The following is a 121,896-nucleotide window of genomic DNA, read 5'->3' on the forward strand; positions in this document are numbered from 1 at the left end:
GCAAGCTATACAAACTAGTGGAGTACTTAACGAAGCATAATGCTGTATAGGAACACTACATGGCCAAAAGTATGTGGACACCTCTTCTAATTAATGGGTTAGGCTATTTCAGCCACACCCATTGCTAACAGTAGAATGGGTCGTACTGAAGAGCTCAGTGACTTCAAACGTGGCACTTTCATAGAATGCTACCCTTCCAACAGCTCAGTTCGTCAAATTTCTGCCCTGCTACAGCTGTCCCGTCAACTATAAGTGCTGTTATTGTAAAGCGGAAAAGTCTAGGAGCAACACCAGCTCAGCCACGAAGCGGTAGGCTACACAAACTCACAGAACAGGACCGCCGAGTGCTGAAACTCGTAACGCGTAATAATCGTTTGACAACAGTTGAAACACTCACTATCAAGTTCTAAGCTGCCTCTGGAAGCAATGTCAGCACAAGAACTGTTCGTCGGGAGCTTCATGAAATGGGTTTCCATGGGCAAGCAGCCACACATAAGCCTAAGATCACTATGAGTGGTGTAAAATACATCGTCATTAGACTCTGGAGCAGTGGAAACGTGTTCCCTGGAGTACTGAATCACGCTTCACTATCTGGCAGTCTGATGGGCGAATCTGGATTTGGCAGATGCCAGAAGAAAGCTCCTGCCTGAATGCATAGTGCCAACTGTAAAGTTTTGTGGAGGAGGAATACTGGTCTATGGCTGTTTTTTTATGGTTTGGGATAGATTCATTAGTTCCAGTGAAGAGAAATCTTAATGTTACAGCATACAATGACATTTTAGAGAATTGTGTGCTTCCAACTTTGTGGCAACAGTTTGGGAAAGTCCCTTTTTGTTTCAGCATGATAATGCCCCCGTGCACAAAGCCAGGTCCCTAAAGACATGGTTTACCGAGGTTAGTGTGGAAGAACTTGACTAGTCTACACAGAGCCCTGACCTCAACCCCAGCGAACATATTTGGGATGAATTGGAATTCAGATTCCGATCTAGGCTATCTCGCCCGACATCGGTACCCGACTTCACTAGTGCTCTTGTGGCTGAATAGGAGCAAATCCTCGCAGCCATGTTCCAAAATCTAGTGAACAGCCTTTCTAGCAGAGTGAAAAGGGGGTACCAACTCCATATTAATGCTCATAGGATTTTAGAATTAGATGTTCAACAATCACATATGGGTGTGATGACCGGATGTCCACATATCTTTGCCCATGTATCTTGTCAAATCAGTGATATAGTTAGCACTGATGTCTTCTAGGGTTGAGATACTTGTAATGAGTGTTTAAATTACACAATGGAGTATAGTAATAACCAAGAAGAAAATAGGAAGAAAACGTTATAGTGTAAAGACAAAGAATTAGATCTCAATATTGAGAATTGATGAATATATTAGATTAACTGTAATGAAAACCTGAAAAATGTTATTAAGACAATGTAGAATATTATTTTCTTTGATATTGATGAAGTGTTTGTATTTTGACATTGAAATGTTCTGCAGATGGTAACTTTTCATAAAAGAGATAACACTAAGAAAGAGACTAACACTATGGCAAGAAAGAGAAAACGTGGTTTTATGCGAGATAAAAAAACAACATAGATTTGCTTAGTGTTTGTCTAAGTCATAGTAAAAGAAATTATTAATTTGCTCAAGTGAAAATGTTAATATTTAAGTGAAATTGCCACAACTACATGAAATTCACAAATAACACTATGTAGCAAAATTTTTACTTTTTCTTGTTCCTGGGCAGAAAGTGTTATTTCCCAATTGCTTATGCCTAAAGTAAATGAAAAAGACCTATTTTTCTCTTCGAATTTTGCTTTTGTGACCTGGGTAATGAAATTTTCAAATTTACCCATTTTCCAGAATATTCCGAGCTGATAGAGAATTTTCTCGAACTTTCAAGAACTTTCGAGAATGTTGTAAAACTTACGAGAATTTTCAAGAACCTTTAAGGATTTCCTATAACATTTTATAGTAATATATATATATATATATATAAGGCCCCACCACTCACCACTTCAGTTTAGTTCTAGCTGCCTAACTGAACACATAGACCTAACCGATTTTATCAGAGATTGCATCAAGAAGCTGCAAGCATTCTCCAGATGCATTCTGCTATGTATGAGGCCAATTTATCAAGACAAGAGCGAAAAAGTACTCTGTGACAGCATCTGTTAAAATGTGTGAAGCGTACAAGACATATTTCGGCATGCCTGTCGGGAATCAAGACAAACCCTGGGTACCTCATTTTACCTGCGCTCACTGCAAGAAAACTCTAGAAGGTAAGACGGACAATTTTTGCTTTCTTAAATAGTAATATTTTATATTATACAAATGTTAGACCTTTTAAAATTTAAATATCTTTTAATTTATTTTTAATTTCCATTAGTACAGAAAAAGTATCACATACAGAATATTTGCATGAATCTCTTACACATTAGTTGTAGATGAGATAACTTTATTCTTCATAATAACAATTTTATTTTGCTCTTTTGCAGAATGGTACAGAGTGGAAAAGAGAGCTACAAAGTTCGCTATTTCAAAAATTTTGCGTAAACCAGTTGACCACTCAAGCAATTGCTACTTCTGCATGGTGGACCCTTCCAAACTCAGACTGGCAAGAATACATCTGCTATCATGTATGCAAACCTTCCATCATCCATCACCCCAGTGCCACACAGCCATCCTCAGAAGAGGGAAGCAATTCAGAAGAGGGGCTAGACGTTGACGATCCAGATTACAATTTCAGAAGTGCAGCTGGTGAGATAAATCCATACTACCCCAACCAAAAAGACTTCAATGGCTTGATCAGAGATCTTGGTACAACAAAGTTGAATGCCGAGCTTTTCACATCTAGGCTCAAGGAAAATGATTTGTTAGATGAAAGTGTGCAAGTCGCAAGTCAGAGGAAGTGTCACCGACATGTTTCAAACTTCTTCACTCGTCAAGATAAGCTCTGCTTTTCCCACAATGTATCTGGTCTGTGCAAGGCAATTCCAATTGCTCGAACGAATGGCGCCTCTTCATTGATAGCTCATCCAAAAGCCTCAAAGCCATGCTGCTCCATAACGGGAATAAGTATCCGTCTCTTCATCTGGCTCATTCGATGCACCCCAAAAGGAACTACAAGAGCGTCAAGACCTTGCTAGAAGCCTTAAAGTATGATGGGTATGACTGAAGGGTTATCGGAGACTTTAAAAATGGTGGCATTCCTGACGGGTCTCCAAGAAGGCTTTACTAAGTTTTCGTGTTATCTTTGCCTTTGGGACAGCAGGGACACCGCAATGCACTACAACAGGAACCACTGGCCACAACGGACCAAGTTCTCTGTGGGGAGGCACAATGTCAAGTGTGAGCAACTAGCGGACCTCCAGAAGGTATTTTTCCCTCCATTACATATAAAATTGGGTCTTATGAAACAATTTGTCACAGCTCTTGATTAGGAGTCTGCAGCCTTCGAGACTTCTTCCTTAAGCTGTCTGAGGCAAAGGTCATAGCTGGTGTCTTCGTTGGACCACGAATAAAGAAGATCATTGAGTGCACAGAATTTCTCGAGAAGCTCAATAGGAAGGAAAAAAGAAGCTTAGGGAAGTTTTATCGCAGTGGTTTGGGGCTTTTAAGGCAATCACATGGCTGAATATTATGTGGAACTGGTTGAGGTTCTGGTGAATAACTACGGCAAAATGAGCTGCAGGATGTCCCTCAAAGTCCATATCTTTGACACTCATCTTGATAAAATCAAGAAGAACATGGGAGCATACTCAGAGGAGCAAGGCTAGCTCTTCCACCGAAATATACTGGACTGTGAGCGATGCTACCAAGGAGCGTATAACGAAAACATGATGAGAGACTATATTTGGGGGTTGATAGGTGAAAGTGATTTACATTACAGTCGCAAATCTCGAAAAACTACTCACTTCTAAACATTTTTGTATAATTTTAGTATAAATTCATGTAAATCTTGATTCACATGTTGTTTTATTCAGACTTTATGTAAATGAAAATGTGTAAGTGTGTCCGTTTTTACATAGAAAATAGGTTAATTTCTAAATTTTATTATCCATGTCACAAATGCAAAGTTTGAAGGGAATAACATATTATCCAGGAACAAACTTTGTGTTACATAGTGTAATAGAGTGGATACCATAATAAATATAAGTACACATTGTGTATTTACAGTTTTATTTGGTTCTTCAAGCTGTAAGTGTAATAAGAGAAAGAAGGAGGAATGCATCATCCACATATTGAAACCTTGTAACTAAAAATTGTCCAAATATGAAGCATTATTTTTAATTATTTATTATAATTTTAGTACCCAATAATTGTTGTAACTAAGTAGTATGACCTACCTTAACCTGTGCATTGGCTGAGCTTTTGACCAACTAGAAATCAATCATTTGTATCTGGACTTTCAATATTGAAGATCAAGTTTTAGTCTCTCTTCTATCAAGTACCTGGTAGGATTCCTGTTCTGTTCCAGTGAATATTGTTCATGAAATCTTTCTTTTCTTTTTTGATGATGTGAAGATGAATTCTTCACTAACCTGTAAAACACCGCAGTTTTTCTAAGATGCCAGAGATATTCTCTACAGTGAGGTACGTGAAGTTGTCTCAGAGATAGAAAGTACCAGACTGATGGTTGTCATTAGTGAGCCGATTGACAAAGACGCATTACTTCCAACGCATCCAACTTGGGAGAGCTTGTCAAATCAGTGATATAGTTAGCACTGATATCTTCTAGGATTGAGATACCTGTGATGAGTGATGAAGGTCCTCATGTCACTTGAAAGTGTGATGAGGTTGACCTTTGAATAATAGATTCAACACCATTCCAGCTAAATAACCCTTGCTTTCCAGCATCCAAGCGACAAAAGTTGATACTGCTCAAAGAGGCGAAGACTGAAAAGCAAAGGGCCAAATAACTCTTATCATAGACTTTAGCGCAACCAGAATGAGATATTAAATATGTTTGCATCTGCAATTGGATTATTACGTACTGAAGATGAAAAAGAGGTTTCCAACCCTAGAGCATTCCATGGGTGTTAAAGTCAAGAGAAAACAGAAGCAGGGCACACTTCAAACAGATTTCGATGTTGGCAACAAAGACCAGAATGATGGCAATGCAGACAAGTCAAACAGTTCATCCAGTGAAAGATTATGTAGGAGATATACCACAGTATTATCCGAGACACTGTTAGAGAAGTAACTAGTGGAAAATATCACAGAAAAGATGATAAAAAGTAGCTCACGTTAAGTCAGATTTCATTCTCAATGCCGTCGTCAGGAGATGGCAGCTGAATAAGTAGAGAACTAGGTCTTCTAGATCTAGGGAAAATATTTGTTAAGCTGAGAGGCCATATTTCTGGTGAAATACCAGGAAGAAGAGCAGCATCTGTCAGAGAAATTAGATAAAGCAAAGCAGAAGTTAATGAAGATCTAAATAGACCTTTAAGTATCAAAAGACGACATCGATACTGGAATCTCTGTTGGGCTGGTTGAGATGAGACGAGTGAAGCCTCAACACTTACTGAGGTGAATGCTTATTTTGTACATATTTATTGTTTTTGCCACGAGTTTGGTTTGATTCATTTTTTTAATATTATGACATATTCTAACAGTTTTACGCCCGCTAGCACGTGTGAAAGACTACAGATTTAATAGGTTTTGTATATAATAATTATTTTGTGCATATTTTATTTCTTTAAATTCACGCATAATGTATATATTTTAAACATGTCTTGGCCCTCTTGAACATACGAGCGTTCGTGAGTAAACTGTGATGGGTTCGTTTCATTTGAGAGCTTTAATTCTATTGATTCAAGGTTATTTTATCATGTTTCGACATACATTATTGGTATAATTGATTTTACGTTGATGAGGATTTCATTTCCCATCCAATATACTCTGTAAATGTATTATTTTAAACTATTACTTCTCTAAAGCGGCAGCTATGCATTTTCGTTTGGTTTGGTTTGTTTTGAATTTTGCGCGAAGCTACACGAGGGCCATCTGCGCTATCCGTTCCTAATTTTGCAATGTAAGACTAGAGAGAAGGCAGCTAGTCATCATCACCCATCGCCAACTCTTGGGCTATTCTTTTACCAACGAATACTGTGATTGGCTGTCACATTATAACGCCCTCACAGCTGAAAAACGATAATGACGGGGATTCGAACCCAAGACCCTCAGATTACTAGTCGAGTGCCTTATCCGTCTGGCCAGAGAATTAGTGGGTGGTGAGGACAAGCTGCCATCCCTCTAGTTTTACACTGCTAAATTAGGAATGGCTGGCGGAGATGTTTTCGTGTAGTTTTGCGTGAAATTCAAAAACAAACACACATTTACTCTTGTTCTTGTTGTGGCGGGCATCTACTGCTCGCCTAGTACAGTGTTAGATGCAAATCTTTTGCATTCGCTGTATAATAACAATTCCAATCTAATCATTACAGGCGATCTAAATAATAAACATATAGCATTCAACTGTCGAAGTACAAACGTAAACGGCAATATACTTTATCAATTTCTGAATGAAACTAACTTGATTTTATTAAAGGATGCAATACCGACACATATCTCGTACGCACACGGCACCAGTGAAATACTGGACCTATGCCTGTGTTCGTCTAATATGAGTCGCAAATTTGTAAACTTTCATGTTGGTCACGATTTGGACAGTGACCACCTCCCAGTTTGGTGTATCTTCAATCTCACCCAAAAGCTAATTGGCCATTTTTTCAAACTATCTTAAATCAAACCTTACCTCTCGAAGTACTACATATTGCCGCGGACGCGTCAGATATAGATGCGTACTGTCTTATCATCTCCGAGTGTCTAAAACATGCAGCCGACAGCTCTATACCGAAACAAAAACACTTCACAACAACTCGCTCATGGCAACCACATAAAAATATAATACACTTAATAAAAGACAGACGTATACTCCGCAGACAGTACATACAAAATCACAACCCCACACTAAAAACACAGATCAAGATTATAAGAAATAAGATACGACATTTAATCCGACAACAAAAACAAGAAAATTGGGACACCTTCTGTTCCGAACTAAATCACAAAACTGATCCAAAACAATTCTAGACACACTTAAAAAGATTTACGAATACAGGAACAACAAACACAGTATATTCACCACTTGAACTGGATGGAGAAACAGCGTACACTAACATAGAAAAAGCTGAGATATTTAAAAAACACCTAGAAAACATGTTCAAAACACATCATGAACCACACATGAACAGATACTTCTATAATACAGTCAATAACTTTATTGATCACAACAAAAGCATTTACACACCTAAATTTCCAGTAAACACATTAATAAAACCAGCGAAAACAATAGATTGGAGCACTCATCAACTAATAAAAGATATAACAGTTATGGAAGTAGAAACAGCTATCAAAAACATGAAAAATAAAGCTCCTGGAGAAGATGGTATCCAAGCTATCCTCCTAAAACACGGCACTCAGAGATTATATGAACACCTAACAGCCTTATTTAATCTATCTTTATTAGCTGGATATATCCCAGTTTCTTGGAAGGAAGCAATAATATTAATGTTCCAGAAAGAAGGAAAGCCAGCGAATAAACCAAACAACTACCGCCCAATTAGCTTAACCAGTTGTATTGGCAAAATATTAGAGAGGATAATTAGTAATCGTCTCTCAGTATACTTAGAAGAAAATTCAAAATTATCTAAAATTCAAAACGGATTTCGAAAATACCGCCAAACTTCAGACCACCTGGTTCGACTTACAGAATCAATTTCTGACAGCTTTAATAAAAACGAATGCACTGTAGCTTGCTTTCTCGATATTGAGAAAGCTTTTGACACAGTGTGGCATAATGGTTTACGTCATATGTTACATGAAATGGCTTTACCCCAGGAAACTATTCGTTGGCTGTCCAACTTTCTGGAAAACCGAAAGTGCAAAGTAAATGTGAATGGGGCCCACTCAGGGTCCTTTTCACCCGAAGCAGGAGTCCCGCAGGGAGGGGTTGTTAGCCCTATACTATTTATCATGTATGTTAGTAATATGCCTCTGTCGGACCTAAATTTAGGCTTTGCATCACAATTTGCTGACGATGTAGCAGTCTGGAAAAGTGCCCCCACTCCTTCAACTGCAGCAACGAACCTACAACCAGTTCTAAATAACATTGAAGAATACTGCCAGAAATACAGAATTAAAATCAATATTCCGAAAACCCAAGTGATATTATTCAGCAGATTCAATAAACTGAAAAAAGATCCACCAAAGCTCTACATGAATGGATCACTTTTACTGACTGCTACTTCTGCTAAATTTCTAGGTCTAACTTACGATTCAAAATTAACGTGGTTACCGCATATTAAAATATACTGAAACAAATCTGGAAAAGAGCAAATTATGCACGAAGTCTTTCAGGTAAAAACCAAGAAACATCACAGGACAATATACTTAAAATCTACAAAACGTACATTAGACCCATAATAAAATATGCATCACCTGCCTGGATTAAAATAGCACCCACACATTTACAGAAACTTCAACAAATACAAAATTCAGTTCTAACTTCGGCATATAAAGTACCACGTAGCACTTCATCTACATTCATGCAAAAGTATGCAAACATAGACACAATATCTGAAAGACTCTTGCATAATTCTCTAAAATATTTCAATAAGAATTGGCATAACGAATAACTTAATGTGCGATCTCGATAGATACCACGTACATAATGTAAATAATCCTAACTACGTCTCCCCTTTTAACATGTATTTAAGGAATGTTGCACAAGCTGGCCACCTTGCACTAGACACTTAATCCTTGTTTTTCTTTTATTGATCCCAAATTTTTCACATAATTATTTTTTATTTTATTTATTTATTTATTTTTTACTTTTTAAAATTATTTTATTTTATTTTATTGTTACTACTAGTAGTAGTAGCATTTTCTCTATGGAGAAAAGCAACATAAGAAGGAAAAAGAGTAAAATACAAAAAAATATATATATATATATATGAAAAATACAAAAAATATATCAAAAGAAAAAAAAGGAAAATACAGAAAATATATTAGAATAAAAGAGAAATAAATTTAAAAAACAAAACAACCTTTTCTTATGCGTCCATGCATGAACTACGCCCTGAAACGGGCCTGAGTACGGTGTTATACTTATACTCTGGCCCAAAGCTATAATAAAACAAATTCCTGAACCACAGACGCTATCAACGTTCGGGAGGGAGGAAGAGGACTAATGTACCTGACCCTCATGGGTATTTAACATCAATGCCCAAATACCCACTCAGCGAGACTTGTTTTTGTTTTGCTTTCCTGAAACAGGCAGTTGCCGCCCAATCTTATGTACTCGTAATAACTCGTTATTGTTACGTAGTACTGAATTTGACATCATTAACACAAAAAACAAACAAACTTGCCCAACATATAATTCGACACAACAATATGAATACCGTTGGCCACTAGATTATATGAAGAAAATATAACAATCCATGAAATATTTAAAAAAGTAAACATGAAATAAAGAGCACTACTTCAAAATATATGGACATTGAAATATATGAACAAATATGTCGATGAAATGTAATTTAGGGTACTTAGAGAAATATCTAAACCTTTTAATTTTACTAAATAAAGTAATTTCATTTTATTTATCACATATATTCTAAAAATCATTTATTAATGCCTACAGTCAAATAGTTCAGGAGAGTTAGAAAAAATTACAAAAAATTTTGTCTTGTTTGTTTGTTTTGGAATTTCGTACAAAGCTACTCGAGGGCTATGTGTGCTAGCCGTCCCTAATTTAGCAGTGCAAGACTATAGGGAAGGCAGCTATTCATCACCATCCACCGCCAACTCTTGGACTATTCTTTTACCAACGAATTGTGGGATTGACCGTCACATTATAACGCCCCCACGGCTAAAAGGGCGAGCATGTTTGGCGCGATCGGGATGCGAACCCGCGACCCTCAGATTACAAATCGCACGCCTTAACACGCTTGGCCATGCCGGGCATATTTTGTCTTGTAAAAGGAAGTTTCTCGTCAAAATGTTTGCTAAATTTTGTGTCCATTACTTGCAAATTTTCTTCTTTTGTCCCCAAATGTGTTGATGTTCAACATAATTTTACAATATATTTTAGTTTTTCTTCTGTTTCAGTATTTATTTACGATGTTGGTTCTACTGATATCATAGTATAGTAGCAATAAATTCAACTTCTAAATTTTATGCGGTAAATATACATATAACATAGCGCCGCGTAGTGTTGTTTTCATTATACCTGGGCGGTAAACTGGGATGTGATAAGTAGTAAAGATTTGAGTGGTTTGTTGTAAGATTCGTTGGTTCTGAATAATGACATTGAAAGGAATTCCAAATATTTTGTCTCCTGATCTTCTACATGTATTATGTTCTATGGGTCATGGAGATGAGATTGGTAACTACTTTTCTGACGTATGCTTAGTTATATAGATAAATAATATGTATAAATCATAGATCTTAATTCTGGGTATATGACTGAATTTTTTCGTAGCATTAGCACTGCTAGTACTAGTCCACAGTGTTACTGTGTATAAGATATGTTCTTGAACTAAAAAGCACTCGGCGTATCGCTTGAAGGTGAAGTTAGATAGTGGTAAACGTCACTACTTGCAAGGTATTTTCGATCGACCGCCAAAAGTTTATTTAGCCAAGATAGTGTATACCGAAACTGAAATAGTTACCGTTGTTCGTGCTTGCATTGCTGTTCTTCTCTCATGACTGTTGTTCCCTATGATTTACATAGTTTAGGCAAGGATATTGCTGCTCGTGTTGCGTTGTGTATCAGTAATGTTGGTGAAACCCACAGAACCAAAATGGAGGATTATGTGGAGAAGACAGTGCCAAAGTATATGGATGATGCTTTCCTAAAATCAGTTTAGATTGAGGAAGTTTACAGTTAAGATAAGTAAACCCAAGTTTCTTTTACAGTAGCTTTGGAACTGCTGACATTTTTATTCCAGACAGAAAAATTGAAACATCTTTCTTTTCACATTAAGACAACCTTAGTATTAAACATTTACAGAATTCCCCAAGTGTAGATGGTTGTATTTTTACTATTACTAGTTTGAGGTTTATGTTGCTGTTTTTCAAACAAGTTTTGGTCAATCAGAATTTAGATCAGTTGACCAGTAATTTGGACAAAAATAGTATGAGAATAGTATTCCACTTGTGTTAAAAACTGATGCACTGTCTTTTATGGAATCTGTTTTCAATAGCATATTTAAATGCCTCATTAAAATAGCACAAGTTTTTTTTTAGTATGTTACATGTTCTATCATATGATTCATTTTGGTTGCATAATATTAGTATTCATTCATTGATTTCATGTAATAAAAATTGCAGGCACAATTCCTGTGCAATTGTCTTTTATGCATATATCGTAAGAAGAGTCCTTAACACATTTTTATTTTTTATTGCAGGAAGTTATTAAACTTGTGGCCCCAAGGAAGATTTTTATTACTGTATAGAGGTCTAAAATCACAAGAGCAAAAACTTTTAGCAGCTTTATGGACAGTTTCTAATCAAGAACCATACTGATGTGTTTCAGATCATTTTGGTGTGTCAAAAGGTCACTTGTTTGAAACAGTAGTTCAGTCTGCAATAATTTATATGACCTGATAAGTCAGTATATTAAGTGGCCATCTGGAAATGACACTGAAAATATAGTTGCAGATTTTAACATTTTGTATGGAAATAATCCATTGCTGGGAGTGTTTGGTTTTGTTGGTGGCTCACATATCTAAATCAGCAAAGTAGATAGAGAACCAGCAAATTATTATAAGAAGAAGGGTTTTTACTTTGAGATTTTACAATCAGTTTGTGATTCCAATCTTAAGTTTTTGGATGTGCTTGCAGACTAGCCATGTCGTCCAGTGAGGTATGGATGTGGAAAAACAGCCCAGAATTTTCACAACTTGGCTCATCATTAGCTATAAATGTTCATTTACTGGGAGACAGTGGCCACTAGTTGCATTCATTTTTAATGGTGCCATACAAAAATTATGGAGATATGACAATACAGTAAAAGTAATTTAATTTGTCACTCAGTTCTGCACAAGACGTGATTGAACAATCATTCGGCTTGTTAAAGAATGGATTTAGACAATTAAGGTACTCAAATATGAAAATGTTAGAACTGGTGCCTAAAGTTATAGTAGCTTGTTATATTGTGCAGTACATGCATAATTCAACAAGATAAGTAATGTGGATGATGACATTCAGCAATTACACATTGAAGATACAGGTACAGTTATTAACAAGGAAGCTATTGTGAAGATAGGTTTTCTGGCAATCACTTCTAATTGCCAAAAAAACAAAATTCAAATGTGGAATCTTACATAAACAACATTAATATATTTTTTAAGTATTGTTTTCATATGTATGCTTATATTGGGCCTTATTTATATTTTTTGTTGTATTGGTCTGTATGCATCCTGTAATAAAATTCAATTGTCAACACTACCTAGTGTGGAAAATGTCACAGTAATAATGATTGAGAACAGTGTATTTAACACGTTACCATAATAAATGCATATTATAGTATTAAAATATACTGTATAGTATCCAGTAAGACAAGTTTATTTCATTATAACATTTTTAATTTCCTGATTTCCACTTGAAGCATAAATTAATAAAGAAATAAAAATAATATCGGTTTGGACTTTTTTCTCAATAACTTGTAACATTGTAAGTCTGTTTACTGCCTGCAACTTTTCTTTTTTCCTTAAATATCTTTCCTGTTTCTCTTTTCTTTTCTTTATTATTGTCTTTTTTACTTCTTTTATAAAAATAATCAGTAAATAATTCTGGAGGCTGGGTGTTCTTTCTTTTCAATATGCTAAACTTACACCTCGTTGGAAAGGTAATTGAGATGTGTCTCACTGTTTGTCTTGTTTAATTGACGATTGTAAGTCTGCAAGTTTTTTGAATTTATTGGATGGGTTAAACATGGGGTTATAGAGGATGATGGGTATTTGGTAGGTAGACTTGAAGATACTTTAATGCCAAGAGTAGAAAGTGAAACAAATTTCTAGCCTGTCCTGTTTTATTGTTCATATGTGATTTTTCTGTATGTTTGAAAATTTATTCTTATTACCTCATCTCTGTTTTCAGGGAACCTTTTGTATTTCTTTTCTTTTTAACTTACTCCACAATTTTCATTTTGTTTCTGGTGAATTTCAAACAAGTCTGCCGTGTCAAACCATATGGCAGAAAGGTACTTAACAGCTGCAGTGGACTATTTACTTAAAAAAAAAAAAAAAAAAAGTATACAATTTTTCTGTGTTCAGTTGATATTCTATTTTTATAACAAAAAAATATTTTGTACTGATATACAAATGCATGCACGATTATGTTCTACAAATGTAAATGAAAATGGTGAGTGCATGGTCTTTATGTGAAATAGAGGTTTGAATTGAAAGTTTGCAATTTTTATATTTTGCATTTAAGTGAACAGTTTTAAGTTAAATAATTTAATGTAATTTATATTTCTTTTATAATAAAATGATTTAGTGTGTAAAATAACCCTGTGCAATTTGTACATATACTACCACTACCATGTGTATTTGTTGCTATTGCTTTATAATTAAAACAAACTGATAATATATAAAAAAGTTATTCTAATATTTTGTAAAGAGTTTAAAACTTAGAGTACAAATAACAATAAAACCCAAATGTTTGTTGTGAAATAGACTAAACACATTTGTCTGAATAATACAAGAGGAGCTGTGATACTCTCACAGTTGGTGTGTCAATACACTAAGGAGCTTAAGTGCTGTAAGGTAATTTTCTTTGTAATTTATGGTGCTTTATTCTTTTGTAGTATTTTGTAACTAGAGTTAGGTAGCTTTCTTCAAACTAACTGTAGTGTAACCTGTTGCATACATTTGCTAGTAATGGTCTGTTTAAGGAAATAACATACAAGGACGTGTTGAAATAAACTTTTTTGAAAGTTCAAAGACGTTAAAATACCAGAAAGTTTCCTTACTATCATATCTACAGTATTGTTCAAATGCATCTATGTTAGACTGAAAGAGAGCGACCACTAACAGCCTGATACTTTATGGCAAATAATACAAATTTCATGTTGTGACCCTCAGTTTTTTCGGCAGAATGAACAAAGATGTAACTATAATGATACAAACTTGGAATAAACACATTTATGAAACAAAATTAAAATGCTTATGAATATAAACATTTTACAATAAACAGGTCTTTTGAAATTTTAAATAGGGTTTCACTTGGAAATGTTATCAGTCTTGTTTATTACTTGAAGAGTATGTGATTATTAAAAAATTAAAAAACAATTTATTTTATAGGCAGTAGAAAGTTTTTAAGAGATTTTAAAATAATCTAATAAAACATAAAAGGTAAGAAATTCAAATGTGGAAAAATATAAATATTGCAATCGTATTTTATGAAAACCGTTTAATATTTTTTTTCAAGATATTAAAGATAATGCAAATAAAAACTAAATATATTAAAAGTAGCAAACATTGTTTCTTAAACTATATGCAATTGTAAAAGTTTTTGTGAAGTTTCAAACAATTTTGCCCACAAATTTAATTGGTTGAATAAGATATAGCAGACTTATATTGGTGATACCAGCTGATACTGATCATGTTAACAAAGTGATCTTAAGTTGCCAGGAATCTGATTTCATTCCAGTGAAGTTTGAAATTTTTTTCAAAATATTTTCAAAGTGTGTATCTTGAAGTGTTCCTTGAGTTCCTGTAAAGTATCCTTTGCTTTTTTTTACAATAGGCAGCATCTGATAGTATAAAATGTTTTATCTTTCAAACTGCATAGACAGAATAGAACATGTATCAATCCCATTTTTATATTAGCAACATTTTGACAGAAAAGTAATGTCTTAAATCATTTTTAAGAATCCACGAAATTTAGCTAATACTATTCTCTCCTTGCAACTGGCATGAGAATTCTCTATTGCTTGAGGAAGAACTATGCAGTTCCTCAGTATATGATTTACTGCATGTTTGTTTTGTATGTTCAGTTCATGTACAATGTATTTTGGGAAAATTAAATTGCTGCACAACAAATGCACTGGAAGTTATATCAGTATCCCTCTTCAACTTTCCAGATTATCTGAGAAAGTATTATATAATTGTCATAAAGTATTTTACATCAATGAATGAAATAGATACACCAAGTATTTTCAACCTTTGTTACTATGGGACCTTAAAAAATTTAATTGCAGTGGAACCTGACATGTACGTATATACAAGTGAAACACATTATTGTTGCAGGTGATATAAAAACATAATATCAAATTATATATTCAATTTTATTATATAAGTTTGAAGTTCTTGATTGTATGTAAAAATATTTAAAAACAATCTCACTTCCCTTCTAGTGTGAGAATTGACAGTTCGTTCTATAGTCGTTGCCTGTTCTTTAATTTACCTCCTTTCTGAGAACTAAAATATGACACGTAGTTTTTATAATATCATCTAGCTGATGTGATAGAAAATTTTTATATCCTTCAGTCTTATTTGTCTAAAGAGCAATCAATAAAAATTCAGATCCCTCCTGTAACACATGCCTGTTACATCCACTTTTACAATTTGCTAATAGGCTTTCTTGACCATTAGAAAGCCTAGATATTAAACAATCAGTTGCAATATTTCTTATTACTTAAAGACCCAGAAAAATTCTGAATATAGAATATTAATACAATTATATATATATATATTTTTATTCTGGAATCCTTGAAACCAGTCTGTAAGATTGTAGGTTTTCATTGAGACTACATTATTTTTAATGCCACTTTAATTCTATTAGAAACACTGAATGCTTAGAAGCTAAATATAAATGTCATTTTTCAGTTTTGTTAGCAATCCATTGTAAAGTAAATTTTGTTATTAACATAGGATCCATCTGCTTTAGATAACTTGCACTTGTATCACCAATGCTATATAAAACATGACTGTAAAACAACAAGCAATAAACTGGTATACCTTGTTCAGCTGCTCTAATAAAATTTGATTGTTTTTCAGAGCCAGTTCTTATTGCCCGACTATCATAATTAAACATTGAAAAAGTTGTTGCCGAATATAAAATTACTGCTACATTCTCAAGTTTTGACAGTTGTCCATATACAGAAAGATTTTTAAATCAGCTTATTTGCTTGCTGTCTACCTCCATAACTACATTTATCTAAGGTTGAAGAGGAATGCTGGAAGTAGAAGGACTATCATTAACAGCATCATTGTTGCCAAGAAGAGTGGTATTCAAGCAACTTTTTAAAGCCATAAAAGCACAAATGTATATATCTTGCATAACATAACTTGTGAAGTTAAAATACAAGCCAGTAAATGTTATTAGATGATATACTTCACATTATAAGTGGCCATTATTATGGTATTTGAATTTCTCAAGAATTGAAAGTTTATTATTTTGTTGGTGTTCAGAATTGAATATTTATGAATGTAGATCAAGATTCTCAATTTCTTCAGGTTGTAGGTTGCAATGAACATCTTTCTCTCTGAATTTTGGGAAGGCAATACACAAAATACCTAGACTACTGACTCTCGGTCATCTACATTACCATATGATATTAAAAAGAAACATTAAATGTCACTCTCTCCTAATTGCCACAATAGATTTATTGAGGTTTTTTGAAATCGCAGTTTAATGCAATCCAATTACAATCTTACTCAGTAAATGATTATAACTATTTATATGGATGCCTATTAAATTTTGATTTATTGTTTTTATCTTTTTTTTTCTTCAGGCATTTCAACTATTTTTTTCAGTAAAACTCATAAAGGTTTTAAGGATGAAAGGTTTTGTATTTAAATCATTATTTAACAAAGTATTTGAATATGCAAAAGATTAAGACAAGATTAGGAATGTTTGAGGAAATGTTGATAAAAAAACAATGTAACCAAGTATTTGTTGATTGTGGGAATGTTCGAATTTACCAGTTAAGCTTCACTGATTTACTTCTTTTAATGCCAGCTTCATGTTTTATTATGTCAACATTCTGTTCAGAAAAACGTTTTTGGCTGTCGTTTTTGCTAATGTTCATATACTTATGAACATGGGAAGGATGAAACTTTGTAGAATGGATGGCAACTGCCCGATGCTGTCCATTCTACAAAGTTTCATCATGAATACCCCGCCTAAACAATCTATCAAACAATGGGAAGGGTTGTTTTTTTTGGTATTCTTTCAATCTGATGTTCAAATTACATTCTGCATCTATGGAAGACTGGGCTATTGTTACATTTTATTTTGCAAATGTTTAAGAATAATTACATGACAAATACTAGTTCAGTGTACAAATATTTCACTTGAAATAATACAACTGTAGACAGTGCGAAGATCTTTCTCAAAATCATAATCTCAGCATTTATTGCACTGAACTTGGCAATTAAATAGTAAAGGTACACTCTGAAATTACTGTTTCTAAAAAGACAATTTAGTCTTCAAAGAAAAAATTTCATGGTTAGCAGTGGGTTTGTGAAGGGGTAGATAAGAGCCTGAAGTGCAGCATTTGCAAAGAGAGAAAAGTTAGAAGCATATGTACAAATGAGGTATCACTTGATATTCAGAAGAACAGTATTGAGAGACATGAGCTGTATCAGAACACTAGCAGGCTGTGAAAGGTTTACTGAAGGAATAGGGGTACAAGAGTAAAGCGTATGATAGTGACATTAACAAATAAGATAATTCAATCTCTGTATCAGATAAGAACAGTAATATTGTTTTATACAATCTTTTATGTATGAGAGGAGGAGTTGTCATCTAATAAAGTCAACAGTTTAATTGAGTTTACAGACTATATTAACAGATATCAAATATAATAATTTATATTAGATTTTAACAAGGCAGTCAAACTATACAGACCAGTTTTGTGATGTAGTACTTGTAGGGAAGTACTTTAAGAAAGAATGACTTTTTCTATCTTTAGACCATAACCAATGTAACAAAATCAATAATGATTTGTACATGTACCTTTTTTTTCCTTAAGGTACAAATAACCTTGTATGAAAATAATTTGTAGAGAAAAGTGATTGTTTTAAATTCAAGTTTCTCTGCAATTGTGGAGTAATAAAAAGACATCTTAGAAATAATAGAAGTGATTTTACGGAATGGCCGTGTCAATCACCTGGTATCAATCCCATTTAAGATGCATGGGCTGAGTTAAACTGATTAGTAAAAGATTGCAAGCCAAACAGAAGATTTTATTGGAGTACTCAAAGAAGGACAGTCAATCATTTGGGAATATATGCATAAACTCATTGAAAGCATGCCATAATGTGAAGCAGTATTCAAATCTAAGGGAATTTCTACTAAATATTAACTTCTGAAACTTGTGTTATTTGGAGTTTCATTTTTATATTTGATCAATGCAGAGAAACTTGTTTGGTTATTTTATAAGCTAATTGGAATAAAATGTAAAAAAAAACCTCCAACAGCTGTACAATACTTATGAGAAAATGTAACTAAAATCAAGAAAAGTTCAGGTATTTATGAAACCCAGTGTTGAAAATAAGATTTGAAATCATGTTTGAAGAGCTCATCAACTGCATTCCAAAAACATTTTTGTCATGTAATAAAAGATATAACAAATTAACATTTTCAAGAGGGGGGCCACTTTTTTGTCCATCCCTGTGAATGTGATATAAACATTATAAAAATTTTAGTTATTTTAATTTTCCACTGTAAATTTCTTGTGTGATTATGTTTGTGAGTTGAAGAAATTTGTTCATTTTGACAAGTGAAACTGCAAAAAAAAATGGCATTTACATTTCTAAATCAAAGTAAAGGGTTATATAAGGAAGTTACAAAAGCATATTATTCTATATGGCATAAGAAAAAGAGTTGTCAAAGTACCTTATAATAGATTTTCTATTGAAAGTCCATAGAAGTAAAAAAGTAGTTTAACATGGCTAGTTTTAAGAATTTGATTAAGTGTGTTTGCTTTATGTTGATTCTTCTTGTTAGATCTTATGAAATAATCTCTGTATTAAGTTGTATTGACTCTTAATGAGAGGTTTGAGGGAATATATTTACAATTGTTTGAACTATGCATGTGAAGAAAGTGTTGAGTGTTTTGTAACTGAAGTGTTTACAGAGGTTGCAGTGTAAAAAAAATGTAAGAAGACAATTAGGCATAAGGTTGTTCTCATTAATGCTAGTATTGTTTAAGAAATGTGCAACTTTTTGTGAACAAGGATTTGTTATGGAAATTATTTTTCATTGTTTATAAATTAGGATATTTGTGTGAAACATTTTTAATTGATATTCAAATGTAAAACTTTAAGTAGTATACCTATATGAAACCATGCATCTTGTCTACTACTGCATTAATATTGTTTAAACATGATTGAATGTGATAGTAATCATTTTCAGTTAAAAATTTTAAAATGCTTGTTTTTAAATGTTCTGATTTTTATATTCACAATATTTAAAAATAAGGGTAAAATAGTTGTAACAGATAATGGATGACTGAATAAATCTTTCATTGTTTCTAAATGTTAAACAGTACAGTTGCTTTGTGTTTATGATACATTTTCATGTGTAAAGTTAAGGAGTAAAGAATAACTTAATTCCAAATTATTGTGTGTAAAGTTAGAAGATAGGGTTTGCAATGATTGAAATATAACTCATAACTCCCTCTATGCTATTCTGCTTATTTATCACTTCTCATTTGGCATTGCTCATGTTTGGATGTTTACTTTGTGATCTCCAAGTTTGTTTTGTTGGTTGTTTTTTTAACTTATCAGTTTATTCTTATTGAGTTTACTATTTCATATCCAGTAGTACTAATTTGTAATTTATTCTGAAGTGGATTTATTTCTACTCAGTTATGGAACTTGGTCATTAATTACAAACTTGGCATGTTTCAGATCAGTTTGTTTTACCTTACCATCAGGTTGAATTTCCATTCCTTGATTTTCAGTACCTAGAATCAGTTTTACCCATTTATGGGGCAGACTGTTATTATCCTTTTCATTTATCTCATTGAGATCCTGGGGGGTTTTGGAGGGATATATTCACCCTAATTGCTTCCATCTTGGCAGGTTTGTTGACTTTGACTCCTGTTTTGTACACAACTTTGTAAGTCCTCTCCAGTTCCTCAATCCTGTGAACCTTCCTCTTTTTCTTTTTTTCCTGTTTCTTCTTACCATCAATTTCTTTCATTGGATTGGCTTTTGTAAATCCTGTTGGTGTTTTCCTCCATTTACACCCAATTGGCTAAAGTGCCATAGGTGCACATCTGTTTGTTTTCAACCCTTTGGACTCCTTTTGTAGGTAATTATCAGGTAATTTAGGTTTTCTCATGTCTTTTTATCTTCTATTCCTTCTCTGTTCCCCTCGGTGTGGATTCCTGTACGTGGTGAGGGGACCTCCCAGGGAAGGTTCTGTTCTATCTGGTTACCTTCTCTGGGATCTAAACATCCACCCACGTGTTTGCTGTGCGTGGCGATCCGTGAAGGGGAAGAGAGGATCCTGGTGGTTGAGGGGTCCAACCCTAACACACCACTTTGGCCTCGCATTCCTGTAGACGGGTGGCCTTTGGGTGACCCCCTTGGGTCAATCGGCTGGTCCACTTGGGCTAGAGTCAAGTACCAGTGTTGGAAGTTCTTAACGGGTGTTGTGGACATTGTGGCCGATGCTGGTGTTTGGGTATAGTGCTCACGAAACCCTGGCGTTGCTGCATTGTCCTTGCATGACTTTGTAGTGCGTCCCGTTGTAGGGCTCCATGGTGGGTGGGGTCAGTGGGTACTGAAATTTTTTCCTTTTCCTATGGATCATCCAAAAAATTTAAATAAAATTGTAAAAAAACAGTCAATGGGTAAGCAACCACGTCTTGAATACTCAGAACAGCAATCTTCAACATCAGTAACACACGTACCTCATTTTCTTATATTACATTCTCTTTCGAAAAAAACCTTTAGGGAAAATGTCCCCTTTTTTTATTCAAAAGGGACTAGAGGGACTTTCTGGCTCTCCAAAGTCAGTAAAGAAACTTCGATCTGGTGACATATTGGTTGAAACATCCACATCCCAACACAGTGAACTCCTCTTGAATTCAAAGGCATTTGGGGATATACCTATTGAGGTTACACCCCATGCTACCTTGAATTCTTCACAAGGAGTTACTGTTGAAAGGGATTTGAAGAACGTTCTCGAGTCAGAGATCCTCTCTGGTCTCTCCACTCAAGGAGTTTCTGCAGTGAGGCGCATCTCCACTCGCAAAGATGGAGTTACACTGCCAACAAATACCCTCATTTTAACATTTACTTTCACCACATTACACCTGCCACCATCAAGGCAGGTTATCTCATTGCAGGGTTCGCCATACATACCAAACCCTCTTGATGTTTCCAATGTCAGAAATTCGGCCACTCAAAGACATTTTGTCGTGGTTCCCTGACATGTGCTTGTTGTGGAGGCAAGGACCACGGTGCCTATGACTGTGACATGAACCCACATTGCGTAAACTGCAATGGTTCTCACCCCTCTTACTTTCATTCTTGCCCAAAATGGTTGGAGGAAAAAGAGGTGCAGCGTTTGAAAACGACACATAACATTAGTTATCCTGAGGCTCAGAAATTGCTGTCCACATCTCCATCTTGGACATATGCTGCTGCACTTCATTCCACAACTACAGTGGGAGTGCAGACAGATCTCTCTGTGCCTCCAAGAGAATCGTTTTCAAAACAAATGAAAAGCCTTTTGACCTCCGTGGTTAAAAAAGGTTGATGAATCGACTTCCACACCCATCTCTGTTCCTCCCATACCTTCCAACAAACCTCAAGGCATTTCTTCTGATACATCTTTTTCTCCCACCACAAGAGACAAAACAATTATTCGTTCGCGTCCTCAGTCACTGGATTCCCCTTCCAATAACAAAAACCTCCCCACCTGACCCAGAGCAGGATCCATGGAGGTTGATAGACCTCCTCTGACTAAAGACAGTAAAGAAAAAAGACGTGGTCGTAAACCGAAGGGTTCTCCAGCCACTTCACCTACCCGTTCTTAAAAATGGCCACCTTGATACAATGGAACTGTTGAGGTTTACGTTCTAATCTGGATGACATCAAAACGGTGATTGCTTCCTACCATCCTGTTTGTCTTTCTTTACAAGAAACATTTTTAAAACCTGCTGATACAGTCACCATTCAGCAGTTTTCTCTGTACAGAAATGACAGGCTGTGTCATGGATAAGTACATGGAGGGGTGGCATTACTGGTTGATCGGCATGTGCCCACCCTGTCTTTGTCACTCAACACACCCTTGGAGGCCATAGCCATCCGTGTTTCCTTGGGTCATACCATCACTGTTTGTTCTCTGTACCTGTCCCCTGGAGAGACATATGATCAATCAGATCTTGATGCTCTCGTTGAACAATTGCCATCTCCATTTCTAATCCTAGGAGATTTTAATGGACATCATCCCCTCTGGGGAAGTGCTATTATTGATGGGAGGGGCCGATCTGTAGAGCGGATGCTCTCTGATCACAATCTTTCTCTTTTCAATACTGGTTCTTCCACTTACTTTCATGCACCTAATCAGTCCTTTACCCGCTATTGATCTCTCAGTTTGCTCCCCTTCATTATTCTCCCATTTTTCATGGAGGGTTGACAGTAATCCACTAGGCAGTGATCATTTTCCTATCCTTTTGAGAGAGACTGGCCGTGGTCGATGCCACCCTACCCGCGTGCCCCAGTGGAAGCTGGATCAGGCAGACTGGTCCACTTTCACTGCTCTCGCAGAACTAGATCCTGCCATTCTAAATCAGCCATCAATAGACGACTGTGTAGCAGCGGTAACTGACTGTATTACACATGCAGCTGCTCAGTGTATTCCTAAAACCTCGACACGTTTTCCACGATATCCTCGTCCGTGGTGGAATCCTGCTTGCCACTTAGCACGGAAGGCTCAAAAAGCGGGCCTGGGATACTTTTCGTAGATATCCCACACTTTCAAACCGTGTTGCTTTTCAACGGGCCCTTGCACATGCTAGGTGGGTAAGACGTCAAAGCCAGAAGGAATCTTGGATTAAGTTCACAACCAGCATATTTTCTCCCACCAGTTCCAAGATCATATGGGACAGGATTTGAAAGGTTAATGGGCACTACAATTCTGTCCCCCTCTCGATCTTACTGTCTGAACATCGCTAACACTCTAGGTGAAAGCTTTTGCCGGGTATCTAGCACTTCTGCTTGTTCCTCCACCTTCCTGGCCATCAAGACTTGGGCAGGGCAATCACCTCTTTCCTTTCGAACTGACTGTTTCTTTGACTATAATTGTCCCTTTACCCTGGTGGAACTAAAAATGGCCCTTCATCGTTCTGCCAGTACGTCTGTTGGACCTGATGATATTCATTATGACATGCTGCACCATCTATCTCCTGATGTCCTTCTGATTGTTTTCAACTAGATCTGGCAGGAGAATGTTTTTTCCTGATGCCTGGTGCCAGGCTATTATTTTACCTTTCTCTAAGCCAGGGAAAGATCCCAAGATTCCTTCAAACTACCATCCAATTGCTTTAACGAGCTGTCTCTGTAAGACATTAGAAAGGATGGTTAATGCTCGTCTTGTTTGGTTCCTTGAATCAAACAACCTCCTCTCGCCCACCCAGTGTGGGTTCCGTCGACAGCACTCCACCACAGACCACCTAATTCGTCTTGAAACATCTATCAGAGAAGCCTTTCTCAACTGCCAACATCTTGTATCAATATTCTTTGACATAGAGAAGGCTTACGACACAACATGGAGGTATGGCGTTTTGCGAGACCTCCATCCATATGGGTTACATGGCCATCTACCCATGTTTATTAAAAAATTTTAATGGACAGGAGATTCCAAGTTCGTGTGGGTTCGACACCTTCCCGTTCTTTTGTACAGGAACTTGGAGTCCCTCAAGGCTGTGTATTGAGTGTTACACTCTTCAGTATACAGATAAATGCCATCACTGAACAACTCCCTCTCACTGTTGTGAATGGGCTGTATGTAGACGACTTTCACATCTCATGTCAGTCGTCAAACATGAGATATATTGAGCGGCAACTACAAACCGCTCTCAATTGTGTACGAAAGTGGACTCTGGCGAACGGCTTTAATTTCTCTCTCTCCAAAACTGTATGCATGCACTTTTGCCGTCGACGGGGTATCCACCCTGATCCTGAACTTCATATTGGTGAAGTTGTGCTGCCAGTGGTCCCAGAGACCAAGTTCTTGGAGCTTATCTTTGATTGTAAACTGACCTTTATACCACACTTAAAGCAGCTTCGGGTCAAATGCACAAGAGCACTGAACATCCTCCGTGTTCTCTCTTCTACCAGTTGGGGGGCAGATCGCTGTTCAATGTTAAAGGTATATTGTGCTCTTATTAGATCGAAACTCGATTATGGATCAATGGGCTATGGCTCTGCCAGACCCTCGGCCTTAAAGATGCTGGACCCTATTCATCACCAAGGACTTCGACTCTGCACTGGGGCTTTCCGTACCTCTCCAGTTCAAAGTATATACATTGAATCTCATGAACCTTCTCTACACCTTCACCGTTTGCAACTATCTTTACAATATACTTCAAAACTTCATTCCTTACCAAAGTATCCCACCTGGAAATGTGTTTTCGTTCCTCGGTGGGCAGTACTTTTTCAGAACAGACGATCTGTCATTGCTCCGTTTGGCCTTTGCATCTGGGCGCAATTGGATGAATTGGGTCTGTCCTTGGATAACATTGCAGATTCCACAGGTCGGCCCATCCCACCATGGCTTATTACAGCCCCCAAATGTGACCTTTCTTTCAGTCACCTAAAAAAGGCAGATACTCCAGATTGGAAGTACCATCTTTTATTCAATGAATAACTTTCAAACAATCATTCCATTCCAATTTATATGGATGCTTCCAAATCAGGTAATTCAGTGGGCTCTGCTATGGGTCAGTAGTTGCGCGGAGACTCCCTTCTACAGCTTCTGTGTTCACTGCTGAACTGTATGCCATATCTCTTGCCCTGGATCATATTGCAGCTGAGCAGTACTCCAACTGCTCTATTTATACTGATTCGCTTAGTTCTATACTTGCCTTGGAATCGCTACACGTTAGCTCACATCCTATTCTCGCTGATATTCAAAACCGACTGGCCCATTTCTCATTAGCAGCTACTTCAATCCAGTTTTTCCGGATACCAGGCCATGTTGGTATTCGCGGAAACGAGCTTGCAGACATGGCAGCTAAATATGTCTGCTTCAGCACCATCACTACTATGCCTATTCTGTACATGGACTATGGTGTTGTCTTCAAGGCTCGGCTCCGTGCCAGCTGGCAGTCCACTTGGAGTGAGCAACGCGACAACAAACTTTTTCAAATCAAACCCAAAATTGGACTTTGGCCTTCTAGCTTCCGTAAAGTTTGGAAGGAGGAAGTTGTTCTCACTAGGCTACGCATTGGTCACAGTTTTTTAACTCATCATTTTTTTTATCTGGAACTGATGCACCAATGTGTAGTTTGTGTATCACTCAAATCACTATCAGCCATGTTTTACTTTCTTGCCATCGTTACAATTCTCAACGACGGCAATATTTTAAACATATTTTTCCCAGGGTCAGTCTGTAACATTGGACAGTTATTGGTGATGGTGACTCTGTCCACCTTGATAATGTTTTTAATTTTTTAATGGCCATTAATCTTTTTAATCTCATTTAAGTGTTGCATATTTATTCATTACACCTTTTTAATTGTGGTTCCTTTTTTACAGTTTTAATCTCTCTCATTCAATTTGACATTGGACAATGGCCAGAAGATTAAGTAACTCGATACCAGGACTGGAAAGGCCAACTTCAGGTGACTAACGCTACTGTTTGAACTACTCGTTAGTCGTCCTGGCGAGTTGTTATTATACTTTTGCTGCATATCATTTCACATTTTTACTACTTTACTTTTTAGTACTGGCCATATTGACTCATAACCCGGAACCAGGACTGGAAAGACCAACTTCAGGTGACTGACGGTGGTTTTTATACTTACCTGTTAGTCTTCCTGGCGGGTTATGATCATTACCATTCTGCTACAGGTAGTCCTTTACAGCTTTGTTGACTGGATGTCAACATTGGTTTTTATGCCATTTTCTGTTTTAATTGCCGTTTTGCTTTTATCTTCAATTACTTTTACAAATTTTACTCCATTTACTTGACTTTTATCTTTTACTGGACATTTGGTTTAAAACTTTTATTCTTTTACATTTTGATTACTCATTATTACGGTGGTTTGAACTTACCTGTTAGTCTTCCTGGCGGGTTATGATCATTACCATTTTGCTAGAGTAAATATTTTACAACTTTGAAGACTGGTGCCGCTTTTATCTTCAATTACTTTTACAAATTTTACTCCATTTACTTGACTTTTATCTTTTACTGGACATTTTTAAAACTTTTATTCTTTTACATTTTGATAATAGCTGCTATGACACATAACCCAGAACCAGGACTGGAAAGGCCAACTTCAGGTGGTTGACGGTGGTTCATGAACTTACCTGTTAGTCTTCCTGGCGGGTTATGATCATTACCATTTTGCTAGAGTAAATATTTTACAACTTTGAAGACTGGATGTCACCATTGGTTTTTACACCATTTTCTGTTTTAATTGCTGTTTTGTTTTTACCTTCATTTACTTTTACAAATTTTACTCCATTTACTTGACTTTATCTTTTTACTGGACATTTGGCTACTCATTGTTACAATTTTGCTATGTATCTTTTAAAACTTCTATTCTTTTACATTTTGATACTGGTTGCTATGACACATAACCCGGAACCAGGACTGGAAAGACCAACTTCAGGTGACTGACGGTGGTTCTTGAACTTACCTGTTAGTCTTCCCATGGTTACGATCATTACCTTTTGCTAGAGTAAATACCTTACAACTTCTTATACTCTGCCTTCTATCTTAACATTGTAGACTAGGTGTCAACATTGGTTTTATACTTTTTTGTTTTACTTTCATTTCCATTTATGTTTATTACTAAATTTATTTATTTATTTTTTATTTTACATTTTTACCGAATGTCTGGTGCAGGTAGCCTCGCTGCTTTGTGCCATAAAACACTAAATCAATCAATCAATGAACCTTCTCTGTTCTCCTTTTTCCTTTTTAATCCTCAGTGTCTTCTGGATCTGAAGACCCCAGTATTGGGCTGTTTTGTTTCCAGTTGGGCATGCCAGTGATTGAAGCCTTTATCATTTTTCTTGACATGAGATTTCCCTCTTCTGATACCTAGTATCTTACCCAGTAGAACTTACTGTGGACTTTCAGTTTGGATGAGTCTCATCTCAGTATGTACTCTATCTTCTCCCAACTTCCTTGGAGTTGATTTGTGACACTATGTGCTGGATCCCGTTAGAAGCACTTATTTGGGTGGCTACATCCTTATTTCTTCAAACATTTATGTGTGTTAAAGCATGAAACCTTTTTACAGGTCTCTTTCCAGTCCAGTATAAACCATTCCTTTAAACTTAAGTTAAACTAAGACCAACCAAGAAAACTCAAACTTTAATTAAAAAACAAAAGAAGCTATGTTTGAGAACTCTTACATTCACTCTTACAAAATATAAATCTGAATGGAAATCTAAATAAAACTTAATAATAATACAAAAACAGTCAGATGGCTCATAACATATTCATCATGCATGTCACTTTTGTTCACTACTATTCAGTTCTGGTCAGAAGTGAAGTAAGAACCATTTTTCTTGTGAGAGAATGTGCATAAGGCAAGCCTCTACAAAACCTGGGCAACATGCTGCACCATGGTGATTAAAAATTTCATTGTGTTGGTTAGCATTTTTTCTCATTTTATTTGTGTTTATAGAAGATCTGAAAATATTTGTTGAGGCCTGGCCTGAGGGTCAATTATGTAACCTTAATGCCATGCACATAAGCATGAAAAAGATTAGTTGTTTACTGGAGAAATTCTCTGCAATCTCACTAAACTAAAAGAGAAACAAAAACCTAAATTTTGAAAACAATACAATTTAACTAAGGGGTAGCTAAAATGTGATCTGTCCTGTAACATAGTTTGTGTTAAATACAAAGGTACTTATTTTACCTTTGAGTTTGCAGCTTTTTTTTGCTTGCTTGAAAAAAGGCTTCAGTGCATTGTTCATATTGGTTTGTAGAATGTCAGTACACCTAATTTTTCATGACTTGTACATGACAGCTGTACTGGAATTATAAAATTCAATAAGTTTTAAGTATTCCAGTTACGTAATTGGTTCTTCTGACTAGATCATTCTGAATGGAAATGATTCAAGTTAAACTATTTACCCTTTCTGTCAGTATATATCTATTATTCACTGATTTGTGTATTTATTTTTAAATTTTGCTTAAAATATGCTCTTTAGGAAATGATCTAATATGAGGAAATTTTTATAGTGAGCACAAAAAGATGGGGAAAGAGGTTTGAACAAGAACTACAAAAAAGTGTTGTGAGTTGTAATGAGGACAAGTTGACAGTTAGATATTGTTACAAGCAATGTTTCTAATATTTTAAGTCACATGTTTGCTTGAGTGAGCTGCTGATTATGATGATGTAATAATTGATAAACTTTGTGAAATACTTTGAAACATGTGTATAACATAAATTGAAATAATCATTTCAATGATTTGGACTGAGTTTGGTTTGTGAAATATTAAGTGTCATGAAAGTTATTCAGTGTTATAGTAGTAATAGTAAAAGGTACTATATATACTAGTTACTTAATCTATTGGCCATGAAGTTGTGTAAATTAGTCAGAAATTTCTATTGAAACATTATTTCTTAATGTAGCTCTACAACCTGTGTCAATGTGAGCATAGTTTGTGGAAAAGTTATGCAAGAAATAACCCAATCCATTACCATTACATGAACTGGATTTCACATTATGTTTATCAAATAATTCAATAGAACCCACACAACAATAGAATACATAGTAACATTATTATATCATTGTTATAGTTTTACATTTTAATTCATTCTGGGTTTTTATGTTACAGTTTTGGCGGATACCCACTTTCCTACTTCTTCCATATGCCGTTTAGGTCCAAAAGAGATCAGAGCTGATGGTAAGTCTGTTTTAGTTCCTGTATTTATACATGTTATTCTGGAAGATGGAGATTTTAAGTGTGTGTAAGTGATGTTATTGTGACAAAATGTAAAACATACATCTTGAGTTTGCTGTAGAATTGAAAAATGAAGTGGTGTGATTGAATCTCGATATTCCTATGAGAATTGCAAATTAAAATCTTACATAAATTATGATTTAGCATCTTGAAGAAAATTCTAATATGCCAGCTGAGAATAAAGTGCATATATTTATATATCAGATCATTCCAATGATTCTTTGCTTCTTTTACCCCTTGGTGTGGATTCTTGTGCATGATGAGGGGACCTCCTAGGGAAGGTTCTATTGTTTCGGTTTACCTCCTCTGAGATCTAAACATCCACCCATGTTTTTGCTGTACGTGTTGACCCGTCAAAGGGAGGAGAGGATTCTGGTGGTTGAGGAGTCCAGCCCTAACACACCGCTTTGGCCTTGAATTCCTGTAAATGAGCAGCCCTTGGCTGGTCCACTTGGGCTGGGGTCAACAAAGTACCGGTGTTGGATGTTCTAAACAGGTGTTGTGGACATTGTATCTGATGCTGGTGTTTGGATATAGTGCTCACAAAACCCTGGCATTGCTGCAGTGTCCTTGTTTGGCATTGTAGTGTGTCCTCTCTCAGAGCTCCATGGTGGGTGGGGTCAGTAAGCACCAAACTATTCCTCTTTTTATTATGGATTTTCCAAATAAAAACTTAAAATAGTGAAAAAAAACAGTTCATAGGTAAACAACCATGTCTTGAAGATTCTGAGCAGCAATCTTCAACACTTGTAACACATGTTGTACTTCATTTTCTTATACTACATTCTCTTTCAGACAAATCTTTAGGACAGATGTCTCCCTTTTTCATTCAGAAGGGACTAGAAGGACTTGCTGGCTCTCCAAAGTCAGTAAAGAAGCTTCGATCTGGTAACATATTGGTGGAAACATCCACATCTCAACACAGTGAACTCCTCTTGCATTCAAAGGCGATTGGGGATATACCTATTGAGGTTACACTCTATGCTACTTTGAATTTGTCATGAGGAGTTATTGTTGAGAGGGATTTGAAGAACGTCCCTGAGTCAGAGATTTTTACTGGTTTCTCCACCGAAGGAGTTTTTGCAATGAGACGTATCTCCACTCACAAAGATGAAATTATGATGCCGACCAATGTCCTCATTCTGACATTCACATCACCACATCCACCTACCGTCATCAAGGCAGTTTATCTTAATCGTGGGGTATGGCCATACATTTCAAACCCTCTCAGATGTTTCTAATGTCAGCAGTTCGGTCACTTGAAGATGTTGTTTTCGTTGTGGTGGCAAGGACAATGATGCCTATGAGAGTGAAATGGACACCCATTGCATCAATTGCAATGGCTCTCACCCATCCTACTTTCATTCTTGCCCTAAGTGGTTGAAAGAAAAAGAGGTGTAGTGTTTGAAAATGATTCAAAACATTAAACATTAATTATCTTGAGGCTCAAAAGTTGCTGTTCACCACTTGATCTTGGATGTATGCTGCTGCATACTCTCTGTGCCTCTAAAACAATCTTTCTCAAACCAAATGAAGAGTCTTTTGACCTCCCTTTTTAAAAAGTTGATGAATCAACTTCAACACCAATCTCTGTCCCTAACATACATTACAGCAAATCCCGAGATCCACTTCCTTTGGTTTCGGGTACAGGCATTTCCCCGGGTACATCTCCCACCCCAAAATGCAAAATGATCAATTGTTCATGTCCTTATTTGCTGGAATCCTCTTCCAACAGCAAAGACCTGCCCAATTGACCTAGGGCTGGATCCATGGAGGTCCAGCCACCTCCCTCAAATAAATACAGTAAAGAAAAAAGATGTAATAAACAGAAGGGTTCTTCACCCAGTTTGCCTACACATAAATAAAAATGGCCACCTTGATACAATGGAACTGTCAAGGTTTACATTCTAATCTGGATGACATCAAAGCACTGATTGCTTCCTACCATCCTGTATGTCTTTCCTTACAGGAAACATTTCTGAAATTTGCTGATACAGAAACCTTTTGGCAATTTTCTTTATACAGAAATGACAGGCTGTGTGATGGATGAGTGCATGGAGGGGTGGCACTGTTTGTTGATTAGCATGTGCCCACCCTGTCTTTGCCACTTGACACACCCTTGGAGGCTGTAGTCATTCATGTTTCTCTGGGATGTACCACCACTGTTTATTCTCTCTATCTATTGCCTGGAGAGACCTATGATCAATCAGCCCTTGATGCTGTCATTGAACAGTTGCCTTTTCCCGTTTTAATCCTGGGGACTTCATTGATAGGAGGGGTCACTCCATAGAGAGTATACTCTCTGATCACAAAGATTTTGTTTTCAATATCAGTTCTTGTACTTATTTTCATACATCTAGTCAGTTCTTTACTGCTATTGATCTCTCAACTTGCTCCCCTTCACTATTCTACCATTTTTCATGGAGGCTTAACAATAATCCACAAGGCAGTGATCATTTTCATGTAATTTTGAGAGAGACCGGCCATGGTCGATGCCACCCAACCTGTGTGCCCCTGTGGAAGCTGGATCAAACAAACTGGCCCTCTTTCATTGCTCTCACAGAACTTCATCCTGCCATCAGTAGACGACTGTGTGGCAGCAGTAACTGACTGTGTCATACAAGCAGCTGCTCAATGTATTCCTAAAACCGCAACACGTTTTCCATGATATTCTTGTTGATGGTGAAATCCTGCCTGCCACATGGTATGGAAGGCTCAAAAACGGGCCTGGGATACTTTCCGTAGATATTATCCCACACTCTCGAACCACATTGCTTTCTAGCAGGCTTGTGCACATGCTCGGTGGGTAAGATGTCAAAGCTAGAAGGAATCTTGGATTAAATTCACAACCAGCATATCTTCTACCACCAGTTCAAAGGAGACAAGATTTGAAAGGTCATTGGGCAATATAATTTTGTCCTCTTCTCGATCTTGCTCTCTGATGGTCAGGAAGTAGCTGATACCTGGAGCATCGCCGATACTCAATGTGAAAGCTTTTGCCAGGTATCTAGCACTTATGATTCTTCCTCCACCTACTTAGCCATCAAGACTCAGGCAGAGCGATCACCTCTTTCCTTTTGAGCTGATTGTCTCTATGGTTATAATCGTCCCTTTACACTCGTGGATCTCACACTGGCAGTACATTGGTCGGATCTGATAATGTACATTATGAAATACTGCACCATCTATATCCTGCTTCTCTTGCTATTCTTTTGATTGTTTTTACCTAGATCTGGTAGGAGAATGCTTTTCCTGATGCCTGGTGCCAGGTTATTGTCCTATCTTTCTCTAAGCTTGGGAAGGATCCCAAGATTCCTTTAAACTACCATCCAATTGCTATGAAGAGCTGTCTCTGTAAGACGTTAGAGAGAATGGTTAATGCTTGTCTTGTTTGGTTCCTCAAATCAAACAACCTCCTCTCACCCATCTGGTGTGGGTTCCGACAACAGCACTCCACCATAGACCACCTGATTTGACTTGAAACTTCAATCAGAGAAGCCTTTCTCAAACAACAACATCTTATACCAATATTCTTTGACATTGATAAATCTTATGATACAACATGGGAGGTATGGCATTTTGTGAGACCTCCATACATATGGAGTCCCTCAGATCTGTGTTTTGAGTGTCACACTTTTCAGTATAAAGATTAATGCCATCACTCCCTCTTATTGTTGCAAACGGGCTCTATGTCAATGACTTTCACATCTCACATTAGTCATCGAACATGAGGTATACTGAGCAGCAGCTACAGATTGCCCTCATTCGTTTACTGAGGTGGACCACAGCAAACAGCTTTAACTTCTTTCTCTCTAAAACCATTTGCATGCACTTTTGCCACCAACAGGGTATTTACCCTGATCCTGAACTCTGTATCAGTGAAGTTGTGCTGTCTGTGGTTTCTGAGACAAAGTTTTTGGGACTTATCTTTGATCGTAAGCTGACCTTTATATCACACATCAAGCAGCTACAGGTCAAGTGTACAAGAGCACTGAACATCCTCCGTGTCCTCACTTCCATCACTTGGGGAGCAGTTCAATGTTCTATACTAAAGATATATTATGCTCTTATTAAGTCGAAATTTGACTGTAGATCACTGGTCTATGGTTCTGCCAGGACCTCAGCTTTAAAGATGCTGGACCCATTCATTATCAAGGACTTTGGCTCTACACTGGGGCATTCTGCACTTCCCAAGTTCAGAACTTATACACAGAGTCTCATGAACCTTCTTTGCACCTCTGCTGTTTGCAACTGTCTTTACTGTATGCTTCAAAACTTTGTTCCTTATCAAAGCATCCTACTTTTCTGTTTTCCTTCCTCAGTGGGCCATAACTTTTCAGAAAAGGCAATCTGCCATTGCTCCTTTTGGCCTTTGTATGCAGGTGCAGTTGGATGAATTGGGTCTGTCCTTGGATAACATTGCTGTATTCACTGGTCAGCCCATCCCACCATGACTTCTTATAGTCCCCAAATGTGACCTACCTTTAAGTCATCTGAGAAAAGCAGATGCTCCCGATTGGAAATATTGTCTGTTATTTGCTGAACATCTTTTGAACTATCCTTCTATTCCTATTTATACAGATGGTTCAAAATCAGATGACTCTGTGGGCTCTGCCATGGTTTGTTGTGGTTTAGTGGTTGCATGCAGAATCCCCTCTACAGCTTCTGTGTTCACTGCTGAACTGTACACCATTTCTCTTGTTCTTGGTCACATAGAAGCTAAGCAGTACTCAAATTGCACCATTTATATTGAGTTGCTTAGTTCTCTACTGGCCCTGAAATCCCTTCACATTGGTTCTCGCCGATATTCAAAACAGATTGGCCAATTTCTGTTTAACATCTACTTTTATCCAGTTTTTCTGGATGCCAGTCTATGTTGGTATTTGCAGGAATGAACTCGCTGACACTGCAGCTAAATCTATCTGCTCTGGCACTATCACTTGTGTGTCTGTTCCATACATGGACTATGGTCCTGTATTCAAGGCTCGGCTCTATGTCAGTTGGCAATTGACTTGGAGTGAGCAACGTGAAAACAAGCTTTTCTAAATAAAAACCCTCTTTTGGACTTTGACCATTTTGCTTCCACAAGGATCGGAAAGAGCAAGTTGTTCTAACTAGACTACACGTTGGTCACAGTTTTTTAACTCATTGTTTTCTTTCATCTGGGACTGATGCACCAATGTGTTGTCAGGTCACACTAAGCTACATTTTACTGTCTTGCTGTTGTTATGACTCTCAATGACAGCACCATTTTAAACATGTTCTGTGCCAAGGTTTATGTGTAATGTTAGACAGTGTTATTGGCAATGGTGACACTGTCCACTGTTGAAATGTTTTTAATTTTTATCTTTTTAATGCTATTTATGTTTTTTAATTTATACATTAGACCTTTTTTAATGTGATTCCATTTTAAGAATCAAACTACAGCTAGTTTGAATTGAAATTGGAAAATGGCCGTAATGTCAAATAACTCGAAACCAGAACTGGAAAGACCAACTTCAAGTTACAAATGGTGGTTTTTGAACTTACCTGTTAGTCTTCCTGGCAAGTTATGGTAATTACAATTATACCACAGAAAGTCCTTTACAGCTTGTATTAGTGTAGTTTTTCTCTTACTACTGTAGACTAGATGTAAGAATTGGATTTAATGTTGTATCTTTTTTTAATTCAAAAATTAAACTTTGTTTTATTTGACCTTTATTTCTTTTTATGAATTTTACTAATTTTACTTTAACTTTTTACCAGACGTTTAGTGCAGATAGCCTAGTTGCTTTGTGCCATAGAACACCAAACCAACCAACCGACGAATTGCTTCATTTACATTAACGCATTACTAACAGTTGAAACTTAACATACTGTATGTCTTGTGATGTTTCCTTATGGGAAGGAAAAATGAGAATTTGTGTAATCAGTATAAATTACATCCTATGTATATAGAATAGGTAAAAGCATGGACAGGACTCTTAAATGGCATTAAATTTCACATCATTTGTTATTTTCTCAACATCAGAGAAAATTATTGCTGAATCTATTACAGTTTCTCTGTAGTGTCAAAAAAAAACACACATCTGCACTAGCATATATATTTGCCCAAACAGGTTTCTTTTTAATTAATGCTGAATAACACCTTTTATATGCTATTCTTGTACTCCAGTTCTTACCTACACTTATCATAAAGAAATGATTATTTCTAAATCATCTATTAAAGGCTATGTGTAGTATTAAAAAAAAATCTGAATCAGCATATAGTTACCCATAAAAGGCACATTAATAAGACTACACGCCATATGTTGTATGTCACTTAATTGCCCTAATTCTCCCTTACAGCCATTAAAAAAATTAGTTCTAGTTCTGTCATAATTTCTCTAGTAACAAAAATCTCTACAGACCATTAACAGAGTTAAATGCCATATTCCATATACTTATTACCTCAACTTTCCTGTATTTTGCTGGTTTGTCAGTTCTTGTGAGTGATGATAAAGTTCTAAATGTACAGATTTGGTCATTCTGATTGATAAGTGCACATACCATGATGTTTTTCAGACTTGTATTCAAAATTTGAGTGAAGAACTTTACACACTGTTTATTAATAAATTTACCATCAAAATATACCTTATATTTCAATTTCAATATTATACAAGTTTTAATTTCTTTATTTCCAAAATAAATATTTAAATAAATGTTGTCTTTACTTCTCTGTGACACTTCTTTGTTATGAATTACCAAGCTGAGTGCACTGTTTAGTTTTCAACAAATATCATACTTATACTATAGATATCCCCAACTTAAAAGCTGAAGTTCTATCTTCTTGCTTTATAGAGATGTATGCAGTAAAGTGAAACCAATGTTTCACCCTTTCTAGTACGTTGTATATTTAAAAGAATACCTATAATTCACAATGACATCTGCTATGAAACAATTTCTAATGAATAGAAAGAAGATATGAATTTTCTAAAAGCAGCCAACTTCAGCTTTGCCATAATATATACATGTAACGTTTTAACAATTTACCAATGTTGGAGTTCTGTTTAATCAGTTAAAGGAATTACTGAAATCATTTCTAGTTCAATTAGGAAGCCAGCTAAATTATATTAGTTTTAGGACATTGTATTTGATATAGGTGGTAATGTTCCTTGTTTTAAATTGCATATTTGAATATTACAAAACAATTTGAGACCACACATTCTATTAAGAACTAGAGCTTATATTTTATGTGGGCTTCTATTGTACAAGTACATAGCTTGAAAAAGATAAGATATCAGACATAAGTACTAAATTTCTTATTTATGTACATTGATTATTTTTAAGCTAATACAACAATATTAATATCAGGTAAGCATTGTTTAAGTAAAATATCCTTTAACAATATGTCTAAGCTTTAAAAATGTTTCCATTAAAGTTACCTACAGTACAGGTGTAAGCTCCACATAACTTGTTCACAGGAGGAAATAAAGAAGGATTTGTTAATAGTTTGACATACCCACTAAATTAAATTATTGTGGGGATTTAAATGATGAAGTTGGAACAACTATCACCATGGGAGCTACACCTAGGAGCCCATGTAAACAGTAAAACAAAGTAGTACTAATGGAAGGTTCCTCTGTAACTATGCATGTGGCAAGGATGTTTCATTATCAATACATTTTTCCACCAATGGCAATCAAAAAGTTGCATCTTACAAGTGTAATGAGTTAAGAACAGCATCATAACTTGCTACATCTTGACTAGATTGACCATGAGAAAAATATTATTAGTACAGAAGTAGTTCCAAGCATAGACAATCAGTCATTGACCAGTAGTACTGGACATGAAGAAGGGTGAATGCAGAATAAGAAAGAGGTGCATTATCTGTAGAGATGTAAACATTAGGAAGCTTAATGAATGGAAGTAAATAATAGAATGAAACAAAAGTAGGTTGACTTAAACTACTAAAATTAGGACCTGTGGAGAGCAGAAAAAAGCAGTATTTGGAATTTTTCAGATTATTTAGAATTATAATACAGTGGTACCTTGGTTCTCAAACTTAATCCGTTCCACAAAGCTGTTTGAAAACCGAATCAATTTTTCCCATAAGAAATACTGTAAATTAAATTAATCCGTTACAGACCTCCAAAAATTGTGCATTATGAAGCATTTTAAGTAAAAATATTGCTTATTTATATCTGTATAATAATACTTACATGCATAAAGTCAACCACAAAAACTATAAGCACAATAAAAATACAATAAATGAAAATTTAACTGCATTTTACCTGTACTGAGGAGAGCTGATGGCATAAGTGAAAGGTGGTGAGGAACGAGGAGAGTAGGAGGGTTATTGTTTGGAAGGGGAGTCACCTTCCATAAAAACGTCAGGTACCTCTCCTTCTGGGGTTCTGTCTCTTTGCACTGCTACAACCTGCTTGAGACTCACTGGACCTATTTCTCACTAAAAACTTGTCTAATGAGGTTTGTTTCTGCCTGGCATCCTCTCCATGTCTCATCACACTGTGTATGCCACTTCTCTTCCTAAATTTTTCAAACCATCCCCTACTAGCCTTAAAGGCATTACTTGTATCAGCAGTCGTTCCAGGGGTGTTTTTCAGGAGGTCAGCATGCAACTGCTTTGCTTTCTCACAAATGATGGTCTCAGAAATGCTATCACCAGCTAACTGAATTTCGTTTACCCAAATCAACAACAGTTTTTCTACCTCTTCCATTGTTTGTGATCTTAGTTTCCTAAGCACTGTCACTCCTTTTCCAACATCAGCTCCTTTGATGACCTCTTTATTTTTCAGTATGGTGCAGACTGTAGACTTCACCATACCAAACTGTGTAGCAAGGTCAGACATGCGAACACCATTCTCATACTTCGCTATGAGATTTTTTTTCACCTCTATTGTGGCTCTAACAACTTTTCTTTTTGGTTTGCTGCTTTCATTATCTCTTTGATCCCATGGTGGCTTATTTAATCAGAATATTTAGAAAAGCAACAAAAAATACAAAACAAAAAAAGAAAAACGAGAGCGTTCACAGCAGATTTTAGCAGGGGTGTGGACTTAGCAACAGGTGCAGGTAAAATGTTTTGGGTAAGCTTGGTGTGGGCTGAAAATGGTCGAAGGGTCATTTGGGTCATCAGACAGGTTATTTTGGGAGTTCGGGCCATGACAGCTTGGTTTGGGAACCGAGTTGATGTTTGAAAACAGAGAAATCTTTTTCTCAAACAAAATGTTCGAAATCCGAATTGTTCAAGAAGGGAGTCGTTCAAGAACCGAGGTACCAGTGTACTATTTTTAGAATCATGATTATTGGAATTACTTAAAAATACAGTTTTCTTCTCAGTCAGCTATGGATAACTTTTTTTTTTAATTCATTTCTGCCCTTTCAGCCATGCGGGTATTATAATTTGACTGTCAATCTGACTCTTCTATTAGAGTATTCCAAGTGTTGACATTGCATGGTGTTGATTAATCTATCTTCCATGTAGTCTATCATGTCTTAATTAGGGAAGGGGTTAACATAAATTGTCCTCTAGTGGCTTTGTACAAGATTGAATAAATATCAATAAAAAAAAAATTATCTTTATCTTGTTTAATCTCACTTAATCCTTCCTTCTAATTTGTTGAATTTTTTACTTGATCTTTCAAGCTGCACAGCATGAATTAACATAATACAGTTATTTTTCATAATTACCATTATTTTTCTGCAGGCCATGGAATCCCTGACCTTCTTTATGCTATACTGAAATTAATGCCATTGGATACTTATGTGTATGCACCAGTAAGTTTCAAAAACATTCTATCTATAATAATTTTAAAGATCTTTATTATAAATCGCCATATTCCACAACTGTTAGCTATTTGTGTAGATATTAAATTATTGTAATACTGAATATATATGACCCATAGTATAAGTTATTGAGGTTAAAATTAGGACATTTGAGATTAAAAATATTTTGTTTTTGTGTAAATATATGATTGATTTTATTTTCCTTTTACATATTTACACACTCTTAAGTTAAAATGTTATAATTTCCCATTTGGAAACAGTATTTGATAATTGATTTGGATTCTACTATAAATATACATTAGGATTGCCCTTATTTTTGAAGGTTTGATTTGCAATTCTTACACATTCATTTTGTTCCAATTTATAAACAAGTAATTCACACCAATTTTACCCATATTGAATAACATTTAGGATGGCTCAAGGTAGGTAAATTACTACCTTAAAGTTTACATTATATCTGTATATTCTAGAATATTCCAGAATAGTTTAAATATTTCTGTAAAGTTCTAGATTATTAACACATTCTGAAAGATTCCAGAGTATTCCACATTATTCAAAATGTTCAAGAACATTTTGTATATGAATAATCCATGCTGCCACTTTTTACCTCTACAGTATTCAGTATCATATCTTGGAGCTTGTCCTGGCATGTTTTTAAAGACTGGATTTTTACTTTGGTCCAGATAGTACAATTTTCAACTGATTTCAGTAATCTTGGGAATACATTGACTAATTCAGTTATGAATTTCAGCTGATCATGATGAACTATCAGAAGCAATAGAGAAAGTTAAGGACAGAGTTATTATGTTTGCTATAAGACAACTTCAGATCAATCATCCTAGAAACAATTATCAAGTACTTCTTGAACTAACCATTATCTTTCTTGATGGCATCCACCTCATAGAGTGCAGTGTGTTATATGCATGATGGATAGCCAAAGCTTTATATGATCTCTTGACCTGGGTGTTTTAAATTGACAGGCCATGAGTAAAGAGCACATGACATCTGCATTTTTGTTGTTCAACTCTATCTTACAGCTTTGTTCACTGCTCTTGATGCCATTCCTTTTTCTCACAGTAATTTTAATTTCCTAATAAGATTCCTTTTAACTGTCCTTCAATTGCTTTAAGGTCTTAGAGAAGATTGTTAATGCTTGTCTTGTTTGGTTCCTCGAATCAAATAACCTCCTCGTGGGTTCCAATGACAGTGCTCTATCATGGAATACCTGAATCAATTTGAAACATCAGTCAGAGAAGTCTTTCTTGATGATTCCAAGCCCATATGGGTTTTTTGCTTACCCTTTCTTTTATACAGGAGTTTGCCAGGTATCACACTTTTCAGTGTCAAGATTAATGCTATTACTATACAACTTCCTCTTACTGTTGCAAATGGGCTCTATGTCAATAACTTCTCCATCTTGGGTCACTTGTAAAGCACAAGGTTTATTGAGCAGCAGCTTCAGACTGCCCTCAATCATTTATTGAAGTGGACCAAACAAACTGTTTTTACCATTTCTTTTCTAAAATTATTTGCATGCTGTTTTATTGCCATTTTGCTCTTAGGGTATTTTGTCTCAGTGATGTTGTTCTTCCTGTGGTCCCTGAGGCAAAGTTATTGGGGCTTATCTTTGTCTGTAAGCTGACCTTCATTCCACACAGCAAGCAGCTGTATATCAAGTGTACAAGGTCACTGAATATCCTCCATGTTCTTTCTTCCACATCTTTGGGAATGAATCTATGTTCATTCCATAGATTTATTATCTTTCCATAAAGATCTATTGTGCCCTCATTCAATCTAAACTAGGATGAGTCTTGTTTGTGGTTCTGCCAGCACCTCTGAGTCTTCTGTGGAAGGTGAATATTTCTGATAGCAAGTACTGTCTTCTGTTTGTTGAACATTTTTTGAACCATCCTTCCATTCCCATTTATGTGGGTGGTTCGAAATCAGGTGACTGGGCTCTGCCATGGTTTATTGTGGTTTGGTGGTTGCACACAGGATCTCCTCTACAGTTTGTGTTCACTACTAAGTTGTATGCCATATCTCTTACCCTGGATCATATAAAAGCTATGTAGTACACTAAATCTACTATTTATACCAACTCTTTTAGCTCTTTACTGGTCCTGGAATTGCTTCATGTTAGTTCTTACCCTGTTCTTCTTGGTACTCAAAACCAATTGGCCCATTTTTCTTTATCTTCTGTTACTATGAAGTTTTTCTGGATACCTCTATTTGTCAGTACTTGCAGGAACAAGCTTGCTAACACTGCAGCTAAGTCGATCTTCTCTGGTTCTATCACTGCCATGCCTGTCCCACATATGGACTATAGTCCTCTATTCAAGGCTCAGCTCTGTGCCAGTTGGCAATGAACTTGGAGTGAGCAATGTTATAACAAGTTTATCCAGATCAAATTTTCTATTGTTCTGTGGCTGTCTTATTTCCATAAGGACCAGAAGGAAGAGGTCCTGGCAAGGCTATGCATCAGTCACTTTTTTCACTCATAATTTTTTATCTGGGATTGATGCACTCAAGTCACAATAACCCACATTTTACTGTCATGCTATCATTACAACTCTGAATGATGGCACCATCTGAGATGATGTCATTGGCAATGGTGACATTGTCCACCTTAGTCGTGTTTTTAAACGTTTAAGGGGCATTAGCTTTTTTACTTCTATTTAAGTTTTATTGGTTTTTATCTTGATTAATTTTTACATTTTACTACAATTTTACTTTTATGTTGTTTTTTTTAATAGGTTGTTTGGTGCAGATTGCATAGTTGCTTTGCACAAGTAAACAGCAACCAACCACTACAATAAAATTAAATGAAACCAGTATTTTAGTGAAATGTAAAGGTCAAGAAGTGAAATCTATGAAACCATAGTTATAAGTAATATCAATTCTGTAGGTCAGCTAGATTGATTTAAGTAGGCTTGATACATTTAATGGTGTCAAGTGCTGTTAACATTGTTATACAATATATATGAAGAAAGTTGTATTTTCATTCCACAACAAATGGATATAACAAAGATAGACACTTAATATTTAGCCAAAAATTGGTTTCTGTTTTTAAAGGCTTTTATGCACACACACAGACATTGTGTATATTTTTTTCTCCAAGGTTGCACTGATGGAGGTAGTCCAAGCAGACAAGCTGAAGAACTTAAAGACCCCAATCTGGGATACTTATAAGCAGATAATACATGAAGTTGAAGGAAGAGAAGTATGTAGACAACACACAATTACAGTTTGTTCATAAAATCTTACATTCTCCTACATGATGCTTGTTTATGGTGTATTTTAATGTTTGGTTAACAAGTAAGTGAGTTATGACAGTACTTAGTAGCCAAAAACCACAATTCTATTGATTACACTTATAGTGTAACAGGACAATAATTATTGTTAGGTTTAAGATCCAGCAATTAAGTATAATTCTATTTCAAAATTATTTTTGTTATTGAATTGTATTAAATATCAATTTGCAAAATGCACTCTTTAGTTTTTTCAAAAGAAATATTCTCTTTTTTGCACTTTTAAGCATTTCTATGAATCATTATACCTTACTTGCTTCATTCTTCATACCCCACTGTATTACCCATAGCAGTTTTAATTTTGAGACTCTCCACCTTCATCATTGTGCCCTTTATTCTGGAGATTTTATACAGATTAAGAATAGAGGGAACAATAATGTTCTTTTGTTATTACTGGAAGCTTCTGTTCAGTATAATTGCTATATTGTTTTGAAGTTTACATCTGTTCTAGTAGGTCATGTCTTTTCATATGCGTAGTCTCACATGTAGTCTGATGTTTTTTTCTCAGACAGATATTCTGCCTCCTGCACACACTTTATTTTGTAACTAGTATACCAAGTTTGTAATGTTAAGTATTTCCCATATAGCTTATAAATCTTTTCCTTCTTTATTTGGGGAAAATCATTTGTTTGATTACCTGCTCCTTTCACTGTAGTCAAATATTGTTTTGTATACAGGGAGATTGGTTGACAATTTGAAAGGGTGCTGCCAAGCTTTGTCCTCCTGATTTATTGGATAAACATGCCTTAAAATTTGAACTTTCAAAGGTTAAATCCTCTTCTACTTATCTTGAGTTCTTGACAATATGTTCTGGTTTACCATAATAAAGCTCAATTTTCCAGAAATTGTGTTATTTATAACAGTTTTTATGCTTTTCATTATATTTGAAACTACTGTATGTGGCTTATCACAGATCTGTGCAATTTTTGAAGGATCATAGTCATTTATTTACTTTGATAAAGTTATTGGCTTCTGTTTTCTCCGTGGTATCTTTGTTGGGATCTTTTGGAGATAGATGCTTTGCTGGAGAACAGTTGCTTTCCTCCTTTGGCTTTTAAACATTTAGGGCAAGTTTTTCATTCTGTTTTTGCTTGTATTCCCAATTTCAGTCTTACATCTTGTTTCTCTTCACTTCAACTCTGTTGTCTGTGTTGGGGCAGAATCTGTTAATTCTGTCCCTTTCTCCCTAACCAAGTTTTTCCAGCCTTTGTCTTCCTCTATTGCCTCTACTACTGATATTGGCTACCATGCACCTTTTTTCTGTGGTGCTCCTGCTGTTTCAGGCCACAACACCACTCCCATGTTTGTGACTTTCTCCTTCCTTCTTCACCCTTGCAGTTTGGTTTTGATTTCTATTGGCCAGTTCTTCTCTATCTCCTTTTTCTGCATAATAAATTTCTGATGTCTTCACTTTGATTGGACACCTTTTACCTGTAGAAAGGACTATGCTTCATACATTTATTTCTAATTACCTGACTTTGTTTCTTGCTGGGCTATCATCTTTCACTTGTCACCATTCTTTACTCTTCAGTGAGATTATGATTAGGTAAGATACCTTTTTGTGTACAAATGTACCGTGTGTTTTTCAGGGAAAGCTTTTTTTTTCTTTATGTGACCTGTAAAATCTGGACTGTAAGGTTATGATGGCCACTAAATATACAATATTGAGATGGAATGTTCTACAAGATTGCTCCTAGATTTTTCTTGGAATATATTTGTTTCATTAATATGGCTGATCCTGACCATACTAACAGATGGACTTCATGGGTAAAGCAGAAGGGGATAACTACCCATCCCTGTCATTTCTTAGATCGAATAAATTGAAAATTGTTTTGCACTGTCTTTTTCTCCCTCATTTTTCTTCTGATAGAGTATATATGGGAGTTCTTACTAGGTTCCAATTCAAAGTTGCTGGGGTGGTTGACCAGGGGAGGCATTCTCCTGAATGTGATAATGATATACAATAGATATGATGATAAAGCCATTCAGTTGAAAGTAGGGAGATGTTCTGTTGGTGTAGATGATGATATATGCCCTCTTATCTGGTGTTTTGTCTCTGTATGGGTTTACCCAATGGATTTTATAACTTTGAGTGAACAGTCAAAATTGCAGTTTAGCTCTCAGTTTCTAGTGATTGGGTTTTGGTTTCAGAGCTGAACTAATCAACATAAGTCCTCAAACATGCATTATTAGATGTCTTTGTTTATATTCTTGTTCACGCCATTTGTGTTGTGAATCAAGGTGGTGAAACTTGCGGGTTAATACAGTTTTTCTTCTTATGCTATCTTTCAGTTTTCTTATTTTAAGGATCTTGTTGTACTGGGGGCAGTTCCTGTTGGATTGGTTTTGAATGTGATAGTTTACATTATAGAGATATCTTTACTATACTAATGGCCTGGATGTTAGGTTCCCTATCCAAGCAAACAATTTGCCACATTGCTGTCATTACATCATTGTTGGGTTCCAGCAGCTGGGTTTTGGTTGGAGTTGACTTGCTGTGTATCATGAAACATCCTAACCTCTCCACACTTGGAGGCAAATCCTTTTACTCATGCAGATGTTCACTGTGGGATTGAGATTCCAGTATCATGTGGCTTGAATCCCTATTAAACCACTGTTCTCTCCCTTTTAGATGTACTGCTCAGAATTTTTGCCCATTTCAGCAACACTTTTTTTCACATTGGTAAGTGATGCAGTCTCTATTGCAAGGATCTACCCTTCTATCAGGATGACCTTTGGATGCTTACATAGGATGCCTCTTCTTTTTTTTTTTTCCTTTGCACTGGTCCCTCCACCTATTCAGTGTGGGATTCTAGCTATTTATGAGAGTGAAAGTAATGTACCATATTGGAATTAATAATTTTCCTATACTGAAAATGTATTTCTGATAGGTTCCAACATCATCTCCACTAAAAGGCAGCGTTTCTGACAACGCTTGAAGTGATAGTTTAGTAGATTTGAATAAAGGAAACCACATGCATCAGGATAGTATGGTGCACTCTAATTCGTGGAGGATTATGGAATGATGATTTGCATTCAAGACACAGTTGATCTTAAGGTACATGTGGAAGATCTTAAGCTTTGTGGCATGTGAAACAAAATTTGCATATGGAGCTCAGCATTGAGCTTGAATAACTATTTGTGTGAAATGATGTAAATACCTATCAGAAGTGTATTTTCAGTACAGCCAAGTTATAACTTTTGATAATACATGCCTCCTTTCACATTATTCTGCTCTTCTGATATAGAGAGTATACTGACACAGGTGTATAGAATCACAAAGCTAAAATTGCTGTGAGTAATATAGTGTGGGTTATGAGGATTGGAAGAAGTGAAGTATAATTCATGGTAATGCTTATGTGGGGAGAGAAAAGAAACTTTCATCAGAATAAAGGTAAAGTGTGTGTGGAGGTAAATATCATTGAAATACAGTTTTGATATAAAAAAAATGTACACTTTAATTAACTAAATTTAATTGTTTGACAATATTTGCTACTTAATTTTAAAGTACATAATACATTACAAAATACAGAACCAATGTAGTTGTTTATGATACTTCAGGGAAAAAAATGTGAAACTTCTATTGAAAAGTTAATATTTTTCCTCTTTTTGGTATTCAGGTGCCTATTCAAGAAGTTGAGAGGTTTGATTTCTACGAGCAAGCAAAGGCTGCTTTTGCTATTGTTCATACAGGGTATAGCTGATATTTTATTAACTCATTAAAACTTATTTCAGTAATATAATGTTACAGATGTACATGTTGTGTTTAAAAACTTATCTATTTGTAGCTTTTGCATTCATACCTAAAACATTTTAAATTAAGTAAAAGAGGAGTTAACAACAAACACTGCAAAATTAACCTAGTTTAGGATTGTATTAATGTATTGGTTGCTTAATTCAAGATATTGTAATATTTCTTTGCAGGGAAACTGCACAGTATGGAAATATTATCCTCAAAAAGGGTGTGGTAAATACTTGAATGTTGAAATATATCTCACTTTGAATTTTATATGATAATGCATTATGATAGAAGTGTAAATCTACTAATCAAAGAACACTAACAGATATATGTGGATATATTGTAAATAAATAAAACAATTTGATTTATGATTTCCTTATAAAAATTGAGATTATGCATTGAAACATTACTAGTTCAGATTGACACATACAATACGTAACTATATGTTTAAATTGCCCTAAAAAGGATGATATCATGCAATAAACAAAATATTTATGCAACATTTTAAATCATCAATCAAACTTTTATTATGAAATAATTAAAACTTTCAATAGTTTGGGACAATATCTATACATGTTACTTAATTTTACACGAATTTTTAAAGGATTGACTTCTTCATATAAACAATGTCAAAATATTATTTACTGTAACATGCTTGAATGACATTGGAACTCACAGAGAAAATTATGTCTAGAATGAACAAATATATTTCGCAATACTTCGTAGTTAGTCAAAGGACCAAGTGATTAAAGTTTTGATAACAATTCAACGTTTATAAGAAAAAAAAATGTTACTTTAATAATTTTATAACAAACTAATACTTTCTACAAGTAATCAAGCTTTTATTATTTCAGAAATTACACAAAAGATTTGAAAAGTGAATCAGCTGTGCACTTTACTTATAGGTTAAAACTGACCTTCACTGTACAAATTCAAGACCTGTAAAGTGTCATACATACGCAACCCCCGGCTAGTACAGCAGGGAGTCTACGGATTTACAACACTGAAATCAGAGGTTCAGTTCCCCTCGGTGGGCTCAGCAGACAGCTCACTGTGGGTTTGCTATAAGAAAAATACACATACGCAGGTATTTAAGAATATTTAAATGTATACTCCTATGATAGTGTAAATAAATCAAATCCATTAATCATATATAGAGAGTGAGTGTGCCAAAAACAACAAATATTTCGATAGTTTATAGAAAATGGACAAATAACCTAGAAATTCTGTTTAAAGTTTCTTGTGATAAGAAATAACACACCTTTTTCTTTCACGTTTTATAAATCCAGTACGTTTACAATGCAAATAAGTTGTTACGCCTAGCATACTAAGTTTCAATCTAGAACTCGCGTATTTTTTGTTCAAATATAACATGCAAAGTTAGGTGTGCAGTCTTAACTTCGTGAAGGTGTAATCATTTAAGCATGTAAATAAATATAGGTATTGTTAGTCTTATAATTTTAACAATTTTTATCTGGCGTTGAAAGAATGGAATACACAACTTATTTCAGTGTTTCACAAACCGTACATGTTATTTGAATGGGATAGTTATAATCAGTATTTGTCTTATCATTAAATTTTATAAATGAGTGACTTACTGATTACTGTTACTTAAAATATCACAACTTTCAGACTGTTTAAACTTGAAACACTCATAGCAAATCAGATGCATACAATGTGGAAACAGAAGTTTAAGAATTATAAAAGTCAGACACAAACAGTGTGGATAATTTTGTCAACATAAGACTTTTCAGCGTCCATGTGGTCACACATACAAAGTTGGGCTGCAAGATATTTTAAGGACCTTTGCTCATTGGTCACATTGAAAAGAATATTTCATGTTATTTTCTATGTATTTCAAAACTAATAATTATGATGGTATATAACTTGCCCTTCCAAAGTGTGTTTCGTTATACGAGAGAAAAATAAAGTTGTGCAAAATAATTACTAATTTTGTTTTTCAATATCATTAATTTATTACAGAATAATGGAAGTCTTTTTTATATATATTAAAGTGAAATAATCAAAGAATTATAATACCAGTGATGTTATTTTGTGTATATAGAAAACTATTTTTAAATGTACATAGTTTCGATGTTCGACGGTAGCTTAATCAAAAACAAATACCCGTTGCACATGTCTCTTAAACTTTTTAAGTCTTCACTAGCCCGTTTCGTAATGCTCTGTGAGAATTTTAACACTTACAATGGACAGACTAATCTGTTATGTTTTTTAGCCCTGTCAGAGTTATCTAATATTTTATGAAAATACCACCAAGATGATTGAGAGGCTGTTCTTCTTTACCGTATGTAATTTGATTAATCTATAGCGAAACTTTTCACTTAATACAGGGTTGATCAGAACCAATTTATAATGATGGGATTGGCATTGACTGAGTGATAATAAAAAATACTAGAAATAGTTCTTTAACATAGTTAATACTACTTATATATCTAATGTAATTTGTATATCTGAGTATGTATACAATAATGTGTTAGGACGAGGGAATATTTTGTCATTCTTTCCATTTTATGCGATTGATTCTTCCATGTTATTACAGAATGTAAACTTCAACACTAAGGTAATGCTTCGTTGGTCCCTGTTGACACCTGAATGAGGCAGGGTGAAAATACTTAACATTCTTTAGAATTAACATATACTTGTACCAAGGGCGTGTCATTAAGGATTCTGCTTGAATAAACACACTGATGAAATTTAGGGTCTGAAATAATTTTCAAGTTATCCCATTCTTAACTATAGATAAAGAAGCTAGCAAAGAACTAGCATTCGGTACTGGTAATTGCTGGAAGAAATCAGTTTAATAGCACTCCTTAATAATAACAGTGTTTAACACTATATATTAAGTTTTGTTTTCATGTCACGGCCTAAAGAAAGTAGATAATAGCAGATAGAGCAGAAAGTTTACATAAAAGTTTTACATGATGCTGTTTGGACTCTCCGACAAATTACTACAGACTTGAAATATTTCTTAAACACTGTCAAGTACACCATAGATCGTGAGACCGAGTCAGGTAAATTTCAAAATAGGAAAATAAGAGGCAGGACACCTAAACTAATTGACACTGACGTTAAGTATCTTTGTTTATGTAGCCTTCGAGACAGAAAGAAGAATGTCACTGAGATAAACAATCATGTACCAAATGACAGAAAATTGTCCAGATCTCCAGTATCAAAAAAACTTGACGAGAATGGAATATTTGGTTATGCAGCAGTTACAAAACAGTTGATCTTCTGCTATGGCCAAGAGACTGAAATTTGCTTATTGTACAAAACTAGAGTGTTATGGGTTGATGAACCAAATTTTTAAATATTTGGTTCAAAGCGTAGGTTGTATATCTGGTGAAAGATGCCTCAATACATAGCACCTACAATGAAGCATAGTAGAAGCAGTGTGATGGTTTGAAGGTGTTTTTATTCTAAGGTGACAAAAGATATATCTGCAAAATAGATGGAATAATACACAAGCACAAGTACCATCAGATACTGATCTGTCATGTATTATCGATAACGGATTCTATTATAAAAATAATAAAAAACATTATCCAGTCTATGCAGAAATTACATAGCTGAAAAAGAAGCTGGAATCATTCAAATTATGCACTGGCCCTCACAGAGTCCCGATCTCAACCCATATGCACTGGCCCTCACAGAGTCCCGATCTCAACCCATATGCACTGGCCCTCACAGAGTCCCGATCTCAACCCATATGCACTGGCCCTCACAGAGTCCCGATCTCAACCCATGCATTGGCCCTCACAGAGTCCCGATCTCAACCCATATGCACTGGCCCTCACAGAGTCCCGATCTCAACCCATATGCACTGGCCCTCACAGAGTCCCGATCTCAACCCATATGCACTGGCCCTCACAGAGTCCCGATCTCAACCCATATGCACTGGCCCTCACAGGTCCCGATCTCAACCCATGCACTGGCCCTCACAGAGTCCCGATCTCAACCCATATGCATTGGCCCTGGCACTGGCCCTCACAGAGTCCCGATCTCAACCCATATGCACTGGCCCTCACAGAGTCCCGATCTCAACCCATATGCACTGGCCCTCACAGAGTCCCGATCTCAACCCAGTTGAGTAGATCGTGACAGATCAACTTTATGGGAATGTACTGGAGACATCTGATGTAAAATTCCAAAGAACACTTTGATTAAAGCAAAAGAGGGAAACAAAATATTAACTATTTGCTGAAATGAAGCACTTCTACCGAGTTTCTTTTGTGCTAAATATAAAGATCAATAAAATTTTGATGTTTCACTTATGATTTACCTTCAATTATTCTTTAAAAGTAGTCTGAAATCATTTTTTTATTTTGTTCTAACACTCTTACACAGTACTGTATGTCAAATACTTTGATATTTAGATATTGAAACATGTTTTTCTGTGTTACAAGGGTAATAATATTTAAAGTTGAAACATATTCCAATTTAAATGAGAAGTAATTTAATATCCCGCCAGCCAACTAATGTATGTTGTTTGAAACGGATAAGACCTGATATGGCTAGATAGTTAGGATACTTTCCTCACAATCTGAGGATCGCGATTTCGTATCCTGTTTGTGTCTGCTAATTATACTTTCTGATTCTATGAAAATTATCACGTGTAATAATTAAAGTAAAATTTTAATCGATTGTTCATTATCGTTCATAAAGGAGATAAGATCTTATACACTGATTTGTAAATAAAATAATTTATAAGTAATCTAATCCAATAAAATTATAAAATGTAAAGTTTTGTTAAGTATGGATGATAATACGAAGAAACCTGAGTTTTATATATGAACACCGATAGGCATTGTAATTCACTTCGGACAAGTCTCCAATTTATTGTGTTACGTATTACTAATTCAAATAACCAAATATTTAGTTTTAATTTAGAATTTAATTAAATGTTAATACGTATTAAATTTATGATATTTACCAACAAGATTGATGCACACAATTTTCTTTTTTAACACATAATTTCAATATATAAACAACAATACAATTTATAATAACGATTATTACTAATAGTTATTACAAATGATGGTTTATATACAACAAACAGTTTTACAAACTGGCAAACAATACTGAGTCTTGTAACTGGTCTAGAACTGAATATTTTATCCATGTTCATGAAGAGCAAATTAATTCTTTGTTGATATATTTGCATACTTCTTTTGACAGCTGGCTAAACTTGAAACACCTGTAAGTTTTCACTGACGACAGTATGTAATGTCCTTTTAGAAAATTCTAACGTCCGAAGTGTTCATTGAAGTTGAACTGTTTGTAATGCTCGAAATTTATAAACGTTCTTGGTCAAATTCTGTAGGCTTCCGATTAATAGACGTTAATTACAATTATAGCATCCGAAGAGTATAACACTAACTGTAACTGACTAATAATATTCTTCTTTCGGCGCGTCGGTTTTATATACCAATTACGCGAGTTTCTCGAAGTTTCAACAATGTTCGAAAACATGGCGTTTTCCCGAGACAAATATTGTTGATTCTTTCTCTCAAAAATCCTATACAAATTTAGAGAACAGGCGGAACTTGCACAACACATATTCAACAATATACGTCACGTGCGAAAAAGTACGCTAAAACAAGCCTAGGTATTAAAATAATCGTATAACGGTAAATCCGTTACAACACTGAATAGTGTAATTCATGCAACTAAAAATCTCTGAAGTAATCACTTGATTTATAATTTATGTTTATTTGAAAAACTAATAAGTTCAAATGAAAGATACAGAATAGAATTTCTGGTTTGTAGAAACGAAAGCATGACTATGTTTATTGTTTAAGTTTCACGCAAAGCTACTCGAGGGCTATCTGCGCTAACCATCTCTAACTTAGCAGGGTAAGACTAGATGGAAGGGAGCTAGTCTTCATCACCCATCGCTAACTCTTGATCTACTTTTTTACAGACGAATAGTATGATTGACCGTCACATTATAACGCCCTCACGGTTGAAAGGGCGAGTATGTTTGGTGTGACGGATATTCGAACCCGCGTCCCTCTGATTACGAGTCAAGCGCCTTAACCACCTGGCCATGCCGGACACAATTTATGCAAACAAAAATTTAAAAAAAGAAATATTATATCTCGAACTTTTTATTATGTCATATCAATAATATTGTTGCATGTAATTAAATCTACATATTGTTGATGCGTTGAAACAATGACCTTATCACCCTCCGTTTACAGAACGACTACTCTTCGTAACACTCTTTTGTATTTGTGTGACCACGTGACGACCTTATTATGGCCTAACAATTAAAGTTTATCGAGCCTGACGTTGCTACCTACACAGTTTGTAAGAGTGTGGATAAAGAGTAAGTCGTTCATTTATTACATTTAACTGTAGCAAAATAAGTGCCCTTTACCGAATGATTAAGGCATGTAAAGTAAATTATTAGTTACAATAACTGCTAAATTCAAATAATGGAAATATGTATGTTAAAACAGTTGTCTTGTTGACTTTTAAAGATAAAGCAGCAGGTATCTTGTGGAACTTGTCTACCTAAAGTAACACTACCCTTGGTAACAATACCATCTTAGCTAATAGAAACACTGTAAAAGTATGTAACACTGTCTCTCAAGATGGCTTGTATGGATATTAAAACGTTTATTAAAATGAAGTAGACAACAACGTTTCTATCTTCTTAGGTAATCTGCAGGTTAACAAAGAGAGTTTGCAACTGACTGTTGCCGGACACACTTCGAAGGGACGAGAGTATAAACGGGCACGGGATTGTAGGTGGCGTTGCAGTATATGTTAGGTTATTAATTAGTATAGGTATAAAGATGTTCCTTTACATTGGTTTAATTTTCTTTTTAGTTGTAATAAGTAATGCTTCTTTCATTTTGCATTTGTTTATATTTGCTTCCCTACTTAGTATCTGGGTGTTTTCTGTGATTGATTTGTAGTGTTCAAAAACGTTTGAAGGTATTTGTGTGTGTTCACTGAATCTGGTTTCCATTTTTATGCTTGTTTCTCCAATATAAATCTCGTGGCAGTTGTTGCATTGTATTTTATAAATAATGTTGGTGTTGTGCTTGTCAGTGTAGTTTTTACGTAGTGTGAACTTTAGTTTTGTACCTGGTTTTTGAATAAATTTGGTGTTTACTGGAATGTTTTGCGTTATTATAAGTTGTTTTTTTTTCCATATGCTGGTTATTTTTTCGCTGGTGTCGGGAATATATAGTATTAAACAATCTAAAGTTTTGTAATTTGTTGTACCTTGAGATTTTCTTACCGTTTGTTTGTTGTTTATCTAGGTGTGTGTGTATAATTTTTTCAACGGTTTTTGGAGGAAGTTTGTTGATGTTGATAAAGTGTTGTTTTTTTTTGTTGATTTCATCGTCAATTTTATCGGGTGAACATAGTTTTGTGGATGTTATCTGTCTAGTTCGCATAACAACTCATTTTTCGCCAATTTTTATCAAAATATTTTATTGTACTATGTAGAAATCTATCTGGTATAGTTTGTGTATTTGAATATTTGTACATGAACTTTGAGGAAGTGGTTTTAGGTACTATATGCTGTTGTAATTAATGTATTTATAATGTTTGGAGTTTGGTTTGCAATTGTTTTTCACTTACGTTAATCTATGCAGGAGTTGCATAGTCTATTACTGGTCTAATATATGTTTTGTGTATTTTAATAATGTTTTCAGGTGTTGTTCCATAATTTTTACCAGTTAGACTCCTAGCATAGTTTATTCTTCGCAAAATTTTAGTTTTTATGTTATTTACAGGTAAGTTTAGAATCATATGTTAGCCCTAAAAATTTTGCAGATGAAGCAGTCTGGAGAAGCTCTCCGTTCATGTAGATCTGGGGTTGTACTTTTTGATGTTTCGTTGATTTTGAAACTATCATTAATTGTGTCTTCGCTGTGTTTATTTTAATTCTATATTTTGGCAATATTCACTTAATCTGTTTACTTGAGCTTGTATGTTAGTGGCTGCTATTTCTGGTGTAGGGGCACTTTTCCAAATTGCTACATCATCAGCGAACTGTGACGAGTATCCATGATTTGGGTCTTTAAGTGGCATATTATTCACATACATGATGAAGAGAATAGGACTAACCACCCCTCCTTGAGGGACACCAGCTTCTGAAGTGAAGAACTTCGAGAAAGGTCCCTCTACGTTTATTCTACATTTTCCATAAAGTTAGACAACCAGCGAATAATTCCACGCGGTAGTCCCATTTCATATATACGGAACCGAAGACCACTGTACCATACAGTGTCGAATGCTTTCTCAATATCGAGGAAACAAGCGACAGTGCATTCATTTTGGCCCGGCATGGCCTAGCGCGTAAGGCGTGCGACTCGTAATCCGAGGGTCGCGGGTTCGCGCCCGCGTCGCGCTAAACATGCTCGCCCTCCCAGCCGTGGGGGTGTATAATGTGACGGTCAATCCCACTATTCGTTGGTAAAGAGTAGCCCAAGAGTTGGTGGTGGGTGGTGATGACTAGCTGCCTTCCCTCTAGTCTTACACTGCTAAATTAGGGACGGCTAGCACAGATAGCCCTCGAGTAGCTTTGTGCGAAATTCCCAAACAAACAAACAAAAAAGCATTCTTTTTTTTATTAAAGCTATTTATTATCGTTTCAGTTAACCTAATTTAATGATCTGTTTGTCCATATATTCTCTACATCCGTTTTGTTCCTCTGGTAATTTTGAAGTAATCTCCAAAAATGTGGAGAGTCTATTACTTATTATTCTTTCAAGGATTTTGCCTACACAGCTAGTCAGGCTGATCGGTCAATAACTATTTGGCCTATTGGCTGGTTTTCCTTCTTTGCGGAACATTAATATATTAGCTTGCTTCCAAAAAACTGGGATGTATCCAGAGTATAGAGATAAATTAAATATAGTGGTCAAATAATTTTGGAGTGCCTTTTTTGAGAAGAATTGTTTGTATTCCATCATTTCCCGGTGCTTTGTTTTTTGAATTTGTGATTGCTTGTTTGAGTTCAGTTAGTGTACTTTTTTTTTGGTAAGTAGTTGGGTATTGTAGTCATATGTGTTATTAGTGTTGCTGTTAATAATGCTGACTGGACAATGTGGTTTGTATAATTCTATGTTATTTGTTACATGTAGTAATAGTTTTCATGTCAAGGTCATTGTGTGTTTTAAATGTGTTTTGTAATTGATGTCTGAAGGCTTCTGCTTTTTCTTTATTAGTTTGTGCTAAGGTGTTGTTATGTTCCAGTGTTGGGTATTTTCTTGTCGTGGGTTCATTTGTGAATCTTTTTAGGTGTAACCAGAACTTTCTAGGGTCGGTTTGTTTATTTAGTTGAGAGCAGAAGTTATTCCATTTTTCTTGTTTTAGCTGTTTAATTTCTGTTCTAATTTTATTTCTAATGTTGTTAATTTGTGTTTTTATTTCTTGTTCTCTTGTTGCCATGAATAGTATTTTTAATTGTCTTCGTTGTTTTATCATTGTTAATAGTTGTTTGGTTGGTTTCCATGCGTTGTTTGTTGTTGTATGTTGTTTTGGTACCGTGTCCGTAGCTGCTTTTAGAAGGCACTCCATGATTATTTGACTGTAAAAATCAATTTCAGATTCGTTATTCGCTGTATGGTTAATTTTATCTGGTACTATGTTGTCTAATACTTTTTGAAATTCTTGCCAATTTGCTTTTTTATAATCAAATTTGTCTTGTCTATAGATTTTATCTTTATGGGGGGGGGTGAGATCGAAGACACACCATATTGGAAGATGATCGCTGTCAACATCTTTTCCCACATTAAAATTTATTAGCTTTTGTCTAGCATTAAAAGAGGTGAGACAGATGTCTAAGATATCATTTGAGTTTGTTGCATAGGTAGTATGCGTAGGTGTATTATCGTTAATAAGGGTTATGTTGTTATCATCTATGAATTGTAATAGGTGTCTGCCATGCGAGTTTGTAAATTTGCATCCAAAGTTCTTATGTTTGCTATTCAGATCACCTATTACAATTGTATTTTGGTTGTGGGAAAAGATGTTGTGGATGAGATTTATGTCTATGCACTTAGTTGCACTTATATACCTGCTACTGTTATTATCGAGTGGTTTTCCAAGAGGATATCTACAATTATATTTTCATTATTACTGTCCATTTTGATTTCAGTAACGGAAAGGTGGTTTTTGTATAATAACATAATTCCTCTGTTGGTGTCTTGATTATTTGTTTTATCTTTTCTTATTGACGTATAGTTGCATATTTTGAATCCAATCTTGGGATAAATTAATGTCTCACTTATAATAATAATATCAGGGTTAGTATCTTTTATTAAGTCTTCGATCTCGTGTTTCTTGGAAGCAAGTGCACCTTGGATGTTGATGCTTAGAAGCAGCGAACTCACAGGAGCGCCGCTGTATTTTCAAATTTTCGAGGGAAACACATTGATATTGACATCTGTCGGACACTGCGTGAACTACTAGCTCGAAGTAGTTCACAGTTCTAACATTAGATCGCGCTTCATTCTTTCGATGACGTTCTCGAATGTTTGAGATATGTTTTTGTTTACTTGTACTTCCGGTTACGCCAGAAACTTCTCGAACTTTCTCGTTTCATAAATTTTGTATATAAATACGTGTCGACATTCCGGGTCCGTCAGTAATCGAAATAACTAAAGGGTATTGTAACCAAGTGTCTGCGAGATCTAGCGAAGTTTAGTGAATTATTCTGTTGATTTTTAGTCCTTGTGCATAAAAATGGAAAGACTTTTGTACATTAATAAGAAGTGTGAGAGTGAAGAAAAGGATGGCAAACTACCGAAGTAAAACCAAAATCTAGATAACTGTCTTCATATATTCGATATTTCCGTTTCTTCACATTTTTGTTACTGGTCTGTAGTTTGCCATCCTGTCTGCAGTATGTATTATGTCTAAAAGTTTTAGCTCCAGAGTGCATGCTTCCAAGTAAACTAAAATGCCACTTAGAGACCAATCATCCTAACATGGCTAGTAAATCCCGTGATTATTTTACCAGAAAGTTAAAGGAATTGTAAGAACAAAAAGGTACATTTTTGAAACAAGCATCAATACCAAGTAATACTTTGCTAGCATCCTACAAGGTGGTATATAGAGTCGCGAAATGTAAAAAGCCTCACACCATCGCAGAACTGATTTTATCAGCTGTAGTGGATATGGTGAATATTATGGTTCATGAATCTACAGGAAAACTGCTTCAAAGGTGCTTTTATCCAACAATACTATCAGTCGTAGGATCCAACACATGGCCGAAGACCTCAACGATAAGCTAATTGAAAAAAAAATGAAGGGGAAGAAATTCAGGTTACAGATAGATAAGGCGACGGATAGTAACAAGGATGTTCACACGAGTTGTTACACACGGTTCGTGGATGGTGACCAAATTGTGGAAGACCTTCTCTTTTGTAAAACTATCACTGCAGGTACAAAGACTAAAGATTTGTTTGAGATCCTTGACACTTTTATGTGTGAAAACAACTTAGACTGGACTAAATGCGTTGGCGTCTGTATCGATGGTGGTCACTCTATGTTCGGCTGTTATGGAGGATTGCAGGCACTTACACGAAGTAAAGCTCTTGATGCACTATGGGCCCACTGCATAATCCACAGGGATAGCCCTTGCGTCAAAGCACCTATTGGTCCACTGAACCTGATGGTGAAAATGGTGAACTTTATAAAAACTCGGCCACAGAAGGCGAGGTTTTTTTAGGAAACTGTGAGGATATAGGGTCTGAGCACACATTTCTGTTATACTACTGTAGCTCACGATGGCTCTACCTTGGGAATGTACTGTTCCGTGTATTCGAATTATGACAAGAACTCTATTCTTATCTAGGAGAAAAAGAACACAAATGTACTTAAAACTTCTTGGATATTGATTTTTTTTATCAAAATTAGCATACTTGTGCAATACCTGTGTGATCTCTTCGAAAATCTGAATGCACTGAATCTCTCTCTGAAGGAAAGCAACACACACATTCTGAAACTCACAGAGAAGGTTTCAGCCTTCAGAAAAAAAGTTACTACTGTGGAGAAGAAATATGAATAAAGATGGTGGCAAATACTGTTTCTCCCCGTTGCAGCAGTTTGTTACATCCAAAGAAGTTGATTTGACTGATGAATTAAAATCTGTTTTTGAGGAACACCTCACACAGTTCAGTGACTGGTTTGAAAATTACTTTCCAGAAGATATAAAGAAGTTTGCATGGATCTAATATCTGAATTTACCTCGGCAGAAGAAGAAAATCTTATTGATCTGTCTCGTGACAAGACTTTAAAAACAAAATTTGGAAACATAGAACTAACTGAATTTTGGATATCAGTAAAAGATGAATATCCGCTGCTAAGTGCTAAAGCTCAGTGAATCCTAATTCCATTTGCGACGTCATATCTCTGCAAAGCTGGGTTTTCGGCGGTTGATGTGATAAAAAGCAAGTACGGCGCAAAAATCAATGTGGAACAGGAAATAAGGGTGGGGGTGTCCAATCAGATTCTAAGGTTTGAGAAGCTGTGCAGTGCCCACGTGTCATAAAAAGCAAGTACGGCGCAAAAATCAATGTGGAACAGGAAATGAGGGTGTTCAATCAGACGTGGTGCACACGTCCCGTTAGTAACTGTGATTGTTCAAAAATGAAATAAAAATATTGTTTTTACTTTCAATTTACATGTACTATTCTGTCAAACGGCTACTAAGTTGTTAGGACATAAATAATTATTAAACATTAAGATGTGTGCACCTAACTATTTAATAAACGGAACTGTTATGATTTTTTTTTTTTTCATTTTGCCTATAGGCGCCGTTAAAAAATGATGAGACACTTAGGGCACCGTGAACCAAGAAAGTTTGGGATACGCTACAGCTTCACCTCATTTGTTTGTTTGTTTGTTTTGAAGTTAAGCACAAAGCTATACATTGGGCTATGTGTGTTCTGTCCACCAGGGGTATCGAAACCCGGCTTTTGTGGTGTAAGTCTGCACATATATCACTGTGCCACTGAGAGGCGTCAAACAATTATGAAAGAAAGAACAAATGTAGAAGCACATTCATATTTAGGCAAATGCAACCAATATAATAATAACTTAAAATAAGTCATTCTAAATATTATGGATAATTTTGAGATGCAACTGTTTTGTTACTTAGTGTCTTTTTTTTTTATTGGAGAAACACACCTGTTAAGTGTGTGAGGGAGTGAATTATTTTATTATGTTTTTGCGAGTATGATTGGGTTTATCGTTCAGCTATTATTTACTTCTATCATCTAGTTGTTGTTGTTGTTTTGAATTAAGCTACACAATGGGTTATCTGTGCTCTGCTCACCACGGGTATCGAAACCCGGTTTTTAGCGTTTGAAGTCCACAGACATACCGCTGAGCCACTAGGGAGCCTAACATTTAGTTTAGCTGCATTAAAACACTAACCGTTTAATTAAACATTTGTATTTCGAGTAAATTTGTGTATATGATGAAACTGACACCGACTTTCCTAGTAGTGGCATACAAACACTATTAATGTAGCAGAAGAGTATAGAAATATATGATGACATGAGGTTGTACTCTCGTGATTTATTTAGTGAATAAATTGTTTGTTTTTGAATTTCGCGCAAAGATACACGAGTTAGCCGTCCCTAATTTAGCAGTGTGAGACTAGAGGGAAAGTAGCTAGTCCTCACCATCCACCGCCAACTCTTGGATTACTCTTTTACCAACGAACAGTGGGATTGACCGTCACATTATAAAGCCCCCACGGCTCAAAGGGCGAGCATGTTTGGTGCGACAGGGATTCGAACCCGCGACCCTCAGATTACGAGTCGCACGCCTTAACACGCTTGGCCATGCCGGGCCTCTTTGTGTTCGTAAAATGAACTCTTACAAAACATTGCATTTTACTTACTACATAGACTCAGGGTGCTACTTGTTGCATTTTCTTTCTGATTGGTTTTGTTTCTCCACCTTCATCCATAGTTTTTTTCCTTTGCCCTTACACACAGGGGATATCTCCGTTTTTATAACTCTAATTTCACGATATGAATAGAAATTTATTATCAGAATCTATGAATATTTTGCTCAAAAAATGATCATTTTTTAGTGTCACTACACTACTTACATAATGCCATATAAATCAAAATGCAATTCTGGTACATTCAGTTATACTTTTAAACAAAGTAATCAAACCTCGAGCCGATATAGTCCCGGCGGAATGGTATGCATTTCACATTTATCTGTATAACGCCTGTATCAGTTTTGTTATCGAGTTTTCTATCGAATGTCCATCTACCCATTTTATACGTCTATGTGAGAACATATTACATGATTCTGTCTTTTATCAGTCTATCCATCTCTTTTTCGTCTATTTACCTTATGTACACATGCATACTTTTAGGTCTATGTATTTTAGTCTATTTAACTATTTTTTTGATTAAGCTATAAGTTACTTAAATGAAAAAAAAAGACATCTGTAAATAAAATCTAATTTTATTTTATTTCAAATTAATCACTGAGAAATGTTTACAAGCTTTTCATCAAAAATTTTAGAACTTTTTGTCAGCTGCTTCTTCGTAAAAACTTCGAGTAATCGTATCAATTATTTTATTCTCTTTTTATCTTGTCTTCAGTCTTCATTTTTTGAAGCGCCTCCTCATGAATTTTTCATAGTTTTCTACTTACTTTCTTTTTTCTTTCTTTAAGGTCATAATACACACCATCAGTTAAAGATGTCGGAGAACATTGTTAATTACCACTCCACGTCTTCATTAAAGAAACGAGAGTAAGAGATGAGACCTTCAGTTCTTTTTCCTACCGACTGGTAATCCTCTTCCAGGGAGGAGTCCATCACGATAGGCTAATATGAAGTTCATACAACAGAAATTAATCTCGACTTAGTTTTAAATATCAACTGAACTGTGCTAAAACATTTACTTAAAGCATTATGAAAAACAAGCCATACATACATACAAAATAAATTATTGTATATAAATACGTTAAGTAAATAAATCTGTGAAAGTAAAAAAGAAAAGAAAAACTCGATCCCGTATTTTTCCTTATCTAACCCAAGGAAACATAGCTCATTAGTATACATTTACACTTAATATATAGTTATTTGCTTAATTACGAGCTAAAAATATTTGCACTATGATAACACTGAGACTAATATCTAGTGTTACAACAAACATTACTTTTTGTTTGGAAATTTCGCACAAAGCTACTCGAGGGCTATCTGTGCTAGCCGTCCCTAATTTAGCAGTGTAAGACTAGAGGGAAGGCAGCTAGTCATCACCACCCACCGCCAACTCTTGGGCTACTCTTTACCAACGAATAGTGGGATTGACCATCACATTATACACCCCCACGGCTGGGAGGACGAGCATGTTTAGCGCGACGCGGGCGCGAACCCGCGACCATCGGATTACGAGTCGCACGCCTTACGCACTAGGCCATGCCGGGCCACAAACATTACTAAAGTGCTTAAGTGTTTACTCTGAGAGATAATTATCAAATTTGAATGGATTTCTCAATTATATTCACAGTTGACGTGATAAAAACAATTTTTTTTCGGATTATATATTTTTTACGAAATTAAGAAAAGTGAACTGTTTATTTTGAAAAGTAAAATAAAACTTCGAATTTTAAATCTATATCATCACAACAAACATCTTAATATCATTGTTAATCATTTGTCTTGGATCATTAAATACTTTATAACATGTTTTGCAAAATAATCCTACAATTCATTTTCTTATGGAATGGAATAGAAAAAAAAAATCAAAGTTAAAAATCGTGTTCCGTTTTTCTTATATCGTTTGTGAAAAGTTGAAATTTTAATTAAAATAATGTTTTTTTAAAAACTAAGATATTCAAGAAGTATATTATATTTAACCTGAACAAGCTCTTATGAATGGACAGACCAGGACCCAAAGATATCAGAATATCTATCTTCAATTCAGGGAGGTTCGGGCAAACAAAAACACCCGCTACTCTTAAGGTAATAGTGTAATTGACTGACTTTTTTCCTCTTCTTGCTCTCACATCTGAAAGTAAGAAACTTGGTCATCTGCATATCACAGAGTCGAACCTTGGTTCTAATCCTAGACATAGGACACTTGCTCCTAATTTAAAACTAAAAGGACTAACATATTAAACCTTATCATTCAGATATACGATTATACTTACGTAATGCAACGTAATTCTTCACTTATGATTATATACTTTTTAACTTTGAAAATTTCCACCTGTTTCTAAGTAACGTTATAGCTGTGATTGTAACAATAAGTAAACATAGCATTATTGCAGTTTTTATGATAATTCCAACAAGAGCAGCCACCCTTTCTCCGCCACTCCTTTCATGCATTTATATTGGATAACATCAAATTTCACCTTCAGAAACTCAGGTAATATTTCTCAGATCCAGGTTTGTCATTATCTGGAACATCCTTTGTAGTGTAGTGTGTCCTCGAAATTCTGTACAAATCCGATCATACTTTAAACAGTTATTAACTCAAAACCGTGAAAAATGCTGTATCTACCCATTATGAAAAATGACCCGGACAGAATGTGTGTAAATTTTCATGTACATCGGTTTATTATTTTTCGAGTATTCGCGTGGAAACTCAAAAACACACGAACCCGATTGCAATACCCTTTCCCTTCCCATTCGAGGTGGAGGATAATACTAATAAATCTGAAGACGTGCAACGTGTAATAATAAATCTGTGGACGTGTAATGCAAATTTTAAATGTTGTGATACCCGCGATGAGCAAAGTACAGACAAACACAAAGCTACAGAAAGTTCTAAGTTTGTTGTTTTTTTAAGTACCAGTGTCTCAGAAATAAGTTTGAAGGCTTATGAACTAGAAATACTGTTAGATATTCGAGGTGTACACAGCACACCTTAACTTTACACTAACAAAACAAGTATGTCCTTTCATCGGTTTGCGCGTAAGTGATGTTAAATTTCGCTAATCAACTATAATAGTACAAAAGTTTGCGGTAGGTGGTATTGATTAGTTGTCTTCTCTCCTGTTTGCCACTCCTAATTTAGGGACGACTAGCGCACATAGCTCTCAAATTGTTTAGTGTAAAACACACTAAACTAGCTAATCTAAAAGTTAAGTATTATTGTAATTATTCTTCGCCGGCTTTTGAAAAAAAAACAAAATCAACGTATATACCATAACTTGTATCAAATAATTTTTTATGATCAATGTTGCGTATCTGTCTACCCAAAGAGCTACGAACTGAACGAAATGCGTTATCAGTAATGGATTTGACTAATTCTATGTAGTTGAAGTACTGTTATTATTATTATACTTTCTTTTCAATCGTTAAAGGAACCAGGTAAAGAATGTAGTGTTTAAAAACTCATATAAAAAGGCTTAACACTAAATCTTACAACAAGTTTAGTTGCAAGTCAATAATGTACTAATAGTAGTTTTTAATAAAGTTATAGATTTACAGCTCTTTGTTAAACGTTTATAACCCTTTATACAAAATTTCTGTTACAATTACAAACAGTAACTGAACCGCCTTTTCAATAGTTTCGACTGTTAAGGTCTCATGAACGCAATATGATAACACGGTGTGCGCGCGTGTGTGTATACACACAATATGACATAAAAACGTTTTACCCGCATTAAAATTTACACTGAAATACCTTGTTTTGAAAAACATTATTTCGTAACATACTTACCACATACACTTCTATTACAGAATATATATTTTTCTGATTTTAATCTGTGAAGGCTAACTCTCGCAGGTAAAGAAACCAACATCAAAAGAGAATAAAACTAAAGTCAGTCAAATAATACTGGCCAATCTGTACAGCTTTTATTACACTACATAATCAAATACTAGTGTAGATAATGTACCATTTCAATATTTCCTAAAGAACATATATTAAAGGTCACTTAACAAGCGTTAATTACTAGTGTACGCAGAATTTGTTCGAAATCTTGGTGTAGTCGTATTGATATTATTATAAAAAATTACGAAATTAAGTTTATGTGGCACCTTTTTGGAAAGGCAATTTTATATAAAAAGCAAACAACTTGTGTATTATAATGATGTATATCCACCAACACTATAAAATTATTAAAGGAGTGTCTGGTTCGGTCTCTATTTTCGTTAATAACAATCAGGAACTCCTAACTGTGCAAAACACTCAAAATATTTGCCCCGTTTGTTTAGTTTGTGAAAATAATGCAGTTATTTTCATGTACTTATAAAGATAAAACAACAACACTATGTATAAAGCTTTTTCTAAACATTATATCCCGTGGAATTATGGGAAATACCTTATTACCACACCTCAGCAGATGATCACTCTTTGCATCTAGTGAGCTTGAAACAAAAAGACCACCTTATAATTTTATTTACGGGAATAAACGTGCCGCTAAGTTGTACAGCATTTTCTTACTCTAATAAAAGTTACTTCCTTTCAGTTTTATTGTCTTATACTTTATAAATAAATCATAAATATCAAACCTGTACAAACTATAAGAAAATATTTAACTACAAATTGTGTAAATACAATTTCTAATGAGAGCACTGAGTCGGTGTTCTACTTAGTCATTTTAATCCTGGCTTGCTTAAACGTATTGTATTATTATGCAAGTCAAAAGTAATTTCTATCAGTTTCCCTATGAAGATATGATACAAGTTATTTTTAATTTAAAACTTAAAGACAACGCATACCTTGTCTTCTTCTTTTGATTCAACCTTCCTGAGAAGGAAACAAAGAGGAGAATAGATTATATTCATAATACCCAAACTTCTGATTACCCAAGGAAATCCCACCCACTGTACCAACTCTCCACCAACAAGAGGAGCTAAGAAAAAAAAGAAAGAAACAGAAATAGAAATATTTTCAATTAGAATGATGTTACAGTACCATATTTATTTAGAGTAATTAGAATGATGTTACAGTACCATATTTATTTAGAGCAATTAGAATGATGTTACAGTACCATATTTATTTAGAGCAATTAGAATGATGTTACAGTACCATATTTATTTAGAGCAATTAGAATGATGTTACAGTACCATATTTATTTAGAGCAATTAGAATGATGTTACAGTACCATATTTATTTAGAGCAATTAGAATGATGTTACAGTACCATATTTAGAACAATTAGAATGATGTTACAGTACCATATTTAGAACAATTAGAATGATGTTACAGTACCATATTTAGAACAATTAGAATGATGTTACCGTACCATATTTAGAACAATTAGAATGATGTTACAGTACCATATTTAGAGCAATTAGAATGATGTTACAGTACCATATTTAGAGCAATTAGAATGATGTTACAGTACCATATTTAGAGCAATTAGAATGATGTTACAGTACCATATTTAGAACAATTAGAATGATGTTACAGTACCATATTTAGAACAATTAGAATGATGTTACAGTACCATATTTAGAACAATTAGAATGATGTTACCGTACCATATTTAGAATTAGAATACTGTTACAGTACCATATTTAGAACAATTAGAATGATGTTACAGTACCATATTTAGAACAATTTCAGTTCAAAAGTATAGTTTATAAACAGAAGAAACTACACTACATATTAAAGTATGATTCGTAACACAGTAAAATATAATATGACAGAAAAATAAGGGTCTGCAAAATAGAAATTTCACGTACAAATGAATTAAAAAAATTACACAGACACAGATAGTGAACAAATTTAACGGTCGTCTTCGGACAGCTAAATTATTCCGGACTTCAGAGCTTTTCATACTGCCTTACACGAGCATTTTAGCGTTGAACCAGGAAGATGCAAGCAATGCAAGAATATTATCGATGAAATGATAATTCCAGTGTTATTTTCATGCATCTATTGATTGGCTCTGCCTGCTCATTTCAACTTTCAATCACATACAGATCTGTTTTCATTTCTGAGTCATGCACTGCACACTACGAGCCCCGATTAGCGTGAAACTTCCACAAATATTGTACCTCTAGCTGCACACACTCAACTAGAAGGCTCATTTCATAGCTTGTCTTTCAAAGTATGCGTAATACTGCGAGGAAATCCTCCAAACATGTATGTACCATGGAAGAACTCTCCATGTTAGTAACATCCCTATTCAAAATAATACAACGTACAGTGTGTGGCAGTTCAACCAACCACAACTGACGATTGCTACATTACTGTGCGAAAGATTTTCTTGGGTGGAAGTTAACTGTTCCAATGGAAAGATGAAAAAGAAATTCAGTTTTTCAGCTGAAATACATTCAAAAGGCTGCTAAGAAGAAATGTCTTTGGTTTTGAGATTAAACAAATACGTGAATGTGTCTGTGTTGTAGTAGCTATTAACGAAAGTGTTGCATTAATCATTGTCCTATAAGAACTGTGTGATAGGAATAGCAGAGAAATAAATTCTTCATACACTCGGTACACTACCTACATTTAGTAAGTTATCGAGTTATTTTCGCTGTAGTTTACTGGGGGTTCCGACAGTGATCCTGCTGCGGTATCTCACTATTTCACCTGAGTTGGTTTGTCAACTCAAAAGATATTTATCATATTTCACTTGTTTGTTTGTTTTTGAATTTCGCGCAAACCTACACGAGAGCTATTTGCGTTAGCCATACCTAATTTAGCAGTGCAAGACTAGATAGAAGGCAGCTAGTCAACTCTTGGGCTACTCTTTTACCAACGAATAGTGGGATTGACCGTCACATTATAACACCCCAGCGGCTGAAAGAGCGAGCATGTTTGGCGCGACGGGGATGCGAACCCGCGACCCTCAGATTACGAGTCGCACGCCTTAACACGCTTAGCCATGCCGGGCCTCAAGATTCGGACACTTAGAAAAATAACTATGGTACGCGCAACAACATTATTTTTTTTTAAATAACAGAACATAATTTTAAACAGAAGTATTCTCTTCACAACAATAACACGACTTACACTAGGATTGTACGTGAATATTTAATTATATCTTTACTGATGTAATTTGTAAATGTATAACTAAAAACTGGAGTTCTTGTTTAAAATGAACTTTTATTTTGTCGATAAATATATAAAAACATTACCGTTTATATCAGTAAAATGTACGACAATTTGAGGCTCGTACATTGAATTACTTTGATGCAGTTAGTTGTGGATGAACACTATCCTCGTGCAGTACTTCACAGAAATTTTTGTTTACAATGAGGCATGAATACTACGATTACTAACTACTAGCACAAAAAGTCATCCGTATGGTGGCGTTTCAGGTAGTTATTCCAAATGCAATAAGCCTAGTGATATTCCACTCCAGCTGGCAGTGATCCAAATTATGCTTCTCATTCACTCTGAGTGAATAGTCGAGCAATAAATTGTGTCTGCCTTAAGAGTTGAAAACCGGATCAACTGGTGCGCTATAATGTAATCAGATGACTCAATGATCAGTGATGTCGAGAAACCCACTTGTTGAGAAATTTATATGCAAAAACGGCTCGTTTGGGTTGAGAAAATATTTTACATAGAAGAGCGAACAACGTTTCGACCTTCTTCGGTCATCTTTCTTTGTGAACCTGACTTCTATGTAAAATATTTTCTCAACCCAAACGAGCCGTTTTTGCATATAGATGACTCAATGGTTACGTCCACTTAGAAGTAAATTAAGACGAAACATTATTAATATCTTTCTGATAGCCAAAATTATGATGTTGTGATTATACACATTCTAAGATGATGTTGAAAGTTTTAACACCTACACAGAACCACAGGCAGTATTATAGTTAACAGAGGAATTAAGGATGCATTGAATCTCTTAATTAATTTCTATATAATTGTGTTGTTGTTATGCGCCCTCACGTACAATACGCATAAAGGTATGAAAAATAAGAATATTGTTTCTCGGCCAACACTAATAAATAAATACAATAAATAATAGTAAATAAGTAAAAAGCATAACACCTACCTACTGAATAAGCCAGGCTTACAGCAACTTGAACAATCGAATACACTGTGCCGTACATAGCTACATGACGTGTATCTACAACATGGGCCAACAGGGGCATTAGTGCAGCATCCGTTATACCTATATGAATTAAATAATAATAATAAAAGACACTGTTATCAAAAGTACTTATTTTAAGAATAAGGTCAGTTCAATACGATGCATTTTTCACCACATTAAGAAAATCATCACCAGTGGGTTCACTGTAACTTTCATTTAAAACGTTGAAATCTAGGGTTTGGTTTGGTTTGAATTTCGCGCAAAGCTACACGAAGGCTATTTGCGCTAGCCGTCCCTAAATTAGCAGTGTAAGACTAGAGGGAAGAGAGCTAGTTATAACCACTCACCGTCAACTCTTGGGCTGCTATCGTTTGCTGATGTTGTCATGCGGTTACGACACTTAACAAAGCAAGTTGTCTGCTACCAGAACGTACATTGCAAGGCGTAATATAAAAGTTTGAATGTTACTCAACTGAAAGTATATAGCTGGGCCACAAAATGCTACCAGAGGACACGGCTAGGGTAAATATCAGAAGGCCTATTTCTGTAGACAGTCGTTACAAGGGTTCTATAGGTACTGAAGATAGTGTTTGCATATGCAGATAGTCTACCAAAGCGTATCCCGCGTGTTTTACAAAGGCAAATGGTGTTTCTTCAAGGGACAGTGTCACTATATTTCTGTAAGACTGTATACAGATATCAACTTGTCTCAGCTTACGTTAATATTTTTAATTTATATGGTTAACTGTATTATATATGTTTCACATAGGTGGATGATGTTACTAACACATTTAATGCACCGCAGAAAAGATTTTATCACATCTACTGTATTGTTTTCATAAACATTGGCCCCCCCCCCCAATAGCACAGCGGTATATCTGCGGACTTACAACGCTAGAAACCGGGTTTCGACACTCGTGGTGGGCAGAAGACAGATAGTTTATCGTGTAGCTTTATGTTTAATAACAATCAAACAAACAATCATAAATATTGAACAAGACAGTTAATATAACCGACTGTGTTACCGGTTTAATAGTCGTTTAATGTACTGATTATAGTTTATATACAAAACTTGCATGACATACTTTTTCGCATTTTCTGAAATTCTATAAGTAAAATGCTTATCATTAATAAGTTATTTTAGAGTTTTAATTTATATGTATTAAATTATATAACATATTGATCTTGAAAATGGTGCTCATTTAAAATATAAATAATTTGAATGTTTAGTTTTAAAACTTCATTTGTTCCTCTAAAGTTTAATTTTAGAGAATCTACGCAAATAACTGTTTCACCATTACTATTGAAAAACTTATATTCGTACATTTTTGTGAATAATTTCATTTGTAACATAAACTGAACTTACATATAGCGCTCTTTTCACATTTATCAGAGGTCATTAACATTGAACATAAATTAAATAACAAAAAGAAAGCAATCACCAAACGCTGTAGACACTTCAGTTCCATTGGATATTTAAGATGACTCGCAGCTGATAGTATCTTGATCTCTTACTAAAAGAGGAGGCTTAGAAAATTCAAAGTTGGATATGGCAAAACAATTATGAAACAAAATTTTAACAAGTCAGTTATCATACTGTAAGCTCCTATTTATGATTATGCATTAACTTCTAAGATATAAATCTAATAGATATATCTGCATTATATTTAATATTGAAATTAAGTTGTTCCAACTCTATAAAATCACTTTTTTCACATAAATTCAAAAGCGGAAGATGATTAAATAATTTATGTTCACCATACTTTAGCATAACTAGTGATGGACAGTTCTGTGTTCGGTGAATTTAAGTCGGTAAACATAGTTTATTGGTTCTTTCACTTTACATACTGATACAAAACACTACGTGGTTATTCACAATATTTGATAAAACATGTTCAATGTGTACATTTTACTAAGCTTACAATTCTTGTATACTTTACTATTCATTTAGATTCCATGAACTGATTATCCGTGATTCTACAAATGTGTTTACCCATCTAATACAACACTAATAGATATGCCATCATAAATATATGTAAGTAAAATCAAAACTATTGTTGCAAATATTGAAACATTTGTTTATGAAACTAAGTAAAACTTCAGAATTAACAAGCATACTGAAGATTTTATTAACAAAACTTCAAAATATGCTATAAACATCTTACCCTAAATATGAAATATGCGATTAGCTTTCGTGCAACTTTTCTACGTTATGTCCATATTAGTATTTCAGTTAGAAATGTACATATTACTTTCGTTAAACAATATGTGGAAACAAACAGAATTTATCACCAGACATTTTAATTAATACATGGTATTAAAGACATGTCGCTATACAAATATAAAGGAATAAAGGATTCAGTGTAAAAAAATATGTAAAAAATTATTTATCAACTACTTAAAAACATATAAATTTTGAAACTATATTGGCAAAGGGAATTAATTTTTCACTTATACTTTATAGCAATATCAAATATATTAATTATCAGTTAAAATAGTTTTCTCTGGTTTTCTTATGCAAAATGTAGTTTGTCATTCACATTTTAGCAGGATATTGACCCAAAGCACAAGCCAAACTGGAGTGGTTTTAAAAGAAGAAAGTGGCTGTTCTGAGGTGGCTCTGTCAACATCTTGATTTTAATCTGATAGAATATTTATGTCGAGACTTGAAGGTTTCAGTCCATCAGTGGTTTCAAATAAACTTGTCAGAACTGGAGCAATTTTACCAGGAATAATTGGCAAAAATAACATCATCTCATTGTGCAAAGCTGGTAGAAACCTATACAAAATGACTCACAGCAGTAGTTACTGCCAAAGGTGTTTCCACCAAGTACCAACTTACGGGATAAGTACTTATACAATCAACAAATTTCAATTTATATATATTTTTTGCGGGTTTTGCCGATATTCAACCTCTTTTATACATAATGTTGTTAAGTGTAATAATTAGTGTTTTAAACAAAACTATGTTCATTAAAATATTGTTTCATTATTTATACTTCATTAAAAGTTGACATTATTGGTAGAGGTGAACACTTTTGCAAGACATTAAGCCCAGTGTAGTAAACTTTTGGGGAATATTTAAATGTAAATGCTCAGCCTGTATAAATAAAACTCGTATCTATAAACAAAATAAATAATACATTCTCCAAAATTATTTCTGTAAAGATAATTATCATATGATTGTATGTTCTGAAAATATTCACCACACATAACTAATAATTGTAAGTGCATTTCACATTGATTTTACACACACACACACACACACACATATATATATATGTATGTATAGCCTAAAACAAAGTAAGTCTCCAAGAAATGGCATCAATTGATAAAACTGTAAGCAGTACCTTACGGTGTCAACGACCACTACGTCATAAACAAAGCGGCTTACTTTCGTGTAATGAAAACCAGAATTGAAATATTTCGTCTGATGTATAAAAACACAGACTAACTATAAACATTTTATTCTTTTCATATATATGTTGAGAATTTGCTGTATAACAAATTAAATACTCTGATGTTAGATCATTTTATTATTGAAACAATAAGTACCATATATAGTGGACAATTTCATATGGTGATATACTTCTGTGATCTCACAACAAAAAATATGGGTCCCCCACTGGTACAGCAGTAAGTCTACGGATTTACAACGTTAACTCAGGGTTTCGATTATCCTCTGTAAACTCAGCAGATAGCCTAATGTGGCTTTGCTATTAGAAAAACACACAAAAAGTACGGTCTACTAGAAGACGTATACCTATCTTCCAGCAGAGTGAGTTTATGAAGAGCATTCCTATAAAGTCACAACAAATTATGTGAAACATTCATTAATGTGATTATATTTATTTATAAAGACCATATTTATTACAATTAAATTAGTATATTATTCCTACCGTCAAACATAGTAATAGAGTCCTACCGTTAAACATAGTAATAGAGTTTAATTATTTACATGTTAAACGTCAACCATGTTGTTATAAAATTTACGAAGATTAGAAAAGTTCATTGTAGAACAGATATAAAATAGTCATAATATGTTATCACAAAGTTCTCCCTTATATTAAAGTCATAAGAAAACCTACGTTTTTATATTAAATAGCTAATGGTGTCTAGTAGGAATGTTATCTATTTTTGAAGTCATTTTGCAATCACTGGTAGAAGACGTTTTTTCGATATTAAATAGATGTACAATAGGAGTCTCTTTTCACTGCACTGCTCATTTTCGTTGAAAAGAAAGGAAAAAATTAGATACCTGTATTTGATAGCAGGGTTGAGGTCTCATACCAAGTCTATTTTGGTATGTGGCCAAGGTTCCATAAAACTTTATTAGAACTTTATATCCAAGACCCCAACCCATTGATACAGGTCCCCAACAACCAATTAGCAACCGTTATAGAATTATTCACTACCACCAAAACTAACTTTATGTTCAATGACAAAAACTACCTACACATAAATGCCCTAAGTATGGGCAATCCCGTATCACCAGTTCTAGTAAACATTATTACGACACAAATTGAATCTCAAGCGATCAGCTCAGTTTTACACCCACCACTATACTGGTACAGATACTTTGATGATACAACTGATGGATTCACATCTGCAGAACACACACTTAGTTTTTTCAACCATGTTGAAACTCTATACACTCCAACATTAAGTTCACCTGTGAAGAGAGAAAGACTAACCAAATAGTATTTCTCAGCCTCAAGATAACAAGAACCGTTACACAATTCAAAACAGAAATTCACAGAAAAACCACCCATACTGGATTATACATTCCCTGGGACTCATCACGTGAAAGAAAACAAAAACGTAACATATTAAGAAACTAAATAAACACAGCAACAAAACTATGCTCACCTGATAAAATTAACGATGAAATCAACAAAATAAAACAACACTTCATCAAGATCAACAAATTTTCTCCAAAAACCCTTGAAAAATTATACGCACACAACTAGATCAACAACAAACAAACAACAATAAACCCCAAGAAACAACAAACTACAAAACCTTATACTGCTGCATATCATAAGTTCCCGACATCAGCCACACAACAACGAACATCTGGAAGAAACTTATAATAAAACACAACATTCCAGTAAACACTAATATTTATTCAAAAACCAGGTATAAAACTAAAGTCCATACTATGCAAAAACTACACTGACAAAAACATCAATGTTATTTATAAAATACAATGCAACAACTACCATCACTTTGAAGTTGGAGAAACAAACAGAAAAACGAAAGAAAGATTCAAAGAACATAAAAAAATACCTTCACATGTTTTTGAACACTGCAAATCAAATAAACATAACATTGCCATAGAAAACACCCAATAGGTAAACAAATATAAAAAAGCGCAAAATCAAAGAAACCCTACTTATACAGCAACTAAAACCAAAATTAAACCAATATAAAGGAACATCTTTATACCTATACTAATTAATAACCTAACATCTAACTGCAACGCCACCTACAATCCTGTACACGTTTATACTCTCGTACCTAAGACATGTGGCCGGCAACGGTCAGTTGCAAACTGTCTCTTTGTTAACTTCAAGATGACCTAAGAAAGTCGAACCGTTGTTCTCTATTTTATTTTAACAAAAAGTTTTAATACCCATACAAGCTGTCTTGAGATACATTGTTACTTCAAGTGGGTTTCTTGTCATCACGAAAATGCTCAATCTACACTTAATGTATAATGGTAAATTGTATGACGATAAGGCTGGTCACATTTCTTTACACGTTTTTCTTTACTACATGTTTTCAGTAAGGAGAAATGCAACAACACCTGGACTGTACGTACATTACCTACCATTCCTTACATCCAGTATCAGAACTAACTAGGTTAACTGGAAATGCAAAACTTAAAGTTAAATATCTTAATAAATGATGTAAACAGTGTTTTGACAAACATTTTGTTACACTTCCTGCTGCAAATAAAAGTTCCAATACTGGATGAGAGGTTTCTTTGGCAACAGCAACAGAGATGTCTTATTTATACAGTCATTTTATTGAATATATATTCCCCAATATTACTACACTGGACTCTGAGAATTCAATAAAATAAATACGATGCATTTCAAATGAGGATTCGTCCTGAAGATAGTAAAGATGAGGGTTATTCTTCTTTTAAATAAAATATTTTTGTTTAAGTGAATTGAAACTGAATGTTCTTTTCAGGTTCATCACATCCAGAAAAAAAGAAAGCTGAGATTGTATATATTACCTTTACCGATGAAAAGTTTCTCACTATTTATAATTACTATAAGTTGAGATATCCTGCCTTTGTTTGGTTATGAACATTAAAAATGTGGAGATGATATGATAAATAACACAAAAATCCTAACTTTCACACAATTTATTTAAGCGCATTTTTACATTATTGATTATTACCTCATTAAAATTTTGCCATACGGTTTGTATAGGAAACTTATTGATGTTGATGAAGTATTGTTTTATTTTGTCTAATTCATCGTTAATTTTATCTGGTGAGCATAGTTTTATGGCTGTGTTTATTTGGTTTCTTAGTATGTTGAGTTTTTTTTTTCCTCCACAAACCGTAGAAAACATTATACGCACACACCTAGACAGAAAGCAAAATCAACCAACTAAAGTAAATACAGCTCACAGATCAAAAAACCACGAAACCATATACTGCTGTATACCATACATTCCTGACATCAGCAAACAAATAACCAACATTTGGCAAAAATTAGTAACAAAATATGACATTCCAGTTAATACCAAATATATTCAAAAACCCGGCACAAAACTGAGGTCTATACTATGTAAAAACTACACTGACAAACACCACACCAACATTATTTATAAAATACAATGTGATAACTGCCACGACTTCTATATTGAGAAACAAGTAGAAAATGGAAACCAGATTCAAAGAACATAAAAGTCACCTTCACACGTTTTCGAACACTGCAAGTCAAATAAACACAACATAACCATAGAAAACACTCAAATACTAAATAAAGAAACAAACATAAACAAACGCAAAATTAAAGAAGCCTTACTTATACAACAACTTAAACCCAAAATAAACCAATATAAAGGAACGTCTTTATACCTATATTAATATAATAAAATAAATAAAATTATATATTCAAACATCTAATACCGCTCTCTACATTTCGACACACAGTTACACAACCCCTTTCAAACATGTGGTCAGCTTCCGGTCAGTTACCTCTTTCTTTATGAACCTGACGATGACCGAAGAAGGTCGAAACGTTGTTCGCTCTTATATGTAAAATATTTTCTCAACCCAAACGAGCCGTTTTTGCATATAAATTTCTCAACAAGTGGGTTTCTCGACATCACTGATTATATGAATTTTCAAGTAGACACTGCTGGCCAAAATCTTAAGTCCAATGAACATAAAGAAAAAATATGCATTTTGTGTTGTTAGACTTAACCACTTATTTGAGTAAAGCTTCGAAAGATGAAAATAAGAAAAGGGAAAACATCTACAAGAGAAAGGCTTTAAAAACCGTAAACGTCTTCAAAGGCCACGCCTCCTTCCACACCACGAAACAGCTCGGATAAACTTTGCTGAGAAGCACCAAACATGGGACGTAGAAAAGTCGACGAAGGTTTTGTTCTCTGAAGAGAAAAAATTTAACCTGGATGGTCCAGATGGCTTCAAACGTTACTGGCACGATAAGGATATCCCACCGGAGACATTTTCTACACGACACATGATCTGGGGTGCTTTCTTCTTCCATGGAACAGTGGAGCTTCAGGTTATACAGGGGCGTCAAACAGCAGCTGGTTACACTGACATGTTGGAGAGAGCATCCTTATTGACTGAAGGCCCTCGCTTTTGTGGATATGACTGAATCTTTCAGCAGGATAACGCCGCAATCCACAATGTCCGCTGGACAGAGGACTTTTTCATGGCGAATACCGTGATTGGACCATCCAGTGTGTTCGCCCGAACTGAACCCCATTGAATATATTTGAGGGTGGATGGCAAGGGAAGTCTATAGAAATGGACGTCAATTCCAAACAGTGCATGATCTTCGTGAAGCCATCTTCACCACTTGGAATAACATTCCAGCCAGTCTTCTACAAGCGCTTATATTGACCATGCCAAAGCGAATGTTTGAAGTTATTCGCAATGACGGCCGTGCAACTTAGTATTGAGACCTATTGTTGGGCATTTCGTACCCTGTTTAGGACTTCTTTTTGGTATGGTCTTAAACTTTTGACCAGCTAGCAGTTAGGCTAATTTCATAGTGTTCACATTTTCCCTATTAAATACAAAAAAGTTTTTTTGTTTTTTTTCCCTTTTCTTATTTTCATCTTTCGAAGCTCTACTCAAATAAGTGGTTGAATTTAACAACGCAAAATGCATATTTGTTCTTTATGTTCATTGGTCTTAAGATTTTGGCCAGCAGTGTATCTTGATAAATATGAAACTGTCTCATCTACGTTTTAATAACTTTCTGAAATGTTCATTTGTCTTTTTCCTCAAGTCTATCATAGAAGATTATACTGGAAACATAGTATTTAATCCTTTGTCTTTGGTCAGACTTTGAGTATTTGTTCAAAGCTTGTGTCATTTGAACTTGTAACTGACAACTGAATAATAAAATTGTATATTATTTGTATAAGTGTAGAAGATAATACATCACATATCACCATAACATTGTTCCTAACCTAAGTTGAAAGATCTAACTGTCTAAGTGTCTGTTTTTTGAATGAATGTTTCGGTATGCTATTAAAAGTTCTATTTAGATTATGTGATTTTACCTTCATATTTTGATGACAACATACTATATGGAGACTTGTATTTGATAGTAAAACACATTTGTTAGAAACCTAAATAAATAAGTTCATGGAGTGTAACTGAATAGAAAAGTATGCAAGAATTATACACCAACAAAAAATTACAAATGATCATTTCCCACAAGTACTGACAGATAGAATATTGTTAATACATATTTCGGTTTCATATCATTTTGTGAAATGACCGAGCCAATAAACAACGTTTATTAACTTAAATCAGTGACACTCAAACGCTGATCATCACAAGTTAAGTATAAAGGTATAACTATCAGTTTTGAATTGATACAGAAAACAAGATTGTACGAGGTTGAACAGATTATTGTTAATATAACGTAAATGTTTATATATCTGTGTGTGTGTGTGTGTGTGTGTGTGTGTGTGTGTGTGAGATTCATATCTTATACGTAATCACAAATAATATATGTATTATAACTAACTCTTCTTTCATTATTTTTATATCACATTGATTTTTAAAAACTTTTCTATTAATAAAAGATAGACATTCCACCAACTATGAAGAGTCAGCCTAAATATCCAATAAGATTGAAGTGTCCACACTGTTTGCCAATTGTATGTGTTGATCTTTCTATAATTTGTGTTCAGTGTTAATGGTCTCAGATAGAGATGAAAAAAACATCTATATATTAGTTGTTCATTTAAAGCTCAAAATGAAAATATTTACAGAAATGTCAAAATATAATTTTCTATGAACGGATGGTTAAACATAGTTATTTACATGGATCCTTTAAAGTTAAACTTCAGTGGAGAAAATTACTTTATAAAGCTAAGTATGAAAAATAGTATAGATTTAAGTAAGCTCTCTTTTGAGGATTTATTGGTGTTATACAATATCATAGATAAAGAAATGAAAACTAGAGAACAAATGAATTAGCAATAAGAGTTTTACGTATAAAAATTTAGAAAATGCAAAAAGTATGCCATTATTATTAGGTATAGTATTTTATTGTACTTACAAATAAAAGCATGAATTATAATCAGTCCTTTAAACGTATATTAAATCGATACTTTAGTCAGCTATACTAACTGTCTTGTCCAATATTTACGAAAACGCCCCCGAAGTAGTATAGCGCTAGAAAATATTTATGACAACAATATATGTTACAAAAAACTTTTCAGCAGTACCTGAAATGTGTTAGTAACATCATTCACTTTTGTAAAGCATGTGTAATACAGTTAAATATATAAATGAAAATTATAAACAAGTTTATATCTGTATACAGTCGTATGGAAGTATAGTAACAATGCCCCTTATAGAAACAGCACAATACACCTAATAAGACCATCTGCCGAAAGAGGCTCAGAAAAACTTTGTAATAATAACAACGTTCACTCATATAAACACTGTTCGCATGTCAGTCTTTCTAAAACATCTGTAATACAGTTAAAATAGTTTGAGACAAGTTGAAATCTCTTTGCAATCGAATGGAAGAACAGTAACACTGTCCACTTAGAGAAACACCTGCCTTGGTAACATACACACACAAATATACATAAACAATATGCCTAGCAAGACTATCTGCCTATAGGACCTTGGTAATATGATCCACTTATATTGGTATCAAACTATGATATCATACCTCCCAAATGCACACTCTGGCACCGCTTCATGACCTAGCAACGTCCTCTCTGGTTCCATTTCATGAACTATGACGTCATTTTTTGACCCCTTCATATTATTTGAAGCCGACAACTTATCGTCTTCTAATGACGTGCTACTCAACGTATGAGGTAAAATCTAATACAAGTAGCTAAATAAATGTACCTCTACCTTAGAAATGTCTAATAACTATGCACAACACGGATTTCAAACTAAAACTATTTACAGTTTAATTCCACGTACTTTAAATGCCACCGATATAAATACCACCCTTATTTCAAAAACATTTAAACTATGTTTCAGAAATGTATATTTGCAAGTATACATTTGTGCCATGTAAAGTGCTACCCATGTACAAGGTTTTAAAGTTTAAAGCGTTACAGAGGAATGTTGGGAGTTTTTTATCTTTATTTACAAAGTAGTGATAGTGTCTACAAACCAAAGAAGAGTGTGAGAACTAAGAGGAAGATGTGAAAGTTATACAGATCCACACATTTCATAGAAACATCCATATACTGTATTGATACCAGGAGAAATACAAACAAGAACTTAAGATTCAGTAACCGAATTAGCAACAAGTATATAAAACCGGTAATATAAAAGAAAACAAAAAGATCTTACCTATGCCCAATCCCAAACCGAAATGTGGTACTATAAGGTGAACCATTCGAGTTGCCAGAGGAACCTACACACATATTCAAAGTTAAACGTAAGGTATAAAAAACACAACTGGCTTCTGCCAATCCACAAAATTATGTTGACTCAGTTGCGAATTTTGTTTTTACTTTTAGTATTCTACTGACAATAGTATAGGATCAAAAGAAAATTATTGGATGATAGCGACTTATCTTATGCATTTTCCTAAGTAATTAACACAGTGGTTTGACTTTAGTCTTTACATACCAAATGGTAAGCCATTTTACCTTCTTATATTTAGACATATAGTTATTTTTCATTTTATATATGTATGTACAATATAGCATATTATCTACTTTTATTTGTGGACATACACCAAGTGGGCTATTTCACTTAATTTTAAAATTTAACATAAAGTGGGAGTGGCCATCACATTATAAAGTCCCCACAGCTGAAAGGGTGAGCATGGTTGGTATGACAAGGATTCGAACCAGTGACCCCCAGACTAGGAGTCAAGTGCCTTATCCACTTGGCCATGCCGGGCATTTGAGTGTAGAAAAGGTGAAACATATTAACCAGTTCATTGACGGATATATTTAAAAATATTTAGCGAATTTAGTTTGGGAATTATCTCTGCAATAAAGAAATAACATGTCTAAAAGCATATCTATAAATATATCCTATATTATTATCATGTGGAAAGGCTATTTTTAAAAGTTGAACCAGTGTCTCACTACCAAGTGACCACTGTTCCAATTGCAACAACCTTGGATGAGCATTTTGTATGTGCAGTGCCAGGACACAAGTATAAGCACTTGGTAGAACCACAATTCAACGCCTTGCAAAAAGTATTCACCCCCTTCAAAGTTTCAACATTCTATTGCTATTTGAACTTGCAGTCATTAAAACTTTAGAACGGGGCTTTATATTTAGAATCTACACAACCTACTTCAAACTGAGAAAGCTAAAAAAAGGTGATATTGTGAAAATTAGATTTTCAAAGTAAATACGAATATTCTTAACTAAATGAGTATTTAACCCTTTTGCTACAGTAACCCTAACTACGTCCGGATGCAAAAGATTAGCTTGTAAGGTCACAGAGTTAGTGTAATGGTCTCTGTCTCTGTGTAATCAAAGTGGTTTAAATTGACGTTACAGTAAATGCATCTGTTCAAGCCACAACTCATAATGTTACAATAACCCAACCATGAAGATCAAGGAGCTTTCCAAACAAGTCAGGAATAAAGTGGTAGAAAATCACAAATCAGGGGAAGATTAAGAAAACATTTCAAAGTCACTCACAATCCCCTTGAGTATGGCGAAGTCCATAATTAAGAAGTGGAAGTGCTTCGTACTACCCAGTCATTTCCAAAATCAGACTGCCCTTCCAAACCAAGCAGCTGGGCAAGCATAAAACTGGTTAGGAATGCCAATGTGAAGTTAACAGTGAATTTGAAGACATGCAATATTCCATGTATGAGATAGGAGGCAGTGTTGATGCATCGACAATATTCCAGTCCCTACATAAAGTTAGCCTATATGGGCATGTGGCAAGAAAGAAGCCTATACTGAAAAATAATCATCTTAAATCTCGTATAGTGTTTGCGACAAATCATGTAAAAGATATTGCACACACGTAGCAGAAGGTTTTACAATCATACGTGACAAACACTGAGTGTTTGGTTTAAATTCAAAGTGGTACAAGCTCAAAACAGCACATAACCCAGACAACGTCATCCTAACTGTCAAGCATGGAGCATCATTTTATGGGGATGCTACTCCTCAACAGGGACTGGTAACCTTCTCAGAATTGAGAACAACATGGATGTTACAAAGTACCGGCGAGTACTAAAAGAAAGCCTGCTTGAATCAGCTAATAATCTAAAACTGGGTCGAAAATTCACATTTCAGCAGATCATAACTGAAACATAAGATCAAAGCCAAATTCGAGTGGTTTCAAAAGAAGAAAGTGGATATCCCAGAGTGGTTTGGTCAACATCCTGACTTTAATCCAATAGAATATTTATGGCGAGACTTGAATATTGCAGTCCATCAACAATTTCCAACGAACTCGTCAGGAATAATGGGCTAAAACTACACTGTCCATTGTGCAAAGCTGGCAGAGGCCTATCCAAAACGACTCACAGTAGTAATTGCTGTCAAAGGTGGTTCTACCAAGTATCGACTTAGAGGACTAAATACTCATAGAATCAGCAAATTTCATTTAATATACTTTTTTCAGGTTTTCACAGATAAAAGTGTTAAGTTTGATCATTAGGGTTTTGACAAAAGCAACTTCATTAATAAATGTTTACATTATTTGTATTTCATCAAAATTTGACGTTTCTTTTGCAAGGCGCTGAACATACATGTGGGAATATGTGAAGTCTAACCTTATTTAAGTTTAAAGTTACCTTAATCTGTGTTGACTCAGCTTTGACTAGGCCCTTCTACACAGCAAGTGTACCAAATCAATTCATTTATACAATAAGATTGAAAAACCAAAATATTAAAATAATTTACATTTCTCAGAGTTGTGTAGCATTGTTACGGTTATTCAAAGTTGGCTTCATGTTCAGAAACAGAAGTTTCTTTATTCTTAGAAGTGTTTCATTCTCTTCATTTTGTGTGATATTTAATAGGTTTTGAGGCACCACAGCCTATCTAGCTTATATTACACAATACTTGGATTGACTTTAGACTGTCTGACTCCTGTACTATTTTGTACATTCTCCTGTTCTTATTGATTGTTTTTCAGTTGGTCAGCACAAAGTTCTTATGTTTAGTGCTAAAATCCAAGGTTCTATTTTCCCCGTTTTAAAGCGAACAGGTAACCCATTCTGTAGCTTTTCACTGAAAACATACAAACCATATCTAATTGTGTAACTAATATAACCACCCTCACATCTTCGGGAACGGAAGTAGTAAATCACACAAAATCCAAAAAAGGAAATACGAATCTGAATGAAATGTTTAGAACACGTTAACTCGATTCGTAAGTGAACTAGTTATATAATGGCATTAAATGTATGTTTGATTTAACTATAATGATCACCAGCAAACAGTTGAATTAGAAGCATTGATATTTTTGGAACATTATTTGACTACGAAGGAGATGAGTTGTTTTTGTTTTTCCTTCCATTTTCTCTAACGTTAAACTTGCAACATCATTTGGGACGGAATCAAAATTGATCCCAAATTTATTTTTAATGGCTAAAAAAGTTTTGGAAATATTGAAACACGGTATACAATAAAGTTAAGTTGGAATAAAGCTAAGTTTACGTTGATTCACGATATACTCCAACATCTACATTTTCGATACGCGCTAGCTGATTGTGGTGTGGTGGAGTCCTTAAGTATGCTTAAAAACGCAAAGAACGAGAGACACTGCTTAGAATAAGACTTCTGCTTAAGAACAAGAAGCCAGCTGTTGTTTATTAAACTTCATGCAAAACTACTTGCTAATTCTGAAGTGATAGAATGGGATGCAGGTAATTAACATCACCCTAAAATCACTCATGGGCTACTCTTTACCACAGTTACAAAGTACGAAGCGTGATCTTTGTTCTGGTGTTGAAAGACATTTATTTATTATTCATATTAGATCATAACTTGGTCAAGTACTACAACTGCTTTTACAGATTGATGTAGAATAACGTGGATTAACCTATACGATAATTACTTCATATACTTTTCTAGTCGGAAGTGCATCATAGCGAGGTATTTTTACAGCCTTAATATGTTGATAAAGTTATTGTAGGTTATTTGTATCAAATCTTATGTCTCAGAGTACAACATGTTCTGTTTTCACAGACAGATAAACTTTGGCAAAATCACTTGCAAATATAAGAAGTTGAAATAACTGATCATTGTGTGGATAACAAAAAATGTTTGTAATTTGATAAAAAATAGACATGGGCATTTAAAATCACGGATTTCTATGCTGATATACTGAATGAGGATGTTAACAAATAACTAGCTTGTACGACTAAATATACAAACAAAATAACACACCATTATGACCTTAAATTAAATGTACGCAACATAATTTAGTATGTTGAGTGGCCCACCATGGTGTAGATTTAATGTAATCATCAACAAAACAAACTATCACAGATACAAATATAAATATGACACAGTGGTTAAATTCTATATATAGGCACACGTCTTGAGAGTTAAACTGTGTTAGGTTAATCTAAATAAGAACTACAATTAGACATAACAGGTTTGTGCATTTTACTGCTTTTGCTTTTCAGCATGCAATAAACAGACTTATTCCACTTGCCCCCCTTCTTTATGTTTGGAAAATAAGAAAAATTGTTAATTTAACTTACCCCTATCGCACACACCCCAACAACCAAGAGAGAAACAGAAGCTGCTAGCCACCTATAAATAAAAACAAATGCAAAGCATTTTATTTTATAAAGCAGTTTATAAAAAATGTCTTTTTAAATCATAGGATCATTTTCATTCAGACATATGACAAAAGTTTTAAGAGATAATGTATTCCGTTAATTTATGCAGTTATTTGTATGTTTTATAGTGCTCTTATAAAAAAACAAGTTTCCCAAAATAAGTTTCACAGTTTCTCTTGAGACAACTTGAAATGTACCACATTACAAATAACGAAAAGGCGGCGTTTCCAAAGATGTAAAAAGTCCATGAATAAAACAGACTAATTACTTTATTCCGATTGGTTTATCCATATATTTAACATCCATAATATTTCTTTAGAAATTTAAATATTCGACAAGTTTAATTTTTAAATTTTTCTTATAGATGATGAAATACAAAACTGTCTATAAAAATAGCACTGATTCTTAACGAGTGTCATAATATTTTTTTAAAAATCACATTTTTCAAATGTAGTCTAAATAGAAAATTTAACCTCTTTTCTACACAACATATCTTTGTCTTAAAATAGCTACTAATTAACCTGTATTAAGTAATTCAAAATAAAGTCTGTTTTGTTTTCATGCCGTTTCAACTTCACCCCTGAAGCCAATATCACCATGAAATTTATCACACTTGCTTATGTCACAGTCTTTCATAGCTTGAAGTTTTTAAATTCATAACTCTTTATCAATTGCCTTGTGACAAGTAATTACCACTAACTAATAAATTACATATTGTGTCCAACACAAATACCAAAACTCAGTTTTCAGCGTTACAACTATAAGCCTTCAGAATCATCGCTGAGTCAATGGGGGCATTAGAGATTGCACCAAAACTACATCATAAAAGGGTTTTCTAATTTAAATAAATAAAGTATTCCTAGTAAAAAATAATACTTGAATATTAAACCACCAGGAAGTCATCCAGAGATATTTTATGGTTTACCAAAAATCTATACAGGTGGTTAAATCGTACTTCTAATAGTTTCGAAAAGTAAATTGTATAACCATGATTTAGTTGGTTTTCTAGTTGTTTTTTTAAACCATTTACCACAGATCAATATACTCTGAAAGACAATTTCGAGTTTTATCATAATATTCGAAAACTAAAGTTTCCCAGTGATGTGTGTTGTTTCAGTTTTGGCATCAAATTATTATACACAAATATACTGTTAAAAGAGACGATATAGTTAAGAATTGAGTTAAAGTGGCAACTAAGAAGTGTTAATTCCAAAATCTGTCTTTTTTAAAACTTATTATTTTTGCCACTAAAATATTTCATTTTTTTGTTAAATGGAAAGCTTTATGATCAGATCAACGATGTTGCTATGGTTTCGAGACTTGCATAATCTTTTGTTAACTTATTCTCATGTTTACATGAAAAAAAAGCTGTTAGTAAAAAGATTTAAAGAGTTGCGGACAATTTTCTATCGTAGGTATGTCAACGACATCTTCACTACCTTTAAGAACTCATATCAGGTTTCCCAATTTCTTCAATGCATCAAGAACAGACAAAACAGTATAAGGTTTACTGTGGAACACCAATTATCCTCCTTTTTGAAGACCTTAAGTAACTTGCAAGTTTATACTTTAATTTTGAAAGCATTATTGCGAATGCGTTTTTAAAGAATATATTTTTTATAAATAGTATTTCACTATGCTTATAGAATATCTAGCACTTCTGAAGTTATACACAGAGAATACATACACATTAAGTATTTTTTATGCAAAAATAAGTTTTCATATATTTTATAATTGGCATAATACTTTGCCTTTGTTTAAATAAACAAAGTTTTGATACAGAGAATCAAAATAGCGTGTCTAATTACACTCTAGTAATCAGTTTGTTGTTTATAGGCAAATATACTTTAATTATTCAAGATTTAATTGAAATAGGTTACCTGAACGGTATACCCGGTATAGATACAAGTAAGAAGTGTGTATAAGCCTAATTTTCAAATACTTTCTTTAAATTGAAGGACCAATTTCTAGTTTCATAATAATCGTTAGTAGTTTATAAATTGACTTGTTGTTAGCAAGACTATAATGGTTCTACAAAAAGGAAACTATTAGCACGTCAGTTTCAGATCACTCACTAAATTAGTATATTTAGAACATGCCCTAGAAGAATGTGGCTTCGTTGTTCATTCTCATTTGTTTAAGATCCTCGAAATGGGCAATGGTGAAGGATGTTTCCTTATAACAGAACATTTAGATTCACAAGCTCATTGGACTAATTTTTATAGTGTTGATGGTTTAAAAAGTAGTATTTGAAAACCCGAAACATAAATTTCCCCATTAGGAAGAGTTTCAAATTTTTGTTTTCAAATACCTGCTAGACCGTGTGCTTTCTCTCACCTGCCTATACGGAAGGCTACAGATCCAAATAGATTAGTCCCAAGAAGATAACCAATACTGTCAGGAACAAAAACAGTGCCTGTAGAATAAAAAAAGGATATTGTCTAAATAAGATATTTGTAATTTTAAAACTATTTAACGTTATTTGAAAGAATCAGAATATTTTGAAGAAAAACAAATATCAAACAATATATCTGATAACGTGAGATATCTGCTTTTATTTTATTATCGAACAATTGCGCATGATATCTTAAACTATTATTTGTTTAGTGCACAAGGTAACATCAGTAGCTAGGTGTACTCTGTTCAACATGGGGAATCTGACTCACTGGGTGAACAATATATTAAATTATGCAAACTATTATAACGAAATAAAAACAATTACATTAGAACAACTAATCCAATCCGCTACTTCGATGATGATATCAACACCTTCATCATATGCTTCTGTAAGAAATTATTCCGTACATATATGAGCACTACAACTGGTCACTCAACTGTCCACTTTTATGTTTTGTGGGGAGGGTGGAGATGGTTCTGTTTAAATTTCAAAACTGAAAAATAAATCGCCATTCGTTAGTAACATTTTCAGGTGAATTTGTTTATTTGTTTTTTAATTGGCTTAAGTGCATATCTGCTCTATGGGCTATGTGTGTTCTGTCCATGTCCATCATATAGATTGAATAAAAAATTTTAGCCTATAAGCCCTCAAGCTTATCGCTAAGTCTCCAGGGGAAATTTGGAATGAAAATTTAAAAAAAGGACAAAGATGTTGTTTGATTGATGTTTTAAAATATTTAGTCGAACTATAATAATATTAACATTTGTGTACGTTTTAATAAGTACATTATGATAATTGTTTTAAGATAAATCATTATATTAGATTTATTTGCTATAAAACAACCTGTACAATAAATGTATATTATTATAAAAATAACTTCCATTTTATGTATTGTTTTAAGTATGATACTAATTAATAATATGCAGCGACAAAAATTTTATATATGCATACAGATATAATATAAATGGTAAAAGTATCATGCATATACTTAAATATCTTTTTAACCCAACGGATAGTGCAACATATCGATTTATAGACACGCGACAGTTTTTAAGGGCAAAGTAATATACTTTATACATATATAACATAAACATAAAATAAACAAACAATAATATTAAAAATATGATTTTTAAAATTAAGTAGGGGTGTTGCTATAAAAGTAATGAAACAAGAATTGAAATCATAATACACGAATTTATGGAATGTAATTTTCACCTTCATGTACTGATAAGTTGTTAAAGCTGCCAAAGTAGAGATCAAGTTTTATAAATTTGTGATTGTGATTTTGATTTTTTGTTTCATTACTTTTTATAGCAGGACCCCTACTTTATTTTAAAATTCACAATTTTTAGTACTCTTGCTAAAGTTTAAAAAGAAGAACTGTAAATATTAAAACAAAAAACCTTAAGTCACTACTATGAAACACTGGTATATTTCTAGAAACTGAGAATTAAAAACTTCAGACGAAATTATTTTTATATTACGTTAATAGTACGTCTCCTTATTTGGATAGAGTTATGCCCATAATTTTATTGTCTTAATGCGATTTCTCTTCTGGCCTCTCTTGCAATCCATGGACAGTAATTCTCTTGTTTTTAATGGAGCGACAATGTTATATTACAATTTGTAAAACATTGCTGTATTACAATTTTTGTGGTTCTTTTTAAAATTCAAGGGCTGTTTGTTTTTCCTACTCCATTTGCTTTCTTGACATTTTTCAATGCATTTTACTGGTACTACTTACCAAGTTGCCATCTAGGAAGCTCCATTGTGTCCATCAACCACACGGGCAAGCATGGTTCTAGAACTGCCATAACTGAAGTAGAAACCCAGACAGCTCCTTTAAGCAGATCAGACAAGAAAACTTAGATTTATTTTACATATAACTGCTCAAAACAATTAAAGGATAATCGAAATATGTAATATTCGGTTGTTTGAAAAATAATGGCGGATTTAAAATTTTAACAGTAATAAGAAATGAAAAAATCAGAAGGAACTTTATTATTCAAAATAGAAACATAATGAGTCTATACACTTGTTCCAACGATAAACAAAATTATTTATACCATTACGATAAAACTCTGAAGTCCTAAAACTTAAAAATTCTTTAAAGCCATTCCCTGCTGCTGCTTTGTTGTTGAATCTTTTGTCCTGTAAAAAAATTGTCCAAATGCTTGAAAAAGTGATAGTTGATGAGCAAAAGGTCTGGAAAACAAGGAGGATGAGGCAATGTTTCAAAACGGCATTTGTTTTTCTTATTTTCACTAAGTTTCTAAAACCCACTTATCATGCTTTTTTGCTTTTCCAATTTGCTCAAGATGGTCCAAAATTGTGAAAATGTCAACACTTAATCCTTGTATCATTTCTCGAACAGTTCGGTGTGGGTTTCTTTTCACTAATGCTCTCAGTTGGTTGTTTTCAACAACAGAAGGACGTCCTCTTCCCTCTTTACCTTTAAGACTCGCATTTCCATTACGAAACTTTTGGGGCCAACTCTGTACTATATGTTCGGAGGTGTTTACTTCGCTCCACACTTACTTGATATTGTGAGCTTTTTGATGTAGTATGATCAAATTTGAATAATACATAAAATTGATGCGCAACTTTTTTCTCCATCATTAGTTGTAAGGGTTTGAAATATTGGAAATAAAGTTTTAGAAAGAATAAAAGCATTAACAAATATAAGAAGCTTTAGTTTTCAATGGTATATGTAAAGTCGTAAAAAAAAAATACAGGTTTCTTATTCCTATAAATGACTAAAATGTTTGTATAAAAATCCGCCATTATTTTTGAACAAAAATAATATTATAGCTATGACAAGTAAAAAACCCTTAGTTCATCGTTATGCAGATCATAACTATACTAATTTAATTCTTTTGTAACGAAACTATACAACACTTTTAAACTAAAAAAGTCAATATTACATTTTAGATTTATCTGAGAAAGCTGGATTAACTTATTAGGATGGATCACTAAAAAAATGAAAGTGGTGTCAAATTTAATTATTATTGAAGTTTGTTTGTTTGTTTTGAAATTTCGCACAAAGCTACTCGAGGGCTATCTGTGCTAGCCGTCCCTAATTTAGCAGTGTAAGACTAGAGGGAAGGCAGCTAGTCATCACCACCCACCGCCAACTCTTGGGCTAGACTTGGGCTACTCTTTTACCAACGAATAGTGGGATTGACCGTCACATTATACACCCCCACGGCTAGGAGGGCGAGCATGTTTAGCGCGACGCGGGCGCGAACCCGCGACCCTCAGATTACGAAGCGCACGCCTTAACGCGCTAGGCCATGCCAGGCCTTTATTATTGAAGTGTAAGATTAGACAAGCCATCAAAGAACTAACTCTCATTTGGTTATTTGTTTAATCTCATACTTTATCTTTTATTATTATTTAAAGAAAATATAAAATAATTATCGACCACCGCACTTTGGGACTGTGGACGAGTGAAATCTCACTATGCGATTAGAAAATCCATGAATTAGTGATAGGTGGTACTGCCTTATCTTTACTCTACCACTTCACAATTAGAAGCGACAAGTGTAGATAGCTCTGGAGTAACGTGACACCATTTAACAACACACCAAAGTTCTAAATATTTTAAAATAAAGTTTTGCTACGCCATTAATATTCTTAAAAGAAACTGTTCAAAATTTTAATTCGTATGAATAGTTTGCTGCGATTTAAGCTATTATGGAGTAGCTTTGCATTATAATTAGACTTGTACAAAACTTTGAACTTAGTTTTGTGTCTTTTGTAATGAAACTGTGTAGTCAGTGTTACGTTTATAAGAACCGAGTCTATAGTTAATTCGGTGATAGAAATAACGAATTTTATTAAATCTAACAAAATTAAATTAAATTAAAACCGAATTCGTTTACTTCTCAACTAAAAACTGATAAAACTTCCATTAAGACTGATAATAATGTTTAACATACTTCTTCGCTATACCTGTTGAAGACAAATCATGCTTTAACATCAAAAGCGTATTATAACTGTATAAAAATGAAGTAATTATTTAAGTTATCCCTGAAGATGACAAGACAAAAATACTAGACCACTACAATATTCACCTTAATAATCGAGAGGAAATTTATATAGACCACCACTAGAAATATGTACTAATGTACACATACCCAAAAGCACAGCTTATGCGCAATGCAAAAAAGGAATTAGCACAGCCATACAAGAAGAAAAAAATCAACTAGTGAATAGCTTGTTGATATGCTTAATTTCTAAGATAAGCATGTCTTGTTATTAATTTCTCGTTTAAATTAATCATGAATAACACTTTGTTTTCAGCTTGTTTCCTATCCTCATTTGTAAGAGTGCAGACTGCTAATTAAAAATTCAAGTGCTATAATTTAGTTTGTTTATAATGCTTAAAGGTTTCCTTTGGTTCTTAGATCAAGATTTACCCACTAAATATGAGTGTTTCCGTGTCTTTCAATACAGAGCAAATAAAAACAGATTTGACTGTTGATTGCATTCAAAATTAAATAAAGCAGTACCTTCATGTCATTAATATTTGTGTAGAAGACCAGTTACACATTGTGTTCTCTTTGAACTTTCTGAATAAAGATTAAACTTCGTGCTGGAAGCCAATGATTCAAAAGTATCAACCTCCCATTTTTGTAATTAAATAGAAACTTTAGTTTATAAAACTGCTGCTTATGGTATACATAGTCTACATTTTTCTAGACGAATTCTTTATAGTAGATGTCTGCGACTTGTTGGCGATAAATTTCAACAATAAACTTTTTTAAATATATCATTAAAAAATTGAAAAATATATACAAAATTTTGTTACACCGTTGGTTATTTACACTTATATCCAGATCTTTAAATAATTGTCTTTTTCATCAAAGTTCACACAATTAATTTAGAGCACAACTGACAAGGGAAGTTATTCTACTCTGCTTGTTATTACAAAATAGTCCATGATAATTTATTTTAAAAATCGCCACTATATTTTTTTTATTACTAAACCTAAATGATAGTCTTTCGATTCGTATTTATGCCTAGACAAATCTAAAACTTTTCACGCAGTACTAGTTATTTTAAATACTAGATTAAACAACAAGAAAAATTCAGAAAAATTAACAATTAATAACTATTATTCATGATGATAATAATACAGTACTTTACTAAAACATACATATTTATGATACTTTAAGCCTAGCTCCCCATGTAGCATTACAATAGAATGATGAGTTGTTGACTTTTCATTGGACATTTGTAGATTATTTGAACATCCATGCAATTGTTTAAGTTATATTTCATGCAAAATTGCTTCCATATTTAATTTCATAATATGTTTTTTTTTTAGGTATTTGAAGTGCATGCTCTCAAATCCCTTTTAATATTAACATGTTTTGTATGCCAAATGTTCTTTCCACAATGTGTTTCCTTTCAATCTCATAAATTAGAATCCCCATTTTAAATATTCTACTTACGGGCCAGATTACGTGGTTTAATATTTGGTTTTGTAGATAGCTTATTGCAATTTTTGATTCAAATAATAATAAAGAAAGAAAGAAAATTAGGTACAAGAAGATTACTCATCGAAATCTGAACTTTAACACCAGACATTAAAAGTTTGTTAGTGATTCTTTAAAAGCCTGGGTGGTGGCCCTCGCAATTTACGTAAACATTTTTGCAAAAATAAACCATCTACCCCTGTCAGCATATCTTATAACTTAAAGGTCTATTTAAAAATGCCCCCCGCTAGTACAGCGGTATGTCTTCGGATTTACAACACTACAATCAGGGGTTCGATTCCCCTCGATGGGCTAAGCAGATAGCCCGATGTGTCTTTGCTATAAGAAAACACACACACACTATTTGAAGATGATTTTTTTTCACATTTGTTTCATAAATTAATCTTTGTGACCTGATTCAGAAACGTTTTCTGACGTTTGACACTTTATAAATATTTATTACCTGAACTCGCATTTCTGAATATATAAATATTAGTGAAATTAAATAATTTATATCTAAATGAAGTTAAATGAATAAACAAAACCATGAGGAAGGACTGCGTTAAAAAAACAGCAGATCCCAACCTCTGATTAATTGTATTATAACCATAATATACATTTTTTTAAATTAAGTGTATCAGGCAATGTGGTATTCAAGAAAATTTATTTATAAAAGTCATTGAAGTGAGTTGCTGAATTTGGAATTTTCGCGACAAGATATATAAGGGCTATATGCATACAATCGTCCCAAACTTAACTTGACTACAGCTCTTGTAAACTGGATAAATACAATATACACGATCATCAGTATAACAGTAGATATTACTGGTCACTTACCCAGGATAATTCCAGTCAGCCCCAGCTCATAAATAAATGTCAAAACGTTAAATGTATCCCTGTCCAACAAAACTCGAGTTTAAAGCAAAACAATTTCTGTGTTCCTAAGTCGCATAGAAATATGTCTGCGGACTTACAACACAAGAAACTGGGTTTCGATACTCGTGGTGGGCAGAGTACAGATAACCCATTGTGGAGCTTTGTGCTTAACTTGAAACAAACAAACAACCTCTGCTCAAGCTGACGAGGTTGCGTTAACATTATACACAATCCAATATATTAGACATAGCCTGCACATAGTAAACAAATTAATCTCGAATAAATCTTATGCTTTAACTAAACAGCTTTAATACACGAAGGAATTGTTTAGTCTAAATTAGACCCAACCCCCAGTAAAAATACTAAACATATACTACAACACTCCAAATCCCACAGAATACAATTAGAATCTCAACTAAAATGCTGGAAACAATTGATGAACGAGGAGGAAGAGAAATCTTCCTCAGAGCAAGATTCACGCAACTAAAGAGTTGGCCCTAACCAAAGTATTATAGGTAGGCCAAGTATACCCATTATCTGGTGCTATAAAATAAACAAAAACTGTATAGATATTTCTGGTGTAACAAACCCGAGCTAATTAAGAGAAATGATTAATGTACTACAGGAAGAAAGGGTGGTTTAAACATGACTGATTTTAACAAGTATCGAAGAGCAATATGGACGGAACTTTCATACAGTTACATCAACCCTAGGTTTACTTTATCTTTTACGAGATCCCAACAGAAGTTAAAACTCAGCAACTACATCAAACTACCTCAACGACTTCTTCAGTCTAAAACTAGACCTAAATAAAAACAAGAACCAACGCTTACTCAGCGCCATATGAAATGTTAGCTGAGGTTCTTCACAATAGACTGGAATAAAGTGTGGAACAGGTTAGAATTTGCACCATTTCAAGCATCTCGACGTGACTTAAGACTGAAAAATTGACCACGAAATTGCCTTTGTAAAGGTTAGATTAAAATACTTTAAAATTACATCAGTTAACAACTGCTTGTTTTGTTCCTGTATTGAACCTGTACGGCATGCCATGTATGATTGATTGTCCGCGGCGTTGTGGAGGAAATTCGCCTCTATTTACGATATGGGATATGTGGTTTTATTAGTACGATCCACTAAGTATTGACTTATGGAGATGAATACTTGCGCAATCAGTAAATTTTACTTTATATATTTTGCTGACATTCAACCTCCTTCACACATAAGTGTTTAGTTTGATCAACAGAGTTTGGAATAAAACAACGTTCATTAAAACAAACTACATTATTTCATCAAAATGTGGCATTATTGGTATGGTGTGGATATTCTTGCAAGGTACCGTATTCACCTAAGTTCACCATCATTATAACTTTACGCTTTCGTTTCGATAATTTTAGCTTCTGTTCGTTTCATAGACCAAAATAAAACAGTTTTTAGCTACTTTATTTCTTTACTATGGGTTTTCTTCTTCGTTTTGTTTCAACACGTAAATGAATCATGCACCGAACTCTCATAACCGTTTCATATTCTATATAATTTTCGATATCTTTACTTTATTGTTTAACTTATATGTAATTTGTTTGTCTGGGCCCGACATGGTCAGGTGGTTAAAACACTCGACTCGTAATCCGATGGTCGCGGGTTCGAATCCCCATCACACCAAACATGCTCGCCCTTTCAGCCGTGGGGACGTTATAATGTGACAGTCAATCCCACTATTCGTTGGTAAAAGAGTAGCCCAAGATGGCGGTGGGTGGTGATGATCAGCTGCCTTCCCTCTAGTCTTACACTGCTAAATTAGGGACGGCTAGCGCAGTTAGCCCTCGTGTAGCGAAATTCGAAACAAATTGTTTGTCTGACCGCGTAAGATTTTCATATAGATAAAGATTTATCAAGTTACTTGGCAATGTGTCGTGCGGCCAAAACAACCTTCAGGGCATGTTGTTTTCACAGAAGCGACAGTTTAGCGATTTTCAACTTTCTGTATTTCTAACTATAGTAATACAAACTCATATTTTCAGTAGATGTGCTGTACTTCACCAAGTTAAGGAATATAACATTTAGATCTTCCTCTCCTCCTTCACACGAGAAACTTTATTTGATAGAAAAACACACTTTATAGATTTTTTTAATCAAGTACACTAAATGATCTTCTCAATTAAAAGTCTTAGTTGATGTAAATATAAGTCACATTTGCAAAGTTACTAAAAATGTGCTACTGTAAATGATGTTATTAACACTGTCTTGAAAAATAAAAACTATCACAATAAATTTAAAAAAAAATTACAAAGTAAAGATGTGTTCTGAATAATAGGGTTGCGATCTTAACGTTATTATTGGTAATATCTAGTGCCACTTATTAACTTTGGTTAGGTAATCGTATTGACAAGGCAGGGGTTCGATTCCCCTTGGTGGCTCAGCAGATAGCCTGGTGTGGCTCTGCTTTAAGAAACACACACACACACACACACGAGTATTGAAAAAAAAGATCATTTTCAATTAAAACACCTTAGATGTGAAAACGGTGCAGCCAAGAAAAAATTAAGCATGTTTCTTACAGAAATGAAATGAAAACTGGTGGCTGAACTGGTAGCTACACTTATAGTATTAATAACTGATGGCTAAACTGGTAGCTACACTTATAGTATTAATAATTATACATCATATCTTCATTCATGTGTTAGCCAGGCTGATTTTCATTTTTTTAAACATGTGGCATGATGATGGGTAAAACAAAATACTGGCCACTCCTATTCAAGAAAAATTTACTTTCAACACTTTTAAATGTTTAATTTGTCCAGCTGCCACGAATTTTCAAAATGCTCGCTAGATAAAATGGATAACGTTATATATCTTTTAACTTGTAGTATATGCAGCCTTAAGTATGCAGAGCAAATTTCTAATGTTTTACATCTTAGGATTAACCTACATAGATCAAAGTAAAGAAGACTTCCATCATACAATAGAAAATGATTATTTTAATAAACACTCATTCAATAACGTTGAAATAACTATTTTAGAAAACATTTAACAAAGCTATTAACAGATAGATAACACTATTTTATTATTAAAGAAAAACTTTATCTAAGGGCTAAATCAGATTTTAATATAAAGATACTGAATCATTGAGTAAAAATATTTGTATAAAACTTTCATATCTGTAATTTTAAACACAACAAATGTAGAGGTAAAGGTAAAAGCAAGAGTAACTAGATCAATTTTGAAAAGTTTTGGAAAACCTAGGTACTGCTTTGATAAATCTGATGATCTAATGAAATTTATAACTGAAGTTATTTGAATTTAAAAAATAGAAAAATTAAAAGTTGTTTTTCAAAGTATGTGTTAAATTTTGGTTTTAGTAATATTTATATAAAATATTTAAATATTGGTCTAATAAAATTTAAATTAAAATGTAATCAAGTTCCAAATAAACTTCAATAAAAGAAAAAATTTATATTGTTACAGATTTTAAACATAAATTATGATGATTTATCTTTACTGTGTCTTATTCATAAAAGTGTAGAAAAAATATTTTTTCTTTAAAATCATTACAACTTACAGTCATCTTAATGTACCAAACCTTTTGGACCTCTTGTTTTTAATTATAACAAATTAATTGAAGAATTTAATCCTTTAGAATTAGATAATTTACCACGTGTTTGTATTAACAATGAATTTAAGTGCACTTTTTTTATTATCATATAGTAACAGGTAATGTATAAATAATAGAAGATAATAAATTAAAATTAATTTAAAAAAGACAAACCATACCTTAAATCTAGAAAATACTAATAACTATTATTAAAATAAGTTTGTTTGTTTGGAAATTTCGCACAAAGCTACTCGAGGGCTATCTGTGCTAGCCGTCCCTAATTTAGCAGTGGAAGGCAGCTAGTCATCACCACCCATCGCCAACTCTTGGGCTAGTCTTTTATCAACGAATAGTGGGATTGACTGTCACATTATACACCCCCACGGCTAGGAGGGCGAGCATGTTTAGCGCGACGCGGGCGCGAACCCGCGACCCTCGGATTACGAGTCGCACGCCTTACGCGCTAGGCCATGCCGGGCCTATTAAAATAAGTAAAAAACATATATCCCACTGAGTTTCTTTTTTGAGTGGAAACTATATTATTAAATGAATTAAAACTTAATTAAGAACTTTAAATTTATCTAGATATAAAATAGACTTGTCTTTTAATGTATTTAGAAATAAAATAAAAAGTTAGACAATTTATTATTACATCTATTAATAAAGATGAATGCAATTTTGGCTATATGTAAAAAAGTATACACCCAAATTCTAATTAATGAAATAGTGATACTATTATCACTAATATAAAGCAAGCTGTTAAAATGGGGTGAATAAGAATTCTGTGAAATTTAAATTTATTATCAATTATTTAAATACTTTTACTAAATCCATTCTAGTTGCACTTGACAAAATTTCTGATATTTTGTTTTAATATATAAAAACAGTGTTATTAAAAAGTTCAGTTTTTATTACAAGAATACTTCAAGTATGTAGTGTTTAAATAAACTAGATTCTTTAAAAACAGGCAGTTATGTCGTCACCTACGATTTTACATTATATACTACAACAGATCTCAAAAAGACATTGTTGGAGTATTTAATAACCTGTTATAACTTTATGGATGCAGAAGTGGGTGTCATAAAATATAACTTTACCAAGATACAATACAAAATATACTGTACTTCTACATTTATAACTTACAACTTAATGAACAGGTTTATAAACAAACGGTGGGTATTCCAATAGGTGCTAATTTCTCTTTAAATATGGCCAATTTGCATCTGTTTTTCAGAATATTTATTTTTTTTAAAAGTTTAAATCCCAATTCATTTAACTGCGCCCCCCAGTAGCTCAGCGGTATGTCCGCGGACTTACATTGCTAAAAACCGGGTTTCGATACCCGTGGTGGGCAGAGCCCAGATAGCCCATTGTGTAGCTTTGTGCTTAATTCAAAGCAACAACAACATTTAATTGTATATTCGATATATTGACGATTTAATTTCAATAAATTACTTAAACTTCACCTTAACTACAATATATGCTAAGGTACTAACAAAAGGAAAAAGCAATAACACGTATTCTTACACTAATTATCTAGACATAGACATTTATTTTGTAGAAGGCAGAGTTCAGGTGGTCATTGTCGATAAAACAAGGAAATTTAATTTTCCCATCATTGGCTTACCTACTTCCCAAAGTGTTTTATGAATGTATTGTTAAAAAGAAATTATCACATCACACGATTTTTGCTACTATGTAATAGAAATAACTATTATAGACAAAGTTTCCATATTCATAAATAAGCTATAAAATAATAGATATTCAACGAAAAATTTCACTATTTTATATAATAAATATAAATTTTATTATACAAAATACGTTTGCAATTATGGAAAACTTTACTCAAGGGTGACATTGAATAACTAATTTAAGAAATAATTGTTTCTTCGGTTTTCTTATCGCAAAGCCACATCGGGCTATCTGTTGTGTCCTACCGAGGGGAACCAAACCCCTGATTTTAGCGTTGTAAATTCGAAGACTTACTACTGTCTCAGAGAGGGAGCGTTTGAGAAAAAAAAAAAGACCAACTTCAAGAAGGTGGACCTGTCGCAGCCTTTCCATACTATACATACTTGAATAATCTTCGGCAATTTAAATAAGTTTAATTAGTTTCATTTTCATTTTAAAGATCTTTACAAGAGTGGTGGTTTGAAGTTCTATATGGTAGAGAATTTGGGTGGTTTCGTTTCTACTTTTAAGTTTAAATAACTTCAAAAGTAATTGCCTACCCACATCTGGCTGCAGACAGCTAAAGGCAACGTTGTGGGTTTAAACACTTTCACGGCCATGTCTTGGTTTTTCATGATGGTCAACTGGTTTAACTTAGGCGTTTTAAATTTTGCTTGATAGATGTGATATCTATGAGGCTTTTTTGGCTATAGATACTTTATTGTTTAATAGTGCTGATTTAAATCGCCTATCAGCAATAATTGCGATTGATAATTAAGGTCTTTATTTATAATTAAACAATATCATAATGAAGAATAGCGTGAACATATCCAAACCTTTAAAGAAAGATATATTGTAATATTACATAGAATGCAAGAAAGAAACAGACAACACCTGGGCACGCAACATAACATAGGTAGTTGTGCAATGTACTTTGGTTTGAAGTATTGGGGGAAGCATGACCATAATTGCGTTGGGGAGAGTTTAACCTGTTTTTCAGATACTTATATTCCAGTTTGTAGCATTAAGACATTAATAAATAAAGTGATTAGATGACTTTAATAGGATAATTAAGATATTTTATGTTTTGTAATAAATATAGAAAATATGTATGCAAATCAAAAAAAAATAATAAACTGAAATTATAATAAAAACAGTAAGGAATAATTTTTAATTTTTGCAGGGGAAATCATTGAACTGTATCTTGTACAGATGTATTAATGTAGATATTTCACGGTCCCTGTATAAGTCCTACTATGCAGGTCTTTTAGAATCTTAAAAGTTCCTGACAGTGGTATGGATGGGAGCAATACAAATAACTTAGGTTAGGCTTAGTATAGTAATTTTTAACATCGTAGTATTTAGTTTCAATTATCATTATGAGGGCTGAAATCCAAACTTCAAGGGCAGTTTTATTGTCTCTCTCATCGAAGTATTGTATTCAAGTTATTTTTTACTCTTTTGACTAGTTACCTTTTCACATATGGTTGCAGAGAGCGAAAGGTGGTAAAGATGTGGAACGTTGTGGGCAAGAACAACCATATCTACCTTTAAGGATAAGAGTTCCGTAAAACTGAGTTTGACCTAGATAACTAGTGTAATCTTAATACAACCTGGGTCTTGCTTCCGCCAGCACCTCAAAAACTAAGGCACATTGCATAAGTATCCACCTTAAGATGGATGCCCAGGTTATATATATTCGAAGTTGCGTTGTTAATTTATATTCTACGTAAAAGTACAATTAATAGTAAATTATATTGATGTAGAAAATGAAGAAAGTGATAAAATTATTATATGAAAAAACGGAACAAACAGTTATATGAATGGGCTTTCCCTCCCTCTCCCCATGCACTCATTTTGTGTGCCTATATACCTGATGACCCTTTATCATTCGAGTTAAAGAAAACAGCCAAACCGATCAACTATAAAACGCCCTTAAAACTGCTATACTTACATGAGTAAGTCCAAGCCAGTTCACAATAAGTATATATATTATACCTGGTTTATTTTATTTTACTAATCTTATATCTTTATTCAAAGCAATACACAGTAAAGCTTATAATCACATAACTTAAAAATTAACATCTACTAAACCTCACGTGATATAGCAAATAAAAAATGTACAGCTTAATGATTAACTCCTCCACTACTAGGAAACTGATTAATACTTTTAAATTCATTTCGATTAAAGTAATTGATAGGGGAATAAAATAATATCCTGCACTCAAAACCAAGATGACATCCTTAATTCTGCAATGCATACCTTTTGTAAGATGCTGAAATTCCTTGTACAACGTGTACGGTTGTAGCACGTGCATCATTGAATATGGTTTACGAGTGCTTAGAACAAATGGGTGGAAGATCAACGGAAAATGAGTTGTGAAAGTTAGGCTGAAAAAATTTTATGTTGAATTAAGATTCGACGATTATTTTGGCCAAGGAATACGGCAAGAGTGTTTGTCATGCTCACGTTTTAATGTTAGTTTTTGTTCATAAGAGAAGATACACAAGTACTCTTAATGTTATTAGGCCTTTAATCCAAAAAATTCAATTCTCAGAGGAATATTTCTTCTTTATGTATTATGGTCAAGTGGTTAGTGGGCTCAACTCGCCATAAGAGGGTCGCGGGTTCGAATCCCCGCCACACCAAACATGCTCGTCCTTTCAGCAGTGAGAGTGTTATAATGTGATGGTCAATCCCACTATTCGCTGATTAAAAAGTAGCCCAAGAATTTGAACAATCGATCAAAGAAGCGGTTTTAATAACGATGTTAATGAAAGCAAATGTTACGTATTATTATTTATTTCGGATCCCCCTCTAGGGCAGCGTTAAGTCTACAGATCTACAACGTTAAAATAAGGAGTTCGATTCCCCTTGGTGGACACAGTAAATAACCTGATGTGGCTTTGCTATAAGAAAAAGGTTTGTTTTGAGTTTCACGCAAAGCTACACGAGGGCTATCTGCGCTGGCCGTCCCTAATTTAGCAGTGTAAGACTAGAGGGAAGGCAGCTAGTCATCACCACCAACCGCCAACTATTGGGGTATTCTTTTACCACCGAATAGTGGGATTGACTATAATATTATAATGCCCCCACGGCTGAAAGGGCGAGCATGTTTCGTGTGACGGGGATTCGAACCCGTGGCCCTCGCATAACAAGTCGGGTGCCTTATCCACCTGGCCATGCCGAGCCAGTGAGAAAAAGACACGCACATTTATTTCGGACAAGTCTCTGATTTATTTCGTTGTTACGTTACGTATTACTATCTCAAATAACCGGAAATTTGAATTCGAGCTTAATAGTTAATTAACTGTTAATATGTATTAAATTTATATTATTTGCTAACAAGACTGATACACACAATTTCCTTTTTTAAAACAAATATATCTTAATATAAAAAAACATTAAAACAATGCAGTTCATAACAACGGTTATTACTAATAGTTATTACAAATTATGGTTTATATACAACAGTTTTACAAACTTGCAGACAACACTGAATCTTGTATCTAGTCTAGAACTAAATATTTTATCAACGATTCAAGTCCGCAACGAACAAGTTAATTCTGAATTTATATCGTTGGACCTCGCCTAAGCCAACGCTCTCTTTTTCTTGGCTAGCCTCACACCAGGTAAAAGCTGATTCCTTCCAGCGAAGATATTTAATGTCCTTGTAGAAATAACAACATCTGAAGTCATTCGCTGAAGTTAAACGATTTGTAATGTTCAATATATATAACGTTCCTTACCAAATTCTGTAGTCTTCCGATTAATAGATATTAATCACAATTATAACTTCCTAGGCCAATAACGTACTGACTGTAACTGTCCAATAATATTCTTCTTTCGGCGCATCGGTTTTTATATAGCAATCACGCGATTTTTTCTACTCTTCAACAATATTATAGCGTGTTTTAGAGAAGAGGCTGGACTTGCGCAATGCTTAGTGAAGAACATTTGTCAGCAATAAAAGAAAACTATGCAGAAACAAAGGAAAGGTACTAAACTAAATGTACAATGGTAAATCCGTTACACAGGGTTTATAATACAATGCTCAACTGCCAGTCGAAGAGATACTACCTCCTACTCATTGTAATGTGATCACTTGACAAATCCCATGATAAACATTTTGTTATTAAGTTTTGTATATCCAAGTAAATGGAATATTCTACAAATATGTCGTGTAGAAATTCTAATAAAGTGCAAATTAGAATTACAAGGACGTTACTTTTAAGGGATTTGATACATTATTCTAACACTAACTTTTTAGATTTAATCCTTAGTCAATACATTGACTTTATTTTTGTTTCATGTTCTGTTCCCACCACAAGGATTGTACCCCTAATTTTAACGCTAAATTCAAGTTTATAGCACCATTAAACAACTAGAGTCTAAAAATGTAAAATCCCTAGTTTTGATACTTAAGCGTATTTACAAAAACAAATACTTACCACATGCAATCAAGATGTTAGGATCAGTTACCAACAGTTTTAATGGTGATGACTGCAACATTGTCTGAGAGAAGGAAAGAAATTTAAATGGTTAAGAAAGTTTATCATTCGATACGTAATTATTAGATGGTTAACTAAAAACACTTAAGAAATGAAGTTATTTAAATCTCATTTGACAAAGGATAGTTTTTGTAATCTTAAAAATAAGAAAAATTATGTAAATGGTTATCAAGGTAATTTGAGATTACCCCGAGAAATCAAGTTACCAACTTTGTTTAATGATGGTACTTTTAAGGTAAATTGAAAAGTAAAAAAAACAACAACAACATTACTTCCTTTTTGGAAGTAGTTAAATCTGGAGCTAATGAATTACTTTGTTCAACTGGTCGAATGGGCTTCATTTACCCCCTTCTTCTCGGATAAAGTTATTTCATTAAGATCAAGACTATATAGTAAATCGACAAATCAATATTACATGCTTGGCCTACACAGCTAAGAAGTGACAAGATAAGATAGGCTCTCAAGATTTGGCTGATACATATTAAATTGATGTAGTTAGCCTGCTTTGATCAGACGTTAATATCAGTTTACACTACTACAAAACAGGCTGGATATGATTATCATTCTTATTGTTTTTGAAGAGACGTTAATCGACAGTTGTTTTTTAAGTTACATAAAATTACGAACATACAAGTATAACATATGTAACGAAAGGTGACCTTACCTCTGGAGCAATTCCTGGTTGTAAGATGATAAACTGCAATACTGAAAACAAAGAAGTTTAGTATTCTGCTCATAACAATGTGTGTGTGTGTGTGTGTGTGTGTGTGTATATAACAGACCATAGTAGATAATTTTATTACATTTACGATTGTTAAGTTTCGATAGTAAACCTAAAAATAGCAAAAGATTAAAATGATTTTCAAATATAAAATTTTCGAATATTTTATTATTTAGTCTTCGAACACATTGCGAATACCAAAATAAAACAGCGAGAATGTGGTGCTTATATTCCGGGTTAAAATGAATGTAATTAGTTATAGCATTGTATTCTCACGACGGCTGGTACAGATATTAAAACTTTAGTTAAAAATAAAGTACAGGACAACGTTTCCACCTTCGTAGGTCATCTTCAGGTAACCAGCCGTCTTTAAATACATTTTTACTTCAAGTGGGTTTTTCGTCGTCACGAAGTATTATAGCATTATACAAAAGATAAACTTTAGATACCAGAGTTGAGTGATAACTGCGTTCGAAACGGTTACTAATCTGTCAAATATGTCGCTATATACTTAAAAGTCGGGGGTCGGGCCCATAACCTCCACCTTACGATCATGGTTTTCCATTTTGATTAAGACGCCAAATGGGAGATTCGAGGTACTGTCAAATACAATCGGAGCATGGGTTCTGTGTGTCAGTGTCTTCTTTGCAATATGTTATTATCGAACTTAAAGATTGTGAGAAAATTAGATCATTATTTGTAAAGCATTATTCTGCTCCCAGTCTATGCTGTAATGATAAAGTTCATTCCTTTCATAATATAATATTGCGACAAAAAGAAAGCCAACAAAGCATACAAATATGAGCATTAACCCGCAAAAGCGCAATGTTTCAAAACATAAAAACACTTTCAGAAAGTGGGCATAAATTTAAGAGTTTCGAATAACTTCAGACAAGTTCATCACAACTTACTTTACAGTTTTAAACCACACAAGTCACTTTTAAAATTTAGACGAAACACATTGTAAAACTTAAGCAACCTCACGCAGAATTTTTAAGACAATATCTAACAGCAAAATAGTAAAAACAAGTTATGCTTAAGAATACAATTTAAAATATTGGTTCGAATGAAAAAGTAGTATATGAATTAATAACTTTAGTCTGAATTCCCTAAGTCAAACACCTGAAAGGTAGAAACATATGGTAACAAACATGTACAATAATACTTAATCTTTCAACAAAATAATATTAATTCGATAATAAGTTTTGTAAATCTCTAAGGTTAACTAAGTTTTGTAAATCTCTAAGGTTAACTAAGTTTTGTAAATCTCTAAGGTTAACTAAGTTTTGTAAATCTCTAAGGTTAACTAAGTTTTGTAAATCTCTAAGGTTAACTAAGTTTCGTTGTAAATGCAGATAGGTACTGCCAAGTATGAAATTTACAATAAAATTTATTCATAAAATTTTTAAGAAAGAGATAAGAACATTCTTCTTTGGAATGTTGATAAAAGTAATCTCTGAGCTATCTTCTAAATTACATTGACTTAATACGTGCTTTTACTAAAAAAATAGCGTATCACTACCTAAAACTAATGACATATTTAATATAGAAACTGCTCCAGATTTCTGAATGTGATGTTACGATAGTTATTTTCTTTATTAGCTGTTATCACTTTCCTGTTATCAATATCTAAGAAACACGTGAGATTATGCTTGGGTCATCTTTAACACATAAATTTGCATATGCTCAAATTGGATTCAAATTTTAAAATAACGTACAGGCTTCATGTTTACCATTAGCGGATAAACATATTTAGTTCAGTCTTCTAATCACTTGTTACATGAACTGGAAATGAGACATTTATTAGTACAACATCAAAACTCACCAACATTAAGGAAAATCAGTCCAGCTAAAATCAGAAACGGAGATGCCTTTCCCACGAAATTGTACATAACGCCGCCGAATGGATAGCCAACTGTTACAAACAAATATAATGGGGATTTTCTTATCAAAATACTAACAATCCTAAACAAATGGGTGACTATGATTACTCAACTAGGACTTATCTAAATGGTTACTTGTAAATTATGTTCTAAGACAAAAATAAAGTTGGGAAATTTACTCAACTAGCGAGACATTCAAACGATAGATTCATATACAAGGGATATTCATCTAAAGAGTGCGACTTTAAATTTAAAAATATTTTTCAGGACTATCTCATCCCGAGGAAGGAGAAGTCATGATTGCACAAGCCATCTCTAATGATGAAGAGGTTCCTCACTTTTAATATTTAGAAAGAAAATCAGCGTTAATCTATTGTTCGATTTTTCTTGCAAATTTAGTTTAAATGATTAGCTATAAATATCACCAGTTGATCTAAGATTACAGTCTCAATCCAATACCTGAAGTTTTGTAAGTGAAAGTTTCAGTGTGTGTAATGCTCTTAAAGTTTGCTATTTTACTTTCATATATTGATGATAGCACACCTACATGGAAACTTGCATTAAATTATTAAACACGTTTGTTAGAAATGTGAATAATCTGTTCAGAGTAGTTGAGTTGAAAGCATACGAAAACTGTTTGCTAACTGAAATATACATATTGAAGACGTCCCATCAAACCTTCAGAAATAATATCACGAATACATTTAGCGCTTTGCATCATTAGGTAAAGAGAAAGAATCAGTAAACTATTTTTACCAACTTTTAAAGTGAGTGTCACAAAAGCTTAGTAAGATGTTGTGATGAGTCAGAATAAATATTCAATAGGGTTGAATATCCACAGTGTTTGGAGGTTAATCTTTAACGTAGACAATAAAAGTGATGGTCCTCATATAGAAAAGGAAAAATGCCTGTTTACAATTAGTTTTAATAGAGATTTGTCAGCGTATGCTTAAAGACTTGTGAAAATACATTAAAAAAAGATAACTTTCTACAATCGTAATAGTTAAACAATCATTTACGTAAGTCCTTAAAATTTTATACTGGTCTTTTCCAAAACAGTTATATAGATTAATTTATAAAGTTAAACATGATAGTTAAATAAATGTCTTTTTCAGGTCATAGAGCTGTAAAAGTAGTTGTATAATATTAAAAATGTAAACACATCAATTAACGATAAGTGTTAAGTATAAAACGTTCGTAAATGTTAACATTTATGTCCTGTAAATTAAATATAAATGCAAAGACAACAGTCAACATTTTAAATGTGAACTAAACAGATACTTAAAAACACATGTACATGAAGCGACAGATAATTTTTAAGAGGTAAATTACTGATTATATTATAATATTGGTCTCATTCAAGTATTGGATAAATTAAGATAACATCTGTAGTCAAACTTTCATAATATATGTAATATACTATTGTAATAGTTATGATATAATGGTGTTATTTGTATTCTAAACTTGTGATACAAGTTACTTAACTAAAAAAATAATTTTTGTTTATATTTAAATCGTTAGGATATAAATGTGGACTACAGCTTAAAAAATACTTAATCACACCTTGCGATAAGCTCATACTTCTGAACTATTCACTTATAGAATCTTAGTAACACTTTCAGCCTCACTGTTCTTTCATCACGTACAAGAGTACAATTGTTAAGATTAGATTGATTATTAATTTTCAAACTGTGATTGTTACTGGAACAAAAACAAAAAACTGACATGTTGGAACACGTTTATATCTGTTGTTCTACTTTCCCCCTGGTCGCTTGCTGACAAACTACCTGTGCTCTCATCATCCTATCCATCTCCTAATAATGCGCCCTCTGGTGTTTTATATATTATGTAAGGGCTATATAACCCTCAAGTGTCGGTATCCTTTTCTATATTATGTAGTAGTTACGTAACAGTTAGGCACCATCCCTTGATTTACACCCACCTCGTGACCCCATTGAGGTGGTATCCTTGATTTACACCCACCTCGTGACCCCACTGAGAGATGCAGAAGTCCTGAGAGAACTACATGCACTTATCAGTTTGTTGTATGTCATTGAATTCATTAATTTAGGTTACTTTTGGTTTAATTTACTTGTGAATTGAAATTATTCACGCTTAGATTTAAGTATCTTGAATGTTAAGGAGCTGGTGACTTTTGTAAAGAAAACTACCCCTCCCCCCAAGAACCTCCATTTATTGTATTTCACTCTGTTAGCAAAGTTGTGAATATACCAACGTATGTTATAAACACGTCTTATTTCAAACTTGGGTTATTACTTATTTCAAAATAGGTTTTCTCGTGAAGTTTAAAGGAGAACAAAATAACATTTACACTTTCATAAGTAAATGTTTATGATTAACAAAAAACATTTTTTTGCTTCAGAAAAAAGTCGCATTGGACTTTGTCCACCATGGAGAATCAAACCCCAGGTTTTAGAATTGTAAGTCTATATACTTACCGCTGTTCTGCCAAAGAACAGAAATAACTACTTATTAATTTTAACATAACCGTACTATTACACCAAATCTGCAACAAATATAAGTCTGACGTTTTTTTGGTTGTAAATCGTACCCTGCATAGCTACACGAACACAATAAGAAACTGATGTCCGTTACTTTACAAATAATTTATTTACCTAAAACGCCTGTAGCAATGCCACCCATGGCGATACCCATGACTTTGCTTCTGTCTTTATCATCGGGATATCTGTCAGCGACTAAAGCCATCCCTATAGTGAGTAATCATAAAACAGCTGTTTATCAACTAAGAAAAAACACCAATATCTTGCTCTAGCCAAATACACAATAAAAACGGAGAAAACGCAAGTACCGTTAATTATCTTACACAACTCCATGAGCAGTTTTATAATAGTATTGCTAAGTCGATTTATATAAGGTAAGACCTTTAAATACGTTTACGAAGAGGTAACAGTGTTTTATTACATTTTTATTATAGGATCAGAAAAGTCAAGTTGGCATAACCAACTGACATAACATGATTATGTCATAATGTTACAGACACACTAGCTAACAGTTTTACTGTAGACAAATTTTCTAATTATTTTATTTGTTATATATTCTACTAGGACATTTGAGTTTTGAAGAGAATAATGTTCCAGTCTGTGCTGAGACGCTTAGTCTTCAAAGAATTCTGTATGAATACTGAAACAGTTTAAAGCTGTCGATAACTGTAGACAATAAAGGATTAGATGTTTGTTAAAAATAATTATTTTTGTTTTTAACTGGCGTCTCAAACTGATAATACCAAGAAAATGTCGGTTAAAAACTTTTCAAAACTACGTACCTCCAATTGCCGTGCAAGCTGATCCAATGCCTTGGACCCCACGTGCCACAAAAAGTAATACGACATTTCTTTCTAAAGCGAAAACTAAAATTCGAAAAAATGTTGAAATACTCTACAGTAAATCATTTTTTATGAGTTATACAACTTATACTGACACCAGAAATTACTTGTGTACTCAGAACTAAAAATAATATCTACTATTTTAAGCAGTTTTAATTTTCTGCGGAAGAGCGTACTTTGAAAAAGGCACTTCATCAGTGAAAATACAGTTTTTAACTGACAATAAAGATATCTAGTAATTGTAAAAACATACGTACATATATTAGCACACAACAAACATACATAATACAAAATAAAAACTCAACTGATTTATCATTTATAAACAAACACAAGCATAATTGTACTTACGCAAGGATGAGACGAAAAGAGTCAATGAACCAATTAGTAATGGAATGGTGTAGCCAACCCTGATGGAAAAATATTAAGCAATATAGAAGTTCTATTTGAAACTGCAGTATACGTGTAGATTAGACATGTTTGAACATTCTCCCTGTCCCTCAGTGACATAACGCTATATCTGCGGACTTAATGCTAAAAACTGTGTTTCAATACTGATGTTGGGCAGAGCACAGATACACCAATGAGTGGCTTTGTGCTTAAACTAAAATAACTAACCTTTTTAACTTCACGATGTCAGAATCTATATTGAATGGTATCTGGCAAACATAATACTTGGGGCACAGTCTTCAAACCACGATTTCATAAAAAGTAATATTTTAACAATATTTCATCAATAAATAAACTTACCGTAAATACTATTATGAGTGAAACAGCTTCACGCGTTCTGACAGTAGATCAGATCGTAACAGAATATCATCTAGTTTTCACATACACACACAGTTTGAATCAGTTTTTAACATTAATGAAAAGTTCGCTCTCATTATACTAGCAAAATTCTATTCATATTTAAGAATTATTATTAATTAATGTTTTATTAATAATTTTCTATAATATTAACATTTAATGCAGCTAAAATTCCTATCAATGATAAAGTCTTAGAGTTATTTTAACTTTCTACGTAAGTATATTTTAATCATTCAGCAAGCTAATATTTAAGAGTTATAATTTTGTTAGTTATTTAAATATTTTTATCATTCCAACAGCTAGAATCCAACTACCCAAACCCTCTGATGGTGGAACATGTCCCGATACGACTTACCATCGTGTCAGAATGTTTTACCAACTTGATTTGTTCTAGCCATATCTAAATATCTATGAACAGGTACTTTTCTTCATCTGACGTTAAATCACAATAAATTAATAAATACTTCTCACTAACTGTTGAACAATTTTAGTTTGATGATTCACGCCCACCCCCATATTTCATCCTTTCGTTAAAATTCATTGGCGCTAGCGTAATGCTCAACGTTAAAAAATCACGTATTATATTAAAAATAAATTATTTTTACACATTTCTAAGAATTAAATTGTTTTCCATCTCAAAATTACAGCAAAATACAAATAACTTACTTTACAGAGTTGAAAAAATCGACAAACATCTTCATACACTCAATACATCAATAACCTTCCTAGTACAATGTTTTGTATAACACTAATTTATACAACTACTTTTATATATTTAATAATCTCAATAGATTCAGGCATTTCATACTAATAAAATCTTAAAGGTTGTGCCAAATAACACAATTTTTCCCCATTGGATTATGTGTTTATTTTTAATATGTTATGCTAAAGATAAAATAGTAATATTATTGTTTTAAACATTTCTTTTATGTTCATTCATTCTGAATTTCAGTTTCTTTTAGTTTGTCTTATATAAACTTTTCACATACATATGATATTTTATGCATATAAAATGTTTGCATTAAACCAATTTTATATTTAGGTATACTAACAATTTGACTAACTTTGTTTATCGATTTACATATCGGAAAAATATTTATTTATTTTCTAAATCGTGCCATTATTTGACAAGATAAGTCAGGTATTAATTACAGTATCATTCTTTTTTACTTTTTTCAGAAAATTATTTTAACTTAATGTTTTTATCCCTGTTTTTTCAGTTTTTGGAAAGCTCTGTGAACAATATAAGGATTAAAGCCTCTTTCTACTGCTGTGTAATTAATTATTAATAACTCATTATTAATATAAACCTGTTTACAGCATGATTTTAGCATCCTATCAACATAAGAATAAAAACAGTAATTTTATGAAATTTAGAGTGACAAGTTTTTTGATGTGGAGGAATAATTACGGAAAAGTTTTATTGTTAGATTCATCAGATAACCCAATGTGGCTTTGTTATAAGGAAACATACACATACACAAACATATTCTTGGAAGCAATATCTTAACACAGCTTTGTTTACCTAACTATTCTCGAATAATGCATTGCGTCATTCAGTTGTGAACTGACGGCTGTTGCATTGTCACCTAATAGAATCGCGTAATGTGTGGAACGCACTAGACTTCTGTCATGCTAGAAATACCCATCTAAAATAAGGAGACAGAGAGCATGTAGTGGTGATTTTTATCACAGAATACATTTCAACAGTATAGAAGAGAAGAATAAAGTTTATTTTTAATTGTGTCTCGGTAGACACAGCAGATAGCCCGATGTGACTTTCTATAAGAAAAAACACACAAACCCATACATCAACTTATGAATGGAGTCATGTGTAAGTAGTTGATAGAAGTTTAATCATTTTTTAGACATTACTCTATACCAGCAGAAACGTCACCTATAGGCGGTTGTTTTTTATAATAATTACTATTCGTACTCCATTTAAAATTTAAGAAAAGTGAACATTTTCTTACAAAAAGAAAAAGGATTTTTCTGGGAAGTAATGCATTGGAAAAGTGTCCAACTTCTGCTAATATAAACTGTAATATTTTTATATATTAAAAATGGCACCATTTATTTAAAAAAAAAGCACAGAATTTTGTTTATTTTTTAAGAATTTCATTTTTATTACTACATTTACAAATTACATCACTAAGTATATAATCAAACTCTCACATACAGTCATAGTAAAAGCCGTGTTATTGTTGTGAGAAGAATACTTTTATTTAAAATTGTGTTTTGTTATAAAGAAATGGTTGATGGACATACTTGAGTTATTTTTCTAATTGTCTGAATCTTGAATACCTAGACTGCGATTTTTTTATGAATTTCTGTTTAGGTTGTTAATGAGTAGATGACGCCATATTATATTTATTATTTCTGTCACGTACATAGATAAATATATACATACTAAGTCCATAATAGTAGGATTATTTTAATAACTGACAATCATTCATCACTCTGATAATCGTAATTGGATTTTCCTATCTTGTTTTTGCTTTCATAAAAAAATATTAACCTTGCTAAGTGCCTCTTTCTTTTTCTTAAGAGTGTATGAGTACCTTTTCATCTGAGTGTCGTCCTTATTATATATTTTTTACACTTCTTTCATTCCATAGTCACTTTTTCTTGCCTTTTTTCTGGTCAAGTGGTTAGGGTGCTCGACTCGTAATCTGAGAGTCGCAGGTTCGATTCCCCTTCCCACCAATCATGCTTGCCCTTTCAGCTGTGAGGGTGTTATATTGTTATCATCAATCCCACTATTTATTGCTAACAGTAATCTGAGGGTCGTGGGTTCGAATCCCCGTCGCACCAAACATGTTCGCACTTTCAGACATGGGGGCGTTGTAATGTGACGATCAATTCCACTATTAGTTGGTAAAAGAGTAGTCCAACAGTTGGCGATGTGTGGTGATGACTACCTGCCTTCCCTCTAGTCTTACACTGCTAAATTAGGGACTGCTAGCGCAGATAGCCCTTGAGTATCTTTGCGCGAAATTCAAAACAAACAAACAATCATTGCTAACAGAACAGTAGCGAGAATTAGAAAATAATGACTAAAATGATTAATATTCTTTCAGTTGGCACGACATAACATCGTTCACCCATCATTGAGAATAAACCAAAATTAATGGATGAGTGTGTGTTTTCGTATAGCAAAGCCACATCGGGCTATCTGCTGAGCCTACCGAGGAGAATCGAACCCCTGCTTTTAGCCTTGTAAATCCGTAGGCTTACCGCTGTATCAGCGGGGGGCTCATTAATGGCCGAATATACAGAGTTAGAAAGCATTTGTAAACTGTGTGCACATCATAGGTAATTCAAAAAATAAAATTTAATTAACTTTAAAATAAAAATATAGAAATTAAATTTGAGAGTTTGTATACTTCAATGTTTCTGACAAACCTAAATATTCAAGCCAGTGGACTTTTTTAGTTTGGTGGTCACTGTCTTTTCAAAGTACCACTGCTTTTTAAACAACAACAAAAACGAATGATATATAAATGATACATGTCTTGACGTCATGCAGACATAGATAGCTTTTTTTTCAGACTTATTGTAATTAATATCAGATACTTCAGAAAGGATGTTTTTCATAAACATTCAAAGACAAATAGAACCAGTTAGATAAGTTGTTTTTAATTAGAAAGGCATTTTTACATATTTTTACAAGCACAATAGTATCAGGACTTGTTTTAACATTAAAGGTCTTTGACAATTAACCTGATAAAATTAGTTAATAATTATGTTATTTATAGTAAGTATTTTTTCGTTGTTATTGAGCACAAAAGCACACAATGGGCTGTTTACGCTGTGCCCATAGCTGTAAGTGCAACCGAGGAACCACTGAGGGACTATAGTAAGTAATTCACTAAACTGCAATTTGTAAACGTTATTCGTTGTGTGGTTCCAATGTATAGTTCTGTGTACCAGTTGTATGACACGTCTTTGATATTGAGTTTGCTCCTCACTGTAATCTTTCTTACAACAAATACTAATCGTATTCATTTTAAAACATTTACAAAACATTATTCATTACATGATAATCAATGTATATGAAGAGCATCGAACTTCAACAGAGTAATTTTATCGTTAGCTTGCTACAACAATAAAGTCAAGCATTCATGGTTGAGTCCTGATGTCACACACACACGTTCCGCACTTTGGGTTGTAGGTGTTTTTTTAAGATCGACGGTCAAAATCCAATATTCGATCAAACAAAAGAGTTGCTCAACAATTGGCAGAGGATGTTGTTGACTAATTGCCTACAATAAAACCTGTCGGTCTAAAATTAAGGTGGGCTATATATATATGCACAGATAGCCATTGCACAGCGTTTCGCAAACTTATAAAACAAGTAAAACAAACAAATTGTTAGGGAGAGACGACTTCCCCATTAATGTTAAAACAGAATCAGGTGCAAGAACTATATATCGTCATGTCAGGATTTATTCTTTTGCCAGAAGGCATAAAACTGCCTCGATGGCCATATTACTTGTGGTACGTTGCAAGCTTACGACAATAAAAATCGGGTTTTAATTCCCTTGGTGAGCAAAGCAGAAATAGCTCTTTTTTCTAATTTTGCGTTTAACAGCATTCAAGCTAATTTATTAACTATTACTAATATGTAGTTATTAATGAAACGATAGCCTTTTAATGTGAAATGCCCAGGTATTTGGTTTGCCAGAGTTCCTCCGGCATAGTGCACTCACTGGAGGCCGTTATCTTGGGTCACAGATTAAGGTCAAAGTTCAAACATGTCTAGCTATTCTCAAAACTAATTAAAGCAGTGATGTTTCGGAAGTTCGAAGTTTTTAAGAAATTAATATAGCATAAATCATTCTTTCTTCTCGAAACTAATAAATTTAGTACTCGATTAATTAATTATTAGGTCGTTTTATACGAAATGGTCGACTTTCGCTTAGTTAAAGAGTGACTATGATTAGGATAAGTTAGATACAGTAATTTGGCTGTATGATATTCAGTATTGACAAGAGTGCTGTACTTTTAATTTGTCTATCATACCAAGTTGTATTATAATTGTTTCTGTGTTTTTGTGGAACCCTATACAAGAAGATGTATTCAAAAGAATTGAGACTACTTTTTGTATGAGTTCAAATTGGGAAACAATGCAGCCAAGGTCACTAAAGACATCAATCTGGTGTTTGAACAAGGGACTGTTTCTCAACGGACTATTCGGCATTTGTTTCAGATATGATTTTGTTTTGGTGATATGAACCTCGAAAATAAACCATGTGGAAGGCTTAAATTTGTTGTAAATGAAGAAAGATTAAGAGCTATTGTAGAAATTAACCCACAAACGACAGTTCAGACAATTCCATCAAACTTAGAAGATTTCAGTGCAACTGTTTCTGGTACCCTGGTTGCAATTGGAAAGATTTAAAAAATGGATAAATGGGAACCGCAAGAATTAACGGAAGGGCAGAAACTGGTTAGGAACAAGAGAGAGTTATTATTAAAGACAATTGTTACCTGCGAAGAAAAGTGGATCCTTAACGACAACCGGAAGAAATCAGGACAATGATAGGATTCAGGTGAATCTACAAAACATGCGTCGAAACCTCCTTTGCACCCCCAAAAAAGGTTATGGTGACAATATGGTGGTCTGCAGATGAAATTACTCATTACTCCTCTCTGCAACCAGATGAATCAATTACACCACTGCCAATAAATTGATAATATGTATGGAAAATTAACCACCAAACAGCCATTACTGGTAAACAGGCATGAACTGATCCTGCTGCAAGACAACGCCAGACTCCTAACTCACAAATCATCATTTCAATTTGAAATATTAAATTTTGGAACATTAACTCACCTGATCTATCTCACACTGATTATTACCTTTACCGGTACTTGAAGCTCTTTTTCCGGAACAAAACATTTAAGAATCAGGTGACTACTATCGAAGCCTTTGAAGAGTTTATTGTCTTTAAAACAAAAGAGTTTTATAAAGAAGGGATATTTTCATTAGCGTCTCGTTGGGAGAAAACCATTGAAGTAAATGGAGTATATTTTGATTAATAAAACTGGTATTTGTTAAAAATGTGGCGTTTTAGTTTTTACCTATACAATTGGCCATTTAATACGAAACGAATTAATAATAGCGTGTTTCTAAATTGTACGTGATTTTTTTAGGTTGTCAAACTAAACATGAAAAACCTGTATTTTTTTAGCAAAACATATAATTAACAGAATACGAACAATATCTAACAAGTATTCACCTTTTACTCTCGTGTTTTCAAAATGGCTTGGCATGGCCAAGCGCGTAAGGCGTGTAACTCGTAATCCGAGGGTCGCGGGTTCGCGCCCGCGTCGCGCTAAACATACTCGCCCTCCCAGCCGTGGGGGCGTATAATGTGACGGTCAATCCCACTATTCGTTGGTAAAGAGTAGCCCAAGAGTTGGCGGTGGGTGGTGATGACTAGCTGCCTTCCCTCTAGTCTTACACTGCTAAATTAGGGACGGCTAGCACAGATAGCCCTCGAGTAGCTTTGTGCGAAATTCCAAAACAAAACTGTTTTCAAAAAAATCGATTTTGAATTATACATAAGCGACGGATATTCAATATTAGAAATGTATGTTGTTGTCTATATACAAAGTAAATTAAATAAATCAATGAGGCTTTAACTTACGTGGTAACGTAAAACTGTACCAAAGAAACTCAAATAATGAATTAAACTTTTAACCATAACAACCTATTGACTTATTGATTATATCCAAAAATTGATAAGAATTCTGTTTAAATTAATATAAATATTGGTAACCGAAAGAGAAAAAATACGCAAACTACTTTTACAATTTTATTTTAACATAAAATTCTACTTTAAAATATTAGAGAACAGTTTTCAGTTATCTTACTCTGTATAACTAGTTTGGGATTGGAAAGTATTTAATATTTTCTTATCCAAACAAAAATATAAATTTCGCCTCTTATCCTTTAAAATTTAAATAATCAATATTTAAGAACGAGAACGCTGTATACATTTCTAACGAATATCTTACTTGTTTGTAAGTTGTCCTACAAGAGTATTTGCTACCAGCTGGACAAAAGCTTTTGTAGCGAACAACAGCCCAATCTGTTCAGGCAAAACAAGTCTAGAAATGCCATCTGATGACCGGTTTTCTATATGCGCTACTTTTCCTACGAATATTCTTGAATTCTTGTTTACCACAGTCGCTGTATCATTGTTCAAGCCATAACGTAAACTCTCCTCTTCCGTTTGATTACTTTTACCATGTTCGAGCTTGTAAAGATAGTCAGGAATAATTGGTACTGGAAAAAAAAATTAGATTTATAGTTTTATTAAAAGTTGTTAAAAACTCATTATTAAAATTATTACATTATTTATAAAAACCAAAAAAGTTATGTGAGTTAACTGAAAGTGATGAATTGTTTGATTAAATCATGAAATTACATATTAAAATTCTCTGACCCTCGTTTCAAATTTTATACGATTGCAAAACTGTAAACATTATTATTATTTCTTTAGATATTTCATGACAAGGCGATGCCTAAATTGTGCGATAGTTTACAATTTAAAATCACCGAGATAACCTCTGATATAGATAATTTATTTTTATTTTTTTACACCTTCTTAAGTATAACAAGCTAAAAATAATTTATTTTAGTAAATAAACGAAGTTTTCTATATTATAATATCATGGAAATCATCTCGAATTGCACTTTTTTAAATAGAACATAAGTCTAAGCCTGTTCAAAAGTTGCAGCAAACATCACACTTCAAATTCTATTATCCTCTGAAGAAATATACTGGACTTCCAATAAAGATCTCTAAGAATTACTAACGTGAAGAAATCGTTCACGTAAAAATTTTGTGTTTTTTTGGTAAATATTATTAATGATATTTGTATTGAACTGATCGATTAATTTAAAAAACCTTGGATTATTTATATCGTTCTTTTGTTTGTTTTTTTGTTTTGAATTTCGCGCAAAGCTTCTCGTCCCTAATTTGGCAGTATGGGACTAGAGGGAAGGCAGCTAGTGATCACCACCCACCGCCATCTATTGGGCTACTCTTTTATCAGTGAATAGTAGGATTAACCGTCACACTATAACGCCCCCACGACTGAAAGAGCGAGCATGTTTGGTGCGACTGGGATTGTAACCCGCGACCCTCGCAGTACGAGTCGAACGCTTTAACACTTTTGGCCATGCCAGGCCTCATTCTTATGTAAAAGTGATCAAATAACATGTCTCTGCATAGCCAGGTGGTTAGGAAGCTCGACTTGCAATCTGATAGTCGCTGGTTCGAATCCCAGTCCCACTGAACGTGCTCACCCTTTCAGTTCTGAGGATGTTATAGTGTGACGGTCAATCCCATTATTTGTTGGTAACAGAGTAGTCCAAGAATTGACGGTGGATGGTGATAACTAGCTGTCTTCTCTCTATTCTTATACTGCGAAATTAGGGTCGGCTAGTGAAGTTCTGTTAACATTTAAAACCCATATAATTATAGATTTGAATTGAAATTACCATGTAAGGATGTTCCAGTGTTCATTTGTGTCTTTCAGTAATAGATTTATTTCTCTCTCTTTTTAACCGCATTATAGTGGTTCAGAGAACAGTTCTGAATTTGTGTATTTTATATTCATTTTCTTCAAGTACATACTGTTTGCTTATAGTTCTGTTCTCACTTGACTGATTTGACATTTGATTACAGTTTTGGACCCAGGAGGTCAAACCTTTTCGATTGATGCATTTGACTACGCCCAAGGTCTCATAGGTTAATTTACTCTAGCCCTACCTAAAAAAAATTCAGTTTCAAGTTGGCCTTGAAGAGATTGTAATGAGTAATAAAGTCAAATCGGGTATACATGCGCCTCATACTTAGCAATGCTGGAGCACAAAAATACTACTGATAAAAAGAAAAATCATGTCTAAAAATATTATCTCTAATCATACCTAAAAGAATTACAAGTGCCGCGACTATTGAAGATTCCTTCTTCTGTTGTTATAAAACGTAATACTGTAAAAAAGGCGAAATAGTGAAACATAGACATAAACTTCATGAAATGTTCTTGTAGGTCGAGTGATCAAACATGTTAAAATAACTTATTATAATAATCTAATTTTCTTATATAATAACTTCTTCCCCTAGGTGGACTCAACAGATATCACGATGTGGCTTTGCTATAAGAAAGCGCATGTACAATAACCTCTTTCAGCGATATCCCTTGAAAAAATGTTTCATACGTTGACCAGAACGTGGAGTCTAAAAGTCCAGTTTTTGCACATATTTCAGTGAGATACAAATTGAATACTAACATCGATAATAACTTGTGTTAATTTATCTTGCTAGCCCTCCCTTACGGAGGAAATTATGTTTTCCTTTCACATTTCACCCTCTAATTACGATATTACTTTTTTTTTATTTTACTAATGCACAAGATTGGTGGAAAGCGATTTCCCGTCACACCAAACATGCCTGTTCTTTTACCCGTGGGGGCGTTATAATGTCACGGTCAGTCCCACTATTCGTTGGTAAAAGAGTGACCCAAGAGTTGGCGGTGAGTGGTGATGACTAGCTGCCTTTCCTCTAGTCTTACACTGCTAAATTAGGGACGGCTAGCGCAGATAGCCCTCGAGTAGCTTTGCGCGAAATTCAAAACAAATAAAACCAAAACCGATGGGAAGCGCCTCACGCCTATATTAGTTCCGGTTTCTGTTGACGAAGAACTTTGAAATCAATTGAAACTAACTAGAGTTCTGAAGCTTCTGTGATTGAATCAACTAGATCAGTTATTCTTAACTACCAAATGCTAATAATAGTAACGATAATCGCTGAATCAGAAAACATAATAAAATGTATCATTCTCTCCGCTGTTCTTAGATCTGATACATGGCACTATCAAACAAACTTCGCACTTATATTAATTTCTGTTAGCCTCAGTTCTTGTGTATCACCTGATGATGCCGGGTAAACTTGGTGGAACGTTGTAAACAAGATATAAGTTTTACCATCTTCTTCTTCTTCATGTGTCAAATCTACGGCAGACATCGACGACCATGGCATGCCAGACTTCTCTGTTGTCAATCCTCCTTATCAACTCGATGTTGCTCATTGAGTTCTTGGTGACATAGTTATTGAGGCTGTCGATATATTTAGTTCTTTGACACCCTCTGCTTTTCCTCCCTTCTATTTTTCCACATAGCATCTGTTTCTCTATCCCATTCTTCCTACAGATGTGTCCTAGAAATTCCATTTGTCTCTTTCTTATATTTTTCATGAGGGACCTTTTGTATCCTGCCAGTTCCATGACTTCCACATTTGTTTTTCTTTCAGTCCATGATATTTTTAGCATCCTTTTAAGAAACCACATTTCAGCAGCTTCTAATCTCTTCTCTGTATCATTGTTCAGTGTCCAGCTCTCACAGTCATATAAGAGAACAGACCATACATATGATTTCAAGGTGTTAATTTTAGTGACATTTGTTATGTTCCTGTTTGTGAATATGGGCTTCATTTTATAGAAAGTATCCTTGGACATTGCAATTCTTTTCTTTATTTCTGTGTCACTCTTTGCATTTGATGTTATAGTATATCCAAGATATTTGAAGCAAGTTTTACCATATGCAACCGATAAAAAGTTATGCGAAAATATTGTTGGAATCCTTTAATAACAAGAAAGGAGTTAAATGAATGCTGTGTTAATAATATGTCCTGCCATATGCAACCGATAAAAAGTTATGTGAAAATATTGTTGGAATCCTTTTATGACAAGAAAGGAGTTAAATGAATGCTGTATTAATAATATGTCCTGAATTGTTGACAGTGCCCTTGTGTTCATATTTAACAAATATACTTCAGTGTAAGTACATATAACACCACGTTACTGTAACAGTAAGGTTCTATGTAATCGAAGATATTTATAACGATAGGAATTTATCATTTTTATACATTTAACGTCCCCGACTTTTTATTTTATGCCCATAACATATCATGATTTTAATTAAATAAAAATATTAACACTGACCTAAGTATTTCGTTATGAAATAGGATAATGTATCGGTTTAATCTTAATTTAGACCATAACAGGATTACTTACAAATTTGTTAATATAATGTGAAAAATACGTTGGAAAGCTTATGTATACGGATGTTCTCTATGAAACGTCGTGCTTAAGACAATTTTCTCAGAAATATTGTTTGCTCCAATTTTGTCTTAAGTTCAAAACATAAAGTAATGCCTATCGTAATTTCTAATAAAAACATATTAACCTTTCATCCATCTTTAAAGAATGTTTTCTTGTCTTAGAAAAATAACTAAACATAACGTAGGTTTTGGACACGTGAAAATCATTATTTTGAAAATAATAACATTTCTGCGTCACTTATTACAAAACTATTTGTTAAAAAATATAAGTAGTAGCAAATAATAACCGTTTAACTTATGATATTAACAAAAATTAGGATATATTGTATAGCTGTTATATCTTTGTTTTTCTATGATTGTATATAAAATATCATTACATGAACCTTAATTAGCTAATATGTAGAAAATTCATTAACATTGATAGTGGTATGACGTAACAATTATACCATGCAAAAAACAACAACAACAAAAAACTAAATTTACTTACCAACTACAGTCAGTAATACATTGTCCAGGAAAAGGGAAAAATACACAAGAAAAACAATAATTCTGCCAGAATGTTGAATTCTCCACACAATCGACGTTTCTTCACGCATTATAAACAAACTGAGGAACACAGTCTGTTAAAACAGCTATTATTTTACTAAGGTATTTATTAATCTAATTGCATAATAACGACAATGTGGTGTTCTTATTTAAGAAGTAAGATCAATAATAAAGTTTTAAAATGTTCAATTTCAGTTTTACCGGAAGTTTGATTAACTAAATGTTCACAATTAGAACATGCCAAATAAACTTTGTAGTATTTGTAATAAAGATAAGAAAAAATAATATTATAAAAAGCAAAGTACTTTCTTTACACTTGTACTTTTAGACTAGACTTACCAACATAAATCTGAAAACTTAAAAAGGTTTTATAACATTTTAAAATTTAATTAAATGTTATCCCTCAATAGTTTCCTAATACTTTAGCATTACATCACATTATAAAAGCATTAAAAGTGGCGTGAATTTATTGTTTGTGCCTTACTTTATTTTTTTAATTTAGAAACGGAATTTTGGTTGGCTTTTTTAAAAAACACAATTTTTAACTCGCATATATGCTTGATAATTGTTATTTGCAGAATAATATTGTTTTCAAATCTTAACGAAAGTTACTTTGTCATATCACTGTATGAAGATTCTTTACAATAGTAATCCAACTTAATACTGTACTCACTTGGTATAGAAATGTTTATATTTTGTTTTGTTTTGTGAGCTTTCAACCACACAAATTCCTATCTTCATAAAACACAAAACCACTTGGTCAACAGAACCGCTGTAAAACAACTTTTAATTGGTATTGAATCGTTGCAGTCACAAGTCGAGAAATTTACAAGCTATCGCAAAAGTTCTGATTATTTTACATTGATAAAACGAATCACGAAAAGTTAACAACGAAAATAATTTCAACCTCTATCCTAACTACGAATCTAAAAATAAATGTTAGCATGTCATTTCGCTAATGTTTGGATCAAACAGTGTTTTTAAGGATAGACGTTGATTAGTAGCAAGTATTTACTCACTGTTTCTCTTGAAAACACATAACAAGGATTTTATACGCAAGCTGCCCTCTAGCGGCAAATAGGTAGATTGTGTAGCCCCAGTTATAAAAATAGGTTTCCACCAATCAATCTTGGAAATCTACACGGAGCATCTTGAGCAAAATCCCCAAGTTAAGCAGAGTGGTATTTTCTCTCTGTCCGCTATGTTTGCTTACTGAAAGGTAAGAGCTCATGTGCTGAGAAGATAAGAAACTAGTATTGTCTGTTAATGAGTGCTGCAGAAGACTTGTGTAGAATTAAGCCCGACTAATCCATTAACTACATGAACGTGAGAAAACTGCTGTAAATCTAACAGAGAAACTCACCATAGCAACAAAGATGGTTAATAAAACTTCGTTGTTTAAACATTATTTAAAGTGATAAACACCTGAAAACAACA

The 121,896-nt window shown here is 33.9% G+C and overlaps 3 protein-coding genes and 1 long non-coding RNA gene across 7 annotated transcripts; 3 read left to right on the plus strand and 1 right to left on the minus strand.

Moving 5' to 3' along the window:
* The first annotated feature begins 10,269 nt into the window (after positions 1 to 10,269).
* On the plus strand, positions 10,270 to 47,953 carry LOC143229090 (fucose mutarotase-like). 2 transcript variants are annotated; one of them, XM_076460908.1, is made up of 6 exons: positions 10,270 to 10,447; positions 29,062 to 29,130; positions 38,876 to 38,946; positions 42,074 to 42,175; positions 45,884 to 45,957; positions 46,908 to 47,953. In XM_076460908.1, the coding sequence occupies exons 1-6, from the start codon at positions 10,366 to 10,368 to the stop codon at positions 46,945 to 46,947; spliced, it is 438 nt and encodes a 145-aa protein (XP_076317023.1). In that variant the 5' UTR covers positions 10,270 to 10,365; the 3' UTR covers positions 46,948 to 47,953. The 2 variants fall into 2 exon arrangements, with proteins under 2 accessions (XP_076317023.1, XP_076317022.1); XM_076460907.1 differs by lacking the exon at positions 46,908 to 47,953 and adding an exon at positions 46,188 to 46,387.
* LOC143229091 (uncharacterized) lies at positions 10,454 to 13,664 on the plus strand. 2 transcript variants are annotated; one of them, XR_013015660.1, is made up of 2 exons: positions 10,454 to 10,957; positions 11,472 to 13,664. It is a non-coding gene; the product is annotated as an uncharacterized LOC143229091 (long non-coding RNA). The 2 variants fall into 2 exon arrangements; XR_013015659.1 differs by having other exon boundaries at positions 10,454 to 10,897.
* LOC143228338 (uncharacterized) lies at positions 46,967 to 50,114 on the plus strand. Its single transcript, XM_076459608.1, has 3 exons — positions 46,967 to 47,089; positions 49,114 to 49,930; positions 49,965 to 50,114. The coding sequence occupies exons 2-3, from the start codon at positions 49,619 to 49,621 to the stop codon at positions 50,112 to 50,114; spliced, it is 462 nt and encodes a 153-aa protein (XP_076315723.1). The 5' UTR covers positions 46,967 to 47,089; positions 49,114 to 49,618.
* Positions 50,115 to 60,467: 10,353 nt separating this feature from the next.
* On the minus strand, positions 60,468 to 121,427 carry LOC143229092 (synaptic vesicular amine transporter-like). 2 transcript variants are annotated; one of them, XM_076460910.1, is made up of 16 exons: positions 121,133 to 121,427; positions 120,401 to 120,519; positions 115,802 to 116,072; positions 108,320 to 108,378; positions 107,912 to 107,995; positions 107,244 to 107,336; positions 104,550 to 104,639; positions 102,668 to 102,708; positions 101,944 to 102,007; positions 87,614 to 87,709; positions 85,809 to 85,887; positions 83,391 to 83,442; positions 79,042 to 79,105; positions 67,938 to 68,057; positions 64,700 to 64,833; positions 60,468 to 60,850 (listed from the first exon to the last, which is right to left on the minus strand). In XM_076460910.1, the coding sequence occupies exons 1-16, from the start codon at positions 121,198 to 121,200 to the stop codon at positions 60,743 to 60,745; spliced, it is 1,542 nt and encodes a 513-aa protein (XP_076317025.1). In that variant the 5' UTR covers positions 121,201 to 121,427; the 3' UTR covers positions 60,468 to 60,742. The 2 variants fall into 2 exon arrangements, with proteins under 2 accessions (XP_076317025.1, XP_076317026.1); XM_076460911.1 differs by lacking the exons at positions 115,802 to 116,072; positions 120,401 to 120,519; positions 121,133 to 121,427 and adding an exon at positions 109,442 to 109,500.
* Positions 121,428 to 121,896: the final 469 nt, after the last annotated feature.

Source organism: Tachypleus tridentatus, chromosome 10 (genome assembly GCF_004210375.1).
Source record: "Tachypleus tridentatus isolate NWPU-2018 chromosome 10, ASM421037v1, whole genome shotgun sequence".
In the NCBI taxonomy this organism is placed as follows: domain Eukaryota; kingdom Metazoa; phylum Arthropoda; class Merostomata; order Xiphosura; family Limulidae; genus Tachypleus; species Tachypleus tridentatus.

Bases quoted from the DNA above. Each gene is read 5' to 3' on its own strand.
- LOC143229090 (XM_076460907.1), top strand. From the start codon at position 10,366: ATGACATTGAAAGGAATTCCAAATATTTTGTCTCCTGATCTTCTACAT. The intron at 38,947-42,073 runs GTAAGTTTCAAA...TTTTTCTCCAAG, and splicing joins ATACTTATGTGTATGCACCA to GTTGCACTGATGGAGGTAGT. The intron at 42,176-45,883 runs GTATGTAGACAA...TTTGGTATTCAG, and splicing joins ATGAAGTTGAAGGAAGAGAA to GTGCCTATTCAAGAAGTTGA.
- LOC143228338 (XM_076459608.1), top strand. From the start codon at position 49,619: ATGCACTGGCCCTCACAGAGTCCCGATCTCAACCCATATGCACTGGCC. The intron at 49,931-49,964 runs GTCCCGATCTCA...TGGCCCTCACAG, and splicing joins ATATGCACTGGCCCTCACAG to AGTCCCGATCTCAACCCATA.
- LOC143229092 (XM_076460910.1), bottom strand. From the start codon at position 121,200: ATGAAGATAGGAATTTGTGTGGTTGAAAGCTCACAAAACAAAACAAAA. The intron at 120,520-121,132 runs GTGAGTACAGTA...TGTGTTCCTCAG, and splicing joins TATAAACATTTCTATACCAA to TTTGTTTATAATGCGTGAAG. The intron at 68,058-79,041 runs GTAAGATCTTTT...TAATTCATATAG, and splicing joins CGGTTTGGGATTGGGCATAG to GTATAACGGATGCTGCACTA.